We start from the raw sequence: 144,179 nt of genomic DNA on the forward strand, positions 1-144,179 counted from the left end.
ACCACGGATTTCCTGAAAAGCAAATGCAATCAAGATTAGAGTGTCCCAGCAGTGCTCCCAGACCCCGAAACTCACCCACAAACAGCCGGAACCCCCCAAAGAGCTCCTCAAAGGCAAGCAAGTCAGCAAAAACACACAAAAAAATCCGCCTCCGATTTGGTCCAAACCACTTTTATCCGGTATTGGAGCTTCCCAGCAATGGCCCCAGAGCCGTCAACTCACCCGCAAGGAAGTAGAACACCCCCACAAGTGCTGAGTCTTTCTTCATTGGGCGTAATCCAGCCCTCTGCTTTGATGGAAATAGGAGTCTGGAGGAGGAGGATAGAGGAGCATGTTCTTCTGAACTTGTGAACCTGAGGAATGCAGACTGAGGCACCTTCAAATCAATAAGCAAACAAAGGGAAGACAGTTATGCTGATGGGCTTGTTTTTGTGATTAGGTGATTAAAGTTTGAATTATATTAACTGTGCACAACAAAGAAAGACAGACACACAGGAATGAAAGTGAATAAGGACGAAAAAGAAAGTTATTGATTCATTGTCTCATTTTCAGGGCTCGGTGTTAAGGTCCAGGAATAAGAATAAGGCTTCGTCATCATACTCTGCGAATTCAGGCAGGGTGAGCTCAGTGTCACCTGACAGAGTAGAAATTCCCTCATCTACGTTGCTGTCCACCTGGTCTTCATCCGGCGCGCTTTCTCGTACTCTGTAATCTGGTGGTATGAGGTGCTGATTCATCTTGATCATTGTGAACCTCTCCACATTTTTGGGCGAGAGGCGGTTCCGTTTGGGAGTTACAATGGCACCAGCAGCACTGAAAACACGTTCAGAAGACACACTTGTGAGTGGGTAAGACAAGTAGTTTAAAGCCAGGTTGGAGAGCTGAGGCCACAATTCTTTTTTAACGGCTGAGAGGTCACTTGTGCCACATCCACAGGTGCAGAAGTGGATTGTTATGACTGGGGATGGCCTGCTGATGCTGATGTACTGCCTTTTCCTTCAATTTTCTGCCGTTCTCTTTCAAACCTCTTGGCTGACAAGGCTAGCTAACGTTTGTACTTTGTAACATGTTCATCATCAAAAGGAAAGAATGCTCGGCCTGCCAGCGCCTTTTTGTAGCGTGGATCCAGAATAGTAGCACAAATGTAATGCTGGTTTGAGTGGATCATTTTAAGACGTTCATCACCTTGTTGGCGCTCTAACAATTTCTCCGCCAAAACAAAAGGGTCTTTGTTTTTTTCATCTTTTTGAAACACAGAACACACCTCCTTCAGTTGGTGCTCCAGCATGTACAACAATGGGATAGCTTTTCCCAAATTACAGTCCTCCTTGCTGACTGCACGCGTGAAGACCTCAAAAGGACAAAGCATGCATGTCAGGCTTTTAACTATGTCCCATTGCGCCGCACCCATCCTCAGGTCCTTCTGAGCTGTACCCTGTTTTAAGAAATAGTGATCGAGTACCGTATACTGCTCATACAGACGCTCAAGCATGTAGAAGGTTGAGTTCCAACGTGTTGCCACCTCCTGGATGAGTGCTTTCACTGGCATTCGACGTTCATATAGCAGGCTCCTCAGATGCTTCCGGGCCTTAAAAGAATGGCTGAAATGGTTGCACATTTATCGGCAGGTCTCCACTACCTCGTACGCTGGACTGTCTTTATCACTCAAGAATTTTTTGACAACCAGGTTTATACAGTGCGCCAAACACGGCACTCTGAAATACTGACCCAGCTCCATGGCCTTAACTACATTGGCGCCATTATCCGTGGAAACATAACCAATCTGGCGTTTTTTTGGGGACAGCCAGTCAAGGACCATTGTGTTAAACTCATCCAAAATGTTTTGTGCTGTGTGACGTTTCTCCAAACCAAACATGGCTAGTGTTGAATGTTTCCGAGCAGCTTTAAAAACTTGTTCCGGGTCAACACCTGCGTTTAGCTTTGCTTTAACCCCTGAAAAAGAAACCCAGTGTGCAGTGATGCACATGTAATCAGCGCCTGCGCCACTGGTCCACATGTCTGTTGTCAGATGTATAGTGTGAACAGCACTCTTCTGCAAAGCTGCCCCAATCACCTCCAGCACATCTTCATATAGTGCTGGAACCGCAACTCTGGCAAAATAGAACCGGCTAGGAACCTTCCATTTAGGGCAGAGCGCTGCCACTAATTCTAGAAAACCAACCCCTTCTACAAAAGAAAAAGGGAGAAGGTCCAGAGCTAGCATTTTAGCCAGCTTAGTGTTATACAGACGCGTCAGTGGGTGGTTGTGTTCATATTGCGCTTCTGTAAACAACATCTTTTTAATGTTGCCCTGGACCAAGCATTTACGGGATGATGATGATATCTTCGACCCAGTTACGCTCGCTGATGAACTTTTTCGCATTGGTGTTTCACTCTCTCCCACACTCTTAGTGTGGCTCACATGGGGTGTGCTGCTGACAGGGGTACTGGTGTAAGAGAAGTGTTTGACACGTCTTCTTCCTCCTCGTCATCAGATGAAAAATCAATGTTTTCATTACGTGTAATTAGGGCTTCCTTGATCGCCTGTAGGTGCGCAAACCATTGGACAGGGTGCTGTCTCTTAAGATGACCTCTCTGGCCTCCGGTACCATAGTTGGTACCAAACTCACCACGACTAACTGCAACCTTACAAATGCTACAAATGGCGAAGTTTTCCCTTTTTGGGCAAACACTAAAGAAGTCCCAAGCTGGGGACTCGAATTGTCTGTGGGGGCCGGAGGAGGCGGCGATACTGGTGGCGGTGGTCTTGCTGCTAATGCCAGATGAAGTGGAGGATGTGGATTGCCGAACTTTAGTACGTTGTGCACTTTCACCACGACTAATTGAGGTCGAGGTGGATGGAGGTCCCTTCTTGCGAGGAAGAAATATGGAAGCGGTAGGTGTTGGTGTGCTAGTTAACTCCAATGATTGTTGTATTTCCATTGCCTCCTCGTCGACATCATCATCACGCTCAGCAGCTTCTCGGGCTAGGGTCAAAATGTCTCTTTGCTGCATGCCCGCTGGGGCTGCAGTGACCTTTATGATGACTGGTTCATCGTCGTGAGAGGCTTCATCAGCAGCACTATCCGTCACTTCTTGTTGAGCCTCATCAGACTCCATAGCTATGAGTTTTTCGACGACCTTCCTTTTACGCCTAGGTACCTTTGTCAGATCATGGTGTGCCTCACTCTCAGACGGCCGTGATGGTTCCCAATCTTCATCCAGATCATCAGAAGGAGGTGGGCTTGAAGAAGATGTAGACACCCCCTTGATCTTTTCCTTGCTAGGGATGTGGAAGACAATGAATGATCATCAGGAGGAGTGGCTTCCTCAAATGATACCTCGGTTTGATTGTCGATTTCCTGATGTGCCCCTACTTCGGGAGGAACAACTATTGTGGGCACTTGTGACCCTCCATGCGCCTCTGCTTGCGCATCTCCTTGCGCTGCCTCTCCTTCCACATGTACTTGGGCTTGTACTTGCACATGTGATTGTTGTTGCGGCTGTGGTTGTTCAACACTTGTCAGATGAGTTACAACAACCTGTGTTGATTCAGGGACATTGCTGCTACTTTCCTGCGATGAGCCAACATCACTGGTCGATGGTGATTGAAGAAGTACACTGACTGCCTCTGCAGCACTCAAGGGCTTGGACTTAAGTTGGCGTGGTGGTGGTGGTGGCGGCACTGAGCCCAATGGAGCGGGGGTGCTGCTCCCTGCTGCTGCAGGCGTACTTTATTTTTTACTCCCAAAAAACGTGGCGGGCGGCACACCAGCCTCCTTGGAAACTTGCTTCTTCTGCTCCTTACTGGCAACTTTCTTGCTAGAGGAGCTACGGGTAACTCTTTTTGGGGCCATCTTCTTCAGAGCAGGCCAGAACAGCAGGCCGCAGTTGCACGAGTTGCAGAGTTGTCTGTGGCCAGACGTGACGTCGCGTGACGTTATGCTGCACACACACAGCGCTGCAGGACTTCTTCCTGGCACTGGTGGTTCTCTTGAGTCTAGTGCACCTAAAAGCAATGGAAGAGAGAGGAACATCAGTTCAGTTATACACCCCCAAAAAATCGAAAAAACACAGAAAAATCAGCACAATCCCATGCCCTCCATGAAGTTTAAATTCAAGACACCCCACAGAAAGACTAGGCACATGCAACACTCACTACCCCTGGGCATAAAGGTTGAACAGTAGGCAAAATGGTTGCAGGCCTAACAACACTGACTGCATTCAAAATGGCCACTTGCCTCCCAGCACATGGCCTGCCTGTACCAGCACTCAAAATGGCCCCCACCCACATGGCCTGTCCCCATGAACACCCAAAAAATTGAAAAACACAGAAAAATCAGCACAATCCCAAACCATCCAGGCCCTCCATGATGTTTAAATTCAAGACACCCCACAGAAAGACTAGGCCCATGCAACACTCACTACCCCTGGTAAAAAGGCCACAACAACAGGCCAAAAAAATGATAACCACAGAAAAATCAGCACAATCTCAAACCATCCAGGCCCTCCATGATGTTTAAATTCAAGACACCCCACAGAAAGACTAGGCACATGCAACACTCACTACCCCTGGGCATAAAGGTTGAAAAGTAGGCAAAATGGTTGCAGGCCTAACAACACTGACTGCATTCAAAATGGCCACTTGCCTCCCAGCACATGGACTGCCTGTACCAGCACTCAAAATGGCCCCCACCCACATGGCCTGTCTCCATGAACACCCCAAAAAATCGAAAAACACAGAAAAATCCGCACAATCCCAAGCCATCTAGGCCATCCATTATGTTTAAATTCAAGACACCCCACAGAAAGACTAGGCCCATGCAACACTCACTACCCCTGGTGAAAAGGCCACAACAACAGGCCAAAAAAACAAAAATCACAGAAAAATCAGCACAATCCCAAACCATACAGGCCCTCCATGATGTTTAAATTCAAGACACCCCACAGAAAGACTAGGCCCATGCAACACTCACTACCCCTGGTGAAAAGGCCACAACAACAGGCCAAAAAAACGAAAACCACAGAAAAATCATCACAATCACAAACCATCCAGGCCCTCCATGATGTTTAAATTCAAGACACCCAACAGAAAGACTATGCACATGCAACACTCACTACCCCTGGGCATAAAGGTTGAAAAGTAGGCAAAATGGTTGCAGGCCTAACAACACTGACTGCATTCAAAATGGCCACTTGCCTCCCAGCACATGGCCTGCCTGTACCAGCACTCAAAATGGCCCCCACCCACATGGCCTGTCCCCATGAACACCCCAAAAAATCGATAAACACAGAAAAATCAGCACAATCCCAAGCCATCCAGGCCCTCCATGATGTTTAAATTCAAGACACCCCACAGAAAGACTAGGTACATGCAACACTCACTACCCCTGGGCATAAAAGTTGAAAAGTAGCCAAAATGGTTGCAGGCCTAACACTGACTGCATCCAAAATGACCACCTGCCTCCCAGCACATGGCCTGCCTGTACCAGCACTCAAAATGGCCCCCACCCACATGGCCTGTCCCAATGGACACCCCAAAAAATCAAAAAACACAGAAAAATCAGCACAATCCCAAGCCATCCAGGCCCTCCATGATGTTTAAATTCAAGACACCCCACAGAAAGTCTAGGCCCATGCAACACTCACTACCCCTGGTGAAAAGGCCACAACAACAGGCCAAAAAAACAAAAATCACAGAAAAATCAGCACAATCCCAAACCATACAGGCCCTCCATGATGTTTAAATTCAAGACACCCCACAGAAAGACTAGGCCCATGCAACACTCACTACCCCTGGTGAAAAGGCCACAACAACAGGCCAAAAAAACGAAAACCACAGAAAAATCATCACAATCACAAACCATCCAGGCCCTCCATGATGTTTAAATTCAAGACACCCAACAGAAAGACTATGCACATGCAACACTCACTACCTCTGGGCATAAAGGTTGAAAAGTAGGCAAAATGGTTGCAGGCCTAACAACACTGACTGCATTCAAAATGGCCACTTGCCCCCCAGCACATGGCCTGCCTGTACCAGCACTCAAAATGGCCCCCACCCACATGGCCTGTCCCCATGAACACCCCAAAAAATCGATAAACACAGAAAAATCAGCACAATCCCAAGCCATCCAGGCCCTCCATGATGTTTAAATTCAAGACACCCCACAGAAAGACTAGGTACATGCAACACTCACTACCCCTGGGCATAAAAGTTGAAAAGTAGCCAAAATGGTTGCAGGCCTAACACTGACTGCATTCAAAATGACCACCTGCCTCCCAGCACATGGCCTGCCTGTACCAGCACTCAAAATGGCCCCCACCCACATGGCCTGTCCCAATGGACACCCCAAAAAATCAAAAAACACAGAAAAATCAGCACAATCCCAAGCCATCCAGGCCCTCCATGATGTTTAAATTCAAGACACCCCACAGAAAGACTAGGTACATGCAACACTCACTACCCCTGGGCATAAAGGTTGAAAAATAGGTAAAATGGTTGCAGGCCTAACAACACTGACTGCATTCAAAATGGCCACTTGCCTCCCAGCACATGGCCTGCCTGTACCAGCACTCAAAATGGCCCCCACCCACATGGCCTGTCCCCATGAACACCCCAAAAAAATCGAAAAACACAGAAAAATCAGCACAATCCCAAGCCATCTAGGCCCTCCATGATGTTTAAATTCAAGACACCCCACAGAAAGACTAGGCACATGCAACACTCACTACCCCTGGGCATAAGGGTTGAAAAGTAGGCAAAATGGTTGCAGGCCTAACAACACTGACTGCATTCAAAATGGCCACTTGCCTCCCTGCACATGGCCTGCCTGTACCAGCACTCAAAATGGCCCCCACCCACATGGCCTATCCCAATGAACACCCCAAAAAATCGAAAAACACAGAAAAATCAGCACAATCCCAAACCATCCAGGCCCTCCATGATGTTTAAATTCAAGACACCCCACAGAAAGACTAGGCCCATGCAACACTCACTACCCCTGGTGAAAAGGCCACAACAACAGGTCAAAAAAACGAAAATCACAGAAAAATCAGCACAATCCCAAACCATCCAGGCCCTCCATGATGTTTAAATTCAAGACACCCCACAGAAAGACTAGGCCCATGCAACACTCACTACCCCTGGTGAAAAGGCCACAACAACAGGCCAAAAAAAAGTAAAATCACAGAAAAATCAGCACAATACCAAGCCATCCAGCCCCTCCATGATGTTTAGATTCAAAACACCCCACAGAAAGACTCAGTGCTCCCACCACTGAGTACCCCTGGGCAAAAGGCCCCCAAAACAGCCCAAAAATCGAAAATTCCAAAATTGTAGTTGCAGCAACTGTAATGCCCCAAACAAACTTACTTGTGAAATTTCTTATCCAAAAGTGATCCAAAGAAAGTCAAAAAGGCCTCAAATCCAAATATCCAGCAGCATCCACAAAAAGTAATCCTTCCAGCTCCAGATCCAAATGAAAAGTGACCAGGAGATGGACAAAGCACTGGGAGGAGCCTGCTGGACAGGAACAGGAAGTTGAAGACTGTGGGGCACTTCCTTTCTCCCATCCCCCCTTCCCCAAAATGGACTCCTCGCAAAAAAAGTGCAGGCAAATGTCAACCTGAGGAGTTATTCAGATAAAAATCATCATTTCCAGAAGGTTTATGCTGCTTGCTGGTGGATTTCTTGTGCAGAATTGCAAATTTTGTATTTTCGCGAGTGCGAGATTGTTGCTGCTCACCGCATCTACCGCAATTGCGAAGTCCCGCGATACGTGATCATGGCGTACTCGCGTTGACAAACTCTCGCTGTGCAAGTTGGCAAGCCGCGATTACGTAATCGCGCTCGCCAAATTCCCGCGGGATCCCGCAGCAAGATCCAAAATGGCGCAGCACTCGCAAAATATCAAGAAAAACAACTCGGCAAACGCTGAATGACGGTAAGTAAACGCCGCGCGCCGCAAAATTGTATCACCAAGAAAAAAAAATTCGCTGCTTGAGAATTTGCGGATTTTCTGTAAATTTGCGAGCGTTCGCGGATTGCGAATTTACCGAAAATCCGCAAAATCCGCGAGCGTAACGAATTTTGCGCCCATGCTTAAATATGAGAGGATGGCTCTCCTAACTTACCCAAGAACTCTAAACTGCTTTCTACATGGGAGGGGTGGGGGAAGGCCCGTCTAGTTATACTTTGGGAAAGTAGGGAAACAAAACCAGACAATGTTCCATCAAGTTTAAACATTGATGCAGGTTTTTTTTAAAAACAAATGGATTTTAAAGAAACAGAGGAGTGCCCTCCTTAGGTGTTTCAAAATGCATCCACACCCACACCAATACTCATACTCTTACTGTCTCTGGGTACGCCTTCCGCTGAGAAACCTAGCTGTATTAATCTCACCTCCCTGTCACTTAAATGGAAGGGGGCTTGGCGGGGTCTTATATAGTACTCCAGCATAGGTAATTGGTGCCAATTGAGATATGATTGGTAGCACCTTGGTAGGATCCGGTGTCCCCGCAATCCGTCTAGTTATCGTTTGCCTGGCCGCTTGACTTTGGGTGTGCTAATAATTTCTCTTAGTTGAATCCAGTGTCCCCTCATCCCTAAGCTTTCATATGAGCCAGACCGCCTGACTGTGATTTCCCAAGTGGAAGTATCTGTGGATAGCTTCCAGATGCGACCATGCTCTCAATGCGTATAGACCTAGATCTGATGTAGACCTATTGGTGGGTGTGGTTGGAGGCGGAGCCATGATCACGTCGTCAGATGTTAAAATTACGCCAGAGACGCTTGTTGGAGACAGGTATTGTTTGGTCTCCTGCGCTATTGACGGGTCTAGAAAGACTGTCACCTTATAATATGTGGACTCAGTGCCAGGGCGCTGGTTGGAGTCAGGCAAAATCCTGGTCTCCTTTGTTGTTTACAGGACTGATGTTGCTAGTCACCATAAATTGCAGGTGTTATTTTTTAATGCAATACCCTAGTAGATTGCAGGTATTAGTTTTGAATGCAATACCCTAGTAGAGAAAGGAGATACTCGAGCCATGGTAGAGCGCAAAAGTTTATTACGAGGTGCCAGGACGCAGGTTGGAGTCAGGCAAACCCTGGTCTCCGGTGATGTTTACGGGACTGGTGTCACTAGTCACCGTAACTTACAGATGGTGTTTTTGAATGCAATACCCTAGTAGAGAAAAATACTCGCGCCATGGCAGTGTGCAAGAGTCTATTAAAAAGTGGGAGTTATAGGACGGTAACTGTGGGCCGTGAGGGCACTAGCTCTCAGTTTATAAAAGTTAGAAGTGTTTGTATGTGTCTTTATGACCTGCTGTTACACCCACAATCTTAATCTGAGCGATTCTTTGAGGGTCAGTGGCAATCTGATCTATGACTAAGCATGGGCGAATTTTGCGAATCTGGCGTTCGCGAATTTTGCGAATTTGCGAACTCGCAATCCGCAAAATCCGCGAAATTCTCGCGAATTTGCGGATTTTTTTTTTGTGTTCGCAAGGATTTCTGCCAGTTCGCAAGGATTTCTGCCAGTTCGCGAGGGTTTTGTACCAGTTCGCAATTGCGAACTTACATGTCGGCTCGCAACGGTCACGATTATGTTGTTTCTACGTCTGGTTCATCATCACAGGTTCCCAGCACCCTCTGTTTCACCCCTGCCACCCTCTGTTTCACCCATGTCACCCTCTGGTACATCAATGCCACCCTCTGGTTCATCATCACTGTAGATTATGGGGGGAAAAAGCAAGCACACCTGCCTGCTTCAACTGACATGAATTAATTTGGGGTTGATTTATTAATGTGTCACTGTTTTAAAATTCCAGTCTGGCACCTGCTTCCTTATCTGTAATTTGCTTTCTGTTGCAGTGCATTTTTTTTTTCCAGGACCTTTGTGGCCTACTTGTAGCTATTCAATGAGCCTGCTGTGAGGGTCAGAGCAGGGTCATACAATTGTTGCAACTAGCAACTGAACTCTGGAGGGGCCCTTGTCAGTAAGCACTACAGGGAATGGTTACTAATGATGAGTTTGAACTTTTGAACCTGCTGAATGCTTTTTTTGTGTTCGCAAGGAATTCTGCCAGTTCGCAAGGATTTCTGCCAGTTCGCGAGGGTTTTGTACCAGTTCGCAATTGCGAACTTACATGTCGGCTCGCAACGGTCACGATTATGTTGTTTCTACGTCTGGTTCATCATCACAGGTTCCCAGCACCCTCTATTTCACCCCTGCCACCCTCTGTTTCACCCATGCCACCCTCTGGTACTTCAATGCCACCCTCTGGTTCATCATCACTGTAGATTATGGGGGGAAAAAGCAAGCACACCTGCCTGCTTCAACTGACATGAATTAATTTGGGGTTGATTTATTAATGTGTCACTGTTTTAAAATTCCAGTCTGGCACCTGCGTCCTTATCTGTAATTTGCTTTCTGTTGCAGTGCAATTTTTTTTCCAGGAGCTTTGTGGCCTACTTGTAGCTATTCTATGAGCCTGCTGTGAGGGTCAGAGCAGGGTCATACAATTGTTGCAACTAGCAACTGAACTCTGGAGGGGCCCTTGTCAGGAAGCACTACAGGGAATGGTTACTAATGATGAGTTTGAACTTTTGAACCTGCTGAATGCTTTTTTTGTGTTCGCAAGGATTTCTGCCAGTTCGCAAGGATTTCTGCCAGTTCGCGAGGGTTTTGTACCAGTTCGCAATTGCGAACTTACACCGCACGCCGCAAAATTGTATCAACAAGAAAAAAAAATCCGCTGCGTGCGAATTTGCGGATTTTCGGTAAATTCGCGAGCGTTCGCGGATTGCGAATTTACCGAAAATCCGCAAAATCCGCGAGCGTAATGGATTTTCCGCCTATGCTTATCTATGATAATGTGCTGATGCTTATACATATTGTGGGCACCGCAGTGGTGTAGGGTACACTGTACGGTGGATGCTATCGCGCCATCTGCAGCCATGGGATTTCATCATTCAGACCAGTTTCCCAGGTGCGTAGGTGGTATACCCAGCGTTGTTCCCTAATATGCAAATTCCTAGTGATGTCCGTTTTTAGGTCTCGCCTGGAGAAGCAGCACATGCGCAGCTCTCGCCATGGAGAGGACCTTTTGAAATCAATTCTCCCCTTGGGCTTACCAGCACGCATCTGCATGGACAAAGATGGCTGCTCTCGCCATCTGTCCAAACCAGACAGCATGCGTGTGTCCATACGGACTGTGGACAGTCCAACCCCATCTTGTTCTAAATAGGGCGTTTACCACACTGCCGCGCTCACACCCCCGCCCCTCGCACGTTGACCCTGCTGCCACTCTCTCTCCCCTGCCCCTCGCGCATTCACCATGCTGCTGCACTCACTCCCCCCTGCCCCTCTCTACTTCAGCAGGACTCCTCATCATAGGAGCGAGAGCAGCGCACAGTTAGCAGGCTTGTGCTGTGCTGAGACCGCGACCGACCGTGCGTGCTCAGATTCATGAGTGCACAGGTGCTCATGTTCAGCCCTGCTCTGCAGCTGTGCTTGTTACTCCGCCGCTGGTACCCACAAACACCATACCCTGTTCAGGTCAATCCTGTCCAGCAACACTATTTGCTGTTCCCGTGTGTGCCATGAACACAGCTCATCCTGCATGTGCACCTGCAATATAACTCCTGCCCTACCTCCCCTGTGCTATTCTGTGCTGCCAACGTGCACCATGATTTCTGCCAGTGCACCTCTATCCCGACAACGAGACGAGAGCATCTGGTCTTTCAGTGCTGAGGCCTGCACGAGCGTATTACATGGCTGTTGCAAGGGTGGGAGTGCTCATCCATTAGTTTGCCCCCCTGCAGCTCCTCTCTCTGTATAATCAGTAAATGAAGCATCTCAGAGGGAGCTCTGAGATGGAAACGTTATTGGGGAACAGCCGGTCATTCCGTTTTCTAGAATGTCTAACTATTGATGGAGGTAGTAACGACAAACCTCTATTACTCTTGGTTACTGCTCTTCCAACCCAAACCTAACACTGACAGGCACCAGAAGTGTTACGGGAACTACATGTCAATTACAACTTTCATTCAATAACAAGCATACGAGAGACATACAGCCGTGGAGAACGAAAGCCTTATCAAAGAAGGTCCTGAAGCAGAGATGAGAGCAGGAGCCCACAGACACACATTTATTTACTTCACTTTTTTTTAGATAGTCCGGCTTTAAAACCGTTCCATGCATTCCAGAAACTACCAGGACAGAGTTATTGATGACTGAGTTGAGATGTGTTAGAAAGAAGAAAAATAAGCATTGCCATAGCCAATAGGTCTCGCCTTTGGAACCTTATAAGTGTTTAGCCATGCAACTGTTGCTGTTGTCACACCAAGGATATTGTGCTGAATTACTAAATACTTTTAAGGTCCCAAAAGCGAGACCTATTGGCTATGCCAATGCGTGTTTGTTTTCTCATCACTTCCAGGATGACCCATTGTAAATCAAATTCTTTATGATTGTGGTCTAAGAAAAGTTTTGTTAATTTGGTATTTGATTTTCTGCAACGCATAGTGCTTCGGTGCTCGTTGATACGTGCCTTCACTTTCCTCGTGGTCATACCCTGGTACCTGAGATTGCATGGGCATGTTATTAGGTAAACTACGTTCTTGGTATTGCAGTTGCTGAAATCCTTCAGCTTCCAAGGGTTGTTTGTACCGCTGTCGACTTCTTTAGTTGTGTAGGTCAACGTGCAGGTTACACAGTTTCCGCATTGGAAATGTCTAGTCGGCCTGTGTTGGTTCCTAAGTGTGGTCTGGGCCCCTTCTTCCTGGTGCTCAATTTTAGAAAGTACCAAGTCATCGCAGAGGTTTCTACTCCTCTTGAAAGCGAAGAGGGGGAGTTACCATTGTCTCTGTCCACTGTTCAAAATTGGCCATTTTTTCTTTATAATGTTTTGGACTCTATTTGATCCGGGGGTATACGTTGTTACACATACCATCCTCTCAGGTTTGTCCTTGGGTGTAGTGTCTAGCAGGGCGTTCTGGTTGTTATTTCTAGCCCTTTTCTTGGGTTTCCTGATTATTTTCTTTGGATAGTGTTGTTCCAGAAGTTATGAAGAATTGAGCACTTTTATCACTGGCGACGAGGACCAAGGCTTGATTGGGGACAAGCATTCACAACCATCAACTCCCCTGCGTAATAAGAAGTGGATTTTGACTTGGATTTTAATTTTCACTATTTTCACCGACTTGTCCTATGGAAATAATTATCTTGTATTGACCGTTTTGGCTGCAAGACAGATTACCTTGCTGTGAAGGATTGTTTTTTGTTTACATTTTCTGACTTTTAAAATTGACTTTTGAAAAATTGCTCGGGAGAGACTGTGAACTATTGTACTTAACTGCTCAGGATTACTTTGGAAACGCTAATGCTACTGTAAGACTGAAAAACGGTAACTGTCGCATGTAAGGAAACAATAATAGGTAATTTCAACATTTTTTGATCAAACTTACTTTTACGGGTTTACCGTTGCATTAGCATCTTGTTTTGGTTCAATTTTTTTGTGTGTGCCTGCCATTCCAAAAGAGATCGCGCACAAGAATCCATTGCGTGTGAATGCAAGCTAAGTCTGCCATTTCAGAAGAGATCACGCAGAAGAATCCTTTGCGCCTGAGTTCAACCTTGACCCCGACGTCCAGACGCACAGCGTATGACGTCAGAGACGTGGCAGCCATTTTGGATAAGTTCAATTGCCGATTTCAACTCACTCGGCGTTTTTTTTTTGTTTGTTTTGTTTTTCGATAACAAAAGTGAAAGATTGCCTGATGCTCCATTATTTTGAATGATAGAATTGGATGAACAGTACTATGGTCATGTCGTCATGGTGAATTTTGTGACCATTTATGAGGTGAGGTTATTTTAATCAGTACCATATTTTTTGGGGGGGGGAACATTTTATTTCTATCTTTTGTTACATTCGAGAGACATTTTTGGATGAACTAAAGGAAGAAATATTCAAGATTTTATGTGACACATTATTATCTTTATTTTGTGACCATATTTATTTGTAAAATGACTTCAGCTGCAAGCATGTCGCAACCCCCACCTTTCCTATCTGATGAAGGGGAGCCAATTCTTCCATGGAAGAGATGGAGAAATTTATTTGATTCATATTTGGTGGCTATTGGGGGTGAGAAGTTTTCTTCGTTTAGGAAACAAGCAATTTTATTGCACAATCTAGGAGTGGAAGGTATGAATACTTACGATAGTATGGATCTTATGGTGCACAGACAAAATATCGACTCCAAAATATCGACTGGACATAATATCGAGTTTTCAATATAGACTGGACAAAATATCGACTGGACATAATATCGACTACAAAAATATCGTTTTTCAGGTAAGTGAAGTAATATCGACTGTATAAAATATAGATAGCAAAAATATCGAATTTTTAATAATATATAATATTTTATAGTGTATTTTTATGTAATAATATGTGTGAAAAGTGTGTATTAATGTTATAAAATATTTTATTAAATGAATTTTGTTTTTCTAATAATTGCGTAATGTAATTCTGTAGCGGGTTGTGGGTTTATAGGGGAATTGGGTGGGAAGTAATTTAATAATAATTAATTAATTAATATATGTTTGTAAATATTTATAATTAATAATTAATTGATCATTAATTAATAATAATTAGTTAATTAATTAATATAATTTTGTACATATGTTGTATTAGTAATTAATTGGTAATTAATTAATTGTAATTAGTTAATTACATTAATTAGAGTACATTTTAATATATATAATTTTGTGTTATTGTTAAGTAATTAATTGGGAAAAAATAATATTAATTATTAAAATAATTACAGCTAATGTGCTAATATATTTACTTTATTGTTATTGTTAATTAATAATTATTTGGTAATTAAATAATATTGATACATTTTGGGTAAAGGAGTATTTTTAGGGTTCAGGGTCAGTTTTCAGTTTTTGGGTAAAGGGGCATTTTTTGGGTTCAGGGTCAGTTTTTAGTTTTTGGGTAAAGGGGCATTTTTAGGGTTCAGGGTCAGTTTTCAGTTTTTGGGTAAAGGGGCATTTTTAGGGTTCAGGGTCAGTTTTTAGTTTTTGGGTAAAGAGGCATTTTTAGGGTTCAGGGTCAGTTTTCAGTTTTTGGGTAAAGGGGCATTTTTAGGGTTCAAGGTCAGTTTTCAGTTTTTGGGTAAAGGGGCATTTTTAGGGTTCAGGGTCAGTTTTCAGTTTTTGGGTAAAGGGGCATTTTTAGGGTTCAGGGTCAGTTTTTAGTTTTTGGGTAAAGGGGTATTTTTAGGGTTCAGGGTCAGTTTTGGGGTTTTGGGTAAAGGGGTATATTTTAGGGTTCAGGGTCAACAAATAAGATTGTAAAAAATTATTTTTATTATTTTCATTTATTATTTAATTATTATAATTTAATTTAAGTATTTTTAAGTATATTTTAGTAATTAAAATTTAATATTATTTTAATTTAACACTGTTTTTAATAAAGTCGATATTTTTTACATCTATATTATTGTTAACGATATTTTGTACTCGATATTTTTGTACTTACCTGTTTGTAGATACAAACTCGATATTTTGACTGTCGATATTTTGTCCACGATATTTTGGCAAGTCGATATTTTGTCCCTCGATATTATTTCAGTGATCCGGATCTTATACCTATTGGTGGAGCAGATGGAGAACCAGCAGACATATATGAAATGTCCATGACCATGTTAGAACGTTATTTTGGCCCAAGGATTAATGTTGTTCTGGGACGACATAGGATTTTCACGCGTGTACAAGGTCTCTCTGAACGTGTTGGAACGTACGTAGCTGCTCTTAAACTTGTGATTTTGGAGAGCTGTCCGAATCACTTGTGAGAGATCAACTTGTAAGGTGCACAAACAGTTCAAGACTTCAGGAAAAAACTGTTATAAAAAAATCCAACTTTGAGTGAAGCTTTGGCTATTGTAGAGGGAATGGAGAATATGTCCTCTTGGGTTAAAGAAATAAGGAAAAATAAGGAAGAAGGAAGCCACTTGAGTAGCGACAGTAACAGTAAAAAGAAAAGTCAAGACAATGTACACATGTTGGAAGATGGTGATATTATTGATGAGTGTCCTGAAGGAGTTGCCAGAGTGACGACTGGTTTGAAAAATAAAACTGCACAAAAAAACTCTCAGAATACTCACACTGAGAAGAGTATTTTGAACAGTCAATCTCGTGCTTCTTTCAGTAGAAAGTCTTCCTTGAGCAAGGAACGTGATTCTGGTCAACAACGTTCTGTTGCACATCAAAGAATACGTTGTTATAGATGTGGCAGTTTTTCTCACACTTCAAACTTTCCTAACTGTTATGCAAAAGACTGCATATGTAATATTTGTGGTGTTAAGGGGCACTATGCGCCCATGTGTAAATCTGGTAGAAAAAAGGAAGCGGGTAATGATACTACAGACATTGTACGCACTGTAATAGTATCAAATGTAAAGCTTGATGAGAAAAGCATTGATTCTGAACAGATTTTTATGCTATTTTGTGATGTTGGGATTGATGATTATGTGTTCAAACTAATGGCAGATTCGGGTTCTCCTTTTACCCTAATTGGGAACAAAATTTGGGATGAGGTTGTGGGTTTTGAGAATGTACCACTCTTGCCTCCTGACATCGCTCCCTTAAGCTAAGCAGGGGCCAAAATTGATATTCTAGGATACATAGTGGCTAAGATCACATTCAAGGGTAAAGTGACCACCGGAAAAGTGTATGTAGCTGTAGGGGGTGACAATCTCCTTGGGTGGAGACATCAACATGATTTAGGAATAATTCTTAATCCTGGCGCCAAAGATCCTCAGAACCAGGTAATGTTGTTGGAAGAATTGCTTGGTAATGCTTATCCTCCGACAATTGGCAGAGTGTGTGATTTAAATAGATATTTCAATAATTATTCTAAAGAATTTTCGGACACACTAGGATGTTTAAAAGGGTTTGAACACAAAATAATCCTCAAAAAATCTGCCAAACCTTGTGTTCATAAAGTCAGGAAGGTACTTCTTATGATGGTTGAACCTTTGAAATTGGAAATTGATAGGTTGTTGAAGCTGGGAGTAATTGAGGAAATTGAATCTTCAGAGTGGTTGAGTTCAATAGTTTTGGCACCCAAAGTTGGGGGGAAGTCAGTGAGAATGTGTGTGGACTTGCGCGGATTGAACAAATGGATATGGGTGGGTCGCCAGCCACTACCTAACATTTCTGAGACCATTAGTGTATTGAAGGGAGCAAAGATCTTTAGTGTGCTTGACCTTTTGTCGGCATATCATCAAATTGTTCTGCACAAAGATTCGAGACATTTGACATCTTTCGTTACCCCTCTGGGAGCTTACCAATTTTTGAGGATGCCTTTTGGGTTGGCCTCGGCTGCGGCATGTTTTCAGAGGGTGATGAAAATGGTTCTTGGGAGTCTGAGTAATGTGATGTTCTTCCAAGACGATATCTTGATGTACGGGAAAGATGAGTGCGAGCATGAGAAAGTGTTGAGATCTGTGTTGGACAAGTTGGAGGAGAGTGGTCTCACAGTTAAAAAAGAAAAGTGTCGAATTGGGTTAGAGTCATTTACTTATCTTGGACACGTGATATCTGGGAGTGGCATACAACCAAAGTTGGAGCTTGCGGAGAGTATTGTTAAAGCCCCTGCTCCAGAAGATAAAGACCAGGTAAAGTCATTTTTAGGAATGGCTGAATTTTATTCCAAATTCGTCAAGGGATTTGCAAGTGTTACTGAACCCATAAGAGCCCTTTTAAAAAAAGGTGTGAGTTTTGTATGTTCCAAAGATTGTGGGGAGGCTTTTAACACTATTAAGTTACAAATTGGAAAAATACCAACTCTGGGTCACTTTGATTCCAAATTGAAGACCATCTTGACTACTGATGCCAGTCTCAAAGGTTTTGGGGCTGCACTCTCTCAAATGGTGAATGGGGAGGAAGTGGTTGTGGCTTTTGCTTCAAGGGCCCTTAGGGAAGCAGAGAAGAATTATTCTTGTATTGAAAGAGAAGCGTTGGGAGTATTTTGGGCTATTTATCATTTTAAGTTTTATTTGTGGGGAATTCCATTTGTTGTTAAGACTGACCATCGTCCCCTTGTGCAAATATTTTCATGTCACGAAAATGATCACATGACCCCCAGGTTCAAAAGGTGGAGTGAGGGGTTACAAGAATTTAACTTTGTGGTGCAATACATTTCGGGGCCGAATATTAAGCCTGCTGACTGCTTGTCACGTTTACCCATAGATGGTGAACATATTTTTGAAGTTAGTGAGAGTGTGAATAGGGTAATTGAATCATCAATATCCAAGGATGAATGGTTGAAGTGTGTTGAGAGTGATAGCATTTTTAATTCTCTTAAGAGAGTCATAACGACTGGCTGGCCTAATTATGAAGTACTTGATAAAAATTTGAAGTTGTACTGGACTGTGAGAGATGAACTGGCCTTTTGGGAAGGCAATTTGATGGGAGGTGACAGGATAGTTCCACCAGGTGATTTGAGGGAAAGGATTGTCAATTTGGCTCATGAGGGTCACTTGGGAAGAAGCCTCACCAAAGCGCGTGTTAGAGAGAGATACTGGTGGCCTGGAATGGACCGAATGGTTGAGTTGATAGTGAAAGATTGGCATTTGTGTGCTGTTAATGACAAGTCTCGCACCACATCTCATTCTCCTCTGTCTCCAGTGGAAATTCAATCTGCAGTTTGGACTAAAGTAGGACTTGATATTGCAGGTCCTTTTGAGTTGATGCCCTCATATGAAAGATTTGTTATATTGTTAGTAGACTATACCTCAAAGTGGGTTGTCTCAACGTGTATGGGGGTAGTTAATTCTAGGTCTGTAATTGAGTTTCTTAAGGATGTATTTGTTTCAGAAGGTGTTCCTAAGTACTTAGTTACAGATAAGGGGGTGCATTTACCTCTACTGAGATGGATGTTTTTCTTAAAAATCTTGGAATTATTCATCAGAAAACAGCTCTTTATTCTCCCCAGGTCAATGGTCTTACAGAGAGGATGAATAGAGTGGTGAAGAGTTGTGTACAACGAGCTCTGGAGTCTAGGGATTCGTTTAGTGGTGTGCTGAGAGAAACATGGTGGGCACATCGCACAGTGCCTAATGCTATTATGCAAAAGCCTCCTTTTGAGGCCTTAAGAGGAAGAAAAGCCAGTTCTAAACTCAATCCGGCTTGGCTTCCACTGAAAGATAGTGGGAATAGTGTGGAAGGTGATTTGGAAGATGATTTGAGAAGGAAGGAGGTGTTAACTAGGAATCAACAGAGATATAAACAACGGTATGACAGTAAAACGGGTGTCAAAATGAGGAAGTGGAATGTAGGTGATTGTGTGCTAGTTAAAAAATCTAAACATGGTTACAAAGGCACTTCCAATTTTATTGGCCCTTTTATCATTGTCGCAGTAAAGAAAAATGTTGTTACTTTAGACAATGGTTGCACTTGGAACATGTCCCAGTTGGCCAAGTGTACTGAACTGAAAGAGCGCAAAGGCCATTCCATGGACACTTCCTCTAATTGGGACTTGAGTAACAATTCTAGAAGACCAAGACATCTGCCTGGAAAGTTCAAGGATTATGTTATGTATCAGGAAGCTTTGATGTTTTGTATTAATAAGTTGTTATTGGTCTTTGTTATTTTTAGTTCTTAAGGTTTAATTTTTTTTTAATTATTATGTAAGGGGATGTGTTATAATTTACTTTCTCCTTTAAGGAATGTTTAATACATTGCATCATTCTGTGAGTAATGACATTCCAATGTTAAGTGTGCCAGTTGCTGAGCTGTTGCTGTTGGTGGTTGTATATAATAAACTTGCTTTTGAAGTCATGAAGAATTGAGCACTTTTATCAGCCAGTCCTTCACTTTTTGTAAGATGCCCCAACTAATCACGCATCTCTAAGCACCTGTAGATCACCTCACTAGGAGCAGCCCCACTTGTGTTTAACAGTATCAGGGCTAGCCTGATACAGTTCCGTCGTTCTTGGTACCTGTTACCTAGCACGTTAAAGGTTCTGGAATGTGAGGACTGATAGTTGGTCATTCCTTATGCATACTTGATGTGAAGCAGACGTTTCTGCCTGCTCTTTTTGAATAAATACTAATGACCTACTTGAGTCTCCTGTCGGTGTTAGAGGGGACAGTACAGAGATCACAGGGGTCTGATGGCCCCATACGGGGGTACTGATGGCTGTCAAACCTGCCAGAGGGTAAGTTTAGAGGGTCAGACTCAATGCAGAGTGTCTAGAAGAGTGAAGAGATGGCAATAAAATGAAGAGAAGACCAATAGGCAGAGACCTACATATGATTTAGTGATTGTTACGAGAGACTCGCCATTTGTTTGATCAGAGAGGAATTTCACAATAGCAGCTATATGTTGGTGCGCCTGTCATCAAAAGGACCGCGAGGAATTCTCCTCGTTTTGTGACATACCAGCCATATCTAAATGGAATTTAATGTCAAATAGGAAATGTGAAAACACACCCAGGAACAGCACTGGGTGTGCCTTACTGCTGAAAATGTTGTACCATACAGAGATGCGGTCCATATGCGTAACTCAGTTTTGTAACACCATCTATGCTTATCATAAATGAAAGAGGACTCTTTGCAAAAGCTATAAAGTACAAAGTCATTTTATTCATCTTTTACCGTAAACAATACACAAGAGATGTTGTCTGTCACAATGAGATCTCGGGCAGGATTCTGGAATGTTAGAATAAGGGTTTGGTCTTGTAAGGCTTTGGTAAGAAGGCGAGGTCAGAGGAGCAACACTACAGTTAGTCTGCTGAATACTGATACTAGGTACAGCTTTGTACTGCTAGTGAGGCAGATGTTTCTGCTAGGTTACCAAGGAAAAAAGAAAGCAAGATGGGATTGGCGTTCTCAGCTTCAGTCATCTCCTGCACACAGATTTAGTAAGGCCTTCTGGTAGTCACCTTTGGTGTCTTGCTGCAAAGGGAAAGAAAGAAAGCATGAAAACCTGCCATCCCAGTGCAATGGTACATTTCTCCTTCATTTCCTGCAATGTTCCCTCATGGCCCAGAACCAAAGAAGTCTCCATTCTCTCTTTGTACCCATTAAAGTGCTGTTGATTGATCAACTATAGATGCCCTGGGCATTGATACAAATGTCTGTCCTACAGAAGATGCCCCATTGTATTAACGTTTTTTGTATGGCTATTCAATAGCACAAATCCGTTCAATGTAGTTTGCAATATACATATGGAACAAAATAATTTAGAATAGTTTAGAAAATGTTATTGCAAAGCAACCAAAAATGGATCTTATTTTTGTTAAGGCCACAAACACAGGCGAAGGATTATTTTTTAATTAGTTGCATCCTGAATATCGAAAGGGTGGTATGGATGAAGCCTCAGAAGTGGTGGCAAAGCACAAGATATAACCTGATGGAAAGAAGTGGACCTGAGTATCCCTGAGGGAAAGAAAAGAAAAGGGAAATCCCTTTGAGAAGAGATGAGACAGGGCATCCTTGAGGGAAAGAAAAGAAATGGAAGATCCCTTTACGAAGAAAGGAATTAGGGCACCCTCGGGGCAAACAGAAGAAACAGGGTAAGTGATGAACAGTGGCAAAATCAAGAGAGGTTGATCAACAAGGGACTCATCGAGATGAAACACCTATACATTGAGGTAAAGGGGAAAACTAGAGGGGAGAAGAATAGAACCTCATCATCCTATAGGAAAATGCTGAACAATGGCAATGAGATTAACCCCCATAGGTTCTCTTTAGATTTAAATCTTGAAAGCATCTGCAAAGGAAAGTGAAGAAAATGGCATCACGGAGGTTAAGCAAGGAACAAAGGCTTCCTCTGAGGTGAATCAGGCATCCCCAAAGCAGAGATGAACCACTGCAACCCCAAGGTAAAACAGTTGAGTTGCGCTTTAAAGTATTGAGGAATTCAAACTAAGCACTGACTACACACATTACCCATCCTGTCCCATGTACATGTTTCAGGGACAGAAACTCTATTTTACTTGCTCCAAAATAAATCACGAAGTACGGTGAGGGTAGGGTTAGTAACAGTGCTACTTACGCTGATGAAGTAGTGCAGAGATTTGCCATACTTCTTTTTGAACTCCTTCCTAATCTTCAGCATATCAATCTCGCTGCGTGCCACCATGATCCGGATCAGCATCTTGTCTTTGGTTCCTTTGCCCTAAAATGCAGAAACCAGTCAAAGTAAGTAGAGGTATCTCTGCGACTCTGCCAGTCTCAAGGCAATTTAATTCAAGAAACCCCGCTATGTACACAAATTATCATGGGACACCCCTAAAACCTAGAACTATGAATCAGAAGTCTTGTATTTTCAATTTTCTGATTTAAAAAATGCTGAGATGTGTTTATCTCACTGTGAAAAACATTTTGCATTTATGGGATGCGAGATCAGCTGAATCCATGTGGAACTTCAATAAGATTCAGGAAGAATGTGGGAGTAAATAGTAAGTGTTGAAGTTTCCAACACAGACATGTCTGTCTACAAAACAAGCATTTAGGCAACAAAAGTGTGGTGTGCGGGAACTTTTAGACAACAGTTGTAGAGGTATGAATGCTTCCTCTAGTTTATTGTTAATTACAAAAGATTTCAATGGCCCAAGACCTGTCAGTTTTACAAAGGCACCGTATTGTAAGGACATTTCCCCATGTCCTCTTAAACCAGTCTGCCTGTTCTAGAGAATGGGTGATGCACAATGTATGAAACACGGCTCTACTAACAGGCTTTGCAAAGTACTGCAAGCCCTTGGGAATGGTCACACTCAATCAAGTATTCAATGTTTAGTTTGCTAAAACACTTCCTGACATCACACAGCTCATATATTTGATATAAGTGAATAAAAAAGCAAAACATAACGCAGTTCAAAATGATGGGCCCGATTTTTTGTTTGACGATGGATTAGCGTCTGATGGGATCTGATGGTCGATGATTTAAAATCACTAGTTGGAGATGGCACCAATTTGAAGTCAACAAGAAGAAATTGAAGTTGGACAGAGGAAGTTGTCCTGTTTCAGTGGGGCTATCTCTGGTATTGTTTGAAAGAAGTCTCCTCAGAACATCGCTGCTTCCTCTTTTTTGCCCAGTCTTCTTCCAACTGCATCTGCCTCCCACACTTTGTTTTCATTGAAACCACTATCATATCAGAGGACATCCCACATATTGTGCTAAAGGCTCACCACAGAAAGCATACAACCCTGGCCAAATGTAGAGCACAAAGAGAATAAGCATCAGTAACCTGCTGTAAAAAAATATTACTGGTCATGCACAATGATAGTGCTGCCCAATGTGTCGCACATTCACCTCTCCAATGTAACTCTCTAATACAAACCCCTTGACTCTGCACCTCGCAGGTGCTACATATTCCGCGTGTTTTTGTTCACCAGTAATGGTATTTCTGTTTTTTACCCATGATACTTCCATGGGTACTTGACTCCTGAATGACGATCTTCTCTCACATTACACCCTGCAGCATGACAAATTACACAGCTTTACTGTGCTTTTATGGTGACAAATTTGGGGGCACTGGCAGTAACCTGGTAACCAATTAAATCTGGGGCAGGACACACCTTCTAACTCCTTGGTGAAAAGAGAGAATGTGGTAGAAATTGGGCAAAAATAGTAAAGTGGAGACTCTGAATGCCAAAACTGATTAAATATCTTACAGAAACCTGCTCAAAGCGGAATGTGTAACACAGTACCCAGGAAGCACAATGTTCTTCTCAGGCCTTACAGAATAGTGCTGCTGGGAGACTGAGACAGAAATAATAACACTGCTTCAGTATTAAGAACACAGTCTCAGTTCTGCAAATTATACCCAAACAAGAAGCTCTGACACAAGCAAAATTGCAAGACACTATAGCAAGTTCAAAAAGAGACCTTACCTTCATGGAGTCGTACAGCCTGTCAGCAAAGTATAGATGTTTGTTCTGAATGCACTGGACTGCAAAGAAAAGTGAGAGGAGCATATGGTCAACACATTTAATCCTTTATTTGCTAAACAATTATGAATTTCTTCTGTCTATCAGAAAACAGGTTTATCGATTTTTAAATTTGTCAGAAAGATGGAAGTGGCAATCCCAATATTTTATTCTGGCTATATTTCCAAAATCTAAGTTTACTGTGTTCCTATGAGCTCTTCCTTCTTAGGTAAGGAATTTAGGATTATATATATGTAAGAGGACATTGATGTACCCTGGAGCACCTTTATACTTTTTTATTCCGGTCTTGTCTACTAACTTGATCTCTAACTCACTGAACAGCTGGCCCTCATCTCTCACCTGGTCAGACATGGTCCAACAACCTTCTGCTTTATAATCTATCAAGGGCTGGCTAATGAAACTAACACTCTGCTACTAAACTGGTGCTGGCTGATAGGAATTGGTCAGTTGTGGAAAAGAATGGAGCATCGTGGAGGTATTTGTGATATGAAAATATACATCCCAGTATCTATTTTCCATATTTCCCTTCTTGATTGGTGGTTGCAGTGTCCTGAAGCATTATTACCCCACTGTGCATGTCAGAGCTTATCTAAACAAGGATGCTACCTACCCTTTGGTTACCCATATTTTCCCACAACGTAATGCTGATGGCACACTTACATTTCATGGCATTGATTATGCACCTGCTTACCCTAGAAGTGGTAACTGTGACCATAAGTTGAAACAAACTGATGCTAGATGGATTTGCCGCTTGCAAGTGATTGAGAAATGACTCAACAAGGATCACGAGTTATACTACTTTTTATGAAGCAACTTGTAAATAATTGTATTTGTCATTGGCGAGGGCTTTATAGTACACCATAGACATTCCCGTTTAGTACTTAATGGGCTCCACAAATGTGGTATATTCTTTTTCCATCATTTGTAGGGGTTAGAATTAACTATAGCATAATCATATATTAGATTAGTGTCACAGTCACTGGAGGATGTTATGCTATTGTGCAACCGTGGTTTGCATTTATTAGGCTACAGTTAGTGCTTTTATCTACAATTCCTTTTTTAATATTATCAGATTGAAGGACATACGTCAGTGATCTCTTATGCTCTAGTCCATGTAACATTCAAGTCCACACCAATATTAGTGAGCGCAAGGGTCGCCAATCCATCTATGTTTAAGATGTAATCATGTTTGCCATCTCTCTTTCCTTTATCTGCTCTGAAAACGTATAATAAATACACTATATTTATTTTTTATTTTATTTTACAGAGTTTTATATAGCGCAAACTTGACCCAAAGGTATTGGATCGCTTTACAGGAGCACCAGTTGCTGTTACATGAGAACACATTCATGTTTTTTTAGGGAGGGCTGGGTGCGAGTAGATTAAGTGATTTTCCCAGAATCACAGGACGTTGTGCGTCATTGGCGAGACTCAAACCCGGTTTGACAGATTGGAGGTCCACCACCCTAGCCGTTAGGCCAACTCTTCTCCCCAATTATATATTAATATATATTTTATAACATTATATGCTCATCTGTGAATATCTGCCTTACCCTACTTTTTGATTGTACTAACCGGTTCCATCAACTTTTTTAGATCGCACTGTATAGTATTTCCACGTTTAGGGAGGCTTGCCTATGCTGGTGTTCTATTTTTAGCATAGATTCAGTGCAATATGGCGGGTATATGCGAGCACTCATTGTGATCATGTGGGCTACTCAATAATTTCTTTTATGACTGAATTGTGTTTATAACGTGATATGTGTACCGCGTGATATGTTTTTATACACCTTGTTTTTATGAAATGTGAAATTAATTCATGCTAAAACCATACTTTCTTTTGTGTATATAATCACTCTCTTTGAACTGACCCTAGTTTTTAACTGTTTAGCACACACTAGGTTCCATCTTCACCATTCAAAGGTGCTGATGAGCATCCGATCATGCTAAATCTATTTAATGACAGGTAGAAGTTGTTTCCGAAGAACTGCCTCCAGTTCTCACCCCCAATATTTTTAAGGTTACTAGACAACATTTTAGTTTATTGTTTTTATTCTTAGGTTTATTTCACCTCACCTTACCCGATAGTTTTCAATCTGGAGGCATAGTTTACTTCTTTTAGATTTTCCAACGTGCTCATTTTATCAGAATGCTGTCCCTGGAGCGGTCATATAGAATATCTATTAGCATGCATCCCATCTTAAAAGGGTTAGGTGTTTGGTCACTTTATTTGTGAATTTGATTTTACAGTTTATAGTGCTGACAATTAAGAACATCAATGCCTTTATTAGCCACACATTTCCTTTACATATTTGTTGCCTTGGTGTGGGGGTAGCCTTCATATATATTTGAGAATTTGAAAGATTACAGCTTTACTAACTTGCTTTTTTCATTATAATGCGGGTTTTGGCTTACCGAGATTCACCATGGCATTCTCCATGTCCCCGTTGAACTCCTTCTTGACGCTCTCCACCATGTCATAGGGGCAGTAGCTCTTGTACCTGTCGAACACTAGGGAAGAAAAAAAGGCATCACCAAAAGGCCTGGAGAAGCAGTATTAGAACTAGAGTCGCTAAAATGCACTCTTTGAGGTTTTCCTGCTACGATATACAGTGCTCGGACTCAGCATAAAAAATATTCTCACGGAGAATAGCCCTCTGCTGATGAGAGGTGAATGTGATTCCAAGGCTAAGATCAGTCAATGATGAAATGTCATCTCATGAGTCCATAGCACAGACAAATCACACTGGTGTGAGTTGCACCACCACACAACTTCATCTGGATAAGCTGGGCACCGACCAGGCACTATCACAATAAATGCAGTGTCCCGAATTCAGGACTCAACTCCCGTCCACTTGAAGGCAGCGCGTTGGTGAAAGGCAGACCAGCTGTTTGAAGTTTCCAGTCCGACTTTCACTGATCAGGCGTAGACCTGTCTGTGATTACCATGGAAATATCAGATGCAGGGTCGGATTGGCAAGGCGGGCATTCGGGAAACGGCCGAAGGGCCGTTGTCTCAGTGCCCTCTGTGGGCCGGTTTTTTTCTCCCCTTTTTCAGTTCACAGAGAGTGCTCTCTGCTATCTGCTCTCTGTGAACTTGGGAAGGGGAGAAAAAAAAACGGCCCACAGAGCGCACGGAAACAGAGACAGAAATGAAAGCGCTTCACTGTGTGCCATGCAGTGATTATTAGCTGTGGCCTCACTTCACCCCCTGCCCCTGAAAAGCAATCACGCCAAGGGTGGGCTGGGGAGCGGTGATTGTCTGCGAAAATCGGCCTCCCTGGGGGCCAGGTGTTGCTCAGGCCTTGAGCCATTTCCACCTCGGCCCCCCTGGGGCCCACACAGCCGAGAAACGGTGTTAATCTTAACACCTCGCCCACAGCCCCTCAGATTCAGGGCACAGTGGGCGAGGAAGAATGGGTCTGGCTGTGGGGGCTAGGTGATGTTTTGAACTCCCACCATCTTCACCTCAGCCTTCCCCTGTCTACCATTGTGCTCCCCTGCCAAGACATTGCCCTGGGGCCTGGAGGGCTGGGGAGGGCTGATTAATTTACTAATTGCAGGGGCCATACTGCTGTTCATGTGCTCTTGAGCTAAGTAGGTTAGTAATAGCAGGGGCTTCCCTTCTTTTCAGGTGCTCCTGCACTGAAGTTCTTGAATAATTTTGTGACAGAAAGGGGCCTTGCTGTTTTTTTAGTTGCTCAGCATGTAGGCCATTGTCACCTTGGGCCTGTGTCCTGCGCAAGAACAGTATGCTCCCACTTTCATTCCTTATCTTTGCATAGGCATAGGTGGCCTAACGCCAGAGTTGCAGAGATGGGGATTCAAGTTTGAATCCCAGGGTCTGCTCAACAGCCTGTGATTCTGGGCAGATCACTTCCTCGCCCAGGCCCTTAAATAAAAAATCAGATCATGTGTACTGTAATTGGTACTCATGAATAGAACTCAAATAGCCTTTGTCTTGGGCTGAATTTACACTACATAAAACTGTCAAATGGTAAGAAAATTATAAAAAATAACCATTTGTTCATGCTTTATGATTCTGCAAAGGGACCATGATAATTAAAGAGGTAACTTTATAAAAACATGTCCATATTTTTAACACAGCTTTTCCGATACAAAATTTCCATTTCATGTGCCAGTTAACAATTTAACTCTATTTTAAAGGCCTAATCCAAAATGCAGACAAGGGGCATATTTATCTATATGCCAAAAATATCATTTAGTAAGTTTTGGTTAGTTTTTTTTTGTAGTTTGTAGGTCATTCTGACAGTAAACACCCATTATCCCGAATCTTTCTTGCCGCATACCATCACTCCGCATACTTTTATTACGAATCTACTAGGACTCCGCAATGCCGTTATAACGCATGGCATTACATTTTATATGCTTTTACCACGCATACATTTACAACGAAACTCGTAAATGCATGAATGATAAAAGCATGTTTTTTTGTATATGTTAGGATAAGGTAAGTATGGGTATATAGGGTATATGTTTCGGGGTTCTGAGGTATATGTTTTAGGGTGATTGGGTATTTTAAGGGTTCAGGGATAGTTTTGGGGTACTGGGGTATTTTTAGGTTTCAGGACTAGGTTTTGGTTTTGGGGTACAGGGGTATTTTTAGGGTGAAGGGATAGGTTTGGGTTTTGGGGTACAGGGGTATTTTTAGGGTTCAGGGATAGGTTTGGGTTTTGGGGTACAGGGGTATTTTTAGGGTTCAGGGATAGGTTTGGGTTTTGGGGTACAGGGTATTTGTAGGGTTCAGGGATAGGTTTGGGGTTTGGGGTAAAGGGGTATTTTTAGGGTTCAGGGATAGGCTTGGGTTTTAGGGTGCAGGGTGTATTTTTAGGGTTAGGATGGGTTATGATTATGGGGTGCAGGGGTATTTAAAGGGACCATGGTGGGATTAGTTTTTAGGGTATTGCACAACTTTTTCTGGTTGGTTGTGTTTTGTTATCATGCATGTGGGCCCCAGAACGTGCTTCAGAGTTGGTGCTACATAATGTGTCTTACACATGGAGGACATGCGAAAAATTGTGAGGGATTGTTACACGGTTGGAATATTTAAAACCAATAGCACTAGTTGTTTGCAGGTCTCTTGTACCATGATTCAGAGAACAGAGTGTGTGTATTGCTTCTTCTATATAAGGAGGAAATTATTAGATTTCCTCCAATGGAATGGTGAAAATCCTCAGAACATCGCATTGGTTTTCATTGTTGCTGAAAGAATGGCATAAGTAAACATAACTAAAGCTACAATTGCAAACACAATGCCCGTATGGTTTATTGTGATATTGTGTGCTAGCTCACAAAACAACAACCAAATCACCCTTACCACTAAAAATGTGAGAAATAGGCAGGTTGCACACAGAATTCCACGTCAAATGTTGTTGCAATTTAATGTACACAATTTACCCAAGGAATGATTTTGCAGCATTATTCCAGATTGTATTACATTATGATATAGGCCTGAACATAGGTGCTCACAAACATTTTGCCAGGAGCAACAACATCTGGTCTGAGTTATGACCAAGAGCTATGTTGATACCAGATGAGTTGCAGTTGGGGGTAAGGTGAGTGTAAGGGAAGTGAGGCATATACATCTAGTTTCTGAATTGCACAATGTGATACCAACAACTTGGCATTAATACTGGTTTCGTATCTTAATCAGATCATGTGATCCTAGGCAATTGTTTTATTTCACTCCCCATGGCCCAGACTTTAAGGCAGCAACAGATATGAATAAAACTGTGTTTTTTGTATATAGACATCACCTGCTGACTGTGAAATAAATGTATGTCTAGATTGTACAGATACATTTTTTCAGCATTCTTTACACCCCAGACTGCCTTTTCCTCGTTTGTGAATTCTTACTTTTGTTATTACATGTTCTATTACCAGAGATTCCAGTCTTACCCTTTCTCCTTGACTTTGTACTAGATTTCTGGTTTATGTGATGATTAGAGTCTAGGACATAGCTGGTTAGGAAAGAGTATCCAACGACATTGTGCAGGGCGTTAAGACTGCAAGTAAGTATTCATTTATCTGAACTGCAGTGCTCCTAGTCTTTACCAATGTTACTTGCTCTGTAAGCTTTAAAAGGCTTAATTTACTAAATATTTGTCTACAAATTAGACCTCAAAGAGTAACCAAATGGTGTTTCATGAAAGGGCATGCCCTCGAATGTGGGCCACACCCCTTAAATATAGGCCACGCCCCTTAAATGTAGGCCACGCCCCTTAAATGTAGGCCACTCCCCTTAATGTGGGCCACTTTTTCGTCAGTGCCCGGGCCAAATTGTGATCCCAATCCGACCCTGATCAGATGGGTGTATGCCAGTGCAGTGAGTGACTACGCCTGCCTGCAGGGGATTGGGTGTCTAAACCCTTCCCTCCTTCCAAGGCAATTCTTGGAAAGCCGACTAACGGTACACCACCTATTTGTGATGTACCATCAGTGCGCCTTTCGATAGCCTCTTAGCCTCTCTGCCTATGTCTGCAAAATGATGCAGGAACAGAGGCAAAGTAGGGCTTCATCTGCATGAAGCCACACCCCCATGCAAGTAAGGGATCACCCCCTCGAGATAGAGTCAGAGCTACAGGTGCTCTCGCCGGGCACTTTTGATAACATCAGGTTGATTAATATGTGCCACATTCCAGCAGATTTTATACCATATAAATAAATAAGTAATAAGCAAGACGAGGACAGATGTATGTATTGTATTTGTTGTCTTCATTTAGTTTATATGTATAGTGCAAACAACTTTATTAGTTCACAAAGTGTAAGGATTGCCCAACTAAAAACAGGGTGTGACAGGCCGTGTTTGTTCACTTTGATCTGTGACTTTATAAATGACAGAGTTGGGCCTCCGTTCGCAACAGATGTAAGCCAATGGAATGTTACGATATGTTGATGCTGTTTATGTAGTACAACAAAGGATGTCAACAGGCAGATATGTCACTGAATGTTCAATACCCACACAGTCACAAGCAAGAGATTCCAAGGGACAGATTTACAAGAAACTGATGCAGCTGGATAGATGAGTCAGTTTCCCTGCGCCTCCATACGAAACCCTTGTGCCACCATGGATGCTCCGTATTTACCATACAGTGCACCATGGCGCAAGGATTGAACGGTTGCGTCAGAAATTCTGACGCATCTGTTGACCCCAAAAGTGACGCATTGCTGGAGTTGATCATGAAAGTGACGCAACTCCAACAATGCACCACAACAGATAGGTGAGTCCTATTTAAAAAGCCTTTCGTAATTGCTTATACCAGGTCTGAGCAGGCGTACAGATTTTGAGGTAGTGAAGGCACAGAGTGACGCAGTGAAATGTTGAAAATTTCACTGCTTCAGTTCTATAAGGCTTTTTACGTGGGAACCCTCACCCTGCATACCTTATACCTGACGCAGGTATAATGTGACACAGGGCTTTACAACGTGACACATCTCCCTAGATGCATCACGTTGTAAATGGGCTACAATGTGGCACATTGTTTATGCCACCGCAGCGTCACAAAAAGTGACGCAATGGGGATGCAAAAGTGTTGCATGGGGGTTTTAAGTTTGCCCCCAAGAGTTTCCTCCCAGCACTCTACCTTTCTGCAGGTGGGGTATGCTTCGCTCGGTCATGATGGAGATCCACTTGGCGGCATCCGTCCCTTTCCTCTTCACTCCTGCTTCGTACAGATCCTAGAATCAACAAACAAATCACTGAAGAGATCTCAAGAGAGCCGGGAATTCTGCAAACAAGCATTACATATATACATGCAAAGGGCAGAGTGTGATTGTGCAAAGCGTGCGCATACGAATGTCTCCCCTGAGTCACTCTGATGCAGGTGCTACTGGTGCCATATTGTGTCTGTGCACAGCAGTGTGCTAAAAAAAAAAGCAAAGGTCTGTGCCTAAATATCTCCTACTTCTAAACCTCACATAGGTCTGTAACTGTAGCTCTGCGGCAGAATATGTGCAAAAAACAGAGGTGCCCTTACATAAATAAACAGTAGTGGTCATCCAGGCATGTGACACAGTGTACCAGAATGCAATGGGTAGCAGCTCTGAACATCTCATGTTGGAAAGAGGTTGGAAACAAAGAAAGGATTTAATATTTGTATTTTAGTATCCAAACGGAAACAATGTTCATGCCCCTCAGTAAAGATCTATACTAGCTATGTGTCCTGCTTCTGTGCAGTTTGAGGTTAATGTTCTTAAAGTTAATTCTGTACTATTTCTCGAATACTATGAAGACAGTAAACAGCTCACTTAAACTTTCACATGGGTTTTAACCTCTTTGCATGGTGGTGTAATGGATAGTTAAAGATTTCTCCACGATGTCAAAGAAGCCACAAGCAAGACTCCTGGTACAGCCAGAGCCCTCCAATCACAGCAGGCTTCGTCTTCAGTCGCACTTTGATGCCCTTCACTATATTCATCTGAGAACCTCAATCACTTTCAGATTCAAATATGGCAGCTAGTTGTATCTGGAGCGCTGACCTCAGCTTACAAAGCTTATGAGCTTCCCTCACAAAAGTATCCAACACCGTTGTGAGGAGTAACCCGTCCGCCGAAATCTAAATCAGGCCCTTAGTAATCGCTGGCAAGCCAGCAGAATATAAAATGGAGGAAAGAAGGAACAGATGGTAGACATGCAGCCAGAGAAGCACTTTTGGAAGACTCAGATCTACACAAGTGGGGTTGAAATTCAGAACTGCAAGGGTTTCACTGTAGGCAGTAAATCTTGGACATATAAATGCAAGCTTGAAAGAAGTGAACAGGACAGTCGATAACGAGGCACAGCACAATGTCCAAGGAATGTCTAGAAAACCCTTTGCAGATGAAAAGGCTGCTATAGAAGAAAGTCAGTGATAAGACTAGAAAAGGCATTTCTTCCTCCCCGTGCATACTCAGACAGTGCATCAATACACACATTTTTACACAATAAATTGATTTACAATTGGAAGATTGCTTACCCTGGCGTCATGATCAATCTTCTCATAATCGACCACAGAGTTCTCCTCGGGCCTTTTACCCTGAAGGAAATGAAGAAACAGTTACCTATGAATGATAATCTGAGGCAAATGATCATGGCCGCTTGAGCTCTCACACCTGCTGGCTTGCGTAACACTACCTTTTTAAAAGAGTGCTCAGCCTTTGGGGTTAGTTGAGCCTCAGCTCTATTCTCACAAGTAGATACTTCCAGAAGAGTTCTTGATGCTCGTATTATACAAGATTCTACATTTCTCAACAAAAAGCGATATTGGGGATAGAAATTCAAGGGTGACCAGGATCCTTTTTAAAACTGAGGTCTTTGAGGAATGAACCGTCTTGTAGGACTCTGACTTCAAAGCCTGCCATTTAGGAGTGGAGACTACACTATCATCCTTATCAATTAGCCCTTTGTATGATGGGGCGCATGCTCACCCCTCTATCTAGGTTTCTTTTCGCAATTACCCTGAGGTCACCAACAAATGGCAAACAAATCAGTGAAGGTAATCTCTTCCCATCCGTGGTCACTTTTGTGGCACTAAATGTGGGATTACATTTTAGCTCATGGAGTTCCAAAAGGCTTAAAGCACAGAAGACTCCCTTGGCCATCAATATTAATTGGGTAATCGGAACTTAAGAAGGTAGCCTCTGGCATATTTAAAATAGGTTGACAATCCCATTTTAACTACAGTCTCTTTTTGTTTTATGTCAGTTTATTTGAGGCTAAGACAAACTTTTCTATATCTGCAATGCAGTTAGTCATATCCAATAAAAAACCTTGTTCTTTTTAGGTCGAACCGGGGCAGCGCTTGAGCGGTTCTGCCAGGCATGCTGTATTGAGGTTAGGCATAGAAGCTCTGCCCATTTCCCACCCATCTTTTCAATTGGCTCCTGTTACTGTCCTTGCAAAATCATTGCTTTTCATTTGTGAATAGGCGTAATAGTCAGTCCCTCCTTAGTACCGCCTTGTCTTTATTTGTAACCTTTCATAACCATTGGACTTTTTATTTGTGTTGTTCCACGGTCTGCAGTATGTAGTCGGTGAGCACTATTTTCTTTAATGATCTTCCCCTATTTCACCCACAAAATCGCAGCACACCCCATGCTTTTATATTAATAGTAATGTATTTATTTAAATTACAGCGCAGTCACCTTAACTATAGCAGCAGCGTTTATTTAATTATTTAATTTATGCTGTAGTCTGCTTTGACTTTAGCAGCTGAGCTTATTTGATTATTTAATTTACAGTGCAGGCCACTTTCACTTTAGCAGCCAAGATTATTTATTTATTTATTTAACAGCGTGGGCTGCTTACACTTTAGCAGCCGTGCTACAGAAGCTTCCTTATTATTATTATTTTTTGCATAGGGCGAAAGCACCCCATATGCACTTTCACTTTAATGTCGACTGCACCCCTTTCTTTAGACGCAGCTCACTGATACCTTAACACAGAGAGCAGAGTGTAAAGAAAGGGGTGTGGCCACCAATAAAGTGGTCTCACATTTGCAAGACAAAGAGCTATTGGAATTAAAACTAACAACGCCTTTTATATATGTGTTGCTTTGAAAAACACATGAATAAAAGGCATTGTCTTTTACAATGCCAGTAGATTAAGCACTTGCAAATGCGAGCCCTATTGCATTGAAAATGCTTGTTTTTCTTCTTTAATGTCAGGTAATTGAAGCTCTTCACTTTCACAACGAATCAAGTCGAGAACCTGTGAGAGACAATGGATGCTGCTAAGTATTTTGTATAATGCAGTTTTAACTTGAAGCTTGTAGACCACGTTGCCCCTGGCATCCCATAATTTCCAGCATTCTGTTGAGTAGACGACATTGCTGTATTTTGTCGATGTATCTAAACAATGCTAGCAAAGCCTTCAAACCTTGTAACACTAGGGCACCCACCAGATCAAAAAAAACTCCCAAGTGAAAGGGCCGTGTAAAAAGTAACACTCGAGGGAGATTGACTGATCCCTCTTTCACACACATCAAGCCTGCAATATTCTCAACCGAACGCTTGATGGCAGCAGAGTACAGAGCATGTGATCTACTACTACACACGATTCAAACAATGCTTCCCTTAAACGTTTGCTCAGCATTGGGCATTGGTATAATATGAGTATTCCTAAAGTTTCAGGTGTTAGCGCCCCACATACTGGCTGAATCAAGTCTTTTTCTTGTTACACGTCTCACTCTGCTCGTATTGTACGAAGTAGTGATCAGTAGTAAAGAGGCTGTAGTGGCAGCAGGACCCAGGGATCTCTGGCATCTTTTACTGAACAGCAGTGAGTTTGGGGCCCTTGGTTCCTCTCACCATCCCAATCTTCTCTGCTTCATTTCCCAGTGGCGGCTCCACCGCAATGGCGGAGGAGTGCCGCCTCACTGCCTGGCGCAGAGCTAGCAAAGGAAAAATTAAAACGAAGGTCTAGCATTGTTTAATTTTTCGTTTGCCGGCTCTGGCTGGGCTTGAGCATGGAGGGGCAGGGTATAGGTGTGCGGAGCAGGAGTGTGTGTGCACTCCCTAAGTGCTCTTGTGTGTTTGAGCAGCTGTCTCAGGCTGACCAAAACACACATGGGCACTTCGATAATCTCCAGCCCAGCTGCATTGATCAGCCGGGCTGGAGAAACCCCACAGACTCTCAGGCCTGAGTGGAGAGTCTTTCATGCGCGTTCAGGCTAATCCCTGTGCTGTTCTGCAGCACAGGGATTGGCTGGGAGTCTGTCTCGGGGGCTGCTGGGCCCTGGGAAGAGGTCAGCAGGAGAGGCGTGACGCGGTCTTCGGCCCGCGGCGCCAGGTACTTTTTTTCATCATTATTAGCCAGTGTCCTTCCCCCCCCACACCGTCTCCCGCCACATGCTCCCCCGCACACCCATCCACCACCCTTTGTTAGTTTTGGCCGCCACTGCCATTTTCTCCATTTGGACTGAGCTATTCCACTGTCATGGTAGCTTGTGGGCAAGGTAAGGTGCTCCCAGGTGATAAAAACACAGCGGGGAAGGTAGCCGGTGCCACAAAGATCTTAAAAGATAAAGTGACATTACCATCACTGCGGACTCACTACAGTCTTACCTTTGCCAAAGCAATCATCAATTTCCGGAAGTCCCCAGATGTGTCGGAGGTGATGTCCTTTTCTAAATCTGTCTTGAACACTAGAAACAACAACACAGTTGCATTAAAGTTGAGCATTAAGGTCAGGCCTGGTAAATAATATTCAGCATTACTGGTCCTTCTAACCTTCAATTGCCCCACAACAAGCGCAGGAAACACACAATCCCCTGGATGTTGGAAAGGTTATAGAATGTTCGTAGAGTGAACAGAAAAGGTACAAAATATAACATGTGTATTTGTCAAGCACACGTTCACACAGAAGGGTATCCTGGCACGAATAACAGATGTTTATTGTTACCCAACTCAATGGTCTTCATTTTATCGACCTCAGAAGGATGAAAGGCAGAGTTGGCCTGTCGGGATTTGAATCTGTGACCATGAGGTCGAACACAAGCCCCTTCAGTGGATGCATTAGTCCAGTAAGCCTCAATACCTGGCTTTTACTAAACATAAGATACCACTTGCAGGTCAGCTTTTTGGTTAAATATCCACCTTGAGTGGTATCTGCTTTAGACAATAGGTCGTAACTCCTATGAAATGATTTGCTGTCCTCAGCTCATAAGACCCCCCTCTGAATGACGCCACTGAGTTTAATATGGATGGGTCACTCGAGGAGGCAAGGTATGGTGTGACAGTGAGGCTGACACAACCTCGTTTCAGAGAAGAAACCGTGTGCTTAACCTCTTGGAAATCGCATTCATTACACATGAAACAGCTGACGGGGTTGCTGAGGTTTACTTCCAGGAACAGCATGTCTGAAGTGCAAGTAAATAGTGATGGTTGCTGTGAGATGCTTGTTCTAGGTGAGCCACCATTCTGGACATTCAAGGGCTGATTAGGAGTTGAGCAGAGGGGTTTCCTGAGTAAGTACCACTCTTTTCAATTATAAGTGACAGGTGTTCCAGCTCCTGAATTTTCCTAGGACAGGAACACAAGATCCAATTTTATCAGCGAATAAAATTGCTCTGGGATTTGGCTGCAAGTGCAGCCGTGTGCCAGTCCCCAGTCTCCGCTTGGCCCTCTGCTAAGGCAAATGGGATGCCGCTCACAAGAACCACTTGCTCAAAGCAGGTGGTAAATGTGAACATTTGTGCCAAAAATACTTAGAATTCTTTGCATATTTCTGCTTGAAAAAAGCAGTTATTCCCCATTTCATGGTGGTTAACTCATAATGGGACTGATGTATGAAGGGGTTTCCCACTTTTGTGCTTATGTGAAAATGTGTTAGGACATAGCGGCAATATTGGTAGTTAGTTTAGGAGATATCGACTGAAATCTTTAATTGCAGCCACTTAACTATGACCAACTCAGTGCCTTTGCCAGAGGAACAGTGCACAACACCAGTGCTCAGTGACAGCCAGATGGGACTTTGACTTGTACTGCAGAGTTTTACTGTTCTTCCAAAGCCAACAGGCTACATCAGAGTGGCAGGAGTTAAACAGGGCAAAACGTGTGTATGGTTATCTTGCATATTTTAGAGTGGTTTTCCCTTGCCTCAGGGCATTCTGGGCTTTTGCTTATGATAATTTAGAAGAATAAAAAGACAAGATTTCGAAAAGAATACTTGCATACACAGCTGCTTGTGTACAGATACAGATAAACTCTTCGATAAAGTGTAGCAATAGTCTGCTACAGAGTGTCCATAACACACACACACAGAGTTTTTGCTATGCACTTTCGCTGGAAAGACTAAAAGTGGAGACACACAAAACAGAATCCCATCAAAAGGGATGCATGACGCCCGACTCCGCTACGTTGCCAGCACCCTCCACCCACTCAACCCCAGACGAAAACACACCTGCTTCCGGGCCTCCATGAAAAGCACCCACGGACCCTTCTCCTGCCGGAACTGCAGCTTCACCAGCATCCAGCCAACCAAACCTCAAACAAAAGAATCCAACCACCTCAGATGCCTCGTCCTCAACACCCGCTCCGCCCGCAAACACGCCATCGAACTCTGGGACCTTCTCCACTCTACCTCCCCAGATGTCGCCTTCCTGACGGAGACCTGGCTGAACCCCACCTCAGCCCCCGACATCGCCATCCCGGAATACTACAAGATCACCTGCAGGGACCGTTCCAACAGCATCGGAGGAGGAATCGCCATAGTCCACAGAAACACCCTCAGAGTCTCGACCAACACCGACGACACCCTCAGCACCGCCGAACACATACACTTTCAGATCCACACCGACCCCAACATCACCCTCAGATGAACCCTTGTCTACAGACCCCCCGGACCCTGACCACAGTTCAACGACTCTATCGCCGACTTCATCAGCATACATGCCCTCGCCTCCAGACTACATCCTTCTCGGGACCTGAACTTCCACCTAGAGAACAACAATGACACCAACTCCACCACACTGATCGACAACCTCGCCAACCTCAGACTTAAGACAGCTCGTGACAACACCAACCCACGCCACCGGCCACATGCTGGACCCCATCTTCACCACAAGCCCCCACGTCACCTTCAGCCACACCACTAAACCGCACTGGACTGACCACCACTGCATCCACTTCCCCTTCAAGAAACCCACCACACACCACCGCACCCAACAAATGCCCGACGCTGCTGGAGCAAGATCACAGAAGACCAGCTAACCAGCACCCTCACCCAGAACCCACCTGCTGACTCCGCCACCCTAAACACCGCCGCCCACGACCTTAGACAGTGGATTGACGACTGCGCCAACACCCTAGCCCCGCTCAAGACACCCTCCAACAACCACACCAGCAAGAAAGCCACCTGTCTCATTGAAGACCTCCAGGCCTCCAAACAAACCTGCCGAAAACTGGAGAAGAACTGGCTCCGCGAACGAAGACTGGACAACTACGCAGCCCACAAGAATGCCAACCGCAGACACCATCAACTCATCAGAACCGCCAAGAGGGCCTCCTACAAAACTGCCTGAATAACAACGCACACAACAGCCAAGAGCTCTTCAACATCGTGAAGGAACTCTCCAACCCCAGCTCCAACACCAACGACATTCCACCATCGCAAGACCTGTGCGATTCACTGGCCACCTTCTTCCACCGCAAAATCATTGACATCCATGACAGCTTCAACGCCACGATCCCCCGACAACCACCGCCCCCACGACCACCACGTGCACCAAACGCCTGCTCTCCTGGACCAACGTCAATGAGGAGGAAACCAGCGAGACCATGAACACCATCCACTCCGGATCACCATTGGACCCATGCCCCCAGCACAGCCATCGCACCCCATCTTCGGAAAACAATCAACACCTCCTTTGAGATAGCAACTTTCCCAGAAAGCTGGAAGCATGCCGAGATCAACACCTTACTCAAGAAACCCAAGGCGGACCCCAAGGTCCTCAACAACTTCCGAACCATCTCCCTACTCCCATTCACGGCTAAGGTCACAGAGAAAATCGTCAATAAACAACTGACTCGCTTCCTCGAGGACAACCACATCCTGGACCCATCCCAGTCCGGGTTCCGCTGCAACCACATCACCGAGACCGCCCTCATCGCCGCCACGGACGACATCATGACCCTGCTTGACAAATAAGAAACAGCAGCCCTCATCTTCCTTGACCTGTCAGCCACCTTCGACACGGTCTGCCACCACACACTACGCACATGCCTACGCGAAGCCGGGATCCAAGGGAAGGCCCTGGACTGTACAACATCCTTCCTCTCCGCCTCCCCCCCTTCCGCTCCACGGCCACCAAAATCATCTGCGGAGTACCCCAGGGCGCTTCCCTCAGTCCGACGCTGTTCAACATCTACATGGCACCCCGCGCCCACGTCGCCCGACAGCACAACCTCAACATCATCTCCTACGCCAACGACACCCAGCTGATCATATCCCTCACCAAAGACCCTCACACAGGCCAAGACCAACCTCCACGAAGGAAGTAAGGCCGTAGCCAAATGGATGAGGAACAGCCGACTGAAGCTGAACTCGGGCAAGACGGAGGTCCTCATCCTCGGCTCCACCCCCTCAGCCTGGGATGACTCCTGGTGGCCTGCAACCCTAGGAACAGCCCCAACACCCACCGACCACACACGCAACCTAGGGGTCATCCTCGACTCCACCCTCTCCATGGCAAAACAGGTCAACGCCGTCTCCTCATCCTGCTTCAACACCCTCCGAATACTCCGCAGGATCTTCAAGTGGATCCCTAACGAGACAAGAAGAACAGTCACCCAGGTCCTCATCACCAGCAGGCTGGACTATGGAAACGCCCTCTAAGCAGGAATGTCGGCCAAGCTCCTAAGGTGATTGCAACGCATCCAGAACGCGTCAGCGCGTCTGATCCTCGACATCCCCCACCGCAGTCACATCACACCACACCTGAGAGACCTGCACTGGCTCCCCGTCAACAAGAGGATAACCTTCAAGCTCCTCATTCACGCACACAAAGCTCTCCACAGCATACCTCAACACTCGACTCAACTTCTACACCCCACTCGCCCTCGCCACAGTCCCCCGCATCCGAAAAGCGACCACCGGTGGCAGATCATTCTCCCACCTCATCGCCAAGACCTGGAACACCCTCCCCACCAACCTACGTCAGACCCAGGACCTACTGGTCTTCAGGAGACTTCTCAAGACCTGGCTCTTCGATTACTAGCAGGACCCCCCCCTCCCCCCCCCCCTCCACCCCCCCAGCGCCTTGAGACGCTCACGGGTGTGTAGTGCACTCTAAAAGTGTTATGATTGATTGATTGATTGATTGATGCATCAGATGCCCGGATGCTCAGCCATCATTTGCGCCACTGGACCACTTACTTTCCTTGTAGGCTGCCTGGATTGAATGCAGCTCTGGGTTTGTCCGCGAGCAGATGATTTCTATGAGGGTATCTTCGTCCGTCCCCAAGCCCTGAAAAAAACAAAAAAGTATTGTATAACACTTTACATTGGATCTGCAGTACATGGTCAACAGTACAACATGCAGAACAACAATTAGAACTTCAGGGGCACTGCAGCCCCCTTGCGAGCCAGGAGCAGGGATTCTCTGTCACACCTGCACATATCACAGGCTGCCTTAGAATGACAAAGCAGCCACCCAGCGAGGCTAGAAGCACCAACGGGAACAACACTGCGGACCAGAGAATAGTCTGGTCTGAAAGATGCTGTCCGGGCCTCTTCCGAAGCCTGGCTCCTTCATGAGTTAGATTTTATGATGAGGACCTCGGAAATGTAGTAAAACGAGAGAGAGAGCGGAAGAGGAGAGAGGGGGGTCTCCACTGAAAGGTTCTGGGTGCCCATGTGTCTCCTGTGAAGGGATATATTCGGTGCATGGCATCACCAACTGAGCATAGAGAGACACTGAGCGTGTGTGCTTATGTGTGTGTGTGTGTGTGTGTGTGTGTGTTTGTGCACGTGTGTTTGTCCAGTGACAGGGCACAGAGCGTGTAGGCGTGAGTTTCTTCTGAAAATGGATAGTGTGTGTGTGTGTGTGCATGTACAGGCATAGGGCACACGATCACAAAGCATTTATTTGTATTTATCTTCTGGCAATGGACAGTGTGTTTGTGTGAATGTGTGTATGTGCACATGTGTGTTACCAAGGCACAGTGTCTGTATCTGCTATGACAATGGAATGTGTGTGCGCGCGACTAGAGTGTATGTGCACAGCGGTCCAGTACCTTTAGTGTTGATAGTACGTGTGTGTGTGGGTGTATGTGTTTTCCAAATGTCACGGCCATGGAAATGACACACTCAGCCTGGATGTTTCCCTCCACTGAGCTGCACAGTGAAATAAAAAAGAGACTGAGGTTGATAGACAGTTTATTAACTATTGCAGTGCTAGGACAGATTTTTCAATGCGCGGAATCACCGCTTTATGACACTAGGATAACCTTGGAGAGAAATTGGACGGGAAATCTTGAAGTGCACTAACTTCACCAGAAGAGAGAATGCCCGTTGCCTCACAGAATAGTGACTCTCAGTTATTCACCACATTGCTCCCTTCCACTAAAAAGATCAAAACCCTAAAAATCCCTGTATATAAACGCACTGAGGATTACACTATGTTCACACATTAGCATAGACTAGGATACCGAACTCCAACGGTGACCCCACTAAGACCACACTGTGACCCCTATCAATGCTGACCCGCACTTGAAAAGCCCGGGCTTAAATAGTTCAGCCACTGTTTTCTAAGACTGTGGTGGTAATTCCACCCTGATGGATTTAGAGTCCGACAGCGGTAAATTTACCACGTCTGCAGCGAATCATCAGATTCAGCGTGACCAGTATCCTCTAAATCAGTCCCTTAGAGTATGTAAAGTGCTGCCATCTTGAGTGGTCTATACTATTCTAATCCTTGCCGAGGCCATACTAACCCCAGATTTTACCTAAAGCTTAATGCCATGATCATGTTTACTTTTCTTCTAAACCTGAGGTTCTGTGGAAAGCACTATGGCACAATTCTAGATTATGTTTTATGATTTGAGTTTTCTGTTTCTGCTTTTTGAGTGAAATTTGTTTGGTAAATTCACCTACCTGATCCATAGTGGACCATGCACTAGATTTGTATGTTTGCCTGTAGAAAAAGATGCATTCATTGCAACAAAATAAACTAATTGTTAAATGAGAATCACATTGAGAAAGAGGCGCACAGAAATAACAGCGACAAAACTCCTATTGCCATCGTCCTCACCAGCTGCTAGAAAAGCATGTGACTTGCAGTCAGAGTGAAGGGCGCAGCTTGCATCCCATCGGTGTCCTGAGGCCACCTCTCTGCACTCGTTCATCAATGGTGCCATTTTAAGCCGCGCAGCTCCACTCGCGGGAAGTGTAACTAACAGTTGTGATCCCTCCATCTGGATTTGGGGCTCGTGACATATCTCGGGTGATTTATATGTGCTGCCAGAATCCCCCACCTCTGGGCCAACAGCAGATGGTGACCTTCTGAGGTCCACTGTAGAACCAGACATGGTACCTGTACTTGCCTAACTATGAGCAGGGGAGAAGTTTGAACCTCGCCACGATTCTGGATTTGACATGTCGAGGAAGCATTCATGCTGACATGAGTACCAACATGTGGACTGCTAGCTTGACTAAACCTCCATGGCTGCAACAGTGTCCTGCATTTTAGGCAATGTAGGCATTGTGCCTGCTCCTGTGGGTGGGAATGGTCTGATATGAGTGACCTCTTCCTTCTTTAGCAGTGTAGCCTGCTGTGGTACGAGTGACCTGCCTGCAGTGTGAGTTGCTCTGATTTCAGTGCCTTGCCACCCTTAGCCTGATCCATGGCTTGATAGACCTGGCAATACTGCTATGTGGGTGGCTATGATACTCATATCTTGCCTGGGGTGTGGGTACGGAGTATTGAGTAGGGAATATTGTTAGACCTTAATATCCTAGCTCCTTCTGTGCACACTCCTCTGTTGCAGAGAGGTGTACTGCTCCTGCTTTGTAGCCCCTCCATGTTTCATAGCCAGTCTGTGTTTTTTGTATGGGCTAAATTCTTACTCGATCCCTGCCTGCACCTTCTACTTTAAATCTGTGGCATATGGTACTTTTAGCAGGGAGGGGTGCACACACAAACACACTCACTCACACCCATGCATTCACACACGTGCATACAAACACATCCATTCACAACTCTCATTAGGAAATATTTAAACATGCACACCAATATTATTATTTTTTTTAAGTTACACTAACCTGCAGCTCTGCCTCGGAGGTCCCAGGAGAGTTGGGACTGCTGCCTTCCCTCATTGGTTGACCTTAGGTCAGCCAATGAGGGAAGGCAGCAGTGTCAAGCCTCGGAGTACCAAGGAGGGTTGGTACTGCTGCCTTTTTCTCATTGGAGGGATAGCAGCAGTCCCAATCTCTTCACAGATTGGGATGGAGTTGGTAAGACTGTTGACCCCACCCCACTCTGTGATGAAGTGTCGCTGATTGACACTCAGCCCTGGGCATGTCAGGGCTTAAAACTGAAGCACCCAGGTGTAAGGAAATGAGTGATGCTATGCCTCGCCACCGAGGGGAAGGCTCATGGATCTCTGCTGAGCTCAGGAGATCCCGCCTAAAGGAGCTGTGACATCCTCAGCCCAGCAAAGTTTAGCTCAGGCAGCCAGGAGCCTGCACATTTAGTGCATGTGTAGCTCCTAGCTGCTGACCTGCATATGATGAGTGTCTGTCAGGCTGACCTTTGCTGAGTCTGACAGACACCGTTCTTGAGGAGCAAAAGGTGAGGGGGCATGGTCCCTCCGCCCCAATGGAGTGGCTGCGGCTGCTTTGAATAGTATGATACACACAACCCCTCTGCTCTTGCTGGGTCTGTTGCTATGATATTGGTATTCTACCTGGGTTTGTTGTGTGGAATACTCTGATATTCGTGGCCTACCTGCCCGCACAGCTTGTGTCAAATGCTCTGATAATCATTGTCTGCCTGCTCCTGCTCTCTCTGCCTCTCTGATGTTTAACTAGGCCTGGGTCAGCTGTGACTTGGCCAGGCTCACCAGGATCCAAATATCGAACATGCGTCACAGACTAGACGTAGATAGAGATAGAGAACAGACTAGTGAGTCAACGAGGTCATTATAAAGATGGATCCCCCAGACCCTCAAGTGTGGTATGTGCATGCGTGCCAATTTATGTGACCAAAATGCAGTAGGATTTTTCAGGTTTCAAAAAATGTTAATAGGTATAGTGATTACATCACAGAAATGCAGTCGTATCACATTTGACATCACAATGACCTCAGGTAACCCATGTCAAATTGGAAAAAACAACCAAAACAAGCAAGACAGTTCAGTTAGTCAATGTTCCTATTGTGTAGCCTTGACACAAGGTCCCTTGTAATTCAGAAGATCATAGGCCTGTGGTACACCGATGGAGTGATTCACAAAATTAAAATTACCACTTTTGTGTATGTTTACTATTATTTACGGTCACAAACAACGAGTTACATTTTACCAATAGTAATTTTACGACTGTGGAAACTGCACTTGTGGCGGAGACCCCGCAGATAAAAAGATAGGCCTGTCCCATCTCGATATGTGCATTTATGTGCGGAGTTCTCCTCCACAGCTGGGGAGTCTTCACAGATGTAAAATTACTCTGTAAAATTAAGCTCTAGGTTTGTGAATACCCCCAAAAAATAGTAAACTTACGCAAAAGTTTAAGTTTACCTTGGAGAATAAATCCTGTAAACTTAATTCAAAATATGAGGCACGCGTATATTTTTGTTTTACTACAGAGATGTGGGAATCATTTCAAATAAAGTGTGGATGGGAGATGATGAAAACGACACGCAACTGCGTCATGGGGAACTCACCAGAGACAGTCATGATTTTTATAACTTCTCACCTACATGCTTTTCCTTGACCACTTGGGTGAGTTAAAAGAAACGTATGATTGGTTCCAGAAGTTTCTGTCTTTGCACTTTAGCTGGTGGGGTGCTCATTCAGGATGTAACAATAGCTGGCAGTGTTATTAGGAGCCCCCTCACAGTTACAGGGTCCCTGATCGCCTGATAGGCCCCACCCTCACGGCCAATGATAGGTTGTGTTATCAATCAAAAGTAACTGATTGGCTGTTAGTGTTCCTGAGTCTCAAGCATGGCTGCCTCCCCAGGACTCAATCTTCTTTTGTATTCGTTTTTGTAGCTGAAAAAAAGTGGAAGCTTGTGAGGTGTAGATCCATAGGAGACAGTCCTGCTTACACAGCGGCAGCCTATGGCATACATCCATAGGGTTGGCAAGTATGGACATATGGCACTGTGACCATCGCGAAAAGTGCAAAACTCACAAGTGTGGTCTATATGGTTGCCAGATAATTGGATTTGGCCCCCTAAGGCATCGAGTGGACACGGGTACACCTGTGCGTGAGAAGGACCTCACATGCTGAGGAAGGTGATAACTGTAGCATTTAGTAGAGGCGAATACATTTAAAGTCAGAAGCGGAACCATCTCAGTTTATATTTTAAGAAAGAACAGGTTGTTTCATCTCGTAAGCAAGAGTTAGATGATGCAGAGCTTGTGTCTGAGATCGGGGGATGTGTATATATTGATTGTAAGCATTATTAGGGTACTTGTGGGGGGCACAGCAAATGTTTAATTCAGGTTCATGTCTTGAGACCCAAAAAGTTCTATATTTCCCGGGGCACTCTCATAAATAATATGGTAACTCGTGGAAATGTTTTGAGCTGAATGTCTGCCCATTGTTTGTGCTGGGGCAGTTCTGTGCTTTTTAAAGTGTTGGTTGGAAGTTCAGCGTTCAAACCTGTGTTGTCCTTGAGGTTCGATGCCGACTGTTCGGAAGATATTTTGATAACAAGGGCTGCTGACATTTCACCGCTTTAAACTGCGTGCTGGGACTGTCTCTAGTGCAAGGAAACAGACGACACATGTCTAACAATATAGAACGGACGGGGAATGAACCAATACATGCTGCCTCCACATAGTTACCAACAGAGAGTAAAGGAATGTCTAATTAATTAGAGAATGTAAGCTCTAATTTAAGTTGTACATTGCGAATTTGGGGATTTTTTTCTTGAAAATAGCACGAAAAGGCTACTCTATTCACATATAGTGAAAGTATCCATTTTACTCCAAGGCGAGGGAAACGAGAACACTTGAATGTCAGTGCCTATGAAAGTGCAGCAGATGGCGCTAACTTACTGCAGAACGTGCTAAATTCCGCTCCTATCTTGGGTCACATTTAACGTATTAACCCCTTCCGTGCTTATGGCGAGCTCAGCTCATCATGAGGCACGGTGGCCGTGTGCTCATGACGAGCTGTGCTCGTCATGAAACGTGCAACGCTCACACATGGGGCTAATTCCCCCGCGGGGCTGAGCGTTCTAAGAAACGGGCGTGGCCATGACGAACTCAGCTCGTCATGAGCACAGCGCCACCGAGCAGCGCACGAGCCAAGCTCATCACGAGCACCATGGCGCTGCGCGCGCCTTCTTCCCCCCCAGCGCCGCGGGGGAATTAGCCCCACGGCAAAGGTGTTAATAGAAATTAATATATTCTTATAGAGGGCGAAATCGTCCAAGCAGTGGACGTTTCCCGGCTGATGGTAGCAAGGCCCCACTCTCTGGGGTCATCGACCCTCACTGGTTTATAATGAAGAACCACCTACACCCGTGGCCAGCACTATCACGTCTCGGGCACCAAAGCTGCGTAGTTTTGTTTCCACCTCATTCCAATTTCATCCACCTCAGACACCCCCAAACCTTTTATCTCACTCTTGCAGGTTCTTTTTCATCCCTTCTTTCCCCCATGTCACTGTTTTTTTCTTTCTTCCTTTTTCTTTTCCCCTTGCATGTTTTTCGTTTTTTTGCTCCGAGTCAAACTCTGATGAGGGAATATAAGTGCCAGTCCACAAAAATGATTTTCCGCCAAATCTCACCTCCAACTACGGGTTCAAACTGAGTGCCTCATTTATGGCATTGTGGCGGAGGGCAGCGCAGCAAGGCGCCTTGCTGCGCTGCCCTACGCCAAAGGGAAAGGGCAGGAATCCACCATATTTAAGCATTACAGTGGATTCCTGTCCTTTCTGCCTGCACGGATGCCATTTTGGCAGCTAAGCGCTAATGCGGGCACCCTTACACAATGGTACCTCTGTTGCAGGTAAGATTGTTTTTGTGCAGGAAGATTAATTAATTAATTAATTGTGTGCTTATATAGCGCTGGAATCACTCCCGAAGGGGTACCTCCGCGCTTCGACCGCTGCGAAACCCTTCCTGGCTTCCCTGAGAGATGGTCCCTTAATGGGTATCTCCAGGGTGAGACCAGGCATCCCCGGCGGTCTGGTGGGGCCGTTGGTGAAGATGAGGCAAGCTAGTGCCCAGAGTTGCCGAGTGTGATCGCTGATCAGAGTGGGCACCGAGGCGAGAGAATTATCGAGTCCACTGACCCTGGTCCAGAAACCTGCCGCGTCGGGAATCGAACCCTGGTCCCGGGCCGTCCTCTGCTCTCGGGTCTGCCGCCTCTAACCAGATGAATCTTCCTGCACAAAAACAATCCTAAGAGATGCTTTCTATGTGTGCTGAAGAATGCAGCACACATGGAAAGAGGAAAACATTAGGAAAAATTAACATATTTCTCCTCGTTACGCCTCATCTAAGGAGGTTTACATCCCTTTGTAAATCTGGGGCAGCGTCAAATTCCATGGGAAAACCCACTGCAACGCCTATGGAACACCTCCCGGGCGCAGAGTATGGTGATGCAATGATTTGCGCTGCGCCACCTTACTCCTGATACATGAGGCCACTCAAAGCAAGGCAGGGTGGCCTATGTGGCTTCATAAATCTTTATGAGAGCCCTACGCCACGCATGTAACACTTTACGTGATGCAAAAGTGAACAGGGCTCTCTTAAATAAGTCCCTAAGTACCTGCCGTGTCACATAATCCCTCTTCTTATTTTCCCCCAAACAACCAAAGTACAGCAGGCTCCTGAAAAGCAGAGAATATTCTCTCTCAGGTAGTTTATTTTTTAGCACAAGGAGGCGCCTTCATTTGTGAATGTTTGTCATTGCTAGCTGCAACAGAATTTAAATAAAAACAAAAAATACTGCCTGGCTGGTGATAGTAGAGGAGAAAGCACAGCACTTCTGGCACTTGGCAACTTACTGCACATGGAGCAGCTGGCGCTAGAGGGCGCTGTTAGCATTACCACAACTATAGCTATAAACAATGTGTTTGGAAATGCAACAATTTTTATCTTGCCAGTCCAGGTAGAGTTTACCATGTATTATTAACTGCGCGGTATTTCAAATATGAAGTTTCTTTTGCAATGCGGTTTACGAAGTAGATAAGGTTAAATATTAACTGCAACCACCTTTGTTCGCTTTGTTCACCCTTTAACGAATTATAATGATATATATCCCTGCCCAATACTTCATTTTTTTTCTTTTCTTTTAAGTACTGAGCTGTGATTCCACATCACAATGCTTCCGTCTACCATTCTACACTTCCTGTCTCCTTATCTCACGCCTGCAGGTTCTTTTTCACCACCGTTTCTCCCTTTGCCATTGTTTTCCTCCTTTTCCTGCCTCTATCGCTCTTGCTCAAGGTCAAAGGCTGATCATAAACAAATAAACTGTCCCCGAAAATGAATGCTGGTGGCCACTGCCGGCAACCACCGGCACAAATTAACTACGGAAGCTGGTTCTTGTAATTATTTGTGGAGCTAAAGTGGAAGCACTCCTATAGCACTGTTGGACAGTCCCCTGCCGCCGTTCTGCATCAGGGACACTGACAGCAGAGAAAGTGCTAGGGTCCCATTCAAAAAATCTATGCCAGGCCTGCAGTCTTCCATAGACGTATGCACCAAAGTGTGGATGCATGACACTTGCGCAATGCGCCAAAGTGTGCATGTATGAACCTTGAGCAAAGCACCAAGGTGTTCACGTGTGACACTTGCACTATGCATCAAAGTGTGCATGCGCAACACTTGCACAATGCACCAACATGTGCATGCATGACACATGAGCAATGCACCAAAGTGTGCATGTTTGACACTTGTGCAATGCATCAAAGTGTGCATGCGCAACACTTGCACAATGCACCAACATGTGCATGCATGACACATGAGCAATGCACCAAAGTGTGCATGTGTGACACTTGTGCAATGCGCTAAAGTGTGCATGTGTGACACTTGTGCAATGCGCTAAAGTGTGCATGTGTGACACTTGTGCAATGCACTACAGTGTGCATGTGTGAACCTTGAGAAAAGCACCAAGGTGTTCACGTGTGACACTTGCACTATGCATCAAAGTGTGCCTACGTAACACTTGCACAATGCACCAATATGCGCAATGCACCAAAGTGTGCATGTGTGACACTTGTGCAATGCGCTAAAGTGTGCATGTGTGACACTTGCGCAATGCACTACAGTGTGCATGTGTGACACTTGCGCAATGCACTACAGTGTGCATGCACGACACTTGCACAATGCACTAAAGTGTGCATGCATAACACTTGCACAATGCACCAGAGTGTGCATGTGTGACACTTGCACAATTCAACAGATTAGAAAAAACAGTTTTTTTTACAGTCAGTGTTATTTTTATTCACCAGTCACTGTGCAAAATGTTTTTGCTGCAATTCAAGTATTATTTCATACAGCTTCCAGAAAGATTCTGTGTCTGTCTTTCAGATTTCACAATTCTATTACAACGCTGGGTAGGATGCTGATGAAATACATTTGTTTGTCTTTTTGCAACAAATTGCAAGAGTTAATCACTTTCTAAAAAGGGACAGTGTCTCAAGGATACCTTCCTACAGAAGTTGCAGGTGTCGGGGTCCCTTTGCCACCTCGCCCCTTCTTTAAACAGGCGATCTCAGGAGGGGGCTCCCAGAGTGTCCCACCCCTAACCATCTAAACAAGGCACTCAATGAAAGACACCTCAACCTAGCCTTCTCACCACAGCCCCCCAAAGATGCCAGTAAGGTCTTCTGGAGTCAAAGAAATGGCTTTACCCCCCAACCCCATGCAAAACCAGCTTAGATACTGCGCCAACTACATACATGTCCAACACTAAAATCCTATTTACGCCCTATGAGACTGAATTCCACTAAGTCCCAGCCCTTTCTCCACTACTTCCACCCCAGTCACTACTGGCACATAGTCTGTAGGACTTCATAGTACAGGGCAGCCGCACTGCTCCATGTCACCAGGTCAGGCATCCACTCCTGGCTTATCATTTATCAGCCTAATATAAACTGGTACATGGCTGCAGTAAACAAAGTGGTCTGGATATATTCCCTAAAGAAGCTGTGAAGTTGTGTGCGCTATACACCGAGGGAGCCATGGAGTTGTGTGCTCAATACACAGAGGAAGCCATGGAGTTGTGTGCTCCATACGCAGAGGAAGCCATGGATTTGTGTGCTCCATATACAGAGGAAGCCGTGGAGTTGTGTGCTCCATACACAGAGGAAGCCGTGAAGTTGTGTGCTCCATACACAGAGGATGCCGTGGAGTTGTGTGCTCCATACACAGAGGAAGCCGTGAAGTTGTGTGCTCCATACATAGAGGAAGCCGTGGAGTTGTGCGCTCCATACACAGAGGAAGCCGTGGAGTTGTGCGCTCCATACACAGAGGAAGCCGTGGAGTTGTGCACTCCATACACAGAGGAAGCCGTGGAGTTGTGCGCTCCATACACAGAGGAAGCCGTGAAGTTGTGTGCTCCATACACAGAGGAAGCCGTGGAGTTGTGTGCTCCATACACAGAAGAAGCCGTGGAGTTGTGCGCTCCATACACAGTGGAAGCCGTGGAGTTGTGCGCTCCATACACAGAGGAAGCCGTGGAGTTGTGTGCTCCATACACAGAGGAAGCCGTGGAGTTGTGTGCTCCATACACAGTGGAAGCCGTGGAGTTGTGTGCTCCATACACTGAGGAAGCCATGGAGTTGTGCGCTCCATACACCGAGGAAGCCGTGGAGTTGTGCGCTCCATACACAGAGCAAGCAGTGGAGTTGTGCGCTCCATACACAGAGGAAGCCGTGGAGTTGTGCGCTCCATACACTTAGGAAGCCGTGGAGTTGTGTGCTCCATACACAGAGGAAGCCGTGGAGTTGTGCGCTCCATACACTGAGGAAGCCGTGGAGTTGTGCGCTCCATACACAGAGGAAGCCGTGGCGATCCATAAACTAAGAAAGCCGTGGGGCAGGGTGCTGCAGATATTAAGGGAGGTGTGGACCTTGGAGCAGTGTGATGATGAGTATATTAATGAAGCCATGGAAGAGAGTCCTGCGGATGTCAAGGGAGTGATGGTTCAGTGTGCTCTGGATATTAAGTGTGCTGTGTAACACTGGGCTCCAGATATTGAGGAACCTACGGAAGTAGCACACACTAGACATGAAGGTACCCACTGGTGTAAAGTATCCTAGATATTTCAAGATATTCATGTCAGCAGTGCTCCTGAGATATCAAAGGAGCTATGGAAGTACCGCTCTTTGGATATTGAAGGAGCTGCGTGGCTGGATTTTGAGTGAACTGTACCAGCAGCATAATCGTTGTATTCATGAAGAAGTAAGAAGTAGAATTTGCCTGAGGCTGGAATTTTTGAATTAGCCTGAGGCTGGAATTTTTTAATTTGCCCAATTACTTCAACCGAATATGGGTGGGACAACAGCCTGCAGGGACCCGTGTTTCTCTGCTGTCATGTGAGGAGCAGCATGTACACACAATGCCTACAGCTCAGCCAAATCATCTCCTGTCGGTTCATTTCTCCCTGAAGTCCCACCCTGGGGCTTTCAGTAGGGGAAAGGCAAAGGATCTAGGTGTTGCAAGAAAAGAGTTACAGGACAGCTACAAGATACAGCTGCACTGAAAAGGGGCATTTATTCATTTTTATTTTTTTTTAAATTTGTAAACATAGTTAGTTTTTTACCAAGTAAAGCGAGCAAACTTTTTGAAGAAAAATACACAAAGTTGCAAGCAGTAAAACTTTCCAGTTGGGCAGAGCCCTAGTTTAGTAAATCGTGTACGCACTTGACCTCAGAATTGGCTTAACTTGTTGCCAGCAGAACATTCCTAGCCTAGTCTAGAAACAAGAAAACATTGTCTCAAGTGTGGCCTGGTCACAAGCTTATGATTCAATGTGACAAAAATAAAACAAGGAAATAAAAGGAAGCAAACTAGGACAGTTTCTCCATTTCAGTTATGTTGCAATTACCCATAAGACAAGCAGCTGCTATTGACCCGGGGATGGTTGGGGGCTCAGTGAAAAGATGGGAAGGAGTGTAGAGCCAAGAGGTCTGAGGATTGGGTAAGGGAGCTGGGGAACTGGATAGATAGCTTGGGGTAACTTCACAGAGGTGAGAAACCCAGACAGCCATGGAGGGGGACATGGGCAGAGATGAGCGGAGGCTGGGAAGAGGAAATGGGGGGCTGGTCAAAGAAGAGGGGGCTGAGTAGAGAACTGGGTATGACTAGCACAGAAAGTGGGGGAGCTAAGCAGAGAAGAAAAGATTATGGGCAGAGAACACATGAAGGAGGCAGAGAAGACTTTAACTCTACAGAGAAGAAGGGAACTGGAAAAGCAAGAATGAGGCTGAGAAGAGAATGTGGTGGCTGTAATGAGAAGACGGGGAACTCTGCTGATATAGGGGCAATATTTTAGGCAAAGAAGACACAGCCACAACAGGAAAGTCAAGGACTCGGTGAGGAGACAGGAGATTTAGGAGAAAAGGAGGGGACTGGACAAACGATAGAGGAAGTCTACACAGAGCAGCAGGGGCAACTAGAAAGATCTAATTGGGTAAGAGTAAAAGATTGACCTCACTAGAGAAAATGTGCTTTCTGACTACAGGATATGGGAAGGAATGTGCCGGTAGTCTGAGAATAACCAACGAGAGTCTCTGGAAGACACTGGGCAGAGATGCTGAGAGGCAGGGGGAAAGTAAGCTGGAAAGTAGTGGGCAGACAAGAAGCTGGAAGGGAGTAAGCAAAGAGGGAAGTATGCAGGAGGCATACAAAATTACGAGAAGACCTCACCCAAACTGCTGGAGGGAGGGTGAAGCAAATCTCGGAGGAATTGAGCCAAGAAGGTGAAAGACTGGACAGAAAAGATGCCAGAGGCTTTTCTGGGGAGGTCTTAGCAGATACTTTCAGATGAAGGTAGCGGAGATAGCAGGGGAGAGTGAACAGAGAAGTTCAATGTGTTTGGGCAGAGAAGCTCAAAGAGACTGTGAAGAGATGCTAGAGTGAGAGAGAGAGCAGAGCAGCATGCTGTGTTGAATGGTCAATGACTGCCTCCAAAGACATAACTACGGATTTAGAATTAACTGGATTCCGTCCCAGGATATCACAGTGCACAACGAAGGTCAACAATGGTTAAGTTCCAAAAGCCCTTGCAAATGCCACTTGGCTGCCTCCATTAATTAACAACTGGTCAAAAATACTTGCTTTGCACAAGAAATACAAACCCAATTTTATCAAACACCAGCATTCGCTTTTCTTTATCAATTTACGCAGGAGCAGCACAATTGTTTGTGCATCGCTATCTTCTGTTTCACAATGAGAGTCATAGCGGTTTGGACATTGTAAGAAAGCAGTGATGAACCTCAATTGTAATGTGACACAGGCAAGAAGTTGCATGTGAGGACAAAAATGAAGTGGCCAGGTGTTATTATTAAAATGGCTGATTATGGAAAGGATTATAGGCATGCAACTAATGCAGTCTCGTGAATTCTCAAGGTCTGCCTACACTGGTGTCCTCCAGGCCACACTGTAGGATTCGTCAGCGTTATCAGATGTTTTCAGATTAACTCCGCTACTGATGCTTTTTTCTACATAATATATTGATGCCTCACACTTGGTTGAATTAATTTACATACACCTACGAAGTCTACTAAAAGGACTGGGCTAATGCCTGTTATCTCTCTGCCATAGAAGCCTACAGGCCCACTGATGTGGCTTTTCTCCCACCTACTTTTGTGGTGGTGTTAAGGTGGCTCCCTTTGCCTGATGAAGACCCCAGTTTAAAGACCCAATGTACCTCCGTTTGTCTATGGGTCAAAACGTCGACTGTCAGGTTGTACCTGTACTGCTTTTTGAATTGTAACATCGATAACAGCAATTGTTTTACTGTGTCTATATTTTTTGACAGTATATTCGAAGTTTCCAAGCCAATCGGGTGACTGGACAGGTCTACTTTTAACAGCACATTGTTAATATTCTATAAACACCCCTGTGTCATACCGTGAAACCCTCACAAGACCACTTCCTTGAGCACAACTTCCCCCTTGGAGTACCTATTAACAAAAATGTATAGTTCATTCACATGACTTAAGTGCTGATATAAATACACTTGAATTTGCAAAAAAATGGCTGTATAATTATTTATGGGTGATGGGATTGATTTGATGGTTCATCCACTGTGACCACTTTGTTTTGTACAACTACACTGGTGTCCTCAGCCTTCAAAGCGCCTGGCTCTTTCCCAACACTTTATAACCAGGTTCAATCAAATCTCCTTTCTCTTATGTGTTAAACATGTACAATTATTATTTTCAGTGTTCAAGTCCGACCTGGAGTGCAAACGACCACCATATCCAGGCTCAAATCTTTTTTGAGCTCTTTTACTTCCAGTTTGACTACGAAAGATAAAAGATTGTTGTTCTACAAAGGTTTGTTTGCATTTCATGTGCAGAAATAGTTTTGAGTTACACGTCACGTATGTGGACCCTTTGGTTTATAAAACATGCTCACTGCTTGAGTGAAGAAGCAAGCCATCGGGGGACAGAGCCTAAAGCAGGTGGTGCTTCAAAACCCTCAATCCATGGAGGGACATTGGAGGGGGAGACTTTTGGTGAATGGGCCGGGGTTATAGGTCAAGCCTTCAAACTCCTAACCCTTCCCCACTAGAAGACAAAAGACTTCTGAAGCCTCCTTCCCTGTCCTTGGAAGGTTTCCAAATCTCTAATGGATCTATTAAAGGCAACCTCCTCCACATGCGAGCAGAAAAATGGTTTGAGGCAAACAGATTGCTGTACATAAAGGAGAAGGGACGATTTAGGATTTAATACAAAAAGGAGGAGGTTAATGTGGTAATGAATGTGTTAGAGACAGTCATTGGGTAGAGGCTGAAGAATCGGGTCGTGGGGTGGAGGGAGGGTTGTGGGGTAGAGGGAGGGTTGTGGGGGGAGAGGAGGTCTTTGAAATAGATACAGAGAGCTAAATGATGAACTTGAAAAGAACCAAACGCCAAAACAACCCATATTCATTCATAACATCATAGCTCACCTTCATGGAAGACTTCAGTTCGCTGGCATCGTACTGCGGGTGTGTCTTCAACAAACCCAACATCACCGTCTCCAGATTACCGGACAGAGCAGACTTCAGTGCTGAGTTTAGGTCCTAGCAGAGAAGAACAAACGAGAAAAACTTAGATCTGCCGTCAATCAACGTACAAGTTGTACAGCCCTTCATTTCAAAAGTGTATGGGTTGACTGAGGCCAAGATATGTTTTTTTTGACCCGCCAAACCATCGCCGGAGCACACTTGAGGAAGGAACAGGCATGCCCTGCAGCATTCGGAGCGGAAACTGCGGAACTTGGCCAGCTGATATGCTTACTTTAATGAAAGCATGCCAAAACCCGAGGTAGGCACAATACATAAATGTAAGAATGATTGGAGTCACAGACAGTTACAACATATATGTGTGTCGCCAGGATACACCTGTATATCACTCCAGTATAGTGCTATAAATTTGAGGTTGTGATTGATCAGATTTATAACATGCTTTATTGATGGATTATTTAGGTGTCATTACATGTACATTTTTCTTGTCAATTGGTTCTTCTTTCGGTTAATCTTGGTCAATGTGACAAAATGATGACACACCTGACAAGAGGATGCCATAAGCGTCTCTTAAATGTTATTGGACTCATTGGCATGCGGCCTCTTGATGTCCCTCCTGCTCGCTTGTAGGCTTGGAAAGGATGCATGCTATTGGCCCATTCCATGCAGCACCGGGATCCCTCAGATATCAAGTTCTGTTCTGCAGTTAATTGGGTACATTTTCTACAGGCCATTGACTTGTCAATCTGCTGATCGGCGCAGCATCTGCCCTAGGCCTGCATAAATGTCCTGGAGTTTTATTCTTGGGTCTGAAGAAGGCAGTAGCAGTGGAACTCTTGCAAGTTCCTACCCTGAGCCATAAACCCTGCCCCTAGAACTAAGCCAAGCGTATGACGCCAAGCAATGGGGGCTGCCTCACTCCTGGAGTGGGGGCTCAGAGTGAAACTGGCTGAAGCCTAGGAAGGGGGGTTACATATGTAGAAGGGGCGATAGGTCGAAGTCCCAACCAGCTATTATCCAGAGGGAAGGCTGGTGTTTCATGCTCAATTGTTTACTTATTGCCTTTCACAGGGATTCAAATCAATGTGGTAAAATTGGAGAATAGGAGCAGCTGCCTTAACCTATTATACGTAAGAAGGGCCTGTGTGCAGAAACAACCAGGTATAACAAGGCTAGCTGTGAATTATTTTTGGAACAGCAAGTCTCCAAAGAGCTCTTTTTTGGATAATTTAATCCAGATGATTAAAAAATGGGAGGTGTTATTATAGGGGAACCTGAGCACTTGGTATGAAGCAAAACAAGCACTGACAAAGCTAATAGGTCTCGCCATTGGACCTATTGGATTTGTCATGCTGTACATTATCCCCGATGTTATATGTGACGTGATCAGCTGCTTTTAGCACTGCTGGTGACTGCTGCTGTTAATTGGTAATGTACTCCATGTTCAGGCCTAGCACATAGATATGCGCTACATGGCAGCCGTGGCTAGGTAGGTTGCAAAGGATAATGGAGCACAGGTCGGCCAACCAATGGTATTATCTCCCACTTAAAGATGCGCCCCGCCATTCTAGGGTCCTAGAACACAGTTGGCCTACAAGACAGTCAGCATGATATGATACCAACGTATACTTTCCGTTGTGTTACTTCCTGCAGGAACAGGTAAACGGAAGCTTGTAGCAGTGTCCTGTGCAGGAGTAAACTCCACTTACAGGGATGTGGGTGGGTGTAATCTTTCACTTTTGCACACTTAGAAATTAATCATTCTCACGTTTATCCCTCATGTCCCTCTTATTTCCTCCCACATCGTGCCTCATGCTACCACCTATTCTACATCCTAACAAATTTAAGTTTCCCTTTCACCATACGCCAATCCGGTCCAGCCAATGGAGATGTGATTCAAATGGCATAGTGGCCCCATGACCTCATGTCACCAGGGTGATTTTCAGCCATCCGTGTTTTTTCAGGGAAAAGAACTAGGCATGCTGTTAATTTTCTATCTCTATTTAGCAAAAGCGAAACTACAAGGTCCAGCATGCTCAGTCATGCACAAATTAAATGTCACCATGACGACACTGGGACAGTTGACAGCTGTGGACTCAGATCAGACACCAGCCTACTCAGCAGTTACCAACCATGGTGCATCTTGAAGCATAGGAACCATGGTGCATCTTTAAGCATAGTACCAAAAGAATGTAGATGGAGAGGGCATGTGACCTACCTTTTTGGTTCGCCTCTGATAGCAGAATGCAATATCTTGCCTCTGTGCATTGCTGCGGTTGGTCAGGATGTTAACGATGGTGACCTCGTCCACACCTAGGAAAGAACACAAACAGCGAGGTTAGTTAAAAAGGGACGTTCTGAACAACCAGTCCAGCGTTATCAAACATTAGTTCCCTTGGGTGAGACGCAGGCCATCCATGCCAGATTTCAGTATTTCCAGAATATCTGGCATGGGCCGGTCTCCTTCCCATGGGACACCACAGGACACAAAGGCAGTCCTACTGTATGTGTTCCCAAAGGCAAAGTAAGATGTGCAGAATTCACCCTGCGGCCAGAGATCACTGTGGCAGGTGGCAGAACCCATTCAGACACTTCACCAAGTAAGGGCTGAGCCATTACAGCTAAGGTTTTTTTTGTTGGGACATATAGCAGGGGTCACAGCGGGAGGCTGTGAGCAGCATGACTGACAGGCCTTATAACAGATATATAATCACAATACAACCACTGGCCACAGATGTGTTGCTGCTTCTGCCCTTCAGGCCCCATAGATTTTTCTGAATTTCGACATTCTCGTGATTCCTACACACACCACATGTGCCGCACGGTAGGAATCACAACAATGTTGAGTGAAAGGAGTAGGTCTCAGTGAGTGGTACATTTCAATGCCAGCACAATGCGCCTTTGCGTGTCCTTCATTTGTAAAAGGTTTGCCCCAGATAAAAGTAAAGTATGGAAGCAGATACTGTGAAGAGATTTTTAGGTGACTCTAGAAGAGGATACTTTACTAAGGCAATTTTTTAGCACATTTTCTATTTTATCTTCTGCCTCATTTAAGTTGATTTCCAGTTGGATTTGGTTTTCTGTGATTATGTGTTTCTCTTGATATGCAAGGTGTGTCTACCAGCTCATACCCCCTCCAGTGACAACTAGGAGTGTGTAGAGCGCTACGTTCATATGAAAGCAGAACACAGCGTCCCCTGACGCTCAACCTCCCCCTCCTACCCCCCCATGGCAGGAGAACCTGCCAGCTCATTGGACACCACTAATGACAGATTCCTGACACTGAAGCACACACAAGCAGAATTAATTATGCACATGTAGTGGATGTGGTGTGATGTGCATGTGTAGTGAATGTGGCGTGATGTGACCCACAGCTGCAAAGAGGACCACAGTACTGCTTGTGCCCCAAAGCTTTGGCCCTGCAGTGATCTCACTGGGGCATCACTTGGGAAAAACAGCCCACTCTCAAGTTGTGCTCCATAAAATGATTTTTAATAGAAATGATTGCATAGGCAAGAATGGAAAGAAGTTCAATTGTCTTACGTACTAACAACCAAAACACTTTAATTGAGGAATTAAACCAGAGGATTTCCAGAGTTATTCTCATTCTGGTCAGGTGCTGCAGCCAAGACAACAAAGGGTCCAACCAGAACTGCCCATGTTCATAAACGGGGGACTTCTCAGTACTCAATGTAAAGCAGGAGGGAAGAACTGAGTAAAATATAAAATGTCATTTACAAAACCAATAGCTCCAACTTTCCAAATGCGAAACCTATTGGCAACGCGCCATTGAGTCACAGTTTGTATTCATGCGGTAACATCAAATATTGCATTTATGCGGTAACATCAAACATTGTATTTATGCGGTGACATCAAACAGCTCCCCTCGCACAGGGGCGGTCACTGCCTTCGTGGCTGGGGACAAGCAGATGGTCTGCCTGTTACCTGAATGCCTGTCTTTGACGCCTCGTGTTTAGCCTGTATCTGATACACATTGCTGGCGATGACAGCTATACTCCTTTAATTACGTCTGCACCCCCCATTTACCCTAATGATTCTCCATATCGACCAGTGCCGCTCTGGCTGGTCAGTCAATATCCCTTTGCAACAAATATCTGCACGTGCTTTTTCTCGCAAGAAGACTGGTGCACCCATGCAACAAACGCGTTTGTAATAAGACATCGGTCAGCTCTGTTAGTCCCGTCATGTGTGTTTTGGACAGAGGGACATAACTTGACTTCGCGCTGTCTTCCAGCCTGGACATTACAATACATGGGAAGGCAGGGATGGACTTTCCCTAGAAGTGGGTGCCTCCCCGGAGTCACGTGCTCCCGTTTTGTTCTGAAAGGCTCCCTGACTCAGTACTTCTACCCAGATGTCAAGCAAATGTTTTGTTTTGTGCGCGTTCGCTTTTTTTGTGATTGGTAATGGCGATGGTGGGCGGAGGGAGGGGTTGTTAAAGGGATCTAGGAGAAAGGGAGGGACAATTGCGGTGCTGTGCACGGATGAAACATCTTTTGTGAATAACAGCAGTGCCAAAATCCGTTCCTAATTCTACGTGTTCACTGCTAAGCCCTTGCTTTTTTTTCTCTCCCTGTCTAGAGGTCTAGAATCCGAGCATGCCGTGTTTATCTCGGAGGCCATTCGGGAGTGTCTTGACGAGGGTGGCAGAGCGGCTCTGATTTTATTAGACCTCTCTGCTGCCTTCGATACGGTGCCTCACTCCCTCCTACTAGCCAGACTAGCTGATATTGGTGTTACCGGCCCTGCACTTGATTGGCTAACTTAATTCTTAGATAACCGCACACAACAAATTTGGCTGCCTCCCTTTGCCTCCACCCCTAAATTACTTTCTACAGGTGTTCCCCAGGGGTCCATCTTAAGTCCTCTACTTTTTAATATTTATCTTACCCCTTTGATCTACCTTGCCGAACAGTTGGGTGCAAAAATTATGGCATACGCCGACGACACACAGCTTTTGTTTACCTGGCCCAGAGTTAATTTAGATACGTCGGTGGCCCAACATTGTTTGTCCTCTGTCTTTCAATGGTTAGCACATGCCCAGCTGAAATGCAACGAAAGTAAATCTGAGATCTTGTTGTACGGCTCTTTCCCCGAGGACTTTAATGAGCGTCTCTGGCCTGCCGACCTACCCCCTCCAAAAGCCACATCTGGCCCAGTAAAAAACCTAGGAGTTTGGTTCAGTAAGAACCTTAAGTTTGAGGACCACATTCAATCAATCAATCACAGACATTTATAGAGCGCGCTACATACCCGTGGGGTCTCAAGGCGCTGGGGGGGGTGGGGGGGGGGGGGGGTGCCGCTACTGCTCGAACAGCCAGGTCTTCAGCTTCTTCCTGAAGGAGAGGTGGTCTTGGGTCAGGCGCAGGTCGGTCGGGAGGGAGTTCCAGGTCTTGCCGGCCAGGTAGGAGAAGGACCTTCCTCCTGTAGTCGCTCTTCGGATGCGGGGGACGTCGGCGAGGGCGTGGTTGGCTGATCGGAGGTGGCGTTTGGGAGCGTAGAAGTTGACTCGGCTGTTGAGGTAGCTCGGGCCTTGGTCGTGTAGGGCTTTGTGTGCGTGGGTGAGGAGGCGGAAGGTGATTCTTTTGTTGACGGGGAGCCAGTGAAGGTCTCTCAGATGTCCGGAGATGTGGCTGGATCGTGGGATGTCGAGGATGAGTCTGACATTAAGAAACTCACGGGGGTTTGTTTTGCTACCCTAAAAACTCTACGTAGGTTCTTCCCTCTCCTGCCGAAAGAAGCTAAAGAGACCGTTATTCGCGCCTTGATTCTCTCTAGGTTGGATTACGCGAACGGACTGTTTGGCGGACTTCCAGCATACCTGATTCACCGCCTCCAGGTCATTCAGAACGCTGCTGCCAGACTCTTGTTCAATGTTCCTAGGCGCTCCAGTGCTCACCCCCTGCTGTGTGCTCTCCATTGGCTTCCTGTTGCCCTCAGGATTCAGTTTAAAATCCTAGTGATGGCCTACCGAGCTATTCATCAAACTGGCCCTATCTACTTGTGGAAAAGGTTCCGTTTGTATGTCCCTAATCGCCCCTTGCGATCGGCCAACCTGTGCCAAATGTCCGTTCCCAAATTTAAATACTGCAGACTTGACGGCCAATCTATTTCGGTAAGAGCAGCAAAATCCTGGAACACCCTTCCCCTTCACCTAAAAACTGCATCGACTCTCAATGTTTTTAAGAAAGGACTAAAAACTCACCTTTTTAATACAATAGTTTAAACTTTTCCTTTTCTTATGTTCAGCTATTTGCCATTAGTCCTCTCCCAAACTGTTCTGCCTTCAGCGCGCCAGGATACTATTTTTTTAGTAATAGAGCGCGATATAAAAGCCTTTAATAATAATAATAATAATAATAATAATAATAATTATGAAAAAGTGCAGCGTAGGTTAAAACAGTGCCATTAAGATTTAATGGTGGAGCAGAGGAAGCGTGCTACTTAAATTAGTGCATCAGTGGGACGTTTCTTAGTGAATGTAATTTAATGATTTTTACACACTGACTCAGATTTTATAAACGCAGGTTTCTTTTTTCCCAAGTGATACATGTGAAGCGTCTGCTGGAGGATTTTCACATTCACAAATCTGACGTAATTAGGATCGTTTTCGCTAATTCCTTTAATGCTTCAGGGTGACTGACCAATGACGTCAGCGTCAGTCATGCATGTGACAATAGGGTGATGTAAAATAAGCGTTCCACATGGGACACAGTCCCAGAAATATGTGAAATACGATGACATGGGGGTTCCCCGTACTGGAGCACCAGAGCTGTTTTCATTCAGACATGCATCTTCTCGCCCGCCCTGCATAACGATAAAAAAAATTCCAAGAATACAAAGCTGTCACGTCCACTAACGAATGACAATCAGGCTCCAAGCAAGTAATCTGCATAACCCTCTATTAAAATGAATTGCAATCAATGCGAGTTTGGGTGTGTAATACCTCTCAAAACTCTTGAACAATGGCATTTAGATGCCAGATTTACGTTGGTGGCGACCTCGACTGCAGAAGCTGTACGTTCGAGAAGTGTGAAGATGGCAGCGAGCAATGGCGCTATCTTTATTATCGTTGGTTTGGGGGTCTCACCGTAGCGTGCTAGTAACCAGGGTTGTGTGAGTTGTTACGCCGCGCTACTACCCCCTAGAGGGAGGCCAGTGGTGGTGGTGGGGGTGGGGGTGGGTGGGGGAGTTTTATCGGCTTCGAAACCCGCAATGTGACCACTGGCCCTTGGAGAACTGAAAGACACATCAGACCCCGCTCGTACCAAATGCAGCCTGCAGATAATGATACAGCTGATGAAAGGTGGCAGCAGGGGCCACGGGCAGTCTAGGACACAAGATGGAACAATGAAGAGGCAGAATTTTGGGGGTAGAAAGACACTAAACCACTGGATAAGAAGAATGCGAGCGAGGGGAGAACACGAAAGACAATTAGAGACAGAGAGAGGAAAGACAGTGGTGGGAAAATAGAGAGAGAAGTAGAGAGAAAGACACATTGCGACAAGGGAAGAATAAGATCGAGAAACAGATCAAGCTAGACAGTCGCGCTGAGAGTAGAGAGAGAAAGAAAGAGTGAAAAAAAGCGGGAGAGCAAATGGAAGAGACACAGGACAGAAAAAGCAAGGCATAGAGAGAAAGAGACGACGAGGGAGAAGGAGAAGTGTGGCAGGCAGATGCGCGGAGGGAAGCCGGATGGGGGCAGGAGAGCCTGATGGGGGGGCGGAAATGCGAGCGAGGGGAGGAGAAGTGTGGCAGGCGGATTAGGGAGATGCGCGTGCTTGTGTGGTCACGTGACCCGCTTTTGTGGTCACGTGACTCACATGCACTGTGGAAAAACCGCAGTGGTTTGACCAGTCGAATCGAGCACTTGAATTTTCGCCTATGACATTCGCAAGCGAATGATAATAGGCGAAACCTAAAAAAACGAGGGGCAAAGGAAGTGAGGACAGAGAGGTGGCAAGCAGTGTTGAAGACTGGTGGAGACCGGAAATGACCTAGGCCCGTTGTAGCCAGACTGAGAAAATGACCAGCCCAAGAGCAGCCTGAACAAGTATCCTGAGCCAGTGTTATATACAGCACGTGCAGAACCCATGAATTGTCATTCCAGACCTTTACGGCATCCAAAACAGAATATACAGAGGCCTTACGAAGCACTAGGGAGTTAGCTGGGCCCGGACTCTGGTACTACTCTCAGGTGGCCCCCACAAAGGAGAGTGAGTAGTGACCGACCACAAAAGAATCTGTGAGGGAAAGAAATTGCTAGGGATCAAACTGAAAGAACAGGATAGAACTCTACACCAGTTTATGAACAGCAATGAAGGAAAAGACGGAGAGAAACCTTTCAATGGTACAGAGAACTTGGTTTCCCTGATCCTAAAGCGTTTCTTGAAGGCAGGCTTTCACATCGATCACAGGACTTCCAAAGGTAGCGGCATCAGACCATGGAGACAAATGCAAAATGATAGTCTTAAACAATGAGATTAAGGCTTTAATGATGAAAATGGTCTCAATTCATTGAGGCAAGGCAGTAGAATTAATAAACTGGAAATAAAGTGCAGTCTTCAGAGCCTGTAGAGACCATCCCATCCCTACATTATCTTTACAATTCAAATAAAAATAAGCACGAGCCCAGTGTACCCCAAAAGAATGTGTAGTGTATCCCTTCCCACACTAGTGCCCTCATGTTGGGGTGAGCCACCGCCAACCATCTACAGACACTCACCAAAGGAAATATGCCATTTTACTATGTGCATAAGGCAAACCCCTCAGGAGGCCCTTCGCTGCATACGAGATAGCATCTGAACTTTAGAGGAAACAGATTAGCCTATTGCAGAATATTCAGCAAATGACAACAGCTGTTTTCTCTGCTCACGTCAACAAGACATTATGTTGTAGCAGTGAATGGAGAGCCAGAGGTACCGGGTCTACACACAGATCATATTTTTCAATTCAACAATAAATACAATGAATAATTTAAGGGCTACAAGCAGGCTATTACCATCCATGGCAACTCATGGAGAGAGACTGCAGAGTCATGGCTTTCTCTCCTGAAAGTCATTTAAGGTGCTACAGGGAAATAGCTGAGCACTTTGGTTTTGCAGTCCTTGGGGCAGTTTGAAAAAAAGACACACAATGATGGACAGAATGCGGAACAAATCGAACATTCACCTCCACTCAAGGGATCTGGGTTAAATCCATCATTCTTTTGCTCACCATGCAACCCCAGTTTAAACCCAGCCATATGCAGATGAGTCTTCACCCTGTTCCTTAAGGGAACAGACCAGCCCGAACTGCCAAGCCATGTCCTCCCTGGACCAGAAACAAGCATCTTGGGATTGGTTTCGGGGCATCACACCTCATCAGCCAGGCTAGCTTGAATTTAGTGGCACAGTGAGCCCGGGACCCATGTCTGGGCATACTCAGTGGACTTGGGCAAGAAGGCAAAAGACACACAAACGATGGACGAAATGGATAACAAAGCAAAAATTCACCCCCAGTCAATAGATCTGGGTTAAATCCATCGCTCTTTTGCTGACCATGCCATCCCAGTTTAGATCTAGACATATGCAAATCAATCTTGACCCTGTTCCTTATGGGAACAGTCCAGTCCAAACTGCCAATCCAGGCCCTCCCTGGACCAGAAACAAACATCCTGAGGCCAGTTTTGGGGTATCAACCAGGATAGCTTGAATTCAGTGGCACAGTGAGCCCGGGACCCACGTCTGGCCATACTCGGTGCACTTAGGGTTACACGAGGACAAAACAAAAATGTGACACTTTTTTCAATTGTGAAGAAGGGAATATGTTTTTGGCAACTTGAGTCTGGTCCATCTATTATTGTGTGAAGTGAAAAAAATGTTTTCATTGAAGCAATAGTTAATAGAAAAGGGTAAACCTAAAATCATCTAATTTTCTACGAAATGTTACAAGGAAAACCAAAAGAAGTTTGTTTTTAAATTGGCCCACGAAAGTGATTTCTGTGGTTCCTTGTGTTAATTTCAGGTCACTTAACACTCAGGTGGTTACTCTTGGAATGCTTAATTTTGGAATCTCATTTTTTGTAAAAAAAAGAAAAATGTTTAAAAAAAAATTGCATCATTTATTGTGGGAGTTCCAGAGAGTATTCATATTTTGTTTGCAAGCGGGAAAGCCCCTGTACCCAATGTCCATTAACCTAACCCATTCTGCCTTCCTTTTTACCCTTCCCCTACTCCATTTATTTATTTTTATTTATTTATGCGATTTTATATAGCGCAAACTTTACCCGAAGGTGTCAGAGCGCTTTACATAAGAACCAGTTGAAAAACATAAGGACTTAGGATTACATGCGTTACATAAAGGATACAAACAGAAAAAATTGCAAATGTACAAGATGTAAAGTCACACAAGGAGGAGATACACATGGATATACTCTAAGAGTCACATAGGAATGGTAGAGTACAAAGGTCTCCTACATATATTAGTGATTAGAGTTATCTCTATATACACAGGGAAGGGATATGAGTGGATATACTCTAAGAGTCACATAGGAATGGTAGATAGTACAAAGGTCTCCTGCATATATTAGTGATTAGAGTTATCTCTATATACATAGGGAAGGGATACAAATGGATATACTCTAAGAGTCACATAAGAATGGTAGATAGCAGAGCGGTCTACTGCATATACTAGTGATTAGAGTTATCTCTATATACATAAGGAAGGGATACGAATGGATAAACTCTAAGAGTCACATAGGAATGGTAGATAGTACAAAGGTCTACTGCATATACTAGTGATTAGAGTTATCTCTATATACATAGGGAAGGGATAAGACTGGATATACTCTAAGAGTCATATAGGAATGGTAGAGAGTACAAAGGTCTACGGCATATACTAGTGATTAGAGTTATCTCTATATACATAGGGAAGGGATATGAATGGATATACTCTAAGAGTCACATAGGAATGGTAGAGAGTACAAAGGTCTACGGCATATATTAGTGATTAGAGTTATCTCTATATACATAGGGAAGGGATACAAATGGATATACTCTAAGAGTCACATAAGAATGGTAGATAGCAGAGCGGTCTACTGCATATACTAGTGATTAGAGTTATCTCTATATACATAGGGAAGGGATAAGACTGGATATACTCTAAGAGTCACGTAGGAATGGTAGATATACAAAGGTCTACTGCATATACTAGTGATTAGAGTTATCTCTATATACCCAGGAAGGGATACAAATGGATATACTCTAAGAGTCACACAGGAATGGAGAGTACAAAGGTCTACGGCATATACTAGTGATTAGAGTTATCTCTATATACACAGGAAGGGATCCTTACAATTAGCCCTTACCCCCACGTGCATCTTGTCAGATTTATTTAATCCTAAAATTGTTATCTCGATTTCCCCCCCAAAAAATTGTATCTCTAGGTTTTACCCAAAATTAACTTGTCACGATGGCTGGATCATATGGTCGGCCTTCAAAAAATGCTGCGCTCAAAAACACTGCAGACGAGATCATTAAGTTCTGCTTCAAAAAGCTCAGGCTCTCTGGGGTTGAAGACCCATTCCAAAATGGTAAATCTGAATTCATTCTCCACAGCAGCTGACAATGGATCCTTCTCAGATCCACGAGGTAAAAAACCGCTGCAGTAGGTCAAAGAGATCGCTCTTCAGCACATGGCAGTAGGAGTGACACGATGGGTGAAGCCGCTGACCCAAAAATGTTCCCTCAGAACATGAACAGAAGTAGGTCTCAGGGTGTGTTCTTCTGAGGGATGCACGGACACGTGAAATGAGAACGGGTTGATGTAGGTGATGGGAATTATGTAGTGTCGGAATAGAGACTGCACCTGAAGGGTGCATAGACCTGCCGATGGGTATCTAACCCCTGGAGAGAATCTAAGGGGTTTGTGGATCCCGAGAGGGTAGGGGCAGACAAAAGAGAGTTCACGCTTGAGCAAGGCATGTATGAGAGCACGGGTCCTAGCGTCAGATTCAATACACAGCATATCTGATTAGAAAATCGAGCAAGCTAAAAGCTAGCCAGAACATGAAGAAAAGAATATGATTGTGCAATGTGATGGCAAAGTGGCTCCCCTCAAAGATGCAGACGGGAAAAAAGAGTTACACAAGAGAAATAGCAACACTCTTCCGTGGGCCAATTTGCACCTATGCAATCTAGGAATATGGCAAAGAGTGCACTGCATTCGCTCACTTCAAGGAAATATGAAGGGAATGTGGCAACACCACAACCCTAATGTTCTTACCACCAACTCCTCTCAACTTGGTGACAACTACCAAAAGATATCTGGGTCCCGGGGGCTTACAGGATATGTCAGAGTGACATTGACATCAACCTGGTGACAACCCCCAAAAGATATCTAGGTCCCGGGGGCTTACAGGATATGTCAGAGTGATAGTGACATCAACCTGGTGAACACTCCCAAGACCGAAAAAATATTTGGCTCCTGTGGACTTACAGTTGATGTCCGAGTGAGTCATCCTGATTGTGCCTTTGGTCACTGTCCAAAGGAAAATGCAATTAAAGAGTGACTTCCGGACCCACCCATTGGATGGCGCTGGGTTGCACAGTATTGAAAGTTTAATATAAGTCCATGCTGAAAAAAACATGTATGCTCTTTTAGTATATTCCATTCTAACCCACCTTCATTTTGGAAGAAATGTGAGCCTCCTAGCAATTAAGACCTACTGAAGTGCAAAGAGGCCATCATTGTGTTAACAGGGGTCCAAGTGACCAGTTTCACAGTTTTTCAATGTCAGATGAAAAAATATTTCCATCAGAAAAATAAATTATAGATTGAAAAAGGTATAGGAAGGGTAGTTCTTATTTATTTGAAGCTCTGGAAATACATAAAGTAGCAAATTCAAGATTGTAAGCTGAACGAGCGCTTGGCTTGTGGGCGGACGGGCATGTTTATGTCCTCCATTTTAACTTCTGTGGCCAATAAGCTGTGGGTTCTCTGAATGCATCACTGCTGCATTAAAGGGAAAAGTGTCCCTCATTTAGAAATAAGTGCTACATACGCACATTAACATCACCACCTTGTGCTAAACTATGTTTATGCTCTAACGTAAAACACAGGTAATACCTCACAGGTACCAGTCACTTATTCTGCGTGTCTCCGCCACGTTCTGCAACCATACCTTTTCGGGTGGTAATCATCTCTGAATTCTTGCTGAAATTCAGCCTCTAAAGTAAGATTTTGTGGTAATCCGTGCATTCCTACCAATCCGGTGCCTTTATGCTGCTCTGTTAGTTTTCATTGTTCTTAACCTCCCTTTCTCCAATTGAAACAAGCCTGTCCACATTTAGATGAAGGAAAGGGAGAGGAGCCGAGAAGCTCAGGAAGTCAGCGCAGCTCTTTCCTCCACAGTGGATGCATACTGAAATCACATCTCTGGCACCGAGTGCAGACCGCGGGGCTGCCAGGAGGAAGGCACTGCCAACACGCCCTGGCCTGGGACGGGAACAGGATGCTGACTCAACACTGAGGGGTGTGGAAAACACTGAGGGGTGTGGAAAGGACAGCTCTGCAATCAAAAAACAAGTATGAGAGGAAAAAACATGATGTCTCACTGTGGAGTTTTAACCACAGTATTGTGGAAACAGGACTTAGGTTTAGGAGTGGTAGATATCAGAGCCATCCAGATAAGCCATAATAACACGTTATTCACACATGCAGCGCATGGTGCTATAGATTACACAGGCTCATTGTGCTGAAAATTGCTTCTTTCACTGTTGATCCACCCAGTGGAAGGCTTCAAACAGCAGTGCACAGGGTGGTTTTACTTTACCATGTACCTGAAACTTAACAGGATAACTCTAAAACACATACATCCCTGGGGCTGGGTGACATGGCACACGATGTGCCCAGGGCTGGGGAAGGGGTGCTTGGCCGGAGGCTGGGAATGGCCTGAGTGGATACTCCACCCTGCACCACTGTCTGCCATCTATGCAGGCGTGTTAGGAGTGGAATGGAATGGAATGGAATAAGACTTATATTGCGCGAACTTAGCCCGGGGGGCATCAAGGCGCATAACTACACGGAGATAGGGACAAGAAGGCAGATAAGGCAGGAGGTAGGTTTAGTAGGCCTGAGAAAAGAGCCAAGTCTTCAAGTGCTCCCGGAAAATCGACAGGGAGGGTTGGCTAGACAGTTCAGGAGGGAGACTATTCCATAGTTTCGGGGCGATGGTGGAAAAGGCTCGGCCAGCCCATCTAGATTTTTTAAATCTGGGGACAACAAGAAGATTTTTCGAGGATGACCGAAGTGTTCTATTAGGGATGTAAGGGCTGATGAGGGTTCTTATGCCTTCCGAACCAGCACCAAACAGAGCTTTGTGTGTAAGACAAATGATCTTGAAGGAAATTCTGGCTTGTATAGGAAGCCAGTGGAGGTCCATCCTAGCTTGGGTCACCGATGAAAGCCTAGGTAAGTTTAGGACCATCTTAGCTGCATCATTTTGAGCAGTTTGAAGGCGATGTAGTGTTTTTTCTTATTTATACCTCCATACAGCGCATTGCAGTAATCTAACCTGGAGGACACCAGGGCCACGGTTGACAGCTTGCGTGCCTCGGATGACAAGTATGGAGCAATCTTTTTGAGCATCCGAATGATGTTGCAGCAGGTGAATACTGTTTTATTGACATGAAGATCAAAAGAGAGGGCTAAATCCATAAGAACCCCAAGGTTCCTGGCCGAGTTGGTGGGATGGGGGCAATTTCCCAGGGCTGGTGGCCACCAGTCTCCTGACCAGATGTCATGGTTTCCCCCAAAGATGAGAACCTCTGTCTGCTCCCTATTCAATTGTAGGTAGTTTCGCACCATCCAATTTGATACAGCCTCCATACATGTTCTAAATTTGGAGGCCGCTTCTGTGATGGGTAGGGTGGAAGATACGATAATCTGGGTGTCATCTGCATATGACAAGATTTGATATCCAAAAGATCGTACTACCTCGGCAAGTGGGGTTACGTAGATGTTAAATAGAAGAGGGCTCAAAGAAGAGCCCTGAGGAACCCCACATTGCACGGTCTTGGGAGGGGACAGAAAACTGCCAAGCTTTACCCTTTGTTGTCTCTGGTGGAGAAAGGAGGACAGGAGGCTTAGTGCACTTCCCCTCACTCCTATTCCCCTCAGCCGCTCAACCAAAATTGTAGGGGATAGGGTATCAAATGCTGCTGTAAGATCTAAAAGTACCAGCAGCGTAGTCTGTCCCCTATCAACCTCCAGGCGGATGTTATTTGCCACGACCGTAAGTGCTGACTCCGTGCTGTGCATAGCCCGAAACCCATGTTGGGAAATATCGAGAAGACCATTTTCCTCTAGATATGTGGTCAAATGACGATTTAAATGGGTCTCCAGCATCTTGGCCGGGGCCGGTAGCAAGGAGATGGGTCGGAAGTTCTTTAATACTTCTGGGTTCAGAGATGGTTTCTTAAGGAGCGGCCTAACAACTGCCAGTTTCCATATAGTTGGAAAGGATCCTTCAGAGATGGCTTGATTCATAACTCCTTACAGGGGGGGGGAGGGGGGCCTACCTCTCTACATGCCTTCAGTGTTTTTAATGGGCAGGGATCTAGAGGTGAACTAGATTTAATAGTGTCCAGAAGGATACTTAGTTCGTTCTGGGTCAGGAGGGGAAAACTAGAAAAACTGACAGCATGAATCTGCTCCAGGGGTTCATTGTTTAAAAGGGGTACAGATGAGGGCGACAGTTCTTTGTTAATATCCAATTCCATGTTGCGGGTTTTGAGGGATAGATAGATGTCAGAAATTTTGGAATGAAAAAAGTCTGCTATATTATCACATAGTTCCTGTGACTCCGCAATGGGGTCAATAACTCTGGGGATTGACAGAGTGTTGATGACTTTAAACAGGTCCCTAGATGATTTTAGCGAGGTGGTGATTTCGCTGAAATAGTTCTTTTCTTCAACATCAATAGCCTTTTTATAATCTCTCAGTGCTAACTTATGTTGCCTCTTCCCCGGGGAATCGGGCGTGCGTACCATGCTTTTTCCATCTGTCGACATTTTTGCCATAGGAGTCTCAGTCTTTCTGAAAACCATGGCGCTGAAGGGGTCTTTCTTGCGGAATAGTGTTTTTTAAGGGGGGCCAGGGCATCCATTGCCTTGGAGAGTCCATTTCATAGATTCAGAGCGCCTGCATTTAAATCGGAGGGGGAACCTAGGTCTGAGATGAAAGGAGCAAGGGTAGTATTTGAAATCTTGCTATGGTTTCTTTTAAAGTTCCAGATCTTCCTATTAGCTTGATTCCCTACCCCAAAGGGGGTTGCATTAAGAAAGAGTGGGACTGCACAGTGATCAGACCACAACAGGGGGATGGGCGTTCCTGTCGATAGTCTGGTGTCATTGGAAAAGATACCGTCTAGGGTATGTCCGGCAAGGTGTGTAGGACCATTCACCAACTGGCTTTACCCACATGACAGGAGTAGCTCTATTAGAGATATAGTATCGTTGTCATCATGTCTCTCCAGATGATAATTAAAATCCCCCAGAAGAGTAAAATTGGGGTTACTAATAAAAGGCTCTAGAAGTGTAAGTAAGTCATGACAAGCATGGAGAGGAGAAGCATGGGAGGGACAAGCAGCCGATGGCCTAGCTTGCCATCCTGTCTACAGACCATCAGCTGGCTGCCCCTGGTTCTTCCAACCAGCCCTTGTTTCCAGGAAGCAGTCCGGGCAAGGAGTCTCCCACTGCTCACCGAAGTGCCCTCTGCCAGCCTTGGGGGTGGGTGGGGTCTCACCGCTAGGTCCAGTTCCAGCAGTCACTCAAAATAGAGGCGCATTGGTGAGCTCAAAGACAACCACAACACCTGTGTCACTTGGGAGGACAAAGCAAAGCACCCCTGTATCTTTCATTTGTCATAGATTGCTGTTGCGTCATGACATGTAGATCAGCACTTAAGAATGAAAAAGCACTGAGCGCCTGGAGATGCTATAGCACGGGGATAGGAAAGGTGAAAAGTGTCCGGAACATAATGTGTCCACCTGTTAGCAGCACAAAATGTTAAATTGCACATTCCCAAGATGTACAAGTGAGGGATCTCTCGAGGCTCTTCCCGTTATCTTTCATGCATGCATCTAACCGCTGGTAAAAACCGTTCGAGTGCACAGAGTTAACTGTTACATGTGCCTAAAGGCAGCTCCAGTACAAGTCGAAAATACTTCCGGGTCAGTCACGGATATCTCACAGAGCCGGAGACGCTGGTGTGTTTACCGGGAAAAGCCCAGGAGCTACTCTGAATTTTGATACTTTGTAAGAATAGAGTTAGCTGAGCTTGAACGATTCTGAGTTGAGTAGTAGAGGGTGGCAGAGTGAGAGAGAAAGGGAACGATGGATAGAGACAAAGCAAGAGAATGAAAAGATAGAGACAGAAAGATTGAGAAAGAAAGGGAAGTTGTGCGTGTGTGGAGATGGGATGCTGCTGAGCTGCTGCGGAACATTGATAGAGCCCTCCGCAGTTTTATATACATGGGGACAAGCAGTTACCCATGCACCAATCCACTTTGAACCTTAGCTTTCCTTCCAGGCTGGGCCATAGTCTGTGAGCAATGCTGATTGGCTGAGCCACCTGTCACACAGCACCACAATACCATAGGCCCAGCGCCTGGTATTCAGGGATGGCTCCTGAATGCAACTACCCAGCAGTGGCAGAAAGCCCAATGGTGTGAGCGGGTATGACCCACATCGCTCTTGCGTTCTGAATTATATAGCAGCAAATGTTCCAGACCAATGCATTCTGGGTAAAGGCATCCTAGCGTTTGGAGAAATGTTTATTCAAAACTCTGGTATGTTATAGCCAAGTGACCAATGGCAGAGGAGCTTTGAGAGTTGGACTACATTCTGACAGGTGGGGAGGTGAGAACCCCCTCCTCTCCAAGGGTAGAGGGCATCTTTTGTTTAGGTTGAAGGGTCCTGTAGTGAAAGGGAGTCCTTGAGGGGTCGTGTCCTTGAAGTCTTTTAAAAGGTGGCCTTTATACCACATCATTCTGCATTGCGCTGTGGGAAACCAACAGTGCGCCCTGCATCGGGAAAGCACAGAGAGGTCTGTTACAAAAGGAAGCCTGGCGGCAGGTTGTAACACTTGGTATTGATGTGTTCAGTGCCATTTCGCATCCCTTTGGCTTATCTGATGATGTAGAATGTGAATGAATCAGACATGTCATAATATCCATATCTTGGCCATGGTTTCATGTGCTCAGCATAGTCCCCTTGAAAAGGCTACAGCACAGTCAGGAGCATGTCTAGCATTAGTGAAACAAGTGCACTGATACCGGTGCCCATGGTGTGGGGAGGAGGGGCTGACTGCACCTCATTGGGATTATCTTTTAGTATCCAACCAGGGGTGAGAGATTCACTCCTCTTGCTTGAATTCTGCCCAAGGAGCATCCTTGCTTTGTCAGGTGGCATGCACAACTGTCCCCTGCTTTTAAGATCCGAGGGCCAAACTCAGACACAGAGCTCTCATCACAGGGATTACAAGTACTTGAGAATATTAAACAAGTCAACACAATGCCAGCAAGTGCTCCCCACACTGGTCGCCTGTGAAAGGCATTTGCAACAATAGCAGCGCATGAAACCAAAGACGGAAAAGAACAATAAACACAGTAAAATGAGAGCGGGCGGGTGCCAGGGCGGCAGTCCAGCATGCTGCCTGCATAATCAACGTTTACTCATAACAGGGCCCTGGCAGCACCACTCCTGCACATACTCCCAGCAGAGGCTTGTCAATAGACCTTTACAGCGCTGGTCTGCAGTGCCTACCACCAGCAGAGACACTGCAGAGCCCCCACAGCACTGGTCTGCAGTGCCTACCATCAATAGAGACACTGCAGAGCCCCCACTGCATTGGTCTGCAGTGCCTACCATCAATAGAGACACTGCAGAGCCCCCACTGCATTGGTCTGCAGTCCCTACCGTTAACAGAGACACTGCAGTGCACCATCAACTGAGGCACTGCAGAGCCCCCACAGCACTGGTCTGCAGGCTCAACCCCAGCAGAGACACTGCAGAGCCCCCACAGCGCTTGTCTGCAGTGCCTACTGTCAACAGAGGCACTGCAGAGCCCCCACTGCATTGGTCTGCAGTGCCTACCGTCAACAGAGACACTGCAGAGCCCCCACTGCACTAGTCTGCAGTGCCTACTGTCAACAGAGACACTGCAGAGCCCTCACAGCACTGGTCTGCAGTGCCTACCATCGATAGAGACACTGCAGAGCCCCCACAGCACTGGTCTGCAGTGCCTACCGTCAACAGAGACACTGCAGCGCACCATCAACAGAGGCACTGCAGAGCCCCCACAGCACTGGTCTGCAGTGCTTACCCCCAGCAGAGAAACTGCAGAGCCCCCACAGCACTGTGCTGTAGTGCTTACCGTTAACATAGACACTGCAGAGCCCACAGCTCTGGTCTGCAGGCTCAACCCCAGCAGAGACACTGCAGAACCTCCACAGCGCTTGTCTGCAGTGCCTACTGTCAACAGAGGCACTGCAGAGCCCCCACTGCACTGGTCTGCAGTGCCTGCCGTCAACAGAGACACTGCAGAGCCCCCACTGCACTGGTCTGCAGTGCCTACTGTCAACAGAGACACTGCAGAGCCCTCACAGCACTGGTCTGCAGTGCCTACCATCGATAGAGACACTGCAGAGACCCCACAGCACTGGTCTGCAGTGCCTACCGTCAACAGAGACACTGCAGCGCACCATCAACAGAGGCACTGCAGAGCCCCCACAGCACTGGTCTGCTGGCCTACCGTCAACAGAGGCACTGCAGGTCAAGTCAAGTCAAGTCAATTAATTTATATAGCGCACTACATACCCAGAGGGTCTCAAGGCGCTTGAAGAAGGGTGGGGAATTACTTGTCGAATATCCAGGTTTTAAGTTGCTTTCTGAATGCTAGGTGGTTCTGAGTGAGGCGAAGGTGAGTGGGAAGTGAGTCCCAGGTTTTAGCCGCCAGGTAGGAGAAGGATCTTCCTCCCATGGTGGTTTTGTTGATGCGAGGTACAGCAGCAAGGGCTTGGTTGGAAGAGCGTAGCTGGCGGGAGGGGGTGTAGAAGGAAAGTCGTGTGTTGAGGCATTCGGGTCCAAGTTCGTAAAGTGCTTTGTGTGCGTGGGTTAGGAGGCGGAATGTTATCCTCTTATTGACGGGGAGCCAGTGGAGGTTTTTCAGGTGACCAGAAATGTGGTCTTTACGCGGGATGTCTAGTATGAGTCTGGCTGATGCGTTCTGAATGCATTGGAGTTTTTTCTGAAGTTTTGCGGTGGTACCGGCGTATAGGGTGTTTCCGTAGTCCAGGCGGCTTGTAACCAGTGCGTGGGTGACCGTTTTTCTAGTTTCGGTGGGGATCCGGGGATCCAGCGAAATGTTTTTTTGAGCATGCGAAGAATGTTGAAGCAAGATGATGAAACGGCGTTGACTTGTCTGGTCATCGAGAGTGAGGAGTCCAGGATGACGCCCAGGTTCCGTGCGTGGTCCGTCGGGATGGGTGCTTTTCCAAGGGCCTCTGGCCACCAAGAGTCGTCCCAGGCGGAGGGGGAGGTACCTAAAATAAGGACTTCTGTTTTGTCTGAATTCAGTTTCAGACGGCTGTGCTTCATCCACTCGGCAACTTCTTTCATTCCTTCATGTAGGTTGGTTTTGGCGGTGTTAGGGTCTTTGGTGAGTGAGAGGATCAGTTGAGTATCATCAGCGTAGGAGATGATGTTGAGGTTGTGTTGGCGTGCGATGGCCGCGAGGGGGCTCATGTATACGTTGAAGAGGGTGGGGCTGAGTGAAGATCCTTGTGGCACGCCGCAAATGACTTCAGTGGCCTCTGACTTGAATGGTGGGAGGCGGACTCTCTGAGTTCTTCCGGCAAGGAACGAGGTGATCCATTCCAGTGCTTTTCCTTGGATTCCGATGTTTCTGAGGCGTTGTAACAGGGTGCTATGACAGACTGTGTCGAAGGCTGCGGAGAGGTCGAGAAGGATGAGGGCGACTGTGTCTCCATTGTCCAGTAGAGTTCGAATGTCGTCTGTTGCTGCGATGAGTGCGGTCTCAGTGCTGTGTTTGGCTCGGAAGCCGGACTGTGAGGAGGCGAGGGATTTGTTGGTTTCGAGGAAGGCGGCGAGCTGGTTGTTGACAGCTTTCTCGATGACTTTGGCCGGGAATGGAAGGAGCGAGATGGGGCGGTAGTTTTTGAGTTCGGTGGGGTCAGCTGTGGGTTTTTTCAGAAGGGCGCTGAGTTCGGCGTGTTTCCAGCTTTCAGGGAAGGTGGCGGAGTTGAGGGAGCAGTTGATGACGTCTCGGAGGTGTGGTGCTATGATGGAATCTGCTTTGTTGAAGATGTGGTGGGGGCATGGGTCTGTGGGGGATCCTGAGTGGATGGAGTTCATCAGGCGGATGGTGTCCTCAGTGGAGATTGGGTTCCAGTCATTAAGGATGTTCAAGGGGGGTGAAGGTACGGCGGAAGGTTGTGTGGGTTGGTCTCCGGGTTGGTTGTCGAAGCTGTTGTGGATGTCTGCGATTTTGTCGTGGAAGAACGAAGCTAGGGAGTCGCAAAGGGTTTGAGAGGGAGTGATGTTGTTGGAGTTGGCAGTGGGGTTGGTAAACTCTTTGACGATGTTCAATAATTCCTTGCTGTTGTGGGCGTTGTTGTCTAGTCGGTCTTTGAATGCGGCTTTCTTGGCAGTCCGGATCAGTTGGTGGTGTATGCGGGTGGCGTTTTTGAAGGCGTCCCTGGTGCTGGTGTTTGGGTCTTTTTTCCAGGCCTTCTCTAGGGAGCGACAGAGCTTCTTGGATTTCTTAAGATCATCGTTGAACCAGGGGGCGTTTTTGCTGCCTAGTTTGATTTGACGTTTTTTCAAAGGTGCTAGGTTGTCGGCGCTGTTGGTTAGCCATTGAGTGAGGTTAATGGCTGCTTGGTTGGGCTTCGAAGAGTGGGCAGGGGGGTTTTGAAGAAGCGATGAGGAGATCTGGTCGATGGTGATTTTGTTCCAGTTTCTTCGCAGAGTAGGTTGGGGATGGTTGTGGGTTGTGGTCTTTTTGTAGGTAAAGTGAACGCAGCTGTGGTCCGTCCAATGGAGAACTGTGGTGTGACTGAAGGAGATATGTTTGCTGGAGGTGAAGATAGGGTCGAGTGTGTGACCTGCGTAGTGAGTGGGGGTATTAACAAGTTGTTTGAGTCCGAGGTTGGCGAGATTGTCCAGTAGGGTGGTGGTGTTGTTGTCGTTGCTCTTTTCCAGGTGAAAATTGAGGTCTCCCAATAGAATGTAGTCCTCGGAGGGGAGGGCGTGTGGGATGATAAAGTCAGTGATGTCTTCACTGAATTGTGCACGGGGTCCTGGTGACCTGTTGAGGAGGGTGCCTCTGAGTGTGGTCTTGGGGTCGGTGTGGATCTGGAAGTGAAGGTGCTCGGCGCTAGCGAGGTTGACGTCTCAGCTGGTTGAGATGCGGATGAAATTCTTATGGACGATAGCGATGCCTCCTCCTGTTTGGTGGGTGCGGTCTTTTCAGATGATCTTGTAGCCTTCCGGGGTGGCAATGGTGATGTCTGGGGCTGAGGAGGCGTTCATCCATGTTTCTGTTAGGAAGGCGACGTCCGGGGAGATGGTGTCTAGTAGATTCCAAAGGTGGATGGCGTGTCTGTGGACCGAGCGGGTATTGAGCAGGATGCATTTTAGGTGGTTGGTGTCGGATCTCTGTTTGGTGTTAGTGGATGAGGAGTTGGTCTTGGTGCCGTCATACTTGCAGGAGTTGCATGTGAAGGGTCCATGGGTGTGTCCAGGAGTGGCTTGGGCGCAGTTGAGGAGTCGGCCGGGGTTTAGGGCTAAGAGGGTGGAGGCGTCGTATTTTATGCGGGTGGGGTGGGTGGTACGGGGGGAAGGGGGTCTGGCGCTGGGCGCAGTCCAGGCACGGACGGGCGTAGACGGGCTTACCTTTGGCGCACCTTTGGCGCAACTGGGGCGCAACCGCTGCGCGTTGCCGCTGCGCGCAGAGGCATCTGTCATATGTGGATAGTGGAGGGGGAGGGGCGAGGGAGGGTCAGCTGGGAGGCGGGAGCGAGGCTGAGAGGACGGGGGCTCCGGGTCAATAACAACAGGATGGCCGCAATAACAAATCGGGAGCAGGAAGGGGCACACAGACAAGAGGGGGATCTGTAAACACTTTCACAACAAAGCGCTACGATTTTTCACTGTGTACAAGCGAGCGGAGCTAGATTAGGATCGAGCCCCCACTGCACTGGTCTGCAGTGCCTACTGTCAACAGAGACACTGCAGAGCCCCCACAGCACTGTTCTGCAGTGCCTACCATCAATAGAGACACTGCAGAGCCCCCACAGCACTGGTCTGCAGTGCCTACCGTCAACAGAGACACTGCAGCACACCATCAACAGAGGCACTGCAGAGCCCCCACAGCACTGGTCTGCAGTGCTCACCCCCAGCAGAGAAACTGCAGAGCCCCCACATCACTGGCCTGTAGTGCTTAGAGTCAACAGAGACACTGCAGAGCCCAAAGCTCTGGTCTGCAGGCTTACCACCATCAGAGACACTGCAGAGCCCACACAGCACTGGTCTGCAGTATCTACCCTCAACAGAGGCACTGCAGAGCCCACAGCACTGGTCTGCAGGCTCACACCCAGCAGAGACACAGCAGAGCCCACACAGCACTGGTCTGCAGTGCCTTCCGTCAAAAGAGACACTGCAAATCCCACAGCACTGGTCTGGAGGCTTACCCCCGGCAGAGACACTGCAGAGCCCCCACAGCACTGGCCTGTAGTGCCTACCGTCAACAGAAACACTGCAGAGCCCACAGCACTGGTCTGCAGGCTCACACCCAGCAGAGACACAGCAGAGCCCACACAGCACTGGTCTGCAGTGCCTTCCGTCAATGGAGGCACTGCAGAGCCCACAGCACTGGTCTGCAGGCTTACCCCCAGCAGAGACACTGCAGAGCCCCCACAGCACTGTTCTGCAGTGCTTATCCCCAGCAGAGACACTGCAGAGCCCACACAGCACTGGTCTGCAGTGCTTACCCCAAGCAGAGACACTGCAGAGCTCCCACAGCACTGGTTTGTAGTGCCTACTGTCAACAGGGGCACTGCAGCGCGAGCTCACAAAACCCCCTGAACAGAGCGCGCAGCACACACTGTGCCAACAACAGGCGCTCTGGCAAAGACTTGTAAGTGCAAATAAAAAGACTGATTTAATTAGGTCAACAGAGACTGGCAAAAAGACAACTTGAAATAATAAGTTTCGGCGAGATGACAGAACTAAAAACAATTCAGAGACCTGGAACATTAAATGCGTGTCTTGTGGGTCATATAAAGGAACAAGGGGATCGAAACTGGCGGCAAGTTCTGGTAGCAAACGATAATGGGAAGATGGCTTTGTAAATGGCCTAGCATAAAGACTTCTGCTGTGCAGCGAGAAACAAACCCCCAACAGAACCCAGGTGCCTGGAAAAAGAGGTTTCTGAAATCTTTCTGGAAAAAAGTGTCTGAAATATCGCGACCAGCCCTGGCGCTCACCAACATTCCCACATCAGGAGGAAGTGTAAGTTCCAGTGAGCTGCTGTGGCTGTGAGACAGACTATAGCTCAGGTGACATCTTGCTTTTCCTTGTAGTCTTACCACTGCCACCGCTTTCAACAAGTTGTCTCAAACTAGATCAGGGCACAGGTCAAGTAACCTACATGATTGTAGCGGTGGTGGGCACCAGCAACTCACCCTAGGGTCCTTCAATGGGCCACGGATACTCAAGACATACATAAATCATATTAGCTCATGAGGTTGCTTTGAAGGCACTGGCACTGGTCAACCTCCGTTGACAAGGAAAATGACAACTGACCACTCGCAACTGACTGAGCCGTACGTACTCTTGCATTGAGATATGGGTGCCATTAACGTCCTTCAATGTACGGTTCCCTAAGCCCCACTTTTCAGCATGACACAGATAGGTACAAGCATACACGCAGATATCTACGAAACCAGCCTTCTTCTAGTTTAATGGCATTCAATTATGAACCAGCCCGGTCTGAAGAGGGTTCAGGGAGGCTTCTGGGTAAGGCAAAACTAGGCAAACTTCAAGAGTGCAAACAATCAGGAATGTGGCATGGACACTGTAGGAAAAAACAAGGTGCCTGTGGTTATGTGGGGTGGCAGGGAGAGAGCGTGCCTAAAGGCATGTGTTTGCTAGGGTCTCAGACCCTTGATCAGAGTGAAAACCGAGACATGGATGAAACGAGGGGTGCACTTGGAAGGAGTTTCCAGACTCTCAGAAGGTGAACGACGGTCAGCTACAACAGCATCAGCCAAGCTGAGATGACATGAGAGATGTAAACCTTGCAGCTGATCCCAGGATCAGTGAGCTAACAGGACTGTGGTGTTAGGGAGGACTCATCCAGCAGTATCGCAAGAAAGCAGGCTGCGTGTGCGCTCTCATTAATATGTTATGGGTGACTAGTCAACCCAGATCAACCATGCCTCTAGCACAACGAGACACCCATTACCAATCCACATGAGATCACATCCATGTAGTGTGTACCCGAGGTCACCTATTGCTCCTTAAGTCATGCTGGCCCACAGCATATACCAAGTTATTCATGTCTTGTGAACCTACAGTCCCCTATACTCAGTGCAACAGAACCCCCAGCAGGGCCTGCGGACATTCAAGAATTGATATTCTTGGCCCTCTACTGGAGACTGGTCTTTTACTGGGAATCATGTGTCTAACATGTGATTAGTGTTTTGCTCTTAAAGTTGTAATGCTCCCTTTGGTGAAGATGCGTCTTTGCTGACACAGGAAAAGGATTGCTGTTATAAGGCCAAACTCCATTTATAGGTTTTCAGTCTTCAGTGTCAGAATGTAATCTATAAAAGTGTCAGTCAGGTTCTTATCTACCACCTGTTGAGTTTGCACAGCCGAGCCCATTCTCTAGATCCTCATAGTGTCAGGGTGAGGTGCACTTCAGCTCAGCAGCAATTTACAAGCATAGCACTTCATCAAGCAGCATTCTCAAGGTCCCTACCTTTGGTCTTGATGGCAGCTTCAAGGGCAGCCGCATCCTTTTCTGCATCAAAGTTTGGTGCCCCCTTGAGGGATCCATACGCCGTATGAGAAACCTCTTCCTAAAAAGACAAAAACATGGCTTCAGTATTAGCAACAGCTCCACTGTGTGCTACCACACCCCAAATCATGCCCGTCTTCCAGCTCATGAGGAACCCTCAACTGAATGTTTAGAAGAAGTGTCCCTTTTTAGCGCTGTTACTGTGTCTGGGATGGCCCTACAGCGAATGCAATCACCCAACACGATTTTCTAATTAGAGGTTCGAGGCATATGGGCTGCAGATGGTACATTATGAATAGATCGCCATCTGGTGTTGGGCTCGGATGATTGCACTTTGTTTTTCTCTTGGAGAGTCTTTTGTAGCTTGGTGACTCCTCCTTTGGTTGGTAGTGCGCATGGGCATCGGCTCCATCCTTAGATTGTTTTTTTCCGCTATCGGGTTCGGATGAGGATTGAGACGCTCCAGATCGACTTCGTAAAGAAGTGACTTATCAGCGCATATTCCCTTTCCAATTCGACGGTATTGTTATCGAACGCGATTTCATTTCCATTTCGGCGCGTTTCGACTCCAACATCGAAGAAAAAACTGTTACATTGCTGCAAGTGTAGTAAATAGCAAATGATCTGTTTAGTGGATGCGTCCAGAGGGTTGATGTGCTTACTGTTACAGTGTATAGCAAACCTCTTCCATTTTGCTGCATAGCATGCTCTGGTGGTAGGACGTCTTGCTTACAGGGTATTCAGGTGCGCGGGCACATTTGAGGTAATAAGCATGAAGGAATGCTCCAAAGCATTAGGTTTGTTGTGTGTTTTGGGAATTGAAAAATTAGATTTGCAGAGTGTGATGTGTGATGTAAAGGGATGATTGGGAGAGCACTCCTGGGGAAGGTAAAGATTTGCAGTCTGTGCATCATCCCATGCACATGACTCAGCTTTAGTTTGATTCAGAGTTGTGCTCTGGCCAATAGTAAGTGGTTGTAATGCAGTATGACATGAATAATCACACAACTAATGTAAAGCGCTTTTGTGAAGGTTCAGTTTGTGCTTTGTTCTTCTGGTGTATTTGGACTGGATCGGGAAGTTGGTTGATAAAGGAAGAATGTTGCGAGGGGTAGCAGTGAGTGTCGTGAAGAAATGGAGGTTGATATTTGAGGAGTGAAACCTTCTTCTCTTCATAAGTATGAAGTGTAACTCACATTTCTAATTATGATAAGCAGAGGTCGTATATTTGTACATTAAGGGGGTTTTGTGCTCTTTGCTGCTAAAAAGAAACATCACAGTGTATTGGTTCAGAAGGTTATCTACTTAATAAGACACAAAAAAAGCAGGTCAGTTTTAATTGACTCCACTCGGAGACCATGGTATTTGTCAGTGATTAAGGCCTTGAGGCTCAATGTCAATTGAGGGTATAATTGGATAGGTCAAGTGGGAGTAGAATAACTCGGGTGTTCCTATGTGCACCCTCGAGTTAGAGCTGTTACGCATCTCTTTTCTCTATTCTAGATGACCATAATAAGTTGATGTTAAAATGTTGTAAGCACTTGCTCTTGAGAAGCATATTCAGTGTGGACAAGCCATAATATTCAGTTCTACAATATTGGTCAGTAGAGTGAGAAAATATGAAAGTAGACGTGCATCACTATGACTTCATATTTGGACTGCACCAGTTAAGATGAAAAATCCCTATTGGTGCCACATCAGCATCATCATGAATGCGGAGAACATTTGGGGCATCAAAGTTATGTGAAAACTCAAATTTAGTTGCAAAAATTGAATTTATGAGTAAAAATCACCTATAAGTATAAAACACTTTTAGATGCACACAAACTTCTAGGTGCAAAGCACTTTTAGGTGCACAATCAGTAGGATTGTGGCATCATATGTTGGACAAAGTAATATATTAGAGCAAAATCACACTTATGAGCAAAATCACACTTTGTGTAACACATCAGTAGTGTAAAAAACTTTTAGGAACACAAATTCTTTCTAGGAGGAAAATTGCATTCAGGTGCAAAATATCACCGCTGGTACAAAATTAACAGAAGTGTGAAAACATGTAGGAGCAAAAATCCTATTTGTGTGGAAAACATTGTTATAGGTGCAACTCACTCATAGGTTTAAATAACTCTGTACAGAAAAAATGTAGTATTAAGCTGTCACATTAAGGATCTGATTACGATGTCAGGTGGACCTCGCTGCGTTCTCGGGACCAGCCAATCTCTGTTCGGAAGTCCCAACACCACCATTACAATGCAACCGCACATGGTGCAATCGCATACTCCCATTTCCCTATGGGAGCTTGTGTTGCAGCCGTAAACCGGCCGTAGCACAATTTCCCATGGAGAAATGGAAGCATGTGTAAATCCCTGCACCACGTGGCAGACAGAGTGCCTGCCACACAGTGAAGGGATTTGCAGGGGTCACCGTAGGTGCTCCCTAAGCCCCCAACCGGAGCCTGCAGAGACATGGGGGCCCTGCTAGGGGTCCCTAACGTCACTTTCTGGCTGGCTTTTCATATCGGAAAGCGTGTCGGAAGCCAGTCAGCCCGACAGGCCGGTTTCAGTTCCTACAGCCTTTATCATAATAAGGCTGACGTATTTGAAATCTACGATGTTGGTCAGAAAGCCTCCGACCGCATCTACCTATGTAAAATATCACACATAGCACATTGAGAAGTCAAATCCTCATTGGTGCATCATCAGCATCAGTGTCGAAACACCAAGGAGCACAAATCGAATTTATGAGCAGAATCACATTTGGGATGCAAAGTCACTTCTGGTGCTAAGTACTAACAGCCTGATTCATGTACGTGCCGTTTTGCGTGGCCCTAATAGCGAATCATAGCGACTCGCTATTGAGGACACGCAAAACGGCATTCATGTAGGAATTGCTAAATAAATAGCGATTCCTACATGGTCTCTATTTGCGAGTAGCAATTTGCTACTCGCAAAAAAAGGAATAACTCCCCATTCATTCCTATGGGCCAAAAGGCCCATAGGAATGAATGGGGAGTATCCCTTATTTGCGAGTAGCAATTTGCTACTCGCAAATCAGATAGCGATTTTAAGGGTGCCAGGGGTGTCCAAAGGACACCCTGTAGCACCCCTTAAATGCAAATTGTAACAGTTTATGCGCACACACATGTCCAAAGGACATGTGTGTGTGCAACATGCAACTTAGAAAAATGCTTTTAAAAGCATTTTTCTAAGTTTTCGCAATTTACCGAGAGGTCTGACCTCTCGGTAAATTGCGCCTAGAAATAGCGAAATCGCAAATTGAAATAGGATGTTGAATAGCATTTAAGGAATCTCAAATAGAGATTCCTTAAATGTCATTTCCTCGCACATTTGCGACATCGCAATTAGCGATTTTTGCTTTTGGGATGCTGAATCCCAAAAGCAAAAATCGCACTCGCAAAGGGCCGGATTCTCAGAATCCGGCCCTTTGCGAGCCGATTTAGCCTTCATGAATAAGGCTGTAAGTGTTTAGGAGCAATTTAGGAATACTAAAGTCAGGACTCCTAAATTTACTACTCCTAAACTGAGAAAAGTCCTAACTTTAAGACTTTCAGTATTCACAGAAGGCATTTAGGAGTCCTAAAGTTAGGACTCCTAACTTCTGTGAATACCAAAATGAGTAAAGTGCCTTCTGTGAATACCAAAATGAGTAAGTGCCTTCTGTGAATACCAAAATGGTAGTAAGTTTAGGATTTTGTCTTAAGTTAGTTCTGTGAATCAGGCCCTAGGCCTTTAAGGGTCACTACGTTTAATTATGGCTATATTTTACTACTCTAGTGAGGAGTGGGGGCCCATTTCCTTGAGTACACAAAGGCCTGTGAATCATTTGCTACACCCATGAGTGCACAGACATGCCTGGGAAGGAGACACTCCTCACATTTTGGACAACAGCACCACACGCAACATGTAAACCCCACAGCTAGACCACACAACCTGCTTCATGAAAGACTGGGGTAACTAGCTGAAACCTTCTATTTTAGTACCCCGCCTCTAGGACATGACAGGTGCTGCTACACAAGGGCCTCTGTGTCTCTCTCTGATAGTCCTGCTACGCCATGCTTGCACAAGGTTCCTTCCATATGTGCTACTTACATTTCCTAAAAGGGAGAGCTTGCCCAGAATTTCGTGGATGGTTGCCATGGTGAAAGAAGCTGAAAAGAAAAAAAAACGAGGAATAAGTTACTCTGAATGGATGTAGAGCCCCACATGGCAGACTTCACATTAATCATCGGACTCGCAAGTAAGGACAGCACAATTTACAGTAACAAGCAGGGGTGAGAGACGACCACAGCAAAGACAACTCGATTCATGTGCATTCCAGCCGACTGCTGAATTACTTCCCACCATACAGGCGCAGGCAGGAATAAACACACATACCCACCTACTTTACACATACCCACCTAATCAGTGTAAACAAAACCTGCAAAGTTCCAACCCAAATATTACAGAACAGGACTTAGAAGAGTGATGAATGAATGAATGATTGGATTTATATGGGGAGAGGTGTGGCGCCACGGCCAGGGCTGGGGATCACGGTTCGATCCCCGGCTCCGGTGGTAGGGGTCTGCCCTGCACCATGCGACTCTGGGCAATAGCTCGCTTAATCTTCCCAACGGCCCCCAGCGCCTTGAGACCCCTTTGGGGGTGATCCGTGCGCTATACAAGTACTGGATTTACATTTTATATAGCGCACAGCTACTCAATGAGGGTCCTGATCTGTCAAGTTCCAGAAAATTAAGAAGGAAAGTGTTGGATGCACCTATGTTTTTATCAATACTTAATTTGTGCAGGTGGTTGAAGGTAGTGGGCAGAAAATGGAGAAAGATTGAGGATAAGAAAGGTAGTGAAATTGTGACAAAAGAAAGAAAGAGAATCTACAAGAGTAAGAAGATAAAGAGATAATAAGTATAAGGAGGAGGCAGAAGGAGGCATGAGGTGTAATCAAGACTAGGCTGCCTTTGCGTTTGACAAACCTGGCAGTACCAGCACCAGACTCCATAAAAACACTTTGAATTCCTGTATTTTCTTAACAAATTAAATACATGTTATCATAGGGGGTTTTATATCTTATTCAAACCCATACAACTACTTCTCCAGAACGAGCTATGAGCATCCCTTCCACAAGGAGCACCTTCACACAAAGTAGTTCCTGTAAGTGTCAGGGACTACTACGGCAATATGTGCATTTTGAGACCAAAAATATTTTTGCTTTAAGCCATACTCATTTTTTTGAAGAGCCCAGAAGCTCTCCGAGCAATGAAGTTTTGTAAACACCTTGAGAAAACAAGAACTGACAAAGCCAGAGGCTGGCTGCTGTTGAACACAGACGTATTGGCTTTTCCAATGCTTGTTTTCCTTTCTCTTCTTGTAAGAGCAAGCGACTGCGCCCACTGCACTCGAAGGGTCCACAGCACATTGGAAGAAGGTTAGGAACTGACAGAATGTTCCCTTTGTGGATTTCTAACCATAGTTATTGCCACCAAATGAGGCATTGTGTTTGACTGGCAAGCCCATAGGGTGCTAATAACAACCTTTATTGACAGCATCTTCCAAGCAGATTTCAACCTAATATATTATTATCCATATGACTCAGTCCCCTGTGAACTCACTTCATTCTTATCACCTAACAACTTGACACAACACTGTGATAAACCAACCGATTATAAAGTCGCCATTCTCAACATGCAAAATGATCTGTGAACCCCGTAAGAATGAAGGGTCTGATATCTCTTTGATCCCTTTCTTAGTCTTATCCCAAGCCTCTAAAATAAACTTTCAACCCAAAGGATCATTCACCTGGAGTGTGACCAAACAACAACAGAAGCACCGATAATCGGGCCTTTGCAAGACAAAAAATTAGAGATAGATAGTTTGACAACCTCATGTCACAATTCTATTTATATGAATTTGGAAGAAAAAAAATATTTAATATGCAATATAATTTATTTGAATCTGCATAGGAAACTAAAGAGTGTAGTGAGTTAGAAAATCCACTATTGAATTACTCTAATACTACCCAACTGACTAAAAGCCAGTCCTACTACATACAGTATTGTGGAAATTAAAGAACATTGATTATTTATTTTTTTAATTTCGGAGTTCGATAGAGCACATTATATAACCAATTGAAATGAAAGCAGTGCTCTTTGTAATTGCAAATGTTACTTTATTGCACAGTTAATAAAAATCTTTGCAAAAATAAAATTGCCTCTCGACAGACACACGTTAACCAAAAATATTCACTGAGTTCATTACTCACAGAATCAGATTTCTAGTTCTTCCCTAAAAAAATATATTTCATTATTTTTTATGTAAAAAATGCTAATCAGAAATGTGCAAACTGTGCCACATAAAAAACTGCACACTGTGTCTTATTTAATTAATAACAATTTGAAACACATCAGGTTATTCACACGTATAACCCAACTTTGTTTACTAGAAATATTTTTTTTAATATTGGTCTCTGTGCGGCAAATGCTCAATGATCTGAAGTCTGTACACAACAATGTTAACATACTAGCTGTTTTTTAGGCATTGGCAAAGTGGGCAATTAACTCCTTCTCCCACTTTTTAAGGGGCCCCTTGGAGAACTAAACGGTATCTCTATTTGACTGCTTTGTATTACATTTCTTTATCTGAACCGCTCTCCCTTTCTGCCTTCCATTACCTCTAGCTCTGTCTCTTAAAAACAGTGTTGTCTTAGAATGTTCAGCAAACTCGGCAAGGCAGATTCCATCTGTTTTTGTGTGACTGTATTAAAATGTAACACAAAATGTAATATTGTTTGGCATTATGTGGGCTTGAAATGGGTGATAAAAATCACATTTATACTGTACGGTGCACCCAAAATATGTTTTGTCTGGGGCTCCCAAAATCTCTAAGATAACACTGCATATTAGTCTTGATCATGGATAAATATAGAGCAAATGACTTGAATCCTGTTTTGAACCCACATAAATGCTAACACCAGCATGAAAACTGTACGTTCCTCAACCCAAATCTCCACTTGGTAGTGTCCAGCAGCAAAACACATAAAAAAATACTTACGCTCATGTCTCACCCTGAGCGATTAGAGGTATCAAATACCTCTGGGGTGTACCTTTATACAATGTAACCACTTTTTTTTACCACATTTAGCCACATTTTGATGTGTCCAATTAGCTGCCAGTCACACATCCTAAACGAATAATAGTTAACATGTTGCTTCTTATATCCAATTCTTCAACACTTTACACGATACAGATTGGCAAAGCCTTTTAGTGACAAGATCCAATTTATCTGCAAGTTTATTTAGGTATACAACCCAAGAATTTGTAAGCCTAGATTGATCATCTGTCACCTCGTATTTAATTTGCCAATGAATCAACATGGGTTCTACCCATCTCAAAACAACAGTTAAAGTACATACTTTCTGCCGAAAGACTCAATCATAGAAGATTGGATTCTAGTTGAACGGTTTCCCTTGACTTAAATGTAAAGCTGAATGAAGGCCTCCCAAGTGTGTCCCAAGCAAATGCCATTAAGTTTGTCATAATAGGACATTGCTACATAATGTAAATACAAAGGAATATTGACTGCTTATTAGTTGAAGAAGGATGCACATTGTAATAAGCCTTCGTAGAATGTAGCATTTGCTCTTGTTTGCAACTTCTTTATGTGATTGATGCCACCCAGTGTGCAGCAAATCTCCCAAGTAATCACTTCTGCCCTTTATTGGAGCATGCAGCTATACATTCTGTGCAGTTCTGTGTTTTGCAAACATAATTATTTGGGTTTGCTCCATGTGAAAGCAATGTTCAATTCCAGTCACCACCCCGGCAACATTAGGAATTATGTCAGGACCACTGGCGCATTTTGGTTGGTCTACCATGGGGGGAAGGGTTGCATTATTTGCATTGATATACCATGCGAAGTAGAACCAATAGTCCTCATCTTTCTCATTGCTTTACGTCAAAGATTCATCAGGCGCCTGGCTGCGGTAACATGTCCCAATTTTCTACAGTCACATAAGTGAAATACATGCACTCTTCTGCATAAGCACCTTATTTTTCTCCTTTATTGGAAGCTCTACGCTGCACACATGCCTAGTGTCCAGCACAAACACCAGGACACGTCTCACATGACTCGCAGGTAACTCCTTGGAATTTCGGATCCCTGCATTTACACCACCCGTATACACAGGTCTAATGGCCAGTACATCATTGGCCATTTGCTATGATGAAACTGGTTGTATCCAGGGAGCAATTGAAGGCACTGCCATTGAAGTTAGGGAAGTTCTCACATACTGGACAGTTTCAAATTCCATTTCCTACGCAGACCAAGCCTATTGCTCTAGGACAAATAAAGTTGCAACATTCACAGTGCTTTCCAGAGTACTTTTCATTTACACTGTCCATCATGTTACATACAAACTCACAAAAAATGTACTCCCCGCTAATATTAGAAATTTCTTCATAAAGTATCCATATTCTCACTATTCATGTCATCTATTCTACATTCACTGTCTCTACCAATATGCCCTTCATGGCATGTACGAGCTCCACATTCAAGCATTCCATCCCCATTCTGACATTCGTAATTGAAATGCCCATTTTTTTATCAGTGACATTAAAAAATTAAGTGTAACACAACCTCCACTTCCTCTGTAAAACAACTTGATTTTTAAAGATTTCATCCTGACCGTTCTTTAGGAATTAGTGAGCAGTAATCCTCATTTTGAATTGCACCTCATCTCTAGTTGATATGTTAATACACTTCCTTTGACTTTCTTTTGCACCCTTTCCACCATTTTCGCAACTAGACTTAGAGTTTATGGGCAGTCCTTCCTGCTGCTGTTTTCCAAGACAACCTCAGAAGATAAAGGGTTATAGGTATTGAGATTCAAATTAATTATATTGCTAGAATTTGCAGAAAGTGCTCTGACAGCAGATTTTGGAATATGTTCCTTTAATTCATGGTGCCAGGGCTGATATTGCTTTGAAAAAGCAAATATGGTTTGAATATTGTTTTCACTTAGGGCCTGATTAGGAGTCTAGCGGTCCACGGACTGCCAGAGTCACGGTGGCGCTGCGGTGGCCGTCCAGCCACCTCCACACTGGTGGCCGATCGCCCCATTACAAGTTGGTAAGTCAGAACGCCATTGTACCACCACAACCGCCAGGGATCAGAGATCCCTAGTGGAGCCGTAGCAGTCGTGAGGACGCAATAGGTTTGGTAGGACCGCCAAGGTCCCACAATGCATATTAGGAGTTTCCTCTCTACCATGTTTTTCGTGGCAGTTCCTCTTCCATGAAAACGGATGCGGAGAGAAAACAAAGGGGCCCCTGCAGGCTCCCCTGTTGCCTCTGGGCCAAGGGGTGCATGCAGGGGGCACATGTTGTGCCCCCCTGTGTGCAGGCACCTCAGTTCCTGCACGGCATGGACAGCACCAGTCCATGCTGTGCAGGTACTGCCTTTGACGTTCCCAACGCCAAAGAACCTTCCGCCAATGACTATAAAAGTCATAATCTGGCGGGCGGTGCGCACACAGGTTTGGCGGTGTGGGAGCGGGCGGCGGCCTGTTGGTCCCGCTCCCACACCACCAAACTCGTAATCATGCCCTTAGTATCTGCACAAGATGTCCAACAGAGGGTTAATCGTATTAATGGCTCACTGCATACATGTTGTTCCATCGTTTGGTAAAATGGTACCCGCAACCGTACCATCTCCAGCAAAATAAAAATGGAATATACTAACAAACAAGCAGCATTTCTCCAAGCAATTCGTTCAACACAAACGGTAACCTGCAGTATAGCACCAAATTGACCGCCAGGAGAAACCAGGTTGCCAGAAATGTGCTGTCTTTCTATGAGCTCAGTGAAATGAACACCATCAATGGTAAGACTGAGCACATTGTTGTAACTAAAAGGGTTTGTAAAGTTCAGGTTATCACTGTATGCATTTGGGAGTATTGCCAGATCCATACTGATGTTAGGGCATTAGTTTTCTCCACAATAAAACCAAAACTAATTCAAAAATCAGAAATCTTCATTTTGCTCATGAGATCAGAGCCTAGTCTTTTCACATTTTACAAATCATCTCCTATTTTATGACAAGTCCATCAGATAATACAAGTCAATTGGATAGTCCTCTGTTCGCCTGAACCTTAAAGTAAAAGGTCTTTGGTTCTCCCGATGGAAGTGAAAAATCCATTTTATGGGGTTGAATCAAGCTGATGCCCTCTGGCATGAGTTTTTCTGCAGTGTCTTTCCTCAGGTTAGTCAATAGTTTATTTTAATGCTCTTTTTTACTGCTTGTGGGATTTTCAATGTATGATTCTTGTCATCCCTTACTTATTAATGTTGCTAAATCATCACACCTTGCTGAAGTTGGTTACCTGTCTTGTAAAAAGTCCAAATATGTACACCACCCACGATTTGGTGCTTCCAGATGCATTCTGCCCATGGCTTGGCATGAGCTTTTAGACACTCCCTGCCATCTTGTTGGACTAATCCATTTGAAAGGTAGCAGAAGTGTACAGCTAGGGAAGCCAGTATGTAATTCTTGGCAGGAAGCAATAGTTGGAGTATGAGGCAATCAATGTTCTTTATTCCAGAGTCCACAGTGCAGCGGGGGTGCAAGATACGTCCAGAGCGTCCCAGAACAGTTTTACTGCACTGCTTGCTAGTGGGCGCTGACATTTCCATAAAAAAAGTGAAGACAAGTTACCTACGCAGAGGAGACATCACATAAAATACAATTCTGTCTTCGAATTAAAAGATAAAATCGTCACCCAATTCTCCTTATTCCATTTTAGTTTGTGTGTTTTCTCGCTTTCTTTTCTAAGCTGTTCTTTTAACTCTCACTTCTCTTCTTCACAAGTCCATGTGCATTTGGGGGTGGGAGGATTAGGTTATTCCTTTAGTAAATGTATGCCTCTGCTCTGCTGCAATAATGGAGGAAAGTAATAGTAAAAATAAACATACAAAAAAATAAAGATATTATTGGGAAAAAACTTATTTGTGTATGTTGAGGAGGGAGGAGAGTGATTGGTTGAAAGCCCTACGCCCTCAAGGCCCTCCTCTCTCACACGGTCAACAAATAATCGAGGTTGGCAGATCATGTACACATTTTTGAACAGCCAAATAGAAAATCGAAGAACTAAAATTGTCTCAATTAAATAAATGTCCTTGTTTACTTGCTCTGCAGTTGGGGATAATTTTAAGCCGAACAATTCAAAAACAACGTTTGTGGGCTTAAAACACCAGCAGTGACCTGGCCAAATCGGGAGTGTTGACGTGCGAATTATGGGTGTTGCAGTCTTGACGTAGACACCTGATGACTTACAGGTGGAAAGTTCAGAGCTGGAGACAGGGTGCATGGACATAGAGTGAGCAAACATCCATTCTGAACTTCAGTGTCCCCCGGCGGGGGTGAGGGGGGGGGGGGCTGACGCAGCAGGGCGCGACCCTTACGTCTGTGCACGCGCAGACACCTCGGTACACAGCAGAGAAGACATACTCCGCAAGACGGGCATTGCTCTGCAAAAGAATGCGGCACTGCTGGATTTGAGGTGTGATTCTGTCTCAGAACCCAAGTTAAAAACGTTTTCTTTGGCTTTGAAGATGTGCAACTGGGCTTCAAAAAATGGAGTTAAACAACCACAACGTTTAAAAAAAATCACGAAATCAAACCGGATACCCTTAGCCTTGTAAGCATGTAGGGTTTTACAACTATGAAAAATACACAATTAAATCCTCCATACAAAGCTCTGATGTTGAATTAAACAAACAGTGCCAACTCTGAAACGCTAGGAAATGCAGCTACATGTGCACAGCGGGCTTGTGTGAAACTTATTCCCCGAGTTCGTTGAATCGACGCGGTTCCGGCTCACAGAGAACTCTTGTCTTCTGACTGAAAATGTTAAAGAAAAAAATGGCCAAGTTTGGCTCTGGCCCAGAATCAAAGTTGGTGGGAGGCGGGGTATGCTCCTTCCAGAGCTGGAGTAGATGGAGAGGAGGGGCGTCTAGGCGCTCCCTGCACCTCCGTGGCCTGGGGTAGAGGAGGAGCGGGGACATGTAGGCGGGCCCTGTACCTCCCAGAGCTGGTGCAGAATGGAGTCAGTCGCAGCTGAGTGCGCACCTCACCGGGCCAGTAGAGAGGGAGGGGACAGGCAGTCGAGGAAGGGGGACTGCCTGCGCCTCACTGGGCAGGAGAAGAGGGCGCATGCAGGCAGGCAGTGCTATCCACCCACCTCAGGACGGTGGAGAGGTAGAGCTGGCCTGGCATGGTTCCAAAATGGCTCCATGCCATGTGTGGCAATTTCAGTCGGTCTTGGATTTGTTCCAGCAGCGCTTTGCGTTCTGTTTTTGAGGCCCCGTTTACCATATTAAAAGAAAATCTCCCACTTCAAGTTGCAATGTTACGTTGCATAAAAAGCCAATGTTGGTTAAAGGTGTAAGGCGTGGCATCGAGGCACTTGTCAGCTATGCGGGGCATTGGAGGCCCGGTGTGCACTACAGAGGTCTGATGGAGAGAGAGAGAAGCCGAGACAGAGTATGCACCTAGGGCTGTTGGCGAGGGGCCCGAGGGTACGTAGCACGGACCCTGCAGCTCGCATGCATGGACTGAGGTGGGCCAAGTACCAGATGGAGGCGCAGCCATGGCGGGGCGGCGCCACCTCGCAGGGCTGGGCGTGAAGGGTAGGGGGCTGGAGAGAGGTGGGGCGCGGAGGCATGCCACGGAGCCAGGGTCTTAAGTCAGGGTGGGGTCTCCTCTCCCACTCAGACTGTGGTGAGAGACATTCTTTTCCAATGAGAAGAAAAATAAACATTGAGAGGTTGAGTGAAAAGGAGGGAGTGCCCCGGTTTAGAAGGGAAGGGAGTGCTCGCCGTATGCTCAGTCCGCTGCATGGCGATCATTCCTCAGCGTAGAAACTCCGAATTCAAGCGAAGAATACATTAGAATTACCTACAAACCACGAGTTTGCGCTACAAAGCACAAACACCGACGCACGCAACCACGGGGTTGATAGATGCCGCCGCTGAGGAGGGGTGAGGCAGGCGGGGAGGGCGCCAGCGCGGGGCAGAGCTGAGGCTGCCAGGGAGAGAGGGAGGAAAGGTGTAGAGCCGAAGGCAGTGTCGAAGTAGGGAAGCACTGCTGTAGTGCAGACTCCTGCTAGGACTACAAACCACACCACATGCTTCTCTCTGCCCCCACAATAGCACTCATAGCTGTCTGCTCAACTCATAGGACACTGACGGCCTGACTCTAGTTCCAAAGCCTACAATTGTCAACTAGCACTTTGTCCACAGGTACAATCCTACAGTGGCAGACGTCACGTGATCTACCACAGCACAAAGGGAAAGTGAATATCACTGGCAGTGCCCAGTGACAGAATATCCATCAAGTACCTCACATTACCAAGACTTTCCAGGCAAAACATCTTCCAACAGCAGCACCGGGCATAACGACTTCGACCAGGCAAGATGCCCTGCAGCAGACCGAAACAGCTGGAACTAACCACCACATGTTGCTTAGAGCCATCTCAACACCTGCAACAGAAAACTGACATACCTCATCGCCCTTAAACAAGGCTCTCGCACATTAGCCCAGGAACACTGGCGGCTTAAGTACGAGTTACATGACGAGAGGTGTAGTGTAGACACACTCACTCACCTACACGACTTGTACACCAACAGTGCTCTTGGAAGACCTGCCACTTGGGCCTCCTTCTCTGAATGGCCTATGCTGCCTTTATACTCCTTAAGTACCGCTGCTCACTACTGAAGAGTAGGAGGAACCAGTAGGGAAACCATTACGGAAACACAATAGTGTTCAGTGGAATGTTTACAAAAGTCTCATCCTCTTGCAAACACTCCAGTCCATCAATTTTCACCCACTTCAGACTGAGACCAGAGTATGCAGATCAGCCCGAGAACTGCTCCAATGGGAAACAACGAAACACGAAGATCGAAAGGAGACTCCTCTGAATGGAACACCCTCCATAGGGTGACCAGAATTTTAAAGCCAAAAAAAGGGGACATTTCACAAAAATAGAAGAAGGACTACAATGTTTCTTCAAGGAATGAGAGCGCTCCTCAGCAGAGAATTACAGAACAGCCAGTAAGAACCAAATTAAAATGCTATGCTTAAACCCAGTAGCTTGCCTGTTAATTAAATTGCTTTCTTGAAACAACTGCTAACTATCCCTGCTTTGGGCGTTTTTGACGGTGGACTCACTGTGGAAGAATTTGACCCTTGAGAACGAGTGGGCTTGGCAGCTTATTAAGGTCTGCCAAGTCATTAAAGAAAAACCTCGTCTCTACGATCTTCTTTCAAGAACCCCATATTTATGCTGCCTCAATATACTCAATTGACCTGGAACTGCACCTTACGCGACCTGGCCCTTACCGCGCTCAGTTTCCTGCACTAATATCCGTGAGACTTACTTTTTTTCTGTTTTACCTTTGTCTATTTGGACTGTGACTGAGCCATACACGGCGAGTTTTGGTCTGGACCATTTAACTATTGGTTGCTATTTATTCTCCTGACTCTGCCCTGACGAAGCTCCCAAGGTGGGGAGCGAAACGCGTTGGCTGTCCTGTGCAGCCCTAACAAATGAAAAAAGCCCAATAAAAAGAAGAACTTATTTTCAAAATATTTGGCCTATTTGAATTACTTTACTCCTGGTGCTGCCTCCACGCCTTTTTTCAAGCTTTATCTGGGAATCCAGTGAGACCGAAACACAGCAGGTCTTGGAGGTTTAACAGCACATGAAACTGAATATTCATGGAACTTTTGAAGTAGAGGTGCTTATCGCTTGGTCCGCTGTGGTGTTTCATTTCTATTAATTACAGAACAGTCAGTAAGAACCAAATTAAAATGCTATGCTTAAACCCAGTAGCTTGCCTGTTAATTAAATTGCTTTCTTGAAACAACTGCTAACTATCCCTGCTTTGTAAAACATAAACACCTCCCACCGTTTTTAGTCGACCATTTCTAAAAACCGGGACATGAGCTACATTACTTCAAATCTACTGGGACAGCTGGTTAAAAACAGGGACCGTCCTGGCAAAACGGGAACGCCTGGTCACCCTAACCCTCCACCCCGGACCCGTGCGGCCCACCTAGGACCGCAGGAAGAGCGCCGTCGTCCCCCGCCGCAGGGCCAGAGGCGGTTCAACAAGTCCCTCCTCCGGCCCCAGGAAGCCGGCAGCTGGGACGGCTCCGTCTGCACCCAGGGCTGACCAGGATGCCATTTTGAAAGCAGGCCAAGAAGAGCTGATCAAGGAGTGTGCAGGGCAGGGAGGAGGTGGGGCTGTGCCGCCTTCACCTGCGGCATGGGGGGGGGGGGGGAGAGTAGGTGACCGTGTGAGTTTCTTGCTCCGAGTAGGGCAGGAGGTGGTTGTCGTAGCTGATTTTGACGGTGACAAAATCATTTCATATAACCCTCCCCTTGCATCGCTCCTTAGAGCAAGAGTCCTCGGCGTCGGTTCATTCAGCTGGCAAGGAAGATACCATTCCCAGAGACAATGAGGCGGGGGGGAGTCAAGTAGTCGGCAGCGCGGCCTGCACACGGGCCATGGCTCTAGTGGTATTGATCTCAGCTCTCACTATAAAATCAATGAACAAGGCAGACCGGAAGAAGAGAAGAGACGGGAGAGCTATAACCCTCCCACCAGCTGAAGCGTCCATGTGCCGTCAGTCGCAACTCAACGCTCTGTACAAACGAGCTCCTGTGACTTTTAAAGCCAAGAGTCTGTAAATGAGTTCTTAAAACGTGCCAAGGCAGGCCTGTGGAAATAGAAAGGCGTCTTTGTTAGCTTCTGGCGTGATGAGGCGCCCAGCCTTATCCACTGAGGGCAGGGAATCTTTTCCTGTTCCCAGCCAGCAATGCCTCCTCCGTTGCCACACCCAGTGGGAACTGGAGAATTCACGAGAACCCGGAAAAGAAGTGAGACGGCGGTCTGTACCAGTGGCAGTAGCCGGCAGCACCCCACTGCCCATCAAAAGTGGTGATTGGTTCCGACCTGCAGGCCCAAAATGCCCTAGGGGAGCCGTGGTGCCTCATGGGAGTAGGCAGCCAGCCTCGATCCCCTCTCTGGAGTGGCCCTTCAGTACCCCCTACACTGTAGTGATGGGACCTGGCTGAGCCAGCAAGAGGGCTGATGAGGTGCAAGGGTTAGGCAGGAGCAGCAATCTTTCACCATCTCCGTGCCTGGCACTCTAGGTGGACAGATGGACATCAGACCCACGTCATGCAGTTTCTTCTGGATTCTGGGAGCCCTCCCACAAAAGACTCACCCCGATATTCTAAAGCATCAGGGGTTCACTCTTGCCACCAACCTACGCTAGATACAGATGAGTACTGTAGCTGTACACACCTTCTTTCAAGGACAAGTATATGCTTCAAAATCGTGGTTTAAAAAAAAAACATGTTTACAACAGACAATTACTCGCGTTACAAATTATAGCAAGAGCCGGATTACAACACAATTGTACATCTATTTCTCTCTTGCCTTTTAAAGAGAATGTGAGGTATACAAGACAGGCAGGAACCCTGTGAGGTATGAAACAGAAGCATGCGTAAACCACGCCAAGGTTCCCTGGTGAGTAGCATCACGCCGGTTGTGTGACATGAATGTGTCATGGGCTTGTTCCTCTTGGAGATGTGCGCTTCCAGCTGCTGGACAAACCTGGCACATACCGGCTGAGAAAGGTATTTGTGCTGTTAGGATGATGTTGGAATGGCACCTGGGTTACATGAGCTTGCCTACTTGTACTTGGTAATTACTCTGCAGGACTTGTTGGGAGTTCTGTTCCTCCAAGAAGAACTGGCACTAGAGTTGGGTCTGATGACCATTCCCGGATCCACAAAGAAATTGAAAAACAAGGTCACACAACCTGCCTATCAATAATCCAGTCACTTCTGATCCACACCTCAGAGCTCACTGACCGTCTCATGCTTCACCACATCGAAGAAAGTTTCATTGGCTGATCAATCCATGAGCAAAATGGCGCCAAGATTCAGGCTACTGGGCATCAAGAGAAGCGAAATATGATCACAATGCTTAGTTACCCTTTCAAAGACAACGGAAGGAAAAATAGCTCTCTGACTCCAGAAGGAAAGCACTACTTTATCTAACAGTTGTATAGGCCGGAGGTGTAGGGCCCTATGCCAAAGGGAGTTACAATTTTCAGCCAAATTTGCAAATGTGGGAGGCCAGCAAGACTTTGGATGCCCGGCAAGGCTTCAGGAGTAGCTACAGAAAATTGAATGTATGAAATGTAGTGAATGGTTCTTCGGGTACATGACATCTCTGTCCTCTGCTGCTGATCCCTGAATAATGCTCAGCTGCAAGGAAGAGGCAGTTTAATAAACATCTGCAATGACAATTGAGAGAGAGAGAGAGACACAGGTACCAGGCCTAAGGTGGGGAAGTCATAAGAAAACACCCGGGAACACATCATCAGGGGTTCAGCTTCACTGAGAGTAGTAAGGGACCGAATGTACAAGTTCTGCACTTTCAGCCTGCAAGAAAGGAACTATCATTTTTGGGTTGGGAGAGTGGGGGGCGTGGCAGGTGGTGCTGCTCGCAACCCTGAACCTCTGAACTGGAGGCAGGCGGACACGTGTGCTCGGCGCCCCAACCTTGGAACCAGGATTTGAATAGTTGGAAGAGCGAGGGGGTCATGACGTCTTCCTTAGGAATGCGGCGGGCAGAATGGCTCCTTGGAAGGGGGGCTGCATGGGCGGTGAGGCTCGTACCACTGCACGCCAGCCGGAGGGAGGCCTGACCCGCGTCCTCCCACGTGTGATCTGCAGGGAAGGGGCCAAGGTTCATCGTGCTCATCAGAGAGAATGTCTCCCGCTCTCTCCAACCTGGGAGCGGCTCAAAGGCCGTTCCGCGCCGCGCCCTGTACAGGATGGGAAGCCTCGGAGGGGGGTGGGGGGCTGTTCACCCGAACACACCGGAGAACCACCCAGACTAACAAGCCAGCAAGAAGCCATGACAGCTGTTCTCGGAGCAGAATTGAACCGCCCTAGACAACCACTCTTTATTAGCAGGAGAGCACAGAGCCAAGGCGCGAGAGCCCTGTTGCTTCACAGATAAGATGGTATCAGCAGATAGACGCCGTGGGAGGGTGTTGAGTAAACATTAGTTTAGTGGCGTGCAGCGGGCATGAGAAGTGCCAGGGCATCGGGCACAGTGCTGACTAGACCCAGGAAAGAACGGGCGCGTTGCAGAATGAGGGTGCGCGTTGATACTAGCCTATAATATAACTCGGTTGGTTCAGCACCTTTTTCAGATCTCTGCCATCCGCTGCCCCCTGGCTGGGTCACAGACTGATGCGAGGTGGGCATTGGGTAGCACCCCTGTATGGGAAAGGCCTCGAGGGCGGTTGTACAGAGGAAAGCTCTCCCGCCGACCCTGGCTGCGCCTCTAATATAGCGGCTCATGCTGACATCAGACACTGGCGCGAGGAAGGTGTGACATGAGGACACGACAAGATCCCCACATGCCTTTTAAGAACAAAGGTCCGAGACTCTGTGTGGTGATGGCCGCCCAGACAACCCCGCTGACTGGCAGGAAGGGGCGCCTCGGGTCACGGCTGTCACAAAGGGGTGCAGAGCCGGGGCTACGGCCTGTGACCTGATCTAGGCGGGGCCTGCACCTAAGCTGGCAACTTATAAGAATATTAATGTCTCGAAGGAAACTCAGTAAAATATAACTCGCAAGGGGCAGCCCTAAACTTGTGTTTTCAACCACAGGAGCAGTGTTTTGTAAGAATCGAATACATGACATTAGTTCGCGTGCGATACATCGCGTGCCGTCACAACACGATCCTTACAGGAGCAGATCCACTTTTGTGAGATGGTGTTGGGGGGCGGGGGAGCGACAGGAGGAGGAATGGCTCCTCCTCCAAAAGTGATGGCCATGGTCTTCTGGGTGAGACTATAGTGCATGTGTTCCTCCTCCAAATTGATACATATTTAGAAAGCCAATCATTCTGTCTCTACAGCCAACAATGCTACGAATAGTAATGAAAGGCTATGGTTGTGGCTGTAAGTGAAAGCAGCTGACTTGGGAAGAGGGGAACCAGGTTCCAGTATCTGCGTCCCTCCTCCCCCCCCCCCCCCCCCGCCCCCCTCAACATCCTCTGGATCAGAGCAAATCACTTAATCTAAAAGTAAGTCGGAGCAATGCCACTGGATTGTGTTTCAAATGCTTGGGGGGTTCAGTGCTGGGTGAATCATCTCTGTCTCGGGCCCTGACATCAGCAGAGAGCCAATGGCCTGGGCGGTGCTAGCTCCGCCCATGGCAGCATTAATCCTTCCTAATAGGTCTGTGGCCTTGAACGTGCACTGGCTCTCCCTTCAGACCAGCCAGGGATCTTCCCTCCTAGCTGATAGCAGCATGTACATTCAGTGCTTAATTTGGGCCGGTGTTTTTAGGTGGTAGGCTCCCGCACTCATTTTTGGGGACCGGGATAGATTTTTCATAAACTGACTTTTACCCAGAGCAGGAGAGTGAGGCAAAAAACGACGGGGAACAGTTATGGAAAAGAAAGATACAAAAACACTGATATGGTGAGTAATCAGAGATTAATAAGATTCGGTAGGAGTGGCATTAAGAGGCAGGCAGCGTAGTGTAGGCGTTGGAAGAAGGAGGCAGGAGGCGGAAGCAAGACTAACCAGCCTTGGTATTTGGCAACTCCAGTAGTTACGAAAGAGTGTCAGGCTCCGAGAAAAACTTGGAACCCTACATTGATTTTATTTATTGTATTCAATAAGCCCTTCCTGCGTCTGCAAGGCTTGAAAGGAGATTACGTTTACTTTGATGAAGGATGAATTGCAGACATGAAGTTTCAGATGACCAGGCAGGCGGGGGCGGCAGGCTCACGCAGGAGTGAAGGGTCACAGGCTGCTGTCTGCCAGGGTACATGCTTGGCAGCCCGTGTGCATACCAGACATGCAGGAATGCATGTTTCTGCACTTACGCCGTGCTTGCAACAGGAACACTCCCTGCACTCTCACGTGGACTGGAAGGAGCTGCCTGATGGAATGTGCAGACCAGGCCACGCCCACAGCCCTGTACCGTGTATCCGCCGGAGCAGCGAGCATGGCGGCTACCATCACCCACTCTTGTCACGCGCCAGAACCAGCACTGTCTGCACTGCCAACCGGGAATGCTCAAACGTTGTGCATCCGTGGATGGTTGGGTTCATCTCTGGACAGAAAGTGCCATTTCATGTTACCCCACGTGCTCTTCAGACCAGAGGTGGGCTGACCCACTGGGTGACACGAGGAAAACACCTGTACCTACCGCTCCCGCATTTTCTCGGTTTCCGTAGTGATGTCAGTCCGCCTATGAAAACACCCGAGTATAATTGTATCTTTGTAGAATAGCACCGGGGTGGGGGCCGGAGCCACTCAAACCCAAGGAGTGTTGACAACACCAGCACTAAACTCCCTGTAATTATGACATTCAATATGGAAAAACAAGCCCTCGCGCCCTAGCCACGGGTAAAAAGGGAAAGTAAACAACTCTTCTGGGGGAGCCAGTCATTAACTGGCAAAGGCGAGAGCAGGTGACTCCTCGGGCCGCTCCTGGCGCCAGTAGGGGGTTCACTGCTCCATCTTCCTCGCCCACAACCCATGACCTGTGGACTGATCCACTCTCACCAAGAGAACAGGGGGAAAAACGCCCCCTTCCTATCCGTGAGCACACAGAGGCTTGGCAATACTGTCCTAAATCCGACCTGGGCGCATTCTTCCAGTGCACAGGGTGGGCATATGCCCCACTCTCCATTCACACTGGGATGGAGGGCGGGGTTCCCCAAATCGGAGGTACCTAAAGGCATATATGGCCACCCCACAAAGCTCCACGGAGGGCGCACATTCTCAAAGGCCAATGAACAGAGGCCTAGCCATCAATGGGGCAGCAGGCCCAGTGGCACCAGGCCTCAAAGGTCTGGGGGTCTCACCCAACCCTGAAAACAGCTGTATTTTACTACCCAACCCACAGTAAAAGGGCCATTTACTGTCTTGCCCTCGGGTGCTAGGGTTATTATTATACAACTACCAATGAATGTGAACTTCCACATACACCACTGAGCATCACAGCAGTCAGATGTTACCACCCGCGACCCCTCCCCCCCAATCAGCCACCAGTCTCATTCTGCCAGACACACCCTTAAACTGCACTGCTGAGAGGGCTGATTAAAGAACAGTCATTGGTAGTAATCTGGGGGCAAATCCTGAAGGTTCTAGCAGCGACGGGCGTGTGAGGGGCGGAGACACGAGGTAGGTTCAGTGTACATCAGTGGTTCCTGGTTCCCGCTTCCACGGCTTGCTGACATGTTGCGGCTCTTACAGGCCTGCACAGGGCGTTGGTCACACGCATCGTGAGCCCTGGATGTACCGAACGCAGTGTGCTGCTGTGGGCGCGGCCGCCTGGTGTCGGGCCTGGCTGCTCCCTCTTGGCAGACCCAGCTTGGGAGTACTCTCGGCAGCGTGCACGGACCTGCTCACACCGAAGACAGAGTTTGCCTCATAACTTGAGAGCAAACTCTGGGTTCCAACCGCAACCATGCACGGTACATGCTGCACTAATGCACGCACCACATGAAAAGCCGATGGTGAACAGACATGACGACAGCACGCTGAAAGCGCAGAGTTGCATATTTGAGCAGCCATCCCTGACATCTGCTTGACGAGTCAAAGGGTTGCCCAGGACCAGGCAAAGCGTTTGCACTCACCAGCGATTGGTCTAAGGCAAGGAGGTGTCCAAAGCAGGTCCTGGGGAGCAGAACCATGCCAAATCTTTGAACTATCCACATAAAAGTAATCAACATAAAATTAACTCATTCGTTTATCTGGAAGCTTGACTTGGATCCAGAACTTCATTTGACACCCATGGTCTAAGATATGTGAAACCCCGCTACACCACATGACGTTCTTTCATTTTAGGCTGATTGGCAGATTATCAATGACGGGAGCTCTGGCAGTGGCTTAAAAAGAGCGGTTGTATGTTCTTACAACGCACTCCGTTGTAACACATGCCTTTAACACGCAGCGTTACAACGGAATGGTATTCAACGCTTATCCTTCTCCACGAATTCTTTCGTGGTGACGTCGTATGTCGTAAAGATTGGCCCTAGAGGTCGTGCGTAGCCTGGAGCTGGTGGTTGCAGGAGGGGCCCACTGACGCACATTTTTGGGTACCTGGAAGGCTGTAAATGGGATGAAAAAACTGGGAGGTCTCTATAAGGGGCCTTGCTGATGTAATTAAGGGCATGGCTTAAAGACCACATAAACTAAAATTCTTTGCTTAGCATAGTGTGCTGCCCGACTGGTATTTTGTTGCTTCCGTCTTCACACTTTGATATATACTACAACAAGTAACATTACACCTACAACAAGAAGGACTATTGGCTTTGTCAATGGTTGTTAGTTGCATAAGATAAATAAGCAATAACTATAGCTTCAATGTTTATAATATTGGAAATGCTTCAGTTCTGAAATGAAGAAACTGAAAGAAGTATAACGAGTCTCCTTGAGTTGCATCAACGGCAGTGATGGGTACCACTGCTACAGAGTTCATATTTCTTTCACCCTGATGGTGAGGGCAAAAATGAAGAGATTAACCCGTCCCAGCAACTGCTTTTCAGAACTGCTGGTGCTGAGCACCAGCAGGCCCCGGCCCACTTAAAGCACTGGGGACCTGTACTTACTTTTCCGCATCGGAGTTTGACCCAGAGGAAGAGAAAAAAACACAAAGAAAGGCTAAGAAGAGAAAGAGGAGAAAATAGTGAAAAGAGCAGAAAGCAGCGGTGAAAAAGAACCTGCAACAGTGAAAATAGCGTCAGTGAGGAAGTGTTTAAATGGCAAGCGGATGAAAGTGTCAGTTGACCCACGAGGGTGGGGTTCATCTTGGTGGGAGGGTTAGTAATAGAACCATTCATATGCTACAGAACAAAAGAAAGATTAACGGTCTCCATTCAGCTCTTTGGCAGATCAAGAAGACACACATTTGCAGGCAACGCCACACTACGTGCTTATGGGAACCAGACTGAATTTTCTTCCCTCTGGGAGGGCATTGTGAAGTGGCAAGGGCAGAGATGCAGAATCAGTTCTGGCTTACCAAATAGGCAAAATAGGCTCGGGCCTGTGGACCCACTCCTTTTAGAGGCGCGCTACAACAGATCAAAATAATATTTTTTTGATCTTTTGAAAGAAAATTACAATCAAGCCTTATTAAATTGTTTCCAGTTAATTTTTGCCTAATAACATTAATAATTGTCAATGTTTAGTTTTGTGTAATAAAATTGATTTATTAAAATTGTTGGTTGGTAAAATAAAAAATGGCGGCCTAAGGGCCTACACAGGGTTTTATCCGGTACTGTACAGAAGGCTCTCACCAATATGTGGAGCATCTTGCTCAGGCCACAATGAGACTGCCACTGGCATTGGTCCAACACCACTTCCTTCAGGAAGGGGAGTGGAGTTCCACACACAGGGGTGGGATCCACTCCTGTCAGATCTTGAGTTCAGTGCACACCATTGTTGCGGCCGGCTACATGAAGAGATAAACACCCAGATCAGAAACATTTTGATCATAGCTCTTGTGGCTGCCGCGTCCAGGCCGTGACCCACCAGTAACAGCCCAGCAATGCAGACGCCAGCGGCACCTACTGCCTCTCTCACCTACTGATCCCCAATTTTAATAGAATGATGAGCGAAATGTATTTTAAGGGTTTTTCCCTGAGAAATTAGCGTATTGTGCTGTTTAGTGAAGAATCTGAAGTTATTTTTTGGTTGTGTTTTACGGCTTAAGGGTTATCGGGTCTTGATGATGGATAGGATGATGACTGTATTATCTTTTCAAACCAGAAAAGACCAGGTACTGTTCAATTAGACAACATTTCCAGGCAAGGGCTGTGGAAGGTTCACAAATCCCTGGGGTCGGGGCACCAACGCTGATGGCTTCATGCTCTGCAGGGTAGGGAAGATGGGTCTAAGGCAGGGTTCTTCAAACTCCTGGAGGAGCCTCAAGTGATGCCAGGGCATGGGGGGGGGGGCAAAAGAAGCATTGTGCTAATAACAGTGCTTTGTTTTAAGCTAGAAAAAAATGAGCGGCACCAAGCCTCTCTGAAATGGGCCATCACTAACATCTTTTGCTATTTATATCCCAGCTGGGAGAAGGTGTCAAAAGGGAAGGGACTCCAAATAGTCTTCAAACCTCCCACCCCCACCTCTAATACTTACACTGGGGATACTTGTACGTGTTAGTAAGCTTGTGGTGTTAGTAAGGCCTGCCTGACCAGAACAGTATGTTTGGCAATCATGTATTTGATTGCATTTTAAAACAGTAACAGGACAGAGCTACAATGTTTAAATATGTATAGACATGTTTAAACATTGCCAATTGAATAAAATAATAGTGAAAACTTCTGAGTGTGGGGCGATGATATTTTTTCCCACTATGGATGTGCAGTATTAACATTTTTGAAGACCACTGGTCTATGGTGCAGCCCGCTTTCTGAAGGCCATCTCCCAGAGTAGATTTTGAGTGTGGTTTTCGGCACTCGTGCAGTTTTTATTCTCAAAGATTCATTGAGGGCGCCGTGGGCATGGTGTAAGCACACTCATGGACAATTATTAGTCTTAGATATTCAGACCATTCTCCAGAAGGGAGCGATAGTACAGGAAAATGGTACACAGTGATTGAGAATCGAAAAGTGATGTCAAATTTTTAAGTCTCGCCTAGGCACCTCTTGTGCTGTCTCTCCGAGACATGTTTTATTCAAGTATGGATTTGAAACTCTGCCCACTTTCTACCCATCATCGTAATTGGTGCCTGTCACTGTCCTTTGTAAACGGTGGCTTTTCATTTGTCAATAAGCTTAGTAGTCCCTCCTTAGTACTGCCTTGTCTCATCTTGTTAGCTCCTTTAAGGAAACACCCTGTTACAATTTGTTATTACTCAGTGGGCTTTAATTAGAGCCTCCAAGAACTATTTAGTTAAATGGTTTTCTCATGCCTGCTGTTGCAGGCAGGACATGCTGTCTCACAACACTTTCGTTTTTGTTTATCACTGTACAGCTCGTCTCAGCTGATATAAACGGCCGTGCCGTTGCCTTGTTTTTTGTGGCTGCATGTTTTGTTAGGTTTCGTCTAGCATTGCAGTGCATGCGCTGCTCGCTGACGAGAGATATTGTGGATGAGGACTTTTAGAAGGGGACTTCAAGCCCCGCTCCTCATTTCCATTCGCTGGCGTCACCGTTTATGCTAAACGGTGGTCTGCCGTTGGAAATTAGCTTTTTTTGTGCCTCTCTTTGGCCTTTTGGTCCGACCCATCCGGAGTGGCTCGCCTGCTTTGTGGCTGTTGCAAACACTTTCTTATCTTTATGGGGACCGGGCGTGTTTCAGTGTGGACAAGTTTATGATGCTGGGACCATCTGTTTCTAATTAGCGTGTACTGCCGGCTCATGTTTCCGACAGCTTGTCCTGGAAGGCTTTGTGATACAAGATGGGTGAAAACACGACATTAAAATCAGACTAAATTCTAAGTAACTTTGCAGGCAAGGCATGCTGGATGCACAGTATGCAGCATGCCGTGCAAGGACATGTTCAGGAGTCTGCGTGATTTAGTAGTTCCACCCCGTTTACTGTGAACTACAATTCCCGGCCTCTATACACAGAACTGGCCCATGATAACGTCACGTGATTTCTAAATACTTTTCCTTGTCATACCATCGGACGCTACACTCTGCTCCCTGACTCCGGTTGTTTTTCAGGGGTGAACTGGGTGTGGTATTGAGACGCATGCACGTATTTTTATAATTGGGGCTCAGGCTGGTGAAAATGCAATGCTAGAGGCACCAATGTTAAGTAATAGTCGAATACTCGTGCTTCCGGGTCAGAAGGGGCTCATCTTGTGTTGTTCTTGTGACTCTGACGTCAGTAATTGGTTGTCCTTCCAGGATCGGGAGGACCTAGTTGCTTGGCCCGGGCAGGCTCAGTGGTCATGATGGTGACGTCAACGCCCTGTTGTGCTTCCGGGTCAGGAAGCTTGGACTCAGTGAAGCTGCTTGCCCCAGCTTCTTCACTCCCCTGCCTCCCCTTTGTCTTCTCTTCCCCTCTCCTACTCGCTCGCCTTCTCTTCCCTTTCCTTTCCCTCTCTCTGACACGCTTAGGGATCTGGGAGCTTCAAATCCTTGTAGTTTCGAACCCAGCACTCCATGTGCCCAAATATTTGCTTCTAAGCACCTTTAGGCACCGCAGCCTCCTTCGTTTTAGTCTAGCTGGTAAGTCAAATGCATCCGCTGCAGAACATTTGTGCTGTAATTGAGTCACAGGTGGATTCTTGCTGGAGCCTATTTATCCTTTCATCCTTCTGAGGTTGATTTTGACATTACCTTGGATGATAGGAATATTTACTTTGTACAGTGCTGCAGCTTGAACAGTGGCTGAGATTAATTCAAGCAATCCATTCATTCCTATTTTATATACTCACTGCCATGTTTAGGCTGCAGCATGTTTTTGTTTTTTTACTTTTATTCTTTTAATTTAACTGGTATGTTGCTGAATTTGTGTGTGAGTTTTTTCTGGGTAGGTAAGTAGATGTAGGTATGAATGAGTCAGTGGATTGATAAATAGCCAAGAGTGCTGAGATGAGTGACCGAATTAATGATGACTTATTGAATGCCTGAACCCATCACTGATTAGGGAGGTGATTTAATTTAAATGTCAGACCTACTGGCATTGCCAGTGCTTGTTCTTTCTTACTCCTGATGCCATATTCTTCTTTTTCATCGCTTCCATCTTTTCTCCTCCTCCTCCCCTTTTAGTTTCATTCTTCTTATTTCATTTTCCTTGCTTCTTGGTCTCCTCCTGCTCTTAATCTCCATGCTGTCCCATGTATTTATCTATTTGCCATCCCTTTCTTCTGATTTTTCTAGTTATTCATGTGTATCCTCTATCGTCTATAACACTCATATTTTCCTTAACACCAGTACTCCCTTTAATGTATTTTCTCCTTTCCCGTCTCTGCCTACATATGTTGTCCGTCGTATGCCTCTTGTTCTCCTACTCTCCACTCCGGCTCTCTGTTGTATGTTCCTCTGCGTTCTACCCTCTCACTGACCTGCTCATCCCACGCTTTTATCTGGCACCCCCCTCTTTACCTCACATCCGTTACTTTTATTTTCCCCGGTGCTACTTCTCTCTGTGGCATCTTCGTTTCTTCCGCCTGCCTCCCCCCTCGTGCGCCTCCTCTTCAGTGTCTGCCTCCAGGTGTAACTGATACCCCGGCTATAGGTATATTGGTATATTTGCTGATGTGTTGTAATAGAATATGGAGTTTCGAGAGAGAATGTACTATAGTACAAATGCAATAGATTTCGCAATTACAACAACGTGAGCTATTGCCATTTTCAATTACACCATTTGATTAATGCTTCACGAAGGTAAAAAAAAAAAACACATTTTCAATGCCAATAGCTCAAAACAATGTCATTGCGAGACCTATTGCATTGTAAATGCTTGTTTTACTTCCTATTTCTTAACTTTTCGGTTTTAAAGCGCCCAAATCTGCCCCTTTCTTTCGATGCAGGTTGTTGAAAGAAAGGTGTGCGGCTGCTATTAAAATGAAAGCGTGGAATGGGGTGCTTGTACAACAAAAAAAAACATTTGTATGTCAACTTGCCTTTCAAATGCTTTTTTGGGGGGTAAAAGCGCCCCATTCCACACTTTTACTTTAATGGTGGCTGCGTCCTTTTCTTTAGACTAGCATGGGCACAGTTTGCACTAGGGATTGCAGACTTGTCCTCCTGAGAGGGCCCTGCATTTTCATTCCTAGAGCTGTTTTTGCAGTAAAAAAACGTTTAGTCATGAAGTAGGTAAAAGCTTTGGCTACTCCAGCCAGTACCCTCTTGGGCTGTCTCAGTGCTTTGTTGCACAGGACACCAACACATATTCCTGCAGCGAGATTGGCAGATCTCAGGGTTCTTTTTGTAAGGAAGGACTAGTGTCTACGAGGTCATGTGGAACATTCATTTCAGAGTTCATCTCAGGCTAAATAGTTTCACCAACGGTTAGAAGAGATGGAGAATCGTTCAAAGCCAATGGGGGTTCAATGTCGAAATATAGTGAATCAAAGCATTTGCAAGATATCATGATTAGGAACTGATTACTCATTAGATCAAACTGCTCAAAGATAGTTTGGAAAAGAAGTTATTTTCTCCTTAGAGTTTAGTTATTCATTTCGAAAAGATATAGTATTTGGCCGAAAGCGGGTGGATGTGAATGTTTCTGGAGAGTACCCATTGAGGCTGCGTTGTGGGGTGACAGTCAACAACTAAGCAGCCGTCGAGTCGGGAACTAAGGCGTGTTAGGACTTTGGGACAAAAAGCCGCGCCCAGGCTTGTAACGCTGTGAGGTCTTGAGAGAGACGGGAGGCGGCGGCTGTGGTACAATGTCCCATTGTGCGGCCTGTGTTCCCGTCAAGGTTCGCCGAGCGCAGTGCACTTTGGTCCGATAAGAGCGCGTGGCCCCACCCGAGCCGGACAAAGTGATCATTGCCCAACAATGCAGGGCGCGAGGGAGCCACGGGGGCGGAGCCACGCTAGTAGAAGTGCCCTTCGCCGCCTCCCCCCCCCCCCCCCCCCAACCCCCCGACACGCCCGCAGCCACGCCCAGCAAACTGCGTTTAATCCCACCACACAAGATGCAGTCACTGCCGTCTGTAGGTTTACAGTACTACAATCGACTACTTCACAATGCCACCAGTCCACTGCATCAATGCATCGACTGCACCCATCATATGCCGAGATTGTTCTCTAGCTTTTGGAACGGCTTGATGCTAAAAATGAATACAATGCCTCGACAAACACTGCCTTTCTACTCTCCAGACATTGTCCTCTCCACTCTCCCGCTGCCCAGTGTAGGGATCTTCCGGAATGCTTTCACTCAGCTGATCTATCCAGTGTGAGCCCTCTTCATCCACTGGTCTTTGAGTACGTCATTCACATTGTTCTAACTCACACTGCGGCCTACAGCTCGGAGCAGTGGGTCGGCCTCTTCAGCCATTGGCCCACTTCACTGGGAATGCTGGCATTCTGTCCTTCCACGCTGAGCGCGTCCACACAAAAAGTACCTCCATAGAGTGCCAAGGCCTACTATGCAATGTGTGAGTTTTGAGGCTCAAAAATATTTTTGATTTAAGCATTTTTTTTTAGATCAGCCGAACAGCTTCTCCAAAAGTAACGTTTTGAAAAAAACGTGGCAGAAAAAAATGAAGTACTGACAAAGCAAATTGGCTGACCGGCAATGCCGGGCCTATTGGCTTTGTCAATAGCTGTTTACCTGTTGATCTTCGGTCCCCCTATAAAGCTCCTGTGACTTGACAGGGGTTGGCTGCAGTAAGAGGCAGACAGTGAAATCTTTGAAGCGTCCACGCTTGAGGGCCGTATGCGTTTCCACTCAATAGTAGCACCTGATGCGAATTGGCCCCGAGGTCACACGCACGGGTCTCAGGGCCAGGCAGGACACTCAGACCCATAGGCTGCCTAGGTCATTCTCGGCCTCGTCTCCCACCACAAGATGCATCTGGCCTCCGCGCTAGCCTGTCATTTGCACGTCACTGCGGGGCACACCCAGAGTCCATCCTCGTCATTGCCAAGACCCGACACAGTCACAACAGGAGGGCTAGTGAGGTGCGGACATGGGTGCCACATTTCCACACGACACTGACCTCCGCATCCCCCGATCAATCACTCCATGGTTGCCCCTTCTTGGTTTACGTTCTGCCCCTCCGTCTTTAGCGCCCCAAGACCGGCCATACCCAGCGTCTGGATTTTATATCATTCTGGCCTCCACTGGAAGGACAGCACTCGGTGTCCTTGCCCTCTCCAGGCAGCACCCCCTGGACACCTCTGCATGCCCTCTCCTCCCTCGCAGAGCGCTGCGTGCCCATCGCTCTCTGTTCCACCTTTCATCGCCGCCCTGTCTGCGGTGCCTGGGCCCGCGGCTCGTGCTCCTTGGGATACAAGCTGGTCGTGGCTCGCTGGCCCAGCACCCCATGTCCCTCCCTGACCGAGCTTTTCATGGCCTACACATCTCTCCTCCAGCAGTCCACCCCTGCCACTCTTTGGGCAAGCCTTTGTGCCCTGTCCATCCGTGGGCAAGCACAACCTCCCCCCCCCCCACCCTCACACACCCCATATCTGCCCTGCCTTTCTTTGGCCCAGAACTCCGTGCCCTGCCCCTCTCTCGTCCGGCGCTCTATGCACCGCGACATCCACGCAGCACCCAACGGCCTGTCCCTCCATGGCACAGTCCTCCATGCCCGGCCCCTCCCTGGCACGCCACTTCATGCCAGGCCCCTCTCACAGCACTCCATGCCCTACACCTCCCTGGCACAGCACTCTCATGTCCGACCCCTCCCTGGCACACCACTTCATGCCAGGCTCCTCCATGTGACAGCCATCCATTCCCTGCCCATCCTTGGCACAGCACTCCATGCCCGGCCCCTCCCTGGCACAGCACTCCATGCCCGGCCCCTCCCTGGCACAGCACTCATGCCCGACCTCTCCCTGGCACAGCACTTCATGCCCCAGCCCCTTCCTGGCACACCATTATATGCCAGGCCCCTCTCACAGCACTCCATGCCCTTGGTCCAGCAAGCCATCTAAGCCTTGCCCTCTCTATGGCTGGTTGGCCCAGCACCCCATGTCCTTCCCTGACCGAGCTTTTCATGCCCTACACCTCTCTCCTCAAGCAGTCCACCCCCTACCACTCCTTGGTCAAGCCTCTGTGCCCTGTCCATCCGGCGACAAGCACAATACTCCCCCACGCCCCATCTCTGCCCTGCCTTTCTTTGGCCCAGAACTCAGTGCCCTGGCCCTCTGGTCTTAGCACCGCGCCTTACGCGCAGCACCCAACGGCCTGTCCCTCCCTGGCACAGCACTCCATGCCCGACCCCTCCCTAGCACAGCACTCCATGCCCAGCCCCTCCCTGGTACACCAATCCATGCTCGGCCCCTCCCTGGTCCAGCACTCCGTGCCCGGTCCCTCCCTGGTACAGCACTCCATGCTGGGCCCTCCCTGGCACAGCACTCTATGCCCGGCCCCTCCCTGGTACAGCACTCCATGCCCGGCCACTTGCCTCTACCTCCATGCCCGCTTCCATTCAGTATGATATTCCATGTCTTAAAATGCTGGCCAAAGTGAAACTTTCAGTTCAAATTAATTAAAAGAGTGAATATTTTGGGGTCACGTAAAACATACACTTAGCCAGTAAGAATACCCTGCATGGCACAGTCCTCCACCGCCACCAATGTCCCATTCGCACAGAGATTAGTCGGACAAAGAAAGGCCAAAGTGAAAACGACCCGTGCCACCGTCCACGTCACGGTTGCAAGGGTTAGTGAAAACCGATAAGCAGTACACAAAGTTCATTTGCTCCGACAGGTGTCCTGCTTGTTGTCTCATCATTCATTCATCCAGAGTGTACGTGGGGACGAGCCGTGCAGTATAGAAGAGGGAGCGCGGTGTATTTCTGTGGAGATGACCGTGCGCAGTAGGGGGCAGAGCATGTTTGTGGAGGACGACGTGCGTGTTCTGCATCCAAGTAGAGAATAAAAGATGTCTTCATCCAAGTACACAATCGTAATAAGCGAACACAAAGTAAGCGGGAAAGAGTTCAATGGGGGAAGGGTGTCTCTCTGCGCCGTGGGGTGCAGACCAGGGGCCTTATTTATGAAGGCCTTGCGCCACCGGTGCGTGTCTTTTTCCCATTTTAAAAGTCACGTAAAAGTGGCGCAAGGCCTTCATAAATAAGGCCCCAGGAGGTGGCAGAGCGGGCTGCAGCGCAAGAGCACACTCATCCGAGCGGACCCCGCCCCTTCCCAGCCGAGGGCGAGGATGGCTCGCTGTGGGTATGCCCTGCAGCGAAACAGAGGAGACCCTGACTGCCACATCAGAGAGGTCCCCTGGCGGCGCGGGTGGGCTGCGGGGAGACCGGCGCGAGCAAGCACCCTCGTGTTTTGCTCGAGGGGCCCCTTAGCGACAGGGGCATAGGTGGCTTGCAGCGGGCATGCAGTAAGACTCAAGTACCTTCGTGCGCTACTATCCTAGAACCCCCCCCCCCCCCCCCCCCCCCAAGCCCCTTGGCGGCAGAGATCAGAAGTCGCTTGCAGTGGGTGGGCATGCTGCGAGTACCGCTAACCGAGTGGCTACAGATTTTAAACGCGGCTTCAATGCGCTTAGAGATGCCCACAAGCCCCAGGGATGGGAGGCAGCGCGTTTTTTTTTACCTGAGCAGACAGCAGACAGGGGCGGCGGCAGCAGTCGGAGTGAGTGGGGAGCCGTCGATGGGGCTTTAATACCGAGGGAGAGTGCACAGAGCTGAGCCCGCCTCCGGGACGTCTGGGCCCGCCCTGCCCACACCTCTCCGGCCGGCCCTCTCCAGCTGTGCGCACCAGTCCCGGCTCAAACTCTGACTCACGGCCGGGGTGGGGTGGCGGCTGGGGGAAGGGTGTGTATGGGGAGGGAGAGGTGGCGGGGTCGTTAGATAGAGAGTCGGGGCAGGGGCAGAAAGAACAGGGTCGTGGTGCATCTTAGTTAGAGAAAACGGACGTGCAGCGGTATTGTGCAGAGGGCACAGAGAAGAGGGGCAGGGTATGTAAGTTAATGGTGGAAAGGACAGAAAAGACATATTTGAAAGTAAAGAGACGCAGGCAGGGGAGGGGTTATGAGGGTAGGAGCAGACGGGCGGGCAGAAAAAAGGGGCAGCGAGTGAACAGGCAGTGTAATGATGAGTCACAGAATAGTGGCATAGACACTCTTAGCGATGTAATAAGTGCACAAGGGCAGAATACAGAGGATAAGTACGGTGGAGAGCATATGTGTAGAGAAATGAAGGAGGTGGGCCAAAGGGCTGGAGTTTAGAGGCAGGGAGTACAATGCTGTGAGGTTTACGTGGGCTGGGCCAGGTAGTCAAACCCTGGGCGTAGCTTCATGGGGAGTGTTTGAGGTGTTACACTGTGTAACTTACCCCTAATAAATGTATTTTCTAGAAAATAGTTGGGTACAGGTGCTTTCCGTCGGGTAGGGTGCGGTGTCTGTCAGATTTCACAAGGATTTGCTTTTTTTACATAAACACAGACAACTCACACACACTTTCTCCCACTCTGTTTTGAATGCAATGTCTTCAAAATTGTTAGTTATTTTACAAAATATTGTTTTCTCTTAATTACTACCCCTTCCAATTCGCATATTTAGTTTCCCTTCTCACTGCCCCTTTACCCCTTCTCATGCACTCTGCTTATCGCATAATGCTTTTTTTGACATTACATGCCAGCCCGATTGTTGGAAACTCTAAAACTCACACCTCTTCAGTGTGACGCCCCTGGTCTAACTAACGGTAGTGTCGGGCAGGGAACACAGGGACTTGAACATAGGTGCAAGAGATGTCGTGTGGTTGGAGGCATGTGGTATCAGGGGCCTAAACCTCACGAGCAAACGTTTGGACACCAGAACCAGCCCTCAGTGGCAACTTTTTATCTGGCAAGTGTGAGCACTTACCCGAACGGGCTTAAGTGTTTTCACAACAGGGGGTGGTGATGGACAGAGCTTCTGAATTAAGCAGAATACTCTCACCCAGTCAAGAGATCAGGGCTTAATCCAACACCGTTTTTTAGCTCACTGCACCACCCCAGCTCAGAACCTAGCTATATGCAAATTAGTCTGTCCCTGGCCCAGTGTATCATGGGAACAGGGCAAACCAAACTACCAAGCCAATTCTTTCACTGGGAAGGAAACAAGCTACCGGGGACCGGTTTCTGGCATTTCAGCCGTCTTCGGCCCGGCTTGCTTGAATCCTGATGGTGTTTAATTATTTTGTCCACCATAAGCGTGGAAGGGTATACTCAGACCTGAGTCCCTTGCTCATTGCACCATCAGGATGCAAGCAAGCCGGGCGAAGACGGCTGAAATGCCAGAAACCGGTCCCCGGTAGCTTGTTTCCTTCCCAGTGAAAGAATTGGCTTGGTAGTTTGGTTTGCCCTGTTCCCATGATGCACTGGGCCAGGGACAGACTAATTTGCATATAGCCAGGTTCTGAGCTGGGATGGTGCAGTGAGCTAAAGGTAGCTTGTTTCCTTCCCAGTGAAAGAATTGGCTTGGTAGTTTGGTTTGCCCTGTTCCCATGATGCACTGGGCCAGGGACAGACTAATTTGCATATAGCCAGGTTCTGAGCTGGGATGGTGCAGTGAGCTAAAGGTAGCTTGTTTCCTTCCCAGTGAAAGAATTGGCTTGGTAGTTTGGTTTGCCCTGTTCCCATGATGCACTGGGCCAGGAACAGACTAATTTGCATATAGCCAGGTTCTGAGCTGGGATGGTGCAGTGAGCTAAAAAACGGTGTTGGATTAAGCCCTGATCTCTTGACTGGGTGAGAGTATTCTGCTTAATTCAGAAACTCTGTCCATCACCACCCCTGTTGTTTAATTATTTTTTCCACCATAAGCATGGAAGGGTATACTCAGACATGAAGTCCCTTGCTCATTGCACCATCAGGATTCAAGCAAGCCGGGCCGAGGACATTTCCCCGGTAGCTTGTTTGGGCCAGGGACAGACTAATTTGCATATAGCCAGGTTCTGAGCTGGAATGGTGCAGTGAGCTAAACAACGGTGTTGGATTAAGCCCTGATCTCTTGACTGGGTGAGAGTATTCTGCTTAATTCAGAAACTCTGTCCATCACCACCCCCTGTTGTTTAATTATTTTGTCAACCATAAGCGTGGAAGGGTATACTCAGACGTTAGTCCCTTGCTCATTGCACCACCAGGATTCAAGCAAGCCGGGCCGAAGACGGCTGAAATGCCAGAAACCGGTCCCCGGTAGCTTGTTTCCTTCCCAGTGAAAGAATTGGCTTGGTAGTTTGGTTTGCCCTGTTCCCATGATGCACTGGGCCAGGGACAGACTAATTTGCATATAGCCAGGTTCTGAGCTGGGATGGTGCAGTGAGCTAAAAAACGGTGTTGGATTAAGCCCTGATCTCTTGACTGGGTGAGAGTATTCTGCTTAATTCAGAAACTCTGTCCATCACCACCCCCTGTTGTTTAATTATTAAGTGTTTTCATGCACTGTTCACCTGTCTCTGGTGGGACACCCCTGGGGATGCAAATCAAATGCTCCATACTCTCAGCCATGGCGTCCGCGCTTTATATTGAAGGCCTTGGGCTGCTGCTTTATTAGGAAGACACCTGTATCTCTTCACCAATACACACATCAAACAAGTTGTTTCTCAAAGGCCATATTTTGCGTCCCTGAACTTACCAACTGAATATTGGGTATTTATTTTATTATTTATTATTATTTATGCAATTGTATATAGCACGGACTTTACCCGAAGGTGTCAGAGCGCTTCACATAAGGACCAATAATGATATACAGGAACAAAATACAAATGCAAACAATAAGTTACATGGATCAAAAGTGACACTAGTGAGCAACCAAAATACATGAGGTAGCAATCGGTGAATTACAGGAGAAAAAAGTGAAATGGGTGCAGGTTACAAAGATGTACAAAATACAAGTCGAAGAATAATACTGCAATAAAAGGCAGACGCTCCATCACAAGAACAAACGTTACGTAGGCAATGGAGGCACTTGTGCAAGTATCTAAAACAAACAAAATGTGTGAGGTAGCAAACAGTGTGTTATAAAACAAAAGTGACGTGTGCAAGTTCCAAAAGGGTACCATACACAGGTATTGGGATATTACTAAACATTAAAACTACCAGAACACACTGGGGAGGAAGACCATACTCCTGGCCAAAAGACTTTCCAGTAATGGGAGGTCTTCCTTCAAAAGAAGGCAAGGGTGTGAGTTAGACTTGGAGGTGTCTTTGGAGGAGGAGAACTTTAAGGTCCAGTTTGAAGGCCTGAGAGGAGGAGGTAGTCCGGAGCTGAGGCGGGAGAGAGTTCCAGATTCTCACTGCGTTGCCTGAAAAGGATTGGGCCATCGATCTTTCCTTCTTGAAAGTGGGGGGTTCAAGCAGAAGATTTTCCGCATTCCGAGATGGTCTAGAGCCTCCAGAGAGTTTCAGTTTATTCGACAGGTAGCGAGGAGAGGAGGAGTGCAAGGCTTTGTGGGTGATACAGGCAGTCTTGTAGATAGCTCTAACCTCGATGGGAAGCCAACGCAGGGAGGATAGCAGCGGTGTGATGTGGTCGCTTCTTTTAGCCCCATAGATAAAACGGGCTGCTGAGTGTAGGACCGATTTCAGGGGGGATAGGTGGGATTTGGGGAGGCCAGTAAGAAGAGAATTGCAGTAGTCCAGTCTGGAGAGGACCAGCGATTGCACCAGTGTTTTAAGGTCATGCTCAGGAAAAAAGCGACGAATTCCCCAAAGAAGTCGCAGTTGGTATCGTGCAGACTTTGCAATGGAATTGATGTGAGGGATTAGATTGAGATTCTTGTCAAGTAAGACACCAAGGGATTTTGCGCTTTCAACAATGATATGCTTATTGTTGAGTAGATTTGTCTGATCCATCCAAGATTGAACCGGGGGAGGGGCAAGTGAGGAGGAGAGGAGGAGGAATTCAGTTTTGGAGGGATTCAGAATCAGTTGGTGAGTTGACATCCAGTTTTGAATGGAGTCGAGAGTTGATCTAAGGAAAGTGAGATCGTGGGTGGAGGCAACTTTGAGGTAGATTTGAGTGTTATCAGCGTAGAGGTGATAGTTGATCCCAGATTTACTTAGGATATTTCCCAGGGGTTCTAGGTAGAGGTTGAACAAAGTAGGTGCAAGTATAGAGCCTTGAGGAACCCCTTGACCTACTGCCAGAGGAGATGAAAGGCTGTTCGCTATTTTGATCATTTGGGATCTATCTGAGAGGAAGGAAGCAAACCATTTAAGCACATTACTCTCCATGCCCATTCTCTGTTGCAGAATGTTGAGGAGAGTGTCGTGGTTGACAGTGTCAAAGGCTGCAGAGAGGTCAAGGAGAATAAGGAGACAAGACACCCCCGAGTCGAGTATCCTCAGCGCGTCATCAATCACTTGCAATAGGGCTGTTTCAGTGCTGCAGTTTTGGATGAAGCCGGACTGACAATTGTCAAGAAGATCATTGTCCCTGATATAACAAGAGAGTTGATTCGCTACACATCTTTCTGTGATCTTCGCAAGAAAGGGAAGGCTAGTGATGGGGCGGTAGTTATTGAGGTCATTCGCATCAGCAGAGGGTTTTTTAAGCAGAGGGGTGACCTGCCCTGTTTTGAAGGAGACAGGAAGGGAGCCTTGGCAGAGGGAGAGGTTGTCCAGAGTGGTCCAATAGGACAGTGAGTGGGAATAGAAGTTGATAGCAATGGCACTAGGGATGGGGTCAAGAGAGTGATTGGAGGGCTTTGTTTCGAGGATGCATTTGAGGAGGGCATCTTCAGAGATGAGGTCAAAGTTCTGCCAAACGGCTAAGGATTTGCGCTCCTCAGGAGGGGTAAGGTGAGCTACCTGAGCCACAAGGGATTTCACTTTTTCGTCAAAGAATAGAGCAAAGTCTGTTGCTTTCTTGGTAGAGTCCTCCAGCTTGGAGGATGGGGGAGAGTGGTTGTGAGAGTGGTTGTGAATTTTTGGGTCTATTTTTGGCAGAGTCAAGGAGGGTTCTGAAGTGCGACGCTTTCCCAAGGAAGATGTTCTTATGGTATTTGGATCTTGCAGAGCGAAGCGTGGCTAAGTTATCGGTGGAGGGCGCTTGCCTCCATTGTTTCTCCAGGTATCTTAGCTGCTTCCTTTCTTCATAGAGGGATTTGTTGTACCATGGCGCTGAAGGAATGGGCCTAACCTTTTTGCTTTGGAGAGGAGCGACCTTATTGATTTCGACTGCAAGGACTGTGAGGCATTGGGAGGTGAGTACGTCAACATCAAGGTTCGGGTCTAGCTTTGGAAGTGATAACAAGGATGATTCACAGAAGGAGCCAATGTCAATATTTTTAACATCACGGAACCAAGAGGTAGCCCTCTTAGGTTGGCCAAGAGTTATAGAGTGTGAAAGGTGAAGAGAGAATGGGATGAGGAGGTGGTCAGACCAGTCAACATGAATAGGGGTAGTGATAGAAAGCCTGTCTGCTTTGGAGATAACAAGGTCTAGGATTGAGCCCTTAGAGTGTGTTGACTGTGTGCAGTGTTGTATAAGATCATTTGCAGCGAGGAAGGTGGCAAGAGAGCTCGCAGAGGAGTCTTGCGGTGAGCCCCAATGGAGATTGAAGTCCCCCACAAAGGTCTGATTGTCACTTTCCGAGTATTGGTCGCTGATGAAGTCAGTGAGTTCTTCCAAAAACGAAGGGTCGCTACCCGGTGGACGGTAAATGACATGGAATCTGATGGGTGGGCGATGGTGCAATTGGAGCTCAAGAGAAAGGCCTTCGAAAGTGCGGAAAGAGCTGAAAGGAAGAGCCTTCAGTTGAAGGGAGTTTCTAAAGATGACCGCAACACCACCCCCAACGCCGTCGGTTGGTTCTGTCTTTCTTGAGTATAGAATAGCCTGTGGGTAGTAGGAGATCAAAGATAGAGTGTGAGGTGTTGTTGAACCAGGTCTCAGTGAGGAAGAGCATGTCAACCTTGTGAAGGGTGATGGTATCGGAGATTTGAAGTTTATGTCTTACTGCTGATCTGCAATTGTGGAGCAGACAGCGCAGCTCTGTCAAGACTGTTTTGGTGATAGGGGTACTAGGGCTCTGCAGGGTGATTGGGATATTGTATTTATACAGGGGTGCTCGGGAGGGTTTAGGTGGAAACTTCAACTTACAACGTACTAACCACATCAGGTTAGTCCTGTGGATTCAGCTCACCACTCTAAATGAGAGCCAGGGTTACCTACCAACACCTAGTACCTAGAAGTGTCAAGAGACAATCCAAACCAGGATGTCCTCTCTCTTGCAGAAGTTTAACCCACAGACAGCAGAGGTTGTGCTCTTCAGTGGTGAAACACTAGGGCCCTGATTCAGACCCGTCTCCCAACAGGTTCATTACCCATGCTCAGGGCCACTGAAATTATGTGGCAGCGTAGGGCAAAATTATGCAGCAGGGTTGAGTAAATTATGCGTCAACAAAAGGCAAAATATGCGACACAATGGGGCACATTTGTGATAGTATTACTTCATTATTTTGTCCTTTTTTAACCTCTTAACCTTGTCTGGGCACTAGTTGTAAATTGTTAGTATAAGTTTAACACCCATCTACAGCACTAAGAAACAAAAATGTAACCAGTCAACTTTTGCAAAGGGCCTTCCAGTGCGCTGCACGCGTTTCACTGTTTTTTAGTAACTTTTGAAATGTTTGAGCTAGAAATTGTTTTTTGTTAAAATCTGCAGATAATGCAGCCAATGATGGATTATGTGGCAAATGCAGCAAATCTATAATCATGTGATAATCACCACACAATTGCATAATTCCAGTGTTCCTGCCCATGTTATAAAGAAGGAATAAGACTGCATGCTAGCCAGCGGTCCTAAACCGGCATACTGTCGACTGGGCAATACACTCGTAAGGTTAATAGCAGTTTGTTGCTCCCCATATATCTCTTTCCCTTCTGTGCAATACCCCCCTTGCTTAGATTCGACTTCCAGTCATTCTTCCAAGTACCATGCAAAAAAAAGACATTATAAATGACTGAAAAACGCCAGCTGAGCCATCTCCACAAAACTAAACTATTCCCACTGCAAATAAAGTTTCTCTTCCCCATCGAAGCCCTCATTCTCTGATACACTGTGGGGCAGTGCTCTTGTCACCAGTCTCTGAGGCATGCTTTTATCTCCACTGAAAGCCCTCCAGCAGCCCTTTTTAGTTCCATTTAATGTACATTTACTACTAACCATCACTTCCCTGGCTGTACATGCTAGCATAGATGAAGATCACTATCTTATCTAAGATGCCCAAGAAAGCCAGCTAAAAACAGACTACCTTGTATCTCAGTGCAACATCTCAGGTAGCCTTCGCACCACACACACTTACGTGCTTTGTAAGGATAGAGCTCCAAAAGAATTTGTGGCACCTTTAGAGGTGGGAAGTGCTATGTGGCGTCTGCCAAAAATGTCTGTTATCACATCCAACCAGCTCTCGGTCCCCCCACTTCATTGACCAATGGCGAGCAGCCAGAGTTATCTTTAGCACATTGAATGGTATTCAGTTTACTGGCCACAAAGTGATGGAAGTGTTAGGAGTTTACTTACATTGCCCAGCTGAGCTGCTCATGCTCCTTTCGAGCTCCAACGTAGGCGGTAGAAGCCAAGTCGGGCATCAGAATGTTTGGAGCTGTGCGTCACGTTGCACATGTGGTGGCCCACATGCCTTGGAATTGCCAGTTTGCCTTCTGACTTGGATCCACTTCAGTTTTTTTCATATGGGAAGTTTATTTTTAACTTTCAGATATTATTTCGCAGTCCAATCTAAAATGGAGGAATCTGTTCCAAGTCGTTAATTACCTTTTAGTATTTAACACAGCAGTTAGTGGATTCCTATGCATTACAGGTTTGTATTAGTTTGGTTTCTCACTTAGGTTAGGGTGAAATTAGTTTCTTTCAAAGCTCCTTTTGCATGCCTGTTTTGTGGGCTTGAATTGTCTGCTACCATTTTGCCTGTTTCTAGACTTTTTTTAACCTAAGTTCAGAATTTATTCCTCTTAACACCGGGAACTCCAGTGATCTCTGAGTACCTTTCTGTATTTGTTAAGTGTGGATCAGGAAAACACCTTTAAGTGAGATTCATCTCTCCTGGGACAAAAAAATGAGACCTGCAAAGATCACCATTAGAAGAGCGGCATCTGATGGGTTGCATTACCAACAACATTGAGATTCTGGTTCTGAGATGGATTTAGTCCACGATCCTGAGGTTCCGTGATTCTGAACCCGTTCAATAAAGGTCGTCGTGCCGAGACGATTTTGGTATCAGTGGACCGCAAATGGCGAGTGCGGCATGTACGAGTGTTTTCGTCATGATCGACTGATGGATACACTGCGTATTCAGGGATTTTGTTCGAACCTTTGGGTTCCATTTTGTGTACGGCAGCCATTTTGTGGTTCCCCTCACATAGGCCGATGACTGCGGCCGAACGAGTCTTTGGGACACGTACACCTTTAGCTGACTTTTGTGTGACCTGAACGAGATGACTCCCTTGCCCGAAGCTAACCTTGTTGAGCCAGTTCCTTGTTAGGCAGCTGGTCAGATAGAGATCAAAGAGCAGGACATTGCTGAGTTTATGGTACACACACACACCCTCCTATCTTACTTCTCATCTGTTTCTGGTTCCTTCTTTTATGGCCTATTTATGGTTTGGGTTGAGGTCCTCTTATTATGGGTTTGTCCGGCCTGTCCGAGCAGGAATGTTGGATTTTGCCTTGTCATTTCTGGTGGGCTGGACAACGGAAAATGCGTTTGTCGTTATGCGATATGTTTGAAATGTCACTTCTTAATTGGTTAGTTTGTAAGTAATTGATGCTAGTCAGGAATGTGATTTTTGGCATAAAAGACGATGTTTCGCTCTACTAAATTGTGCAGTCTCTGACGAACCACCCGTGTTGTGCTTCGTAGACCTCTGTTCCTGGTTGCAGCCACTAAACTTGGTCTTTGACGTCACCTAGAAGTGTCCCGTGTCTCTGTTTGCCAAGACAGGAGAACTCGAAGACTTCAGGCGTTTTCCCTGGCGCCGCTGGGTTCTAAAACCCGGTTCTTCAGTTGGCGCCCAACGTGGGGTGACTGCAGCGGTACCGGTCCAAGCCTGAAGATCGAGGAGCTTCATGTGAAAATTCTGGAGGAAGGCCTGCCACTTCATCGACCCCTGTATGTCGTCGTGGTCCGAAAGTCTTTGCTGCGAGGTTCCCCGCTTTCCGACGGCCACGAAGGACTGCTGCCCTGACTGTCGCCCTGTCTTGGAGCCATTAGACGATTTGTAGAGCGAGACGATAGACGGGTCTTCTGGCGACGTCATCGATATTTCAGTTAAGTATGAGTCCTCAGTTTTGTTTTGGGTATCCCCATGGGATCTTTGATTTGGGACTTGCAAGCTCCAAAGCCGAGGGACTTGTGTATTCACGAGGTTATCGTATTCGATATTCCCTTGAAGTTTGAAGCTAGACTAGAGAGCGAAGATGCCTGGTCTTAGCAGACCTGGAAAGATATTTTGTTGCGGTGTAATAGGGATTCCCGATTGGAGGACTCGTGTCCGGTGCCTCCGATTGGAACTCCGACCTATGAGCTCCATTTAAAACACGGCGTGGGCCCTATCACGTATAATGAAGTGTGGGTTCGATATACTAGGAAGGACGGTGTCCTAAAGTGGCCCCAATATGGTAGCTATGATATGGAGATTTAAGATAATCTGGAAGTCAAACTGTTCAAGAAGAAAGCCCGGCCGGCGATGTTTGACTCTTTCCGCCTTTGGCGAAAGGAAGCCAAACAGAAAGAAATTAAGTTAGCGAAGAGAAATAAAAGAGAAAGAGGTATTTCGGTGATGCAAGCTGCTATACAGTTTAGGGATAACGAAGAAGAACAAGAAAGTGAACAGTTGCACAGGCAACGTAAAATGGCGATTGATAAGTGTTATCCAGCTTTGCCACCTCAGCAGCAAGGTGCAACGAAGGACCTTGAGAAAGATCCTTTGATGGCACATTTGTTGAGTTTGCCACCCCCTTATGTGCAGAGTGCTACAGCACCTCAGCCACCTTTAGTTATGCAACCCCCGGTTGCTTTGCCACCTGTGGTTCTACAACAGCCAGCTCCTCTTCAGTTGGCTCCTGTTCCTTTGGCGCAGCCTTCTCAAGGGCCGCCGACCTTGCTACCTGCGCCGTCTCCAATTCCTACAACTTTGTCTCCTGTATTGTCTACGTCTTCTGATACTCCTCTTGATACTGCTCCTATGCATACTTTTTCTCATCCTGTGTTTCCCCCTGTTCTTTCGTCAGCTTCTCCTTCTGTTCGACAGAGAATGACTGATACTGTTACTGATCTTTTGTCTCCTCTCTTTGGGTCATTAGGTATGACTCCTGTTTCAGCGCGTACACAGTTGCGTAGCCAACTGCCTGGTCCCGATGAGCGGGAAGTATTGGATCACTTAGCGCGCAAATGGGTTACTTATACTTTAAGATATGATTTAGAGTCTATTATGGATGTCTTCCGTCAATGGGAAGCACCGAAGCAGAGATACGTTTTCGAGAAGATGTATATTTTCCTTCGTGAAGAATGGGAAGATGGTGATTTGGGACAAACTCCGCCTGAGTTGTTCCGTGTACAGTTGAGTTTGCAAAGGGAACTATAGTAGGTGTTGACGTTGAGAGAGCAGTTGCGACACTGTTGTCGTTTAGGAGTGAGTCTCCTTCTAGGCCGTTGTTTGAGCCTGATTCTTCAGTTAGGAGAAAGGCGCGACAATATCCGATGAGAGAGGTTCCCCCAGTTTGGAGAGCGGGAGATCCAAATGCTATTCCAGTTGTTCCGCCTCATTTTCAGCGTGTTCGGGTACATGTTCCATGGAAGCGAGTTGAAGTCTTGGCCCTTAAGCAGTCTTTGCCTGATCCACGTAAAAATCCTGCAGGGTACTATAATGAATTATCACAGACTGCAGATTCATGTATTATGAACTTAGCCGACATAGACATGTTGTTTGGGAATGTAGTCCCACAGCCGATATGGGGAATGATTCGTCATACGGATCATGCGCAGGAGTTAGGTGATACATGGGCTAACATTGGTGCTGCAGATGGCAGACAAGTTGGTGGTGCTAAACCTGAGGCTTTAGTTGCAGAACTTCCTGGGAGGATTGTTAATTGCATGAAGACCTTAATGCCTGCCGTAAGTGTTAATTGGGACAAGTTGTCTGCATGTAATCAGAAAAATGACGAAAGTGTGTCTGACTTTTTCACTAGGTTTGAAGAGACGTTTGTCAACCATAGTGGTCTGGACATGAGTACGGAAGGTGGTCAACGGTTGTTCATTGACAAGTTTGTGCATAATTTGCTTCCAGAATTGTGCAATAAGTTGAAGGATTCTGGGAGTGCATGGTGTAGGAGAGTAGGGTCTGCAATCCTATGATCACCCAGATTTTTTGCTTTTGTTTCACTGGTTTACGACTTTCTCTGGCTGTGGGCCTGCCAATCAGACCCACAGCCTGGCTGTTCTCTTTCTAAATTACCTCATGTACCCTAGGTGCATCTACCAATTGGTACTGGGCCACCTTATCAGACCCTGTAACTCAGGGCATAGGTGTACCCAGGGCTGCCAGGGGCTGCAGCACGTATTGTGCCACCCCTGGCTGGCCTCCTAAATTTGACACAACTGGCTGCATGACAGCTGGGGCAAAGTCGTGTAATCACCCTTTGCTGTAGGTGTAGTATACCTATACCTAACCCTAAAATGGACACACAGATTCCTATCAGTCACTCCTATGGCAGGCCTTGACAATCCTGAAGGCAGAGTGCTTGGAATCGTGTGAGATGGTGCTCTGGCATGAGCTGAGCCTGTCTGCAGCTTGCGGAATCAAGTCCTAATAGCTGTTCCATGATATCGCATACCATATACTCTTAAGTGCATTATAATCCTCGCGGTTAAATGCTATCTTTGGTATTGCTTTATCAAAACATGTCGAGTAAGGTGTCATACGAATTGGAATACTAACCCCTCGCCAATTCTGGCGACGGGGTTAGCATTCCACCCTTCTAGAGGGACACGACATGTATGTAACTGTGAACCCCGGTTAAAGTTAACTGAAGCCTCAGCTCCACAAAATGGATGCTGCCACCACAGACACGAGTCTGACCCCCTGCAGCTGGGAGTCCTTCCAGCGAGGGGAGCCTGGACAAAGGGTTTCCTGTCAGGGGCGGTGCTAGCACCGTCCCAGACATGGTTTTGTGTATCCTGGGTAGGCAGGGCTTTACAGGAAGGTGACTGCTGAGTGGCACCCCGGTGCTCACTACGCATAGGCCGGTCTGAACCAGTTCCAGGGGCACACCAGCCCCTGGCCTGGGGAAGTCCGGCATGGCTGAGGGGTGTAACCACCCCCCACCTAGTCCCACCCATAGGCAGGACCTAGTCACCGGGCCAGCCCCCTTTTTTTAGTATAAAGATAGGAGCGGGCCCCCTGTTAAAATTAGATCATCTTTGGAATCAAGATACCACTTTCTTCGAAAGGACTTCACGATTTCTTCTTCAAGATTCTCCCTTGTGGCTAAGGAGTAGTCACCCTGCATCCGCAGGCACCATCCTAAAGAACACTGCGGTCTGCTGCAAGTCCTTCATCACGAACCCGACGACCCAGCTCGACGAGACCCGGCTTCCCTGGCACCTCTGACCTCTACTCACCTCTACAGCCAAGCTGAGAACCGTGAGTGCGACGAGACCTCAAGGGACCGACGATCGCCAAGACTGCACGACATCTTTATTGCAAGCCCACCGAGTCTTCCACTGGTGAGTGCTTTGGGGTCCGAGAAGCCCCAACCCTGCGCAGCTCCAGCACCCAAGATCAGCCTCCCTGCATCTCCACGATCGGCGTGGGGCCCTTCTGCTGTTTGCTGTGCACCGCGTTGTTTGGCTACTAGCCGGCTGGCTTGTGGCCTTCTGAACGACGCCCGACGACAACTCTTCTGCTGGTCTGGTTGCTCCAGGCTGGCCCTTGCTTCCTTGTTCAAGAGAGGCACCCCGGACCCTCCTGGTCCACTCCAGACGCCATTTTAGGTCCACCGCGTGGGCTTGAATTTGCCAAGGCTTGGTTGCCCAATCCTGGGTCCAGCGACGCCGACAGCTTCTATCTTCGTGGGACAGCTCGATCCTCCATCCTGGTCGCCGACAACGCCTCCTGGTCCGTGAGATCTCCGAGTCAAGCGTCACCCACTCACCTTGTCGAGGTGGCTACCATCCGGTGCCCTCCTGGTGCCCACTGACTACTGGCTAGTAGTCTCGAACTTGGTCCCCTCTGCTTTCAGGTGTCATCTATCTTCGAGATCCAGGCTTGGATCCAACTGAACTTTCTTCACTGGTCACCGGCCAGCATCTTTTCTTCCGGCTCCTGGTCCGTCTACGAGGATTCCCGACGTCTTTTCAGACCTATGCAGCTGCAGCCCCTGGGCTAGGTAACTTCGGCATTTCGGTGCCCCAGCATAGCCTCACTATCCAAGGGTCAGAATCTACCTTCGTTTTCTCCCTACCAGGTCGGGTTCGCCCGAGAACACTAACCTTCTATTTCCTAGCTACCATAGACTTTTGTCCCGCATCTCGCGTGAGAGTGCACACACTGCACCCGAGTCCCCTAGGCCTCCTAGACGTAATCTAACGATTCCCTAGTCAAGTCCTAGCGATTCCAAAAGCTATTAGTACTGTACTTACCTGCTAGGAATTTCGCATTCCACTTTCAGAGTATATGGTTTTCCGTGCCCCTCGGGCATTTGTATATACTGTGCGAACTTAAGTATTTTTGTAAGAGTTTTGGTTTGTGCTTAGTACCCTGTCCTCATAAAGAGTACAGGGCTGTTGTGATCTTTAAATAAATAACTGTTTATTTTCATAACACTTGTGTGGTGTCCTTTCACTTGGTATTCAAGGGGTATATGTGTGGTAAACAGCTGGCTTAACACGCCCTCTCGAGTCTTTAGCCTTAGACTGCTCGTATCCACGCTACTAGGATAGCTGGTCTATAAGGTTGACTTACAACCAATCATCAATAAGGGTTGCTGGACTGATACATAGTGTTCACTAGAATAGTGAGCACTGCATATCAGGCCACCTTCTCACATTGGTGAGCAGCGGTTGGGATTTGAGCTTGCTGTTGTTTTACCACACGTATCCTAAGAATATCTTGTTGAAAGATCACATAAGTACTGTTAGGTACATATAACTAAAGCTTAGAATACTCTGAGTTCTACTGAACCAGCTGTTGTAGCTCCTCAAGGCTTAGCACACCTTGGCTGCAACTCTTAGCAAGGGATCAGTAGGTAAACACATAGTGTAGGTAGGTGCATCACTTACACCACACTAGAAACAGTATGTCGGACAAAGGAGGAAACACTGAGGTTCCCCTTGTGTCAGTTGACCCTCCACAGGTCATCCCTTCAAGATATACTGCGCTTAGCTTCCATGAGTTACGACAAGTGTGTACCTCTAGGAAGATTAAGCAGGGGTCTAACCCCACAACTGCCTTTCTGATTGGTCTCTTAGAGACTCATGATGCAAGGAGGGCTGGTAACCCAGACCCTTCTACTTCAGATGGCAACATGCCCCCCTTACAGGGTCCCTTTGATGCCCAGGACCATCCTCTTCAGGAAGCAGATGATGCTGATGATGAGGATGATGATTTGGTATCAGGGGATGAGGCAGAAAAGGAACAGGTAGAAGTCAGCAGACTAACCAGGTCCAACTTAAGCAGACATGAGATGGGCACTAGGGGACCCTTGGGGCCACTCTCAGGTCAGCTTAACATTGGGGATGGACGAGATAGATCTCTATCAAGAGGCTCTATCAGATCCCTTCATACCAATGGCTCTCAACGTTCCTCTCAAAGGGGAATGACATCTCCCCAGAGGAGAATGTATGAAGCTAAGGAAAAGGCAGCCAATCTGAGGATTGAAAGGGAAGAACTTGCCCTGGCCAAAGAGAGGCTTGCCTTTGCTAGAGAGCAACAATTGAGTGGGACAGTCCCCACTGGTGGCAGCATTGTACCTAGCAATAGGGAAAGGAGTTTTGATACAAAACACCTTGGTAAGATAGTGCCCCCCTTTAAACAAGGGGATGACATCCACAAATGGATTACTGCTTTGGAGAGGGCCTGCACTGTGCAAGGTGTTCCCCCAAGTCAGTGGGCAGCTATCTTGTGGCTCTCCTTTGAGGGTAAAGGAAGAGACAAGCTCCTCACCACAAGGGTGGAGGATGCTAATGATTACCAAGTCTTGAAAAATGCACTGGTTGATGGGTTTGGCCTAACCACTGAGCAGTACAGGGTGCTGTTCAGGGATACCCAGAAAACTCAGTCTCAAGATTGGGCTGACTTTGTAGATTGTGCCACTAAGGCTTTTGAGGGCTGGTTGCTGGGCAGTAAGGTTACTGATTATAAAGGATTGTACAATTTGATGATGAGAGAGCAAATTTTAAACAATTGTCAGAACCAGTTGTTGCATCAGCATCTTGTTGACTCAGATCTGACCTCTCCCCAAGAATTGGGAAAGAAGGCAGACAGATGGGTTAGAACAAGAGTTAAACAGAACCAGGGCCAGAATCAAGGTGGTCAGAAGAAAGCAGACCAGAAGGGTAAGGATTCAAAAGGGGAACAAAATGACCAGAAGTCTTCGACAGGTCCCCAACAACCCAAAGAGGGTGGGGGTCAGGCTCCCCAAAAGAAGAAAGAAGGCCAATCTAAAAGGTGGTGCCAATACTGCAAAAGTAAAACTCACTGGTTTAGTGAGTGCACCAAGAAAGGAGGAGGGCAGACTCCTGCCACTGCAGCCCCTAAGGCACCTGTGCCCCCTAGTACAGCCAGCAGTGGTAGTGCACCTCCCAAGGGTTTAGTAGGGTTAACCCTGGGTTCTGAGGGGAGTGACAACTTAGTTGGCACCCTCACTCAGGCTGTCCTTGTCAGTACAGGGGATATGGATATGTCCCCTGACATAAGTCCCAATACTTTGGGCAAATACAGACAGACACCTTTTATTAATGGAAAAATGGCTCAGGCCTATAGGGACACTTGTGCCAGTGTCACAATGGTGACACCTAGCTTTGTGGACCCTGGACAGATCATGCCAGGTACAGAATTCCTGGTGACCAATGCAAGCAATGTCACTACCAATCATAGTATGGCAATTGTAGCTTTCTCCTGGGGAGGGGTAACTGGCCAAAAGAAGGTTGTAGTTAGTTCAGACCTCCCAGTGGATTGTTTGTTGGGCAATGATTTGGAGTCATCACAATGGTCAGAAGTGGAGCAGAGGACTCATCTGGAAATGTTAGGTTTGCCAGCACATGTGTTTGCTGTGACTAGGTCACAGGCCAGAAGATGCCCCACTGAACAGGTGCTGGATCCTGGAACAATGGACCAGACACCTTCCAAGAAAAAGAGCAGTAGGGTTAAGGCTGTGCCTTCCCCCTTGCCCCAGGTTGTGGATCAAGTCTCAGAGGAGGCTGACCTGCAGGAATTGAGGGAAACTGAGCCTAGAGAGTTTGAACTTGATCAAGTTGAATTCTTGGGTTCAGGGGGACCCTCAAGGGAAGACCTGGGGAAGGACCAGTTAGACTGCCCTTCTCTTGAACCCCTCAGACAGCAGGCTGCTGCTGAGGCTGCTGGGAACGCCACAGGTACCCACAAGGTATACTGGGAAGATGGACTCCTGTACACTGAGTCAAGAGACCCCAAGCCTGGCATGACCAGGAGGCTGGTTGTACCCTTGTCTCAGAGAGGTTTCCTACTTACCTTGGCCCATGAGATTCCCTTAGCAGGTCACTTAGGCCAGACAAAGACTTGGGACAGGCTTGTCTCACACTTTCACTGGCCTCACATGAATGAGGATACCAAGGAGTTTTGTCGCTCCTGTGTCACTTGCCAAGCCAGTGGTAAGTCAGGTGGCACAACAAAGGCCCCCCTTATACCAATGCCTGTGGTGGGGGTGCCCTTTGAAAGAGTGGGGATTGACATTGTTGGTCCAATGGAACCCCAGACAGCATCAGGGCACAAGTTTATACTGGTGGTAGTGGATCATGCCACCAGGTATCCTGAAGCTATTCCACTTAGGACCACCACAGCACCTGTGGTGGCAAGGGCCCTAGTTGGAGTGTTCTCCAGAGTGGGCTTCCCTAAGGAGGTTGTCTCTGACAGAGGTGCAAACTTCATGTCAAGCTATTTAACTGCTATGTGGAAGGAGTGTGGTGTCAATTACAAATTCACTACACCCTATCATCCACAATGCAATGGGCTTGTTGAAAGGTTCAACAGGACCCTAAAAGGGATGATTCATGGACTACCTGAAACACTCAGGCGTAGATGGGATGTCCTGATGCCCTGCCTTCTGTTTGCTTACAGAGAGGTCCCACAAAAGGGGGTTGGCTACAGCCCTTTTGAACTTTTGTATGGGCATCCTGTGAGAGGCCCCTTGTGTTTGGTGAAGGAAGGATGGGAGAGACCTCTCAAAAAGCCTGCAACCAACATAATGGACTATGTACTTGGTCTCCGCTCCAGGATGGCTGAGTATATGGAGAAGGCATCAGAAAACCTTAAGGCCAGTCAAGAACTTCAAAAAGCTTGGCATGACCAAAAGGCTGTCCTGACTGTTTATCAGCCTGGACAGAAGGTGTGGGTGCTGGAGCCAGTGGCCCCAGCAGCACTCAAAGACAAATGGTCTGGGCCCCACACAATCCTTGAGCAAAAGGGAGAGGTCACCTACCTGGTGGACCTTGGAACTCCCAGGAGTCCCCATAGGGTACTCCATGTCAACAGGCTCAAAGCATATGTCGACAGGAAGGACATGAGCTTGCTCATGGCCATAGATGAGGGACAGGAGGAAGAGAGTGACCCTCTCCCAGACCTGCTCACTCAGAATCCTGATGATGGGTCAGTAGATGGTGTTGTCTTTTGTGGCAGCCTCTCTGAACATCAGCAGAAAGACTGTAAACAGGTTCTTCAGTCTTTCAGACGTATGTTCTCTCTGACACCCAGTCAGACCAATTGGTGCACCCATGAGGTTGACACTGGTGACAGCCTGCCAGTCAAGAGTAAAATCTACAGGCAGCCTGATCATGTTAGAGACTGCATAAAAACTGAAGTGCAGAAAATGTTGGAATTGGGAGTCATTGAACCCTCAGATAGCCCTTGGGCTAGTCCAGTAGTTCTAGTGCCAAAGCCTCACACCCAAGATGGTAAGAGAGAGATGAGGTTTTGCGTAGACTACAGGGGTCTCAATGCAGTCACTAAGACTGATGCCCATCCAATACCAAGGGCAGATGAACTTATAGATAGATTGGCTTCTGCCAACTACTTAAGTACATTTGACTTAACAGCTGGGTATTGGCAAATCAGGTTAGCTGAGGATGCCAAGGCCAAGACAGCATTTTCAACCCCTGGTGGGCATTATCAATTTGTGGTAATGCCCTTTGGTCTGAAAAATGCACCTGCCACCTTCCAAAGGTTGGTGAATCAAGTCCTTACTGGGCTGGATGACTTCTGTGCAGCATATCTAGATGATATTGCTGTCTTTAGCTCCACCTGGGAGGATCACCTGGTCCACCTGAGGAAAGTGTTAGAGGCTCTGCAAGCAGCAGGCCTCACTATCAAGGCCACCAAGTGCCAGATAGGGCAGACACAGGTTGTATACCTGGGCCACCTTGTAGGTGGAGGCCAGGTTCAGCCACTGGAGAGCAAAATACAGTCAATCAGGGACTGGGCTCCTCCAACCACCCAGACTCAGGTTCGAGCTTTCTTGGGCCTGACTGGATACTACAGAAAATTTGTCAGGAACTATGGTTCCATTGTGACACCATTAAATGAACTGACAAGTAAGAAAATGCCAAAAAAGGTTCAGTGGACAGCAGGCTGTCAAAAAGCATTCGATGACCTAAAGCAGGCCATGTGCACAGCACCTATCCTTAAGAGTCCAGACTACTCCAAACCATTCATTGTCCAAACAGATGCTTCTGAGTTGGGTGTGGGAGCTGTTCTTTCTCAACTGAATTTTGATGGTCAGGATCAGCCCATTGCTTTTATAAGCAGAAGGCTGACCCCCAGAGAGAAGAATTGGTCAGCTATTGAGAGGGAGGCCTTTGCTGTGGTTTGGGCCCTGAAGAAGCTGAGGCCATACTTGTTTGGCACTCACTTCAAGATTCAGACCGACCATAAGCCCCTCTTGTGGCTAAATCAGATGAAGGGTGAAAACCCCAAACTGCTTAGGTGGTCCATTTCCCTACAGGGGATGGACTTTACAGTGGAACATAGACCTGGTACTGATCATGGCAATGCCGATGGGCTCTCCAGATATTTCCACTTAGAACAAGAAGACTCACCTGGTCAAGGTTAGCTTATTGTCCCAAAGTTTGGGGGGGGGTCATGTAGGAGAGTAGGGTCTGCAATCCTATGATCACCCAGATTTTTTTCTTTTGTTTCACTGGTTTACGACTTTCTCTGGCTGTGGGCCTGCCAATCAGACCCACAGCCTGGCTGTTCTCTTTCTAAATTACCTCATGTACCCTAGGTGCATCTACCAATTGGTACTGGGCCACCTTATCAGACCCTGTAACTCAGGGCATAGGTGTACCCAGGGCTGCCAGGGGCTGCAGCACGTATTGTGCCACCCCTGGCTGGCCTCCTAAATTTGACACAACTGGCTGCATGACAGCTGGGGCAAAGTCGTGTAATCACCCTTTGCTGTAGGTGTAGTATACCTATACCTAACCCTAAAATGGACACACAGATTCCTATCAGTCACTCCTATGGCAGGCCTTGACAATCCTGAAGGCAGAGTGCTTGGAATCGTGTGAGATGGTGCTCTGGCATGAGCTGAGCCTGTCTGCAGCTTGCGGAATCAAGTCCTAATAGCTGTTCCATGATATCGCATACCATATACTCTTAAGTGCATTATAATCCTCGCGGTTAAATGCTATCTTTGGTATTGCTTTATCAAAACATGTCGAGTAAGGTGTCATACGAATTGGAATACTAACCCCTCGCCAATTCTGGCGACGGGGTTAGCATTCCACCCTTCTAGAGGGACACGACATGTATGTAACTGTGAACCCCGGTTAAAGTTAACTGAAGCCTCAGCTCCACAAAATGGATGCTGCCACCACAGACACGAGTCTGACCCCCTGCAGCTGGGAGTCCTTCCAGCGAGGGGAGCCTGGACAAAGGGTTTCCTGTCAGGGGCGGTGCTAGCACCGTCCCAGACATGGTTTTGTGTATCCTGGGTAGGCAGGGCTTTACAGGAAGGTGACTGCTGAGTGGCACCCCGGTGCTCACTACGCATAGGCCGGTCTGAACCAGTTCCAGGGGCACACCAGCCCCTGGCCTGGGGAAGTCCGGCATGGCTGAGGGGTGTAACCACCCCCCACCTAGTCCCACCCATAGGCAGGACCTAGTCACCGGGCCAGCCCCCTTTTTTTAGTATAAAGATAGGAGCGGGCCCCCTGTTAAAATTAGATCATCTTTGGAATCAAGATACCACTTTCTTCGAAAGGACTTCACGATTTCTTCTTCAAGATTCTCCCTTGTGGCTAAGGAGTAGTCACCCTGCATCCGCAGGCACCATCCTAAAGAACACTGCGGTCTGCTGCAAGTCCTTCATCACGAACCCGACGACCCAGCTCGACGAGACCCGGCTTCCCTGGCACCTCTGACCTCTACTCACCTCTACAGCCAAGCTGAGAACCGTGAGTGCGACGAGACCTCAAGGGACCGACGATCGCCAAGACTGCACGACATCTTTATTGCAAGCCCACCGAGTCTTCCACTGGTGAGTGCTTTGGGGTCCGAGAAGCCCCAACCCTGCGCAGCTCCAGCACCCAAGATCAGCCTCCCTGCATCTCCACGATCGGCGTGGGGCCCTTCTGCTGTTTGCTGTGCACCGCGTTGTTTGGCTACTAGCCGGCTGGCTTGTGGCCTTCTGAACGACGCCCGACGACAACTCTTCTGCTGGTCTGGTTGCTCCAGGCTGGCCCTTGCTTCCTTGTTCAAGAGAGGCACCCCGGACCCTCCTGGTCCACTCCAGACGCCATTTTAGGTCCACCGCGTGGGCTTGAATTTGCCAAGGCTTGGTTGCCCAATCCTGGGTCCAGCGACGCCGACAGCTTCTATCTTCGTGGGACAGCTCGATCCTCCATCCTGGTCGCCGACAACGCCTCCTGGTCCGTGAGATCTCCGAGTCAAGCGTCACCCACTCACCTTGTCGAGGTGGCTACCATCCGGTGCCCTCCTGGTGCCCACTGACTACTGGCTAGTAGTCTCGAACTTGGTCCCCTCTGCTTTCAGGTGTCATCTATCTTCGAGATCCAGGCTTGGATCCAACTGAACTTTCTTCACTGGTCACCGGCCAGCATCTTTTCTTCCGGCTCCTGGTCCGTCTACGAGGATTCCCGACGTCTTTTCAGACCTATGCAGCTGCAGCCCCTGGGCTAGGTAACTTCGGCATTTCGGTGCCCCAGCATAGCCTCACTATCCAAGGGTCAGAATCTACCTTCGTTTTCTCCCTACCAGGTCGGGTTCGCCCGAGAACACTAACCTTCTATTTCCTAGCTACCATAGACTTTTGTCCCGCATCTCGCGTGAGAGTGCACACACTGCACCCGAGTCCCCTAGGCCTCCTAGACGTAATCTAACGATTCCCTAGTCAAGTCCTAGCGATTCCAAAAGCTATTAGTACTGTACTTACCTGCTAGGAATTTCGCATTCCACTTTCAGAGTATATGGTTTTCCGTGCCCCTCGGGCATTTGTATATACTGTGCGAACTTAAGTATTTTTGTAAGAGTTTTGGTTTGTGCTTAGTACCCTGTCCTCATAAAGAGTACAGGGCTGTTGTGATCTTTAAATAAATAACTGTTTATTTTCATAACACTTGTGTGGTGTCCTTTCACTTGGTATTCAAGGGGTATATGTGTGGTAAACAGCTGGCTTAACACGCCCTCTCGAGTCTTTAGCCTTAGACTGCTCGTATCCACGCTACTAGGATAGCTGGTCTATAAGGTTGACTTACAACCAATCATCAATAAGGGTTGCTGGACTGATACATAGTGTTCACTAGAATAGTGAGCACTGCATATCAGGCCACCTTCTCACACATGGGCTGTGTCATCGTCAGCACAGATTTTGGCTACTGCACAGTACTACGAGAATAGAGATAAGGACGAGAAAGATAGAGCCGACAAGAAGACTAAAGAGTTAAAGAAGAAGGTTCTTTTGCAGCAAGCGTATCCGCCTCGTAAAAATCAGCGCGATTATCAGCAACCTCAGCAATATCAGAGAAACTCGCAAAGGTTCGAGTCTTCTCAACCGCGTTTTCCTGTAGGCCCTAATCAATGTGCGTATTGTAAATAAGACGGTCATTTCAAGAATAGTTGTCCGGTTTTGTTGCAGCGCACGAATGGTGCTTCTGGTGTGAGAGGTCGAGGTGTTCAGCAAGCTCCTAGAGGTAGAGGACGTGGTGTGTTTCCTCAGAATGCGCTTTCCTTGCCTCCGCAGAATTCTATGAATAGCTTTGATCAGCAGAATGGTGTGTCTGGTAGGACGGCTCAGTACTATACGGACGACTACTATGTCGAAGGTGAGAATACCGAAGGTAATGATTGCTAGGACAGCCATAGACAAAGAGAGGGAGTTGTTTCAGTTCCAGTAGATCAGAGTGGACCTTATGTTAAAGTGATTGCATCAGGTCTGTCAGAACCTTTTCTGTTGGATACTGGTGCTGCGAAGAGTTTTATTATGCACTCTAAACTCCCTGGCGCACCTTTGTCTGGCTTAACAAATGTTTCAGTAGGTTTTTCTGGCGCCCCGGTTAATAATCCGATTTCCAGTCCGTTGTCTATTTCTGTTGGACCTTGTGAATTCGAAGCACTCCTTATTCTGACGACAGGTTGTGGTGAGAACTTGTTGGGATTAGATTTATTGAAAAGATTGTATGCAACGCTACATTGTTCCCCTTCAGGAGTACAGCTCACATTGGGAAAGAGAGTGATCTCTCCGATGTATTTATCTAAAGATCGACTTCCAGCTGAATTGTCTTCTCTTCCTGATTCTCTTTGGGCTACTGGTCCTAATGATGTGGGTCTTTTGGAGATTCCGCCATACGTTGTGACGTTGAAAGCGAATGCTAGATTGCCACGTATTCCCCAATATCGGATTTTTAGTGATGGTGAAAGAGCACTTTTAGCGATTATCTATGATTTGATTGAGAAAGGTGTGATCAAAGAGACGAGAGGTAATGTGTGTAATAGTCCGGTTTTGCCTGTTCTGAAACATACAGATTCTTCGCAACCTCCTGTATATAGGTTTGTGATCGATCTTCGCGAGGTGAATAAGATTGTTGTGCCGCAATTCCCTGTTGTTCCAGATATCACCGCTTTATTGACTTTGATTCCGGCTTCAGCCACGTGGTTCTCGGTGATTGACTTGAAGAATGCTTTCTTCAGCATCCCGATTGCCATGGAGAGTAGAGATATTTTTGGCTTCTCTTTGGGAGGCCGACGTTTCCGGTTCAAGCGTGCTCCTCAAGGCTATTGTGAGAGTCCATCGATCTATAGTCAGGCTTTGAAAACACAGCTTGATTCGATTGTTTTACCTGATGGTGCTGCCCTTATCCAGTATGTTGATGACTTGTTAGTTGTGGCTGACAATGAAGAAATTTGTAAAGAGGCTACTTTGACGTTGTTGCGTCATTTGTCTGATTTCCATCATAAGGTGTCCCTTTTGAAGTTGCAATATTGTCGACAAGAAGTAACCTACTTAGGTAACCTCTTATCGAAGGAGGGAAGAAGATTGACCCCAGAAAGAATTCAAGCTATTGCGAAAATGAGTGTGCCTACGACACAGAGAGAAGTGCATGCTTTTCTGGGTATTACATCGTACTGTAGACAGTGGATCCCTAATTTTTCTCTTCTTGCGAAACCTTTGATAGCTCTTACTGTTAAGGATACTCCAAATCCTATTCCTTGGACTGACGAATGTCAGAAGAGCTTTTCAGAATTGCGTGATGCGTTTTGTTCGCCTCCTGTGTTGGGTACTCCCGACTACAGTAAGCCTTTTACACTCTATGTCCACAAGAGAGAGGGATGTGCATTGTCAGTTTTGACTCAACAGTTCGGCGATAAGCAACGTCCATGTGCTTATTTTTCGTCGACTTTGGATCCGGTAGCTAGAGCGTTGCCGAGTTGTTTGAGTGCTGCAGCGGCTGTTTCTGTTCGACAGTCTGCTGGTTTGGTGATGGATAATACATTGATTGTGATGGTTCCACATGCAGTGGATACCTTGTTGAATCGCACCAAGACACAGCACTTAACTAGTGCTCGGTTGTCAGGTTACGAATTGACTCTCTTAGCGAGTCATGTGCACATAAAGAGATGCAACACGTTGAATCCAGCTACGTTGTTGCCGATTTCAGTTGAGACAGATGTTACTGAACAGCATGATTGCTTCCTTAGGACAGAGGAAGAAACGAAAGGGAGAATAGATCTTAGGGACACTCCTCTTTCAGAGTGTGATGGTACCTTTTGGGTTGATGGTTCGTGCTTTAAGCTTCCGAATGGTGATACGACTGCGGCATATGCTGTTACGACTTTGCATACGATTGTTGAAGATGCACATATCCCACATAATTCAGCACAAGCAGCAGAGTTGATTGCATTGACAAGAGCGTGTGTGTTGTCGAAAGGAAAACGAGTAACTGCTTACACCAGAGGTCTTCAAACTTTTGTAGGTTGAGCCCCCCCAGCTGAATTTTTTTAGATGTTGGGCCCCCCCCGCCACTGACAGAAATTTCTGGAATCTGGTACACTACATAATTGACCGCCGCATACATATCACAGGCCATATCCGGCAGACTCACAATACTAGGCTTTGAAAAGTGTTAAGTGTGTTCTCCACTTAAAATTACAACGATTTTCCAGGATTAATTTCCATTCTTTCCAGATCGTAGTAGGGAGGACAGAGACATTTTTGTTTTCAGTGAAGTTTCTTTATTTTTATTTATATTCATAGAACAAGGACAGCCGACACGTGTTTCGCCCCCTCTTGGCGATTTGCGCCGGGGCTTTCTCAAGGCTAGGTTGGTTTAATCACATAAGCAGTTTGTCACTTCCAAATATTTACAGTGTCCAAAATACGAAAATATAGTTCTTCATAGGTAAAACATATTTTTCTTAGGCTATTCCCCCTGAGCCTACAGTCCTTCCGACGTGGTGGTTCTTGGGTTGAATCCCCGCGGGATTTCACTGAAAACAAAAATGTCTCTGTCCTCCCTACTACGATCTGGAAAGAATGGAAATTAATCCTGGAAAATCGTTGTAATTTTAAGTGGAGAACACACTTAACACTTTTCAAAACTGTTTCTTTATTTGAAGCCCAAGAGGTCCAGAGCTTCGAGTGTGTCTCCATCCACCCATCAAGACTACTTATTCAAGTGTTGTCCAAAGCCTTAAATTCCCTGGACCTTTGCTACTCCATTCACATCACAATACTAGGCTATGTGCGTCACTACCGATAGTCCTCCTGCTGCCGCCTGCGTTTCTTAACTTAAAATGCGCAGTTCCTGCTCCTCCTGAACTCGCCGCTCTGACCGTGGTATTTCCAACAGTAACTAATGCCAGCTGCGGCTGATTTTCACCGTTGTCAATGCAGGACACCGTCGACGGTAAAGATGGCTCATGGATGGTTCCAATGTGGTATCAAATCCCACCTGCACCAGTCATCCAAAATCAGGGCTAAAGAGGCTGGCTGGCGCACGAGTCAGGGTCACCGTGCAGCGCCGGGGGAAAAGGTGGGCGGGTGGGCAGTCGCAGTGAGAGTGGGTGCAGCAAGCTGCTGTGCTCATTGGTTGCAGCATGACTGATGGCACATCGGTGGCGGTAATATATCATGCGACTGGGAGGGACCAAGCCTACCGGGCCGCAGCCGGGCTCAGCTGCTGTCCAGTGGCGATCATGAATAATTATTAAGTTCTTGATAGAGCAGGTAATCTATTAACTAAACTGTAGTTATCAATTACATCTTTTTAAACACTTATACGCTGCTGCCGTGAATAAATTGCTGTTACAGGTTTTTTTAGCTATGTGACTAGGTTAGTATAGTATTAGAAGTAGGGCAGAAAAGTACCACACCACGGAAGAACACTACCACCGCATGGGGGATTTTAGTTAAGGATGGGCTCACCACCTTCTGCTTTGGTAGGCCTACTGTCAGGAACCACAAGTGATGACAAGAACACCATGCTGGCATGGCTAACCTGCAGCTATGATGTAGTTTTTACCCATGTATGTATGTGTCTGTGGCGACGAGGCAGCAAATAACTTTATAAGGCCCACAGTCTTTACTATCCAATTGAAATACAGTGGCGTTAGGCCTTTTCCACCTGCGATCCAAGTGGTAGTGAGCAGGATGGCACACAAGTTTACCTGAGTGAGGTGACCGGAAGGAGAACTGTGCATGGGGGTAAGAAGAACTGCGAATTAAATACCGCCACGATCATACAAAGCTTTTGAATTTCGAAAATATAATCAAATAGAAATGCCAGTGGGAGCATGGCAACGGAAAACAATATGTCACATTTCAAAGCCATTCAGTATTCTGAATCTCTCAGGTAGCTTGTTCGTAAATATATTTAGCCAATTATGACTTTCAAGTCAATGTATGATTCTGTCATTAAATAACAGAGTTATCCTATGGAATAAAAAGCCAAGCAACACAATGCAAATTTTGCTATTACAGAAATAGTTTTTAAAGATCTGAAAACTCACATAAACTCTGAAGCCAAGGGGTCTAGAATTTATGCATGTGAATTAATTGAATTAATTCTCCAATATGTGTGTCAGTTCAGTTCAGTTCAAAACGCTGTATTTGGTTTGCAAAGCACAACCATATATACAATCACAAATACACATATTAAAAACATCGCAAATACATGGGTGTCAGTATTATTATCCATCCATATTAAAACTACACCAATCAGTGACTTCAAACAATAAACGTGGACATATTATTTAACACATAAATAATATTATACAAGCTTTAAAAACAAGTGCCTCTTACGACCTAAAGTACATAATGTCGCTATACAGTATCTAATAATTGTTCTGGTATCAAACAAATTTCAGAAGTGGCAAATGCTCTCAAACAGATAACATCATGTGCAAATTACGCGATAAAGTGCCCTGTACACTCTGGACTCCGCAATGTGAAAATTTAGCTGTATGCTACCTCTAATAAACAATTATAGTACAATTAAATTTCCTAAAGTAGCATGTGTGTCATTTCTAATGTTTATATACATTTCCCTCGTCAGCTTGATTTTGCTTGCGAGAAAAGTGTCGCTCAGTGGTTGAAATGTAATTCATAATTACACTGAAATGATAAAAGTGTCACACATTGCAATCTTAAACCTTGGCAGCTATGGAACAGTTATTTCAGCTGCAGTGGGTTCACGCTCGTTAGAGCATGCGTCGCTGCGCTAGAGTGTTTGGGACCAGCAGAGCAGTTAGTGGTCATGGCTCCAGCACGGTACTGTATACCCGGAGAATGGTTGTGCAGTCTTGAAGACTTTTACCCTGGTAGTGGGACATACAGCAGGCATGGGTATATATTTATGCCTCCCTATCAGGGTATGTGATGAAGAAAAGTGATAATGGAATGTTGCCTACGGTTTCCGTGGTGAGAGATGCGCAGTCCCAGCTCCTACCTGATGTGGGTGCAACTGTCACTTGTAAGGTGTGCAGAATTAATTCCCGCCTTGCCAAAGTTCAGATCCTCTACATTGCATCCACTGATTGACGAATACATTCAGAGGAACAATACGAAAGGAAGACATTCGAGCCACTGAAAAAAACAAGGTTGTAGTGTACAAGAGTTTCCGACCTGGTGACATCGTCCTGGCAAGTTATTTCTCTTGGTGATGCACAGTCCAACTATCTGTTTACAACCGCTGAGAACGAGCTGGGCGTGGTGGTTGCCCATAGTGAAGCAGGAGTACAGATGGTGCCTATCAGCTGGTGTGAGATGCAGTGCCCGCAGACGCACATGAAGGAGTTCAGGAAAGTGGCCCTGGTGCAGCCAGAGTTTCAACAGACGTAGTCAACTTACATTTCTAAGAAGTGTTGTTTCCCGCGCCTCTTGGAGCTGTCCTGCACACTCCGCACTGTTGGCAGCTCTCCTGGCATAAATAAAATCTGTTATTCTATGACATTTACAGTCTTGCTGCTCAATGTGGTGTCCATGGCAAAAGGTACATTGGTTGACGGAAGGGATTGCATATGAGCAGATTCATGTCTAACTAAAAATTGTTTCTCAAAATTCTTTTGCTCCTCAGTGCCTAAAGTGGTTATACTGCTCGGAAAATGGTTTGATAGGGCCCGATTCGGCACAAAATGAGTATTGCCGTTTATTTTTGCAGGCTTTCTTAATGCAACTAAAGTGTAATGTTTGTATTTGAAGACAAATAAAAGTACTTTCTAAGCTGCAGTGGGAGGCAAGGAGTCTCCTCTGCTCTGAAATCGAACGCAAAGGAACAGGACTGTCTATTCCTTTACTTTCGGTTTTAGCTGAGGAGACGTCCTGCCTCCCACTGCAGCTGAAGCATTTCAGCGCTACCAATTAACCCCCTCCTGGGAGGGTGAACTGTTAGCACTTAGCTGACAAAAGCATGGGCGCATCGTGCCCAATGATTTCCCCTCCCTCACCCCTCCAACCCTTTGTCACCAGGAGTTCGCTAATGAAAGAAATTCCCATTTGAAATGGGTGAAGACTTGCGCTGCAGAGGACAACAAAGGTAGGATTTTAGGGTTGAGGCGCGCCCCCCCTGGGATGGTGTCGAGCCCCCCTGGGGGGGCGCGCCCCACAGTTTGAAGAACTCTGGCTTACACTGATAGCCAGTACGTGTTTGGTGTGGCTCATAGTTTTGGACGTTTGTGGAAAGAGAGTGGGTTCCTGACTTCGCATGGAAGTAAGATTCAACATGGTCAGTTGGTGAATGAACTTCTTGAATCTCTTACTTTGCCGTTGCAAGTTGCGATCGTGAAATGCAGTGTGCATAAGAAAGTTACTGATGATGTTGGTCGTGGTAATGCGTTTGCAGACGAAGTCGCGAAAGAAACGGCGAGAGATGTGATGAGTCGAATGTATGTTGCGGGTCCGGCGAGATGGGTTCCGGATAGAAGTATGTGTGAAGATACGATAGAGAGGGTGAAGTCCATCCAAGCTGAAGCTACATAGAAAGAGTTGAATGAATGGAGAGAAAGTAAGGGTAAATCGGATTCAAATGGTTGTTGGATTGAGTTGTCAGAGCATCAGCGATGGTTGTTACCCGATGTGTATGTGCTTCCAGCGGTTACGATGGCTCATGGAATGGCTCATATCAGTGTGAAAGGGATTTGTAAGTTGTTAGCTCCAGTATGGCAGAATGTTGGGATTCCTAAGTGTGCAGAGAATTTGGTTAAGAATTGTATTGTTTGTCTGATGTACAATCCTGGTAAGGAAACTCCAACTCCAGCTGGTCATTTTGCACCTCTGACGTATCCGTTTGAGGCTTTG

The 144,179-nt window shown here is 46.4% G+C and overlaps 1 protein-coding gene and 2 pseudogenes across 1 annotated transcript; 1 reads left to right on the top strand and 2 right to left on the bottom strand.

Moving 5' to 3' along the window:
• Positions 1 to 20,643: 20,643 nt before the first annotated feature.
• On the bottom strand, positions 20,644 to 114,715 carry ANXA2 (annexin A2). Its single transcript, XM_086955804.1, has 13 exons — positions 114,265 to 114,715; positions 86,053 to 86,111; positions 81,905 to 82,004; positions 58,053 to 58,147; positions 55,778 to 55,891; positions 40,849 to 40,939; positions 36,039 to 36,118; positions 32,951 to 33,010; positions 31,580 to 31,673; positions 26,391 to 26,486; positions 23,919 to 23,977; positions 22,078 to 22,200; positions 20,644 to 20,975 (listed from the first exon to the last, which is right to left on the bottom strand). Exons 2-13 carry the CDS (start codon positions 86,098 to 86,100, stop codon positions 20,916 to 20,918), a joined length of 1,020 nt encoding a protein of 339 aa, XP_086811930.1. The 5' UTR covers positions 86,101 to 86,111; positions 114,265 to 114,715; the 3' UTR covers positions 20,644 to 20,915.
• LOC147730915 (integrin beta-1 pseudogene) lies at positions 89,662 to 92,639 on the bottom strand (annotated as a pseudogene).
• Positions 114,716 to 142,140: 27,425 nt separating the features above from the next.
• On the top strand, positions 142,141 to 142,724 carry LOC147730916 (exosome complex component CSL4 pseudogene; annotated as a pseudogene).
• Positions 142,725 to 144,179: the final 1,455 nt, after the last annotated feature.

Source organism: Lissotriton vulgaris, chromosome 2_1 (assembly GCF_964263255.1).
Source record: "Lissotriton vulgaris chromosome 2_1, aLisVul1.2, whole genome shotgun sequence".
In the NCBI taxonomy this organism is placed as follows: domain Eukaryota; kingdom Metazoa; phylum Chordata; class Amphibia; order Caudata; family Salamandridae; genus Lissotriton; species Lissotriton vulgaris.

Bases quoted from the DNA above. Each gene is read 5' to 3' on its own strand.
- ANXA2 (XM_086955804.1), bottom strand. From the start codon at position 86,100: ATGGCAACCATCCACGAAATTCTGGGCAAGCTCTCCCTTTTAGGAAAT. The intron at 82,005-86,052 runs GTAAGTAGCACA...TTGTCTTTTTAG, and splicing joins AGCTCTCCCTTTTAGGAAAT to GAAGAGGTTTCTCATACGGC. The intron at 26,487-31,579 runs GTAGAGTGCTGG...TTTCTTCCCTAG, and splicing joins CATACCCCACCTGCAGAAAG to TGTTCGACAGGTACAAGAGC.